Source organism: Fundulus heteroclitus, chromosome 20 (assembly GCF_011125445.2).
Source record: "Fundulus heteroclitus isolate FHET01 chromosome 20, MU-UCD_Fhet_4.1, whole genome shotgun sequence".
NCBI lineage: Eukaryota > Metazoa > Chordata > Actinopteri > Cyprinodontiformes > Fundulidae > Fundulus > Fundulus heteroclitus.
The window spans coordinates 26,389,010-26,493,528 of NC_046380.1; the positions used below are offsets into that span (position 1 = coordinate 26,389,010).

Here is a 104,519-nt window from a genome sequence, read left to right on the forward strand (position 1 = left end):
ACACTTGCCGATGAGGGTGTTTTAGGGTTTTTTGCAAGTAGTTTAAATGCTATTTTCTTTTTAAACTTTAAAAAAAAACTGGGGAAAAATACTTTCTATGCCATTACAGGCTTTCTAAATCATTCAAATTGTGACAACAGCACCCCCTGGTGTAAGGTCTGTACCTGCGGCCAGTAATATAGTGAATACTAAATATAAACTCCTAAAAAAGTACAAAACTTAATGTAACTGAAGTTTGTCTTTAATATTAATGGCTGGATATTATTTATGCCATGAAAAAACTGACTGCAGGTACAAGTCGGGCTATAAGCCATATATATATATATATATATATATATATATATATATATATATATATATATATATATATATATATATATATATATATATATATATATATATATATATATATATATATAATTTAAAAGGGATTCTGGGTAATCTTCAAAGTGACAGCTTTAATGCATTAAAACAGAAAATGATAAAAGTTAAAAGACCCATTTTGTTGAGATGGAGGACTGAAAATGTTCATTCCCCAAAGGGGGGGAACTACAGTAATGAAAACCACTGCTGTGGTGGGTTTATAGAGCTACAGATTACAGACTCCTTTTATTGACATTACAGAAAATGGTGGGAGTTCTAGGTTTTGATGTGTTTAATAAACTGGGGGGGAAAAATAGGTTTTTGGCCAATCAGCCGATCAGTGGGAAATTGGCTGATTCTTTGGCTGTTTGATCGCTGCAGCAAGAAGTGATTATTTTAAACTTTTTGTGATTTCTTGTAATACTTCTATTTTTATAAACATTCTTAAAGAACACATAGTAGGTTAATATATTTTTTAAATCCCTTTAAAAACGGAAACAATTTAAAGACATTTTATGTAGCATTATTGGAGCTGTTAGTTGATTTGAAGGTACAAATCCAGAAATGAGCCACTACCGTAGTTTAAGGATTGTCGTTCAATCTTTTGACAACTTTTACTTTTTAAATTGTTTTCAGTATTGTCCTCTATGAGAGGTATTCATGATAGAAATGCACATAGAGATTGTTGAACAAAGTTAACACAAAATGACGTAGACGAAGGTTGCGGGAGGATGGTGACATTATATCCGGTACGCTGAACTCTGTCAGCAATGCAAAACGCCGTGTCCATGGCAAACTCCCCAGCTCAAATTTTAGTTCAGATCTAAACATAGATATTTAGATGGTGATTTATCCACCGAGGAGGAGAAAGTCTGGGGAAAGGGCGCCTGAGAGCAGCAGCTGGGAAACTCAACAAACCGGCACATTAAGGAGAGTTTTAAAAGCACTTTGCCGTAGACATAGTCTGCCTGTAATTCACCACAGTGGGAGTTGCAGAAGATAGTTTGTGACTAAACTAACTTGCTAGACTTAAGATTTTGGGAAATATTCAGGTAGGTGGTGTAATCTGTGCACCAATTCTGACCAGCATTGTTACATAGCTGTGCACTAGCATGCCTCGTCATGCTTCTCTCAACGATTGTCATCAGACACGGCACACTTAATGTTAGTGAGCCATGCCGTGGTTTTCTCAGCCGTGTTCACTGTGTGAGGGTTTAATTGCACTAAAGCGATTGTGGGTCTCTTGTTTCGAGGACAACACTCAAACTGTTAAAGTCCGTCTACAGTTAACACATGTTGTTTTGCCCTAAAAATAACTTAATGGGAGTACTAAACATATAGTGGATAGATGGAAAGTTAAAATACTCACCTAAAACTGGACTGTAGCTGCTGTTAAGCTAGCTTTGTTTTTGTTGATATATGTTGTATGTTTACACCTCAGTGGTCTGGCTGTTGACTTCCTGCTCAAGCTGTCTATGCTAACTGTGGCCTAAACTCTGGTGAGTTCCCAACAGAGTTGATTGAGTGGATTTTGGTGGTTGAGAAATCAGTTCATTATGGGGGGATGAAAGGTCTTTCTTGTTTTAAAATAATTTTTTTCATTATTGTTATCTCTCTGCTTTAGAAAAGCCAATTATTTATGTTTTGTTCTTTCAGTATTTATAGGTTTTATATCGCCACTAACAAAGCTTTGCCCTCTAAATCCAAGATTTACCAAAATTATTTAACTTCACTTTGCGAGGCAATGATGTGCACTAATGGCCCTCATCTCGAGCGATATTTCAGTATGTCAACAACAATAAACTACACAAAAAGATTAGTTAATAACCAGTTTTCCTTTCAGGAGTGTAAGTCATTTTCTTTTCTAAACATAATTAGTAATCAGAAGTGATTTCAGGTCATTCATTCTCAGTGTTGATGTAACCGTATAGTAATGGGTGATGCAAGGTTCAACACCTTGATGTGTTCATCTGTGTTTATGATGCGGCACAATGGAGACGTCTGAGCACTGCTATAAGGGAGAGAAATATAGATTTAAAGAAAGGTGGCCCAAATAGAGCTGTTTCTGTACGGACAGGGAAGAACAGTGTTTAACAAAATATGCTGTTAAAAAAAAAAATGCGTGTATATTATTTCACTGTCCTGCTCCTCAACGAGGGAGCTTGTTTCTGTGAAACTGGAAATATTTATTTCTAATTAAACTGTCAGGTTTATAGATGGTTACCTGCTGATCTGTCGTCTACGACAGCATTTTAAAAACTGCATATTGTGCATTTTGAATTCCAGGGTGCTGGAAATTATGTAGACGTCTAATTTTACTCCTCCTTCATTCTGCTGAGTTGGTTGCTGCTTAGTGTGAAAACTGTCGGCGTGCAGCAAGGCACTTCTTGGATTCACTCTGGTTTTGTCATCAGGTCAGCTGCAGAAATATACCTGGCACATTTGTTTTTCACACTATTCTGAAAAAGAAATGTCAGCTAAATGTTTCCGCTTGACAATAATTCAGAGAGGAAGTCAATTATGTTATGAAATCTTACTCATTTGTTTATGCACCTAATATTAAGAAACACATGAAGAGGTCATTCATTATTTTTTGTAACATTTATTTGTGCACAAACAGCAAATACATTTTTTAAAAAGAGAAAAATAAAAGTTGGTGTTTGCTTGAGATTGCACCTGGCTCACGTTTACAGTAAAATGTAGTCTGGATTTTGATATGTATGTTTTCAAAAGCCCTCTTGTAGTTATAATTTCTTTCTGAATACGTAGAAATGCGGTAAACTGGATTTGAAACATAAACAGTCTCCTGAGATGTGTTTGGTAGTGGGAAGGAGATAAATGAAAGTAATAATATATATATTTTGACTACTAATAAGCTTTCATTTAAGGAAAACCAGTGTACAGCGTGTATATTTACATGACCAGTAACTGATGGCCAAAGGAGTTTCGCTCTCTGTTTGACTGGGTTGGCTTTTTGGCAAACCCAGTCAAACATTCAGCCCAGATGTTCTCCTGCGAGTTGCTTCTGCGACCGGAAAAGACACACTAGTAATAAATCAGAAAACATTCAGGAAGCGCTGTGATGCATCTTTGCCTGACTCATAAAGAAGTAATGTTTGGATGAGCAGAGATGTTCTGCAGATGACCAACAGAGTGGTTCTGGTGATGATACATACAGCGCAGTGGTCATGCTCTGCTCTCTAACTATAGGAGAAACAGAGAACGTAAACAGGAAATCAACTCAAAACGTTCACAATAAAATTAAACTGTGCCTTTGGTTTTTGTTTGTGGGTGAGAGCATTCTTAGAAAAAAAAGCCTGTACATCCACTTGCTGCCATTACAAGACAGGAAACACAAAGCTGACTGTGAGCAAATGTCTCACTTTATTGGTCAATTCAAACTAGTAAATGTGTTTTTCTGTGTCGCAAGTTGTAGGAAACAAGGGTAGGAGTAAATTACTAGAGGAAATGGGGTGAGAATGTTTTCTCAGACATTTTACAAGAAAGTTGGAATACTTAAATACCATAAAGCCTAATAATAAAGTTTGTAAGACTTTAAAGGTGGGCTTGAAATGGTGTTTTATAGCCGTTACTAACAGTCTGCCTATTTGACATGTACACCAGTAAAAAGTCTGATAAAAATATATTTGCTAAAGCAAGCCAGCATTGCTGCATGCCAAATTCTAAATTAAAGTAAAAATTAACCAATTTCTAATTCAAAATGCAAAGCAGACTTAGAATTAGAAAATTGGCTGGTGAAAGCGGAAGACTACACAAAAACTCAGTATTACCCTAAAGGTCATACAAAAAGTTACATTTAAGAAACTAAAGAAAATATATCAAACACTCAAATTTAAAGCAAAGAAAATGCATTTTTTAAACAATCCCAGTTTGGTTTAAAAAAATTAAACATACATGTTTGTTGTTAGCAGTCAAAATTCTAGCTAATTTATAACTTTCCTTGATACTTTTCTTGGATTTAGACTTTATTCTGCCTTAAGTAGTCGAATACAAAGGTACTAGGCAAGGCAAATGTATTTATATAGCACATTTCAGTATAGAGGCAATGCAAAGTGCTTTACATTATTAAAATATAGGAAAATAAAACAATAAAAGCAAGCAGGAATAAAATGCAGAAACAAAATAGAACATGGGAGAATAGAAATTAAAAGCAAACAAATAAAAACAGTTGGACTACAAGGTTGAACTAATGATGTTTCAGTAATACAGTTCAACTAGAACAGTCAAAGGCAATCCTGAACAAATGTGTTTTTAATCTTGATTTAAAGGAACTCAGGCTTTCCGCACTTTTACAATTTTCTGTAAGTTTGTTCCAGATCAGTGGAGCATAGGAACTAAATGCTGCTTCTCCATGTTTGGTTCTGGTTCTGCAGAGCAGGCTGGAGCCAGAAGACCTGAGTGGTCTGGAGGGTTGATACACTAATAACAAGTCTGTAATGTTATGATGCTAAGCCATTCAGGGATTTATAGACTAACAGAAGTATTTTAAAGTCTATTCTCTGAGATACAGGGAGCCAGTGTAAGGACTTTAGAACTGGGGTGATGTTCTCTACTTTCTTAGTCTTAGTGAGGACGTGGGCAGCAGCGTTCTGGATCAGCTGCAGCTGTCTGATCCACTTTTTAGACAGACCTGTGAAAACACCGTTGCAGTAATCAATTCTACTAAATATAAACGCATGGATTAGTTTTTCCAGATCCTGCTGAGACATTAGTCCTTTAATCCTGCAAATGTTCTTCAGGTAATAGAAAGCCGACTTTGTAATTGTCTTTAGATGCTTTTGGAGGTTCATGTCTGAGTCCATCACTACACCCAGGTTTCAGGCCTGATCAGTGGTTCCTAGCTGAAGTGACTGAAGCTGTGTGCTAACTTTTGATCTTTCCTCTATTGGTCCAAATATTATTACTTCAGTTTTGTTTTTATTCAATTGGAGAAAATTTTGGCACATCCATGCATTGATTTCTTCAAGGCATGCACTGGTCGAACTGGTTGAACTGGTTCATAGTCACCTGGTGACATGGTGATGTAAAGCTGTGAGTCGTCTGCATAGTTATGGTAGCTGATGTTGTTTTTTATTATCTGAGCTAGAGGGAGCATGTAGATAATGAACAGGAGGGGACCCAGGATGGACCCTTGGGGAACCCCACATGTAATTTATGTCGTGTGGGATGTAAATTTACTTACTGATACAAAAAACTACTAGAAAGTGTCTGACTAGTTGGTGACAAAACACGAAAAATGCAAAGGTGGTAAGAAGTGTGAAGAAAGTATTTTGAAAAGTGCATAAAATCTTAGCTGCCTGCCCTAAATGTCCATAAAAATACATACTTACTCTGTACACAACCAAAATGAAATACTCAGAAACCAAAATGTAAAGCAAATATATGTCTATCTAACAAAATCCGCCTTTGATACAAAGAAATACAAAGGTTGAATCGTGTTGCTACTATAGCTTTTTGTTAATTTAATGGAAGATGGGGTACTTGTCTTGGCTCTAGACCCTTTCATGCCATGAATAACTTTCACCAAAAGCTCAATTTAAAAACTAGTTGATACAATAAAGCTACAACATTTGCATGTTCGTCGTTTTTCAGTTTTGAGTGAGGATTAACTTACATTTAACAAGATTTTAGGTTCTGATCATCTACAGACTTCCTAAATGCATGTAAAACAAATTACCCAATATTTAATTCCAGCAACAAGAAGTGTTATTAAATTCAGCTGAATGTTCAAAATCTAAAATGGATCCTTTTGATTTATAGAAATTAATACAAAATATGAAAAGCAGATAAGAACAAAAAGACTCAAGTCTTCCCCTAAGCGTGTATAAACTCAGAAATACCAACTTCTCTATTAACTTTTTATAGTTCACAAATTAGATGAGAATATAAATTCTCCAAAACTTAAATTAGAACAAAAATATGTCAATCTTTTAAAAAATAACAAAATGTTTTTAAAAAGTTATAAAATCAACATGTTAGCAGCAGATGTTAGCAGTTAACATGTTTCCTAAATTTTAACTTGAAAAATGTAAATGGAAAAATAGTTAATTCTGTTTTTGGATAGTTTTATGAACAAAAAAAAAATATTTAAAAATATAAATCTACAATCTGTTACGAAGTTCTCTGATGCATCTTGTGAGTCATATGTTTGGATGAGTCGAGTTGTGCTGCAGATAAACCAGTCCAAAGGAAGGCATTTGGGGAATATGCTTTTATCAGTGTGTGTGTGTGTGTGTGTGGTCCTGTTCAAGAATCAGAATCAGGTTTAATCGCCAAGTTGCTTCATACAACAAGAGAATTCGATTTCAGTTCCACTTTGCTCTCAGTGAAGACATTTTAGGTACAAAATAAAAACAGTAATTGGGATTTTTTTTATTATAAATATGAATATTTACATTTTTAACAAAAGAGGAAGACATAATTAGATTCATGCAAATAAATATGGTATTGATATGGGCCCTCTGAGTGTTCACCAAACAGACGTCCTGGGGGAAGAAACTGGATTTTGCAAACCTGAGGGTAAAGATCTAAACAGTTTGTGGACAGGATGTGTGGCATCTGCATAGATGTTAGCTGCGTTTTTGCTGTCCTTTGACCTGTACAAGTCCTGGATGTAGAAAAGGTCAGCCGTGATGATTCTCCAAACCCCATCGTAAAGGACAAACATAGGACGGACTGGATGATGGCAGCTCCTGTGAAAGGTTCTACTTCTTGAGTTGCTGCAGGAAGAACATTCTCTGCTGGGCCTTCTTCCAGTGTCTGTGTATGAAAACTTTAGAGAAATATGGAAAAATGGAAATACGTCTTACAACTATCGGTTCTGCCATTTTAATTGCCAGGAAGTTGTTGTGACATTGAGTAACACTAAGTCAGACAAAATGTGTCATTATAGTGGTCAGTTCAAACTTGTAAATACGTTCATGTGAGGTTGGTTTTATACACTGAAAGAGGAATGCAACACCCACCACCACCACCACCACAATAAAAAATAACTGTAATTAGTTCAGTAAAATGACATGAAATGAGCTGATCAGCTGGTATTAGTTAACTATTTGGTGTATTTGAGCCTTCGGGGGTCCACTTTGTGTTCAGAAGGAGAAGCTGAACCAAATAGTGAAGATGAATCTTCAAAACATTAACAAGTTTTGTATATTTTGTATATTCCTTGTTGAATTCTTCTATCTGATGGCTTTGTGCATATTTGCTTTTCGGAAAGGGAGTAAATATCATATTCTGCATATTCTGTGATAGTCTGCCTCGTGTTTATTGGAGGTTTCCAGTGATGTAGCAGTTGAGCAGGAAATCTCACTGGAAACACATTAACTAGAACATGTGTTTTTTTTGTTTTTTTTTTATAACAGCGTGGCTCCTGATTATCTCTGAAGATTTTTGCAAGTAAAATCCGCCCATTCCAGTCTGCTGCGGTTCTCTTCACTAACCGCTTCCATGTGTTTTATTGTTGCAAAACCTTTCAGGAAACACACTCGGTGTTCGTGTGTTTTGCTGCAGCCATAAATGAAACAAGTAAACTCCTTTGAAAGATGGATTTTATTAAAACAAAACATACTGATTGGGGAAAAAAGAGAAAAAACAAACCGGGAGGTCAAAAAATAGCTCGTCAGTTGCCTTAAGCCTTATTATGTGATATTAACAAATTTGGGTTTGCATCAAAACTTGATTTTTTACGGTACATTTTATTATGATTTAATAATGATTTACAAAGAAATAGCAAAACAACGATAAAAAAACGAGAACTACACGTTACAGAGATGCCACATCTAAAGTGGATTTGATTGATTTAACAGGAAAGTCCCGCTGGTAACTTTAAAACGAATAATGCCAAAGAGGCTTAAAATCCAGAAGATTAACATTTAAAACATAAACATGTAAATCAGGCTTTGTTAAATAATCTACTTTATGACACATGCCTTATTTTATTTGCTAGCTCTTACATCTATTAACCTTGATGTGTTTTATTAGGCTCTATTGTGGTAGATCAGAATTATCCTTCGCTGACAGCACAACCTATCAAGACACGGCCAAACGGCATGGCAAGCACCCATCGGAGACGCAGCCAAGAGGCCCCTGTTAACTCTGGAAATAGACCGATTCAGGTCAGTACCGATACCGATTATTTTCACATCAGTCTAACCGATACTCAGCATATGCTGCCGATTTTTTTGGGCCGACTCTTGAAGCTGATGGAGCTTTTTCTGCCACTGTTTACACGATAAAAAGGACACAATGCCACCAAATGTAACACAAGTCTCAATTTAGACAAAAAAATAAACATTTATTGTCAACACAAACAAGACATATCAACGGATAGCAAACAATGTAGAACATCTAAATATGTAACGATAAAAACAATCTTTACACTTAAATGTCTGTGCACTTTATGTAGCAGCATGAGGCCTTTGTAGTGCAAATGACCTTCCTGAGAACATTTGTAAACAGCAAAATATGACAAAAACATTTTTTCTTTTTAAAAATGTGAAAAATCTGAACACTCTGCCTCGCCCTGAGCCCATCTTTCCCAATGGGCAAAAGTTGTGTTTGAACCAGCTAACGTTACCAGCCAGCGGAGCGACTTTTAAACGCCGGCCATCGGCTGCACTTAATAGACGTATCACAGCAAGAAGAGAGCTTCTTTCGCTCAGTGGGGAGAATGAGAAAAAACACTGACCACTACTGCAGTGTATGGACATTATTTAATGAAAAGTTAGATGCTGTATGTGTAGTGATTGTTTTTTTAGGTGCATACATAATTCTCCATGGCAATGTGCGGTGGTAGCTCGCCAGCTGGAGATCAGACGTGGGGTTTTTCACAGTGAGAAAGGAAGTCTTACGCCGACTGCAAGCGCCTCGACCATCATTTAACAAAAATAACATTGATACACTCATTTCAGTGGAAAAGAGAATGTTAAAAACTTACCGCTCTGATGACTTCTCCAGACCGTTCTTAGAGGGAAACATACACACACACAGACCGCTGTTCCTTCCTGTTCACAGTATGACAGAGACAGACTTTAGACAGTTATAAAACATTAGACATTGAAAACTTAACCTTATTGTCAGCCCTAAGACTTACAACGCTACCAGCCACTTTCTGCCATGGGGGAGCGGTTCACGTCACGTCAAGAAATTGCTGCTGAATGCCTTAATTAATTGGCAAACACAAACGCATTGGCCGATGCCAATACAAGAAAGATGTCGGCCAGCTGATGAATCAGTGGACCTGTACTCAGGAGGAGCCGCAGAGATCCACAGCTCAGGTGGGAGAGTTGTTGGCACGCCACAGATCTGACCTTTATGCCCTGAAGACAAGCATGCTGAAAAAAAGACCTTACACTGCAAAAAGGGAACTGAAAATAAGTCAGAGCTCCAAGAAATGGGCGTATTTGTCCTTGTTTTGAGCAGCTAAATAAGACTATTTGCCAATGGAATAAGATTTTTGCACTTAAAATAGGAACAATTCATCTCCATCATCTTATTTCAAGTGCAGGATGTCTAAGTATCTTATTTTAGGGGTAAAAATACTCATCCCATTGGCAAATAGTCTTATTTAGCTGCTTAAATCAAGTAAATATCCACTAATTTCAAGAAAACTTTACTTACTTTTAATTCCCTTTTTGCAATGTTGAAGTTTTAGAGGACACAGCGAACATGTGGAAAAGTGTTCTGGTCAAATGAGAATCAATTGATATTTGCAGACACTCTGCATCCAGTCTGACTGAGCTTAAGCTATTTAGCAAAGAATATGGAAAAAACTTAAGTCTCTAGATGTGCAAAGCTGACAGAGACATACTCAAAGAGACCTCCAGCTGTAATCCAAGAAAAAGGTGGCTGTACAAAGGACGGAGCTGAATTCTAATGCATAATGCATTTCTATTTTTATTAGTTTAAAATGTTGAAAGCCATGTATCATATTCAGTCCACTGCACAGTTATGTTTTGTGGTGGCTGTCTCATGATAAAATGTGAAAAGGTATGGACACAGTTGCTATTCAAGTACATAGTTCATGGAATAGACATTTTGACATGCGTGGCAGCAAAATCTTGGTACATTTTGTTCCTTTATTGGCTGCATGCAAAATCTGAGTTGATCCAACTTCAGTGATGCTTTCAGTGTAAAGTACGCATTTGTAAGCTGTCTTTGCACAAGGTGGAAGTGTGGCAGAGTAATCCTCATAAAAGAGAAGACGCTGTTCTTTGTCAACCTGAGAAGTAACACGAATGTTTGGAGCCAGATGAAAACACGAATATTTGCTGGGCTGGGTCTTACACTGTAGTTCAGACCCATCATTAAACTGAGATAAACAGGGTATCCAGGACAACGGTGAATAAAAACAAAGTGCCTGTGATTCCCATGATTACTTTGCTTGTATAGTTCTGTCCAGAAAGAGCTTCCCTCGCTTTCCTGAGGTTAAACAGAGCTTAGGTCACGCCGTCAACAGCTGGGTGGACTCTGCACACTGGTAAAGTGAGCGGAGGCTCCGGATCCTCACAGTTTAACTGCACACATGCTGGCGGAGGCCAACTGGCTGCTCTTTGTAATTCTCATTCCTCGGAGGTGGATCATCGCAGCCGCGGGGCTGACTCATGGCCGGCTGAGATAAAACTGCTGGAGCACGCAGGGACACAAAGAGTCTGCTGTGAGACTCTGCTCAACACTCCTCTGGCCACACAGCGCCGGCTGTGCAGAACTGGGACAGAACCTGTGGATGAAAAGCTGATGATGGACCGCTCAGGGCTCCTGCTGCTGCTGGCGCTCAGCCTCAGAGCTGCATTATGTGCTGTGGTGGAATGGACGGAGTTAAACGAAGCAAAGGTAAGGTTACATAAAGCCCGTTTTGCATCAGCTTTACATTTCAGATACAAAACCCAAATGCAGAAATGATTTTTATGTCAAATCTCTTTGGCTTGTACACGAACAAATACAGGCGTATTTAAAGCAGTATGGCTACTTGAACGATCCAGCTGATCCACAGGACCCTTTTTACCTGGAGGAGGTCATTGAAGCACTTAGGTAACAATTATTTCTGGCTTTACTCAAGAAAACATGGTTTAAAAGACGGTAGCTCTTACAACCCGGAGAGACATTCCCAACAATAAATGTGTTGTTTCATGTCAATCAGACATCAGCTTCCAGATGTTTAACTGTCTCACATCTGGTCAGAGTCTTCCAGAGTGTGAATGATCTGCCACCTACTGGAGAGCTGGATGAAGCCACGCTTGGTGTGATGAGGCAGCCCCGCTGCGGTTTGGAGGATCCTTTCAACAAGAAGTTTCATAAGTACAAACTTATGGGTGAGTCCGGAAATGTAGACACCCAGCTATGTGTGAGCTGGCTTCCTGATAGATTTCACAAGCAATGTGTAACCATTAACTGGACAGTTGGAGAAAATACCACAGCAAGTTATATCTGACATGAAAAAACAAAAATGCACACGTTACTAAGCAAAGCTTCAGAAAATATAGTATGTTTTAAAAGCATTCAAACCTTTTTCACATTTTGTCACCCTCCAAGCTTCAGCGTATTTCATTGACGTCTGATATGATAGACACAAGTAAAGTAGCACATATTAGTCGAGCAGAAGGAAAATTACACATAGTTTAGACTTGAGAAGGGTGCTATGCATTTTTAATCGTAATAGTAATTTAATCTCAGTATAAATGCAGCCATTCTATGAAGGCCTCAGTGGTTTGGTAGACAACAATGAGCAGCATCGTTAGGACCAGGGCACACAGTGGGCAGGTCAGAGATGAAATAATGGATGGAGAGGTGTAACGCAGACTTAGGTCATAAAACACTATACTGAGCATTCATGTAGCTCTGTTAAACCGGTCCTCTGAAAATGGAAAGAGAATTAAATGGAAGACTGATGTAGCTCAATACTGGGCAACTGTAAAAGAAAACCTTTTAGAGGCTGAAACAAATTTGAGTCTGGGTCAAAGGTTCATATTCCAGCAGGAAAACCACCTCACTGCCAGAATTACAGTGGAATGGTTTTCAAAGCATCTTCCTGTGCAAAAATGATCCAGTCAGTCCAGATCTATATTTTATTGAGAAGCCTTAGGTAAGACCTAAAACTATTCCAGACGTACTTTATCCACTCTGACGGACTGTTTTGCAGAGAGGAATGGCCGGTCATTTGAGTCTCCAGATGTGTAAATCTGGTTCAGGCATAGCGCAGATGTCTTGCAGCTATAATTTTAGCAAAAAGAGCCCCTACAAAATTTGGACAAAAAGTGTCCAGATCCCAATGCATGCCACACTTTTTAGATTCCAGAATGTAAAAAAATAAAATAAAAAAATTTAAACTGTGTCTCGTTCTCCTTCTCCTGTAAAACCTTGCACTACTTCTTGTTAGGTCATTTCATGAAACCCTAAAGAGAGGTGTAACAGTACAAAATGTAATAAGGTATCCAAACTTGGTTACACTTTATTTGAAGGGGTGTACATAAGACTGACATTACACTGTCATAAACATGACATAACATCTGTTATGAACATAAATGACTCTTTATGAATGTTTAGGACTGTTGTCATTAATTGTCATTCGGTAGATTATGACACTATTAAAGAAAAGTTGACATTGTTTAAAATGTCTTTGTTATGACAACTTGACATTAACAGAGAAAAGGTTAATTTAAGGGCTTGATTTGGGATTAGGTTAAATTAAGGGCTTGATTTGGGATTAGGTTAAATTAAGGGCTTGATTTGGGATTAGGTTAAATTAAGGGCTTGATTTGGGATTAGGTTAAATTAGGGGTTTGATTTGGGATTAGGTTAAATTAAGGGCTTGATTTGGGATTAGGTTAAATTAAGGGCTTGATTTGGGATTAGGTTAAATTAGGGGTTTGATTTGGGATTAGGTTAAATTAAGGGCTTGATTTGGGTTTTGTTAAATTAAGGGCTTGTCATAACAAAGACATTTTAAACAATGTCAACTTTGCTTTAATAGTGTCATAATTTACCGAAAGACAATTAATGACAACAGTCCTAAACATTCATAAAGAGTCATTTATGTTTATAACAGGTGTTATGTCATGTTTATGACAGTGTAATGTCAGTCTTATCTAGACCCCTTCAAATAAAGTGTTACCGAATACTTTTTAAAAGGCCCCGGAGATTTGCTAAATTAGCCTCTCATTAATTTAGTTAGATCTACAACGGCGACTTACAGCAAAAGACTCTCATCTGTCTCAGGTCACTGGAGGAAAAAGAGTCTCACCTACCGAATCTACAACTACACACCTGACATGTTGAGGTCAGAGGTCAAGGCAGCCATCCGTTCTGCCTTTAAGTACTGGAGCGACGTGGCAGACCTGACCTTCAGAGAGGTGGACTACACCAGGGCAGACATAAGGATCTCCTTTCACAAGAAAGACGGCTACTGCTCGGTCCCCTTCGATGGCCGGGGTTTGTTCCCTCTCTGGATCCATTCAGCCTTTTCCCACACTGATCGTTGAACATGACTCCATAACTCCCTGCTGTGTGTGCGTCCTCCCCGCAGGTCATGTGCTGGCTCACGCTGAGTCGCCAGAGTCTGGTGTCGTCCATTTCGACGAGGATGAGTTCTGGACAGAGGGGTCTTATTATGGCACCAATCTGCGTATCGTGGCCGCCCATGAAATCGGACACGCTCTTGGCCTGGGTCACTCCCAGTTCAGGAGTGCTCTGATGGCACCGGTGTACGCTGGGTACCGCGTCAACTTCAGGCTGCATTCAGACGACGTTAAAGGCATTCAGGCACTGTACGGTAAGTGTAGCAAGTAAGCTGGACTTTTTTACAGATCCTATAGGGTTTAATATGACGTTGGCCCACTCTTTGCAGCAATAACAGCTTTAGCTCTACTATGAAGACTTTCCACAAGGTTTAAGAGCGAGTTTATGGGTATTTTTGACCTTCTTCTACAATTAGTGAGGTCAGACACTAATGTTGGACTGGATGGCCTGACTCACACTTTCTGCTCTATTTCATCCCCAAGGTGTTCTATCTGTCTAGATTAGGGCCCTGAGCAGGCCAGTTGTGTTCTACCACGCAAAACTTGATCATCCGTGTCTGAATGCACATTGGTTTGGGCACAGATGTGCCGTCCCACTGGAACAGGAAGGGGCCAAACTGTTCCTGCAAGGTTTAAAGCATCATATTTTCCAAAAGTGTGCCGGCATGCTGCAGGACTAGATGGGATTTTCGCTGGAACCAAGGAGCCGTGCAAACTCACACCATCATTCCCGCCATTCTCCAGACTCTCCTGTTAGATTGCCAGGCAGGGTTTCCCACTCCAGAGAAGACGTCAGCACCACTCCAGAGTCCATTGCCAGCATGCCTTACACTACTGCTCTGGACGGCTGGTCAGAGCAGACTTTATCTGCTGAGGAGGCTGAGGTCTTTAAGGTGCAGGGATCACTCCTGAAGGCCTTCTTTGACTCTGTGGTGGCATCAGCCATCTTCTATGGTGTGGTCTGTTGGAGCAGCAGCTGATCTGTAGCTGAGAGGAAGCAGCTGAAGTCCATCAGGAGGGCCAGCTCCGTCCTTGGATGCCCCCTGAACCCAGTGTAGGTGGTGTGAGACAAAAGGACAGTAAGAAAAATCCCATCACTGATTGTCCATCAGAGCTGGAGAGCTCTTTCAGTGACAGACTGCTGCATCCCTGATGCTCAAAGGAGCGTTTCTACTGGTCGTTCCTCCCAGCCGCTGTTGGACTTTATAATCTCTGCTGCTCACAATAAACTCAATAACTATTTAAAAACATGCTGATGGTTGTATGGGTTCTGATACAATCATGAATGGTTTACACTGTCTCCCAGACACTAAGGTGAATTTGTACACACCTCAGCTACTTTGAGATGCTGCTTCTCTATCATGCATTTTGAATATTATATTATCTTACTTCTGTAAATAGGCTGAAGTTTTTGTCCACTGGTAAACTTGAATATTTCATCTTATTTTTAAGTATGTCATATTATCAACAGTTGTGCAACATTTACTCTGGTATCTACTTTTTTACTTTATATTCTCTGCATTTCTTTAGAACTAACTTAAAATTAGACTACCTTGTTCTTTTTTTCATCACTAATAATTGTGTGTAACTCTGTCTGTGTCTTCTTATCATACTGACCTTTACATCATAGCCACGTTCACCCAGTCATACCAACCAACGGGCACACATTCATACATCGGTACGCAGATCGATGGGCTACTTGGGGTTGAGTGCTTTTCACAAGAGCACGTCGACATGTGACGGGCCGGAGTTTGACCCACAACCCTGTGATCGCAAGACGACAACTGTAATATATCAAAAAGAGAAAATATCCACAATTATTCAAGCTTTGGATTTCTATTTTTGTTGCAGGCAAACCCGTCAGCGACTCTTTAGCCAGCACAACAACACTAGGCAGCCTTTTCCCCACAGCGAGCAGCTCTGGACCTGCAGGAATTCCTGATCCCTGCACTGCAGACCTGGACGCCATCATGTTAGGTATGTCACAGATGGACTGCTTTTAAACGGAAATCGCCATTGCCGATTAAAAGTCAAAATATGCATGAATCTGTTTCATTTACAGTAGAGGTACAAAGTACATGCATGTCAAATTTAAAAAAACAAACACTCTTACAGCTGACAATGACAGAGCAAGGTGGCCCAGATTGGAAGAAATGGTTGATTTTCTATAAAAACACTGCAAAAACAGAACTAAAAATAAGTAATATTTTCTTAAATTTAGTGTATCTGTCCTTGATTTGAGCAGGTAAATAAGATGATCTGCCAATGGAGTAAGATTTTTGCACCTAAAATAGGAACAATCCATCTCCATCATCTTATTTCAAGTGCAGGATGTCTAATTATCCTATTTATGGGTCAAAATACTTATTCCATTGGCAGATAATATTATTTACCAGCTCAAATCTAGGACAAAAACAAAAATTTTAAGAAGATTTTACTTGTTTTTAGATCCATTTTTGCAATGAACGTTTTATAGCTCCTCGAACCATATTAGCATCTGCTTTTTTCAGGCCCATGGGACAAAACCTTTGCCTTCAGCGGGGATTATGTGTGGACTATCTCTGATATGGGCCATAACACGCCGATAAAGATCAGCAGACTATGGAGGGAACTGCCTGGAAGCCTGAATGCTGCTGTCCACTCACAGAGAACCAACAAGACATACTTTTTTAAAGGTACGACCATTTTTTGTTTTAGAACGCCGAGTTCTGCGGGATTTCTTCTGCTCTGCAGCTGCTGCTCCTAAACATTAAATGTCTGGACTGCTCCTGGTCACAGGTAGTAAAGTGTGGAGGTACACAAGGTTCATGCTTGACTACGGCTACCCCAAACAGGCCAAACGGGTCCCTTCCAACATCGACGCAGCCTTGTACCTGCAGATTAACAAGAAGCTGGTCTTCATAAAGGTATAAACCGCGCTCAACTGTGCCAATGCATCTCAATAAATCATTATATCATCAGAAAATATTCTAATAATTTATAAGCTAGATGTGAAAGTGACATAGATGCTTATCAAGTGTTTATTGCAGTTGATTTTCTTAATTATTGCTTAAGGCTGCTACAAATCTGACATATTATTTCTGTAAAAAATTATATTACACAACATAGTAATAAAATTATTTTTAATTTAAAGTAATTATGCTTGGCTGCATACGTCCGGGTGTGCTGGGTCTTTAAGCACTGACTCCACATCTTGTGAATCTCCCCCAAGCTTTTGGATGGATGCTGTTTACATTTCATTCAATGTTCTGCTGCACTTTTTCCTTTCATTAAACTTTCCATTAATAAAGCTTTAACACAGTACTCTGTGAACAGACAGCTTCTTCAACAATGACCTTTTCGTGGATAACTCTCCTTATGGAGGGTGTCAGTGGATGACTGCTGGAAAACTCTCAAGTCAGCAGTCTTCCCTGTGATTGTGTCGGCTGGGTCCGTTCACGTAGCTCCAATTTAGTCCATTAAACTGAAATTAAACTGGGGAAAGTGAATTTGAGGTTTTCATGAGCTGTAAGCTATAATCATCAAAGATAAAACATCTCATTCTATGCGTTATGAATGTATATAATAAGAGGCTTTTACTTTTGGAGTTGAAGTACTGAAAAAAATTAACTATTTGGAAGTTTTTCTAATTTATTGAGATGCATATGCATTCATGTTTCACAATCAATTTTAGTTGCTGCCATTTTAATCTCAACTCTTTGTCTGCGCAGGGATCAGAGCACTGGCAGTTTGATGAGCTGAAATACAATTTTGCCTTCTACCCCAAACCCCTGAGCATGCTCATCAGCGGGGTGCCATCCTCTCCAGACGCAGCCTTCACCTGGACCAATGGCAAGATCTTCTTCTTCAAGGGAGACGAGTACTGGAGGGTGAACGAGCAGCTGAAAGTAGACAGAGGGTACCCGCTGAGCAAGAAGGAGCGCTGGATGAGATGCTAGCGACCAACCCCCAGGGGGCAGCAACAACCAGAGGAGGGCATTCTGGCTCCCATCACAGGGCATTAAAAAATAAATAAACAACCTCAACATCAGTGATTAATTGTAAAGTTGGAGAAAAATAGTGAGAGCTGATTTAACGTCACTGGATTTTATTACCGTTGAGCTGCTTCAGGCCCGTTTCTGGAAAAGCAGCAAGTCTCTGACTGATGAATTATGTAAACTTGAGTCTAATCTTGGAGAGAAATCAAGGCCATCTCTCTCTCTCTCTTCTTTTTTTTTCTTCCACATATGTGTTGGATTATGTGTTGCAACACTTTCAGTAAGATGTAAGATTATGGCAGGAGTATAAACCTGCTTTTTCTTGCCTGTTGTTCAGCACATGAATCAGAGTAAGTGTTTTTCCTTCTCAAGGGAAAAAGGTACCAATTTTGTATAAAAATAAAAAGACATCAACAACAATACAAACTGTTTGGTTGTGTCAGCTGAAGAAGCTACTCACAATCACACAAAAATCAGACAGCTATGCGACGTTCATGGTGATGAAAGAACGGTCTGTCCTGCGTTGTGCTGTCTGCGCAAAAAAAAAAAGAAAAATTTGGAGGCACCATGGCAACTCCAACCAATCGCATGGTAGGAAATCCTCCCCATGACCTCTTTATTGCTGATGAAGAGTCCAGCGCTTACTGGCGCTCGAGTTGCTAAGAGCCGGAGGAGACAAACAGTGCAGCACGTCTGAGCCAAATGAGTTAAAAACTTTTTTTTTTTTTATTAAAATCTGTGAAAACTCTATTAACAGGTATTTACACATTCAGGCAACAAAGTGTGCCGCTTTTGAAAAATTGCAGAAACAAATGAGAAATGAATGCCGACATAAAACGACTACAAAAGGCAACAAAAAAACAAACAAAAAAAAAAAAAACAATATGCTTGTTTTTTAAAAAAAAAAAAAGAAAAAACACTACCTGGTAAAATGTTATCACATAAATTATGTTGACAAAGCATTAGCCCAAATTCTTCACTGACTGTTTTCTGACCAGAGCTATGACGTAAAAATCAAAAACGATCTCAGGTTAATGCTAAAGCAGATCCTGGAGGATCCAGAAAAAGCTTTGGAGAACAGTTTATCAGCAAATTTTCTGTTCTTTAGATTGCTTAAAGAACTTATCAAGTACTTGTCATCATATCTTGACTTTTATCCACACTCCATATAAAAAATAGAGATGCTTCAATCAATTGGCTAAAGATCAGAAATCAGCAGATCAAATTCTGAATAACCAAAACCTGAATTTTCCAGATGATCATGCTTAGATTAAAGTTAGAATGAAATGTTCTTTACCTTCTCACGAGAAGATTATGACGATGCGATGTATACTTCTCAAAACTTTGTTGACCAATGTTTTCTAAATTTTCACAGTATTAAACCAAAAATAAATAAGGAAAGTGTCTGAAAATGAAACAATTCCAGCTTTAGGGGCAACAGCGTAGAAAATGTCTGAGGGAAAAGGGAAATTCGTGAAAATGTTTTTGTTGGATCGATTATCAGGACTTTTTTTCTGCAAATTGTCCAAGATCAAAATCAGCCACTTTTTCCTTGCCCAGCTATGAAAATATAATCAAATAATGAGACATCTGATTTTTTGCTGTTTACAATATGATAAATGCTGAAAACTAAGAAATAGCACCAGGAAAGGAGAACCCATTCCAATAAGATCTCTTTGCTGGATGGCACATATGTTTACTGCTTAAAGATCATCTAAATTACAAACGGGGCTCCAGTAAATTACCTGAAACTTCCAATTTTCCATGGATCAGTTCTGATCTGTGAAAGGCAGGTAGGACGGTAAAATGTTATAGTTTCTTAAGAGGACAAAAACTGAACACACTGTTGGTGCTAAATGAAACAACCTTGATGTCCTTTTTCGTTCAGACAAATGGGGGATGTTTAGTAGTTTTCTTAATTTTCTGTTAAATCCAAATCTGTAATCTCTTTTAGGGAACCTCTAACCTATTTTGTCTCTTTAATGAGTAACAGATACTAAAAAACTAATACAAACCGGTGGGTCAGACCTCAATGACATTCAGATATCAGGAAAGGAAAAAGTCTGATGGGTACATCTTTAAAGTAAAAAAAAAAAAAAAAAACACAAAATCAAACACGTTACTTCATAAAATCCTACAACCACTCAATTAGCATGTAAGACATGTAATACTAAAACTCTACACGGCAATGACTATGTTTCTGAGGCTTCCTGTTGTTGCTATCTTTCAAATACACAATAAGGTGGAGTGGGAGACATTTTTCTATTAGTATCTGTTTGATGCTGTTTCTCTGAGAAACACACAGTGGTTCCAACAGCATCAAACTAGGGTTTGATGCTTGTTACACCAGTTAGTGGCATTTTGTTTGACACACAGGACTCACCAAGTAAAAAAGGAACAGAAAAAAAAAAAAAAATACTCACTACCAGATCTACTTCACAGCAATAAAACTTTAAGACACTAGAGCAGTTCACACGCTGGGCCCTATCAGGGCAGTCAGGAATCAGGAAGTCCTTCCTCGTCTCTGTGCCGTGCTCAGACCCTGACGACCGGAGTCGTGGCTGTGAGGGGAACCGTGGAGCCGGTCTCACAGTCCATGTCGATCATGGTCTGGTTGGTGGTGCCGAGGCTGCTAAGGGAAGTGCCTGTTCCCATCTGCCGGTCTCGCAGACTTTGTAGGTAGCTCTGAAAGGGGAGAACGACACAGACGGAGATGAGTTATGCGGGGAAAAAAAATTATGAATTCCCTCAATCATGAAGGTTTCTTTTCATCGCTGGCATTTAAATAAACAAGAAAGGAAAAGAAAAGGCCACTACAGCACACGCCGTGTTGGGAGACACTGACCGGTGCCAGTAGATCCCCAGCGTAACGTTTCACTGGGGTGGGTTTACGGCGGTATGTGCCTTCCTGCCCACCTGCCTGCTGTCGCTTCTTGGCGTCCTTCTCTCGAATCCGCATCAGCTGGACCCGCTTCTGTCTCCGACTGATGACAACTGCAACGGCAATTTGAAACCAGCCTTTAGAAACTGACCAGGAAGGCCTGTCTAAATTTCATGACGAATGTTTTGGTCACATTACTTTTGGTAAAGTTTCTGAGTTCAGGCAAAGAGTCCACATATAACCGTTAAAATAAATGATTCATATTTCTGACTAGTTATTTTTGCTCTGGGCTGATATGTGCTTCGTCAAGTGATCACTTTATAGATTCTTTTAAATCTTGTTAAGACCCAGTTTTGAGAGGCTGTAAGTCATATGATGAAGCTGTCTCATTCTCCACACCTACTTAAAATTGCTTGTTTCGAAAAATCAGTTTTCCACGTTCTGGGATATTAGATGGTCGTTACCCTCAGGGCCTTTAGTACAGAGTTGCTCTTTTATCCACTACAGTCTTTCTGGGCTTAGCAAAAAAAGACCTTTTGTCACATCTATCTACGTTTGGCATCAAAATATTTCCGATAGCAGATTCAAGCTACGTCTCAGATAATGTCCACAGTTCAAGAGGGAAAATGTGATGCTCCATGAGGTTTCATTTAAAAAAAAATATGGGAAAATCTGCCAAGTAACATTGTACATACTTTTTCTTTCCCTGTTATAAAACAGGAACACACCAAAAATATATAATTACTGCAGCTTTAATTTGAGGATACTAGTTCAAGTATAGTAGCTTCTTGATGCAGAACCTTAAATGTACGATTGTACCAAAATGGAGGTCTGGAAGCATACGCTTATTTAAAAACTGTCTTTAACCCTGTGTGAGGCATTTCTCCAGCTGCAATACGTTTTCTCACACCGAGAAATCAAGGTGGTGGCCGAAATCAGCAGATTTTCAGTTTATCAGTCCCAAGTTGTGACCGGCCAATCATAAACCAGTGAACTCAGTGACTGCACCATACTAAGCATTACCAGGTGGTAGTGAGAACAACAACCTTCAGTGCGGATGCTGTCACTGTGTGAAGGAGACTCAGAGTCTTATGAGCCTATGTCCGGGATAGGTAGGGTATTTAAAGAGATATCAGAGCCCGTTTAAAAGGAAACTGTTTTCTACAACATCTACAGACACCTGTGTGGTTCGCTCAGGCTGCGAGAGAGCGAGAGAGAGCAAGACCTTTTGTAGATAACAGAAAGGCTGAAGTATAACAAAATTGCTCTGTTTTATGCTTGTAAGCTTTCAACGTTTGTCTTCATGTTAAGTTTGGAAATGTTGACAGCCTTTTAAATGACTCAGAGTCAGGATAAGGATCTACATTTCCAGAGGAATACAAATGGAGACTCCTGTTTTGTAATGCTAGCTGTGCTGCTAAGCATGCTAAATGCTGATATAAGATGCTAAACATTTGTGTAATAATTTCATCTTTGCTTTCAAAGAAAACAATATTTTGATTGTGGTTGTGATATTTTTCTATATTCTAGTTACTAAACAGAGCAAGGATCTTCCTAAAATCAGCTTCGGGAAGGTTGCAGCTTTAAAAACAACTGGAAATCAACAGTTGGCCACAATATTAAGTTCAGTGCGTCTGTAGTTTATTTTTTTCCCTTTGTCCTTATGCTTAGTGCTCGGACTGCAATGAACACTATTAAGTGAAATGCATTAAAGCTCTGCATGCTAATGACAGATTTAGCCAGATCTAATTGCCAGACATGCAACCATGCAAATCAGATCATCATGACAGAGGAACAAAAGCAATACAAGTGTTAAATATTAGCCATTAAAGCAGCATTCCACAATGTTTTTCAGACTTACACAGTTCGTAATGAACTTAATCCAAAACCTGAACACACACTGAACCTGTGTCTCCTCTTTAACCCAAAACCATTGTGTTTAGTGCTGACTCGACGGGTGGGAGACGATTAGTAAATCCCCGACATGTGTCATAATAGCCATTAATAGACCAAAGTATGTCATTACAATGTGATAAAACAAGAATCACAATGAAACGAGGCCTAGCGTAATCATAGTTTGGTTTACATTGCCTAACTTGACTAGTTCTTACTCCTAATAAAAACCTTGTTTAAATACACAGAAGACACTGTTTATGTGGTAATCTCCTGTTTAGGGCTAATGTCAGAATATTGGGTCATCATGACTCAATAAACATCACTACAAAGGCAGCTGCGTTAAATCATCATACCTCCCCGTTGCCATTTCATCCCATTTAACAAACTGCTTTGAACCCAATGCGATTAAACAATTGTGTATCTGCTACTTTCTCTTTGTAGTTAATTACCTTATGGAGATAATGGTCATAAAAATGCTCAACTCTCACACACAATCGGATTTTATCGTATATTATAATCTCCGACCTATGGTCATTTATTTTGGTCCTGATTTCTGTTCGGCGCATCTGAATTGAATGCAATCTAAAACATTTCATGACTTCAGATCAACCTAAAACTACTGGGGATCGAACAACTATCATGGTATCACATTAAAACCCTGAAATTTAAATATGATACTTGTAGGCAACTGCAAAACATTAACCTAAATGAAGAAAAGAGAAAAGGTCTTCAGCTATCTTGAAGTTAATGACGCATTTCTTCTTCAATCAGGAGGTGAAAATACTCAAAAATAAAGCTAAGCGGCTCAAATTAATCCTTATATTTAACACATAAAGGAAACATTTTCAATAGTGGGTTCAATTTCCTTAAGCCAAACTATTTAGTTCTTACCCTCAGTGTGTGAGAAGCTGCCATCCGTCAGTTTCCACTGGATCAGTACTCCTATGAGGCTGAGAGCAGGCCAGATGCCCAGAATGACCCAGCTGTACCAGCACAGCGCCGGCCCGGGCGTCAGGCGCAAGCAGTCATACACGTGGTTGGCGAGAGCCAGCATCTCCACAAAGTAATCGGCGCACACGGTCATGATGGCCGCTCCGAACACAGCCGTGGACAGCATCGTGAAGAGCTTCTGCCACTGCAGCGTCAGCACGGCGAACAGCATGCCCGTCCCCAGGAGGGTGCCCAAAGGCACCCAGACCGTGGTCGGCGTGTAGAACTGGTGAGTGACCAGCAGGGCGGCGAGAGCCAGCAGGAGTCCCAGCAGCAGGCCCGTCATGAAGAGGCCCACGCTTCGCACCAGCATGGTGACCAGGCCGCACAGGAGGCCGATGCCCAGGCCGATGCCTGCGCTGGCCTCCACGCTCAGCTGAGTGTCCAGAACGTGCTCCTTGTGGCACAGCAGGAAGATGATGACCGAGCCGAACATGAGACCCGACAGGAACATGACAGCCTTGAAACAGCGGTAGCCTGAAGTAGGACAATAAGGAAATATTAGGAGGAATGAACAGAGCAGATTATGCTTGAAGTGTGAAGAAAAGAGTCTGGTGTGAGCGTGGGAAAGGCGTCCTCACCAAAGAAACAGTAGATGATGCCAAAAAGGCAGCACATGGAGCAGATGATGGTGGGGATGATATCATATGTTCTCTCGATTTCCAAACTACAGGCGTCGACCTCGGGCACGCCTGCCCCCCCGCCTTCAGGGCTCAGCCCAGTGGGATCAGCCATTCTGGTCGAACGTTGGAGGCTTTGGAGGCCAGCTGAAGTTCAGGATGAGGGTAGACCTTCTTCAGCTCTCGTTATCTTAGGTCCATCAGTGCAGGAGTGGTGGCTGTAAGAGAAGAGAAAACGTTACTAATAAAAACCTAAACATATTTAGTGAAGCTCCTTTCAGCCAATAGTGTTCCCTGTAGAAGCAGCTCAGGTGAATTTATGCCTGCAGGGGTTTTGGAGTGTCTCCCTACCACCTTTACAAATCCAGAGAGTGATATTTGTTACCAACTCTTCTTTAGAAAACAAAAGAATGGAGATTAACTCTGAACATCAATTTCCATGTCTTGCCACAGCCTATTAATTAGAGGTGTAGACTTTGGCTGAACCATTCTGACACAAGAATGCATGTCGATCTAAACCACTTAAGTCTAGTCTTGGCTGTAGGTTGTTAAAGCGGACCTGAGGAGTATTTTTTGTCTTTGTTTGACGATTCCTGCTCAGTCTGTATTCACCATCATCCATCTTCACATCCACCCTGAGGAGGTTTACCGGTCCGTGGCAGCATAATTCTGCCTCTACCATGTTTCACTGTGAGGAAAGTCTATCACACTAAAGCCGTACGTATTATGATTTCACTTCACTATGCACTACTCCATCTACTGGCCTACACCCATGAACACACTGATGTTTATGGCTGCAAGGGACTGAAATGTGTAAAAGTTTGAACGGGTTTTAAAGTGGCAAGGCGCCGAAGAGGCAAAGGTGGATAGAAATTTCTTCCAGTCAATTATACTAAACATTTTACGCTTGAATGAGCAAAAAACAGAACATAGATCTTGATTCTCTGCCACAATATGTTAGGCCAGGCAGCTTTTTGACACAGTGACTCGTGAATTTGTTACATCTAGGCTGTGTTACTGTAACTCCCACTATTTTTGGAATAGTGAGGCATCCATCAGGTGCCTGCAGGTTGTGCAAAATGCTGCCGCACGACTTTTTACTGGAACAAAAAGGTCTGAGCACATTACCCCCATCTTAAACTCCCTTCATTGGTTGCCTACAAGTTTTAGGACCAATTTTAAAGTTTTTTTTTTTTTACTTGCTTGTAAGTGCGCCTTACAGTCCAGAAAATACGTTAAGAGCAATGTGGTTTTGTTTTTCTACCCCGCTTAAATAAACGACAACCATTTTACTTATTTATCAAAGTTTGCTTAAACTAGCTAATTCTGATTAAATGAGATAAGAAACTAACTGTAACTTTGGCTTTCCAGTGAAAAACGTGTCCACCCCATTTCCAGCTCTGTGATTTCTTTTTCCTGTCTTTAATGGATTCTTCATATTAAAATGTTCCGTTTTCGTTCTCAACTCATCCAAACTTCCTCTTATTATAATACACACATTGACAGCATTCCCTCTTACTCTTAATGTTAATCCAAACCTGTAACATTTGTCCAGAACTTTTCCTTTTCTCCTATATGTTTTCTGCTTCAGAAGCTGTCCACCCACTATTTCTCTTGCAAAATGATATGACATTTAAGCCGTCAGGTCCACAGGGATCCACAGAGGGCTGGAGCGTGGATGAAGGCATATGGGTGGACTGCTCCTTCTCTCCGAGGCTGCTGGCAGGCCGGCTGTATGAGCTCACCGCAGCCGAGATCGGATTACAACTTATTCCCGTTGTCTGCCGCGGACAAACAGTCCAGAACAGTCAGTTCTGTCTTTTGGGCGTAATAACATCAAGCTTCTTTATGTCTTTTTCTATATACTACCGTTTCTTCCTTACCCTGAAGATTTTCAACATGCCGGTAAACGGGATTTTTTTTTTTTAAAAGGCAAAAACGGGCCGCAATTGTTTTGACATGTTTGCAGACACAAGCCTGTGTAATTTGCGTGTCCTGCCCAAGAATGACTTTACCAGGAAAAAATGAGAGCAGTGGAAAGTTCTCCTCTCTTCTTCAGTCACAGTTTTTCTGCAACTCTTCTCTTCAGGACTTGATCTATCACTGCAACTCTGCTTCAAAGTCAAAAGAGGAACAGATCGTATGAATGAAACCTTTTCTCTAAAGTTTAAAAAAAAAAGTCAGAAAGAAAGGAGCCATTTAAAACAATATGCTTTCTCGCAAATTGATCTAATATGAGAAAAAACTAAGTGATGCAAATAAAACGACTTCATCTGTGAGCAAATACAACAAATAGCGTTCTGGCAGGATGGTTTGGACCGTTGCCATAAAGCGCTGAGAGGGGCTTTGTGATAACTGCAGGGTGTGTTGTCATGTACATTTCAGGAAATTCAAAATAAACTCTAAATTTCTTACAGATGTGAACGGGGCTGTTCATGTGAAAGAGAGGTCTATGCGACCCAGAATCCGATTACAGTTAAGAAAAAACAAAAACAAAAAAAATCCACTTGTTTCCTTCTGGTTAGGGTGGTGCTGAGATCTAACATTTCATCTTTAGGAGACTGTTTCCTGCAAGTTTAGACTTGAAAATGATTCCCGTAAAACTGACGTGACAAATAATAAAAAGTTGTCTTATGTGAAATAAATTCCATTGCCTAGTAGATGTTAGTATGATTTGTGCTTTCTGACCTAGCTGGCTTTTATCCAATCCAATATGACACACGGTATGGAAAACCTGACTGGCTGCATATAAACAGACCTCACCTTTCTGTCACGTTATCTCTCCCACTCTTAGATTTGTTTTTGGTATCCAGCATAACTAAGCCTACAAACATCAACGTACATAACAATTAGATCTCAAAGAGAGATTTATGTGTCTTCCCCACAGCGGGTATTTTCATGGCTTAAATATTGCTGCAGTTATGAATGGACAGCTGAGTTGCAGAGCGAAAGGTGCTTGATCGATAAAAACATTAGAGACCCTGCTTCAACTAAAGACCATGGAGATTGCTTTGCCCTCTGGATGTGTCCGCTGGAAGTAAATATACCAGGAAAAAAAGACTTTGCTGTGAATAACTTCTGAATAACATCTGAAAATAAACACCTGAGCACTGGGAAATTAACCTGTTTTAACGTTTAATGAACCCCACGCTTACTTGACTAGAAGTCCCATAGCCATTTACCACGAAATGGTTTCAGAGATTCAAACAAACTCAAATGTCTACTGCCAGAGCTAATTAGAGATGCTTGATCTTCAGCTAGACACGCCCTGACCGGTTAGAAACTAAATAATCAAATCTCCTTTAGTGAATGTGCCATACTAAAAGTTACCAGTTCATGCAGACAGCGACAGTCTTTGGAGTGGAAGCTGCTAAACTAGTGGGACACTTAACTCCTTAAGCCTGCGAGCCCCCTATCAAGAGGGCTTGAGCTCTTTTGCAACAATAACGCGCTTGTAGCTTATTAACGGAGACTGACTCACACACATATGTCCAGATCTTCATCCCAGACACTTCTACAAAAGTATATACCAAATACATAATAGCATCCCACATTTCAAAAATAAATTCCAAATTTTAAAAATTGTGCCAAACTGTGCCAAAAGTGGCCCAACAACAATAGGCGTCCACCTGGATTTTTTTTCTCAATCCATAAGCGTATACCTTCTCAATTGCTTGTTGTGTAGACACCAAATTTACTACAGATGTAGCCAAGATGTCGTGGTTACAATTTATTGTGTTTATTTCCTTCTTTACACCATAAGTAAAAAAGTTTTATATGCAAGCATCTGTTTTTTTAGACAAATCTTAGTTTTTGGGCATTTGAATCTCATTTACTCAGGCCTAGAATAATTTACTCTCAAATTTTCAGATCCACATCATCCTCCAGGATCTCCAGGTTAGTTGATGACAAGATTAGCAGCTTAGGCTCTGTACAAGTTGAGAAATGCCTTATAAAGTATGCGTATGCATTTTTTATTTTTATTTTTTGGAAAATAGACTCTCAGGCTTAGGTTTGACCTTTAAGCACTTGATGCTGGCATGAAGAATGTCCCTTTGAAGATTACCTTTGCTGAAGGTGCACCACACTAAACAGTAGATGATACTGCAGATAAATATCGGCCTGTAATAAATAACTTGTCACAGAAGAAGAGTCACCAGAAGGAAACGCTCTCCTGAAGTTGCAGCCATTCTGTGTCCTGTCTTGCCAAGTGTGCTGGCATTTCAAAATAGTGTTACGTGGTCTAAATGTGAGGTAAATAAGGAGAATTTGTGAACCATCAAGTCCTGTAATGTCTTTGAAGAACGTGTCTCACGTTTCACACACACCTACAAATAGTGCATGTCTACAGAAAGTAATGTTGTGGGAAAACAGTGTTCTGCCGTGTCATGACCTGGTACATTATCTTTCCGTGAGGGCACATTCCCATTTAAATGTTTGTTTGTTTTTTCGTAGTAAAGGATGAAAAATTTAATTTTGGTGCTCTAGTAGTGCCCCAAGCAGACTGATAATTATTGGCCAAATTAATCAGATAGTAGGTAACGGTGTATGTTTCAAGCATCCAGCATCCTGAGGTGAGTAATGCATCTGCAAAGCTTAGCATGATATTTTAGTAATGCTTTTATTAGGTCGTTTCTTTCACTTTGAACAACAGTTGCATTGATTCAGTAGCGGTCTCCAAAAATCAAAAGCAATGCCTTGCAGGCTAATTTTTGTATTGATCTAATTGTGTATGCTACAGTGTTATATGTGTAGGAAGCATTGTTCTCCTATGGCATCATGTCTTCCAACGTCATTGGAGGGTTCCAACAAAATAGTGTAACTGGGGTATGACGTAACAGTCTACCTACCCACGTTGACCTTAAAGTTTTCATTTTTGGGTAATTTTGAAGTTTATATAACATTTCAAAATAATTATTTCTAAGTGTTTACATTTAACTATGACGATGCTTGGGAAAAATAAAAAACACCCAACGTGCTTTTCTACCTCCCTGCTTTTTCTGCATGCAGTTGCATTGCTGACAGTAGTTAGCGCCACCAAATAAAAATAAAATCACAGTTTTTCCCAGCTCAATTTCTGAGGCAAAGCGAATGCAGCATTAATTTGTCATCTGATTGACAAAGATATGAACAGATGTGAAGACTACTACTTTGCACTGAATACTATCTTGTAACTCAAGTTCAAATTTATCATCGGGCGGTTTTGTGGGCCCTCAGAAGAGTTCAGTTAGATAATCCTGCTTCATCTTAGGACCCCCTTCCTCTGCTGTCATTCAACCAGCTCACTGCATTTGTATAGCAGGCATCCATATTAAAGCAGACAACTTGGGCTGTAGCTGCCTCCCTGCTTCTCCCAGGCATCTTTATGTGGTCTCCCTTTTTTCTGTCTGCATGGTTTCCTCTGAGTGCCACTAGAGGTCACAGCATGGGCCTCAGAGTCTTTTGTTTTGCCCCATAATGGCTCTATTCTCCCACAGCAGCATTGACTTCCCAGCCTGCCTTGATATAAGACACCACTGTGATGAAGGGAGGTACCTTGAGACAGAGACGTTGGAGTGTACCAATTCACACTGCTAATGCTGACTAAAACAGTATTTTAAAGTAAAACGAACTGCCAGAGGTGCAGATAAACAGTTTGCTTAAGCAAATCTCAAAGATTTAATCTGGAGCCACGTTGGACTTTGAACTCGGAGCTGCTTGGACTTTTGCCTTCCCAATTCAGGATTCAGGACGTTGGGCATTTAATATTACTTTCTTAGACTTGGTACTAAATACGTCTACGCACAAATTGCACAAAACATTGAGCTCAGCCCGTATTCTATGCAGCCAGAGGGGTTGGTCTTAGAGACACAAATGTCCTATAATATTAAGTTATTCTACGTTTTGGAGAGCAAAAAGGGAAATAAAAACCTAAAGGTCTATGGAGCTATAATTTAGCCTATAAATGAGCTAAGTTTATGGGCTCATAAATGAGGCCATGTGTTTTTTTTATTAGTCTTTTTTTTTTCAGTTAAGGCTGATTTATGCACATGTTGTAAAGAAGTTGAAGATTAAACTAGCGATTGGAAACCATTCATGATGATGGCTGTGGCACAATTTAAACCTATTTTCAAGGAAATAGAGCTGCAGCACCGACTCTAGCACTGAAAAATATGGATCTGTCTAAGCACTGCTTGAGCTTCTCGTTAATTTTTTTTTTAATTAAACAAAAAACAAAAAAAACACCTACACATAATAAAAAGTTGAAAACTGCATGGCTAATACTGTGAAGAAAATATAAAATTATCTTATCTTTCTGCTGTTTGCCCCCCCAGAGATGAAATAAGGTTGGTAAACCAGATAGCGCTGCACTTAGAATTTCTGCTTAATCTGTCTAAGGCTATATCTTCTGGTGCTATTATGAAATTAGACGTGCAAATCAGAGAACACAAATGCAGGTCTGGGTTGCAAGAAGCCAACCAAATACTGAGCACTGTTTGCAAGCAACAGTTTGCAGGTATGATAAGACATCTATAGTGTTTGGTAGCAGAACAATAACCTGCGTAGCCAAACTGGGTCAAAAACTAAACTGGAGTTTAGTTTTGTTTATATGGAATCAGTTCGGGAGACTGTAACAGTTTCATTGCAATCAGAAATAAAAAGAGAAAATTGCATGCCACTATTCCTGGTCTTTAAAGAGAAATCGGACAGGAGCAAAATAAGATTCTGCACTTAGAAAATCTGAAAATTAGCTCAAGCAATCTCTACTTTATATCCTAAAATGCACTTTTTTTTTTTTTTTTTTTTTTTACATTTTCTAGTTTTAATTTCTAATGACTTGCTTGAGCCATTTATATGTGCAATGTCTGTAAATACTAAATGTCTATTAATAATCCACTGCTTTTACTTGCATGGCAAAACATTTACTTACAGGTGACAACAAAGCAAGCTGCAGAGGAGCTGTAAGCATTTTATGCCGGCCTCGGTGGCCCTTTGGCAACGGTGTGGGGGCGCCGAGTTGAGCAGGTTAGAGTGCTCAGCTGCTGGGGAAGGTGCAAAGCTGACTCCAAGTTCTCCACATAGCTAATTTGGGTGCGTTTAATCAGGGGGTGGTCTCGTGTGGTCACAGCCGGGGATTCTGCAACTGCTCTACTCACATGACAGCCAAGACCAGCTGAGGGGCCGAAAAACCTGCTGTGTTGGTGACTTTTCTGTCTGCCAAGCTTTCATTAAAGATCCACCCCAGGACGTCACAGGAGTAACTACTACGGGGTACAAAGTCAACGGTCTCCGCGGGGATCTAAAAAAACGACGCAACAATGCGTTCGGCATGCACGCCCGCATCGCAGCAATGGCATCAGCACACGCTCCAACCCATTTTGAGCCAGACATCAAATACCGAGCTTCCTGTCCCTCCGCGGCAGGAAGCACAGGACCAAATGAGGAAGTGGAACATCGTGTTTCAGCAGGAACTCGGGCCTGTGTTTGTGTCAAGGAGCAGAAACAGAACCGAAGGGGTCGCTTAGCAAAGCTGGGGATAAAAAAAAAACCCACAAAGGAGAACCATCGACAGGTGACTGAGGAAAAATAAAAACAACATCTAAAAAATATAGCTGTTTAGATAAACACTTGGTTCTGAGACACCTGACTAAAAGCGGGGAGAAAACCAAGCAGCGCAACGACACAATAAAAATAAGCCTTTAATCTGTCTTATAGGCAGATCTACAAGTAAAACCATTGTTTCCCGAGTTTCCGATGTTTACGGCTGTGACTGAGAGGGGATTTTGCACGCAGCACCTACAATGATTTATGACTGTTGTAACAAAAAAAATGTTTTCACTCACTGCAAAAAGGTAACTAAAAGGAAGTAAAAATTTCTTGAAATGAGTGTATTTGCCCTTGATTTGAGCAGGTAAACAAGATGATCTGTCAATGGAATGAGTATTTTTACCCCTAAAATAGGAACAACTGATTCTTATTTCAAGTTAATGTATCTAATTATCTTATTTTAGCTCTTATTTACCTGCTCAAATCATACTTCCTAACTGCTGCTAAACTAAACATGCTCCCAAAAAAAAAAAGGCTTTTGCTTCTAAACCTCTTTATTTAAACATACTAAAAACTGCTAAACTGATTCTGGGAAATATTGCGTACCCAGTCTGTAACCCAGTGACGTGTCCGACTCCAGGCCTGAGGAATGCCCCCACTGCTTCTCCCCTCCACCAAAACTAAAGGTTTAAACAAACATGGGCTTCACATATCCCAGGAGTTAAATCAGTAAAAAAAAAAAACACAGTTTATAAACAGTGTTTTAAAGGAAATAAATCATTGGTTCAGTGCTTGAAGGCGACCAGACACATTTCTGAAACCAATTCAAAATGGTTAAGTATCTTTGACAAAGGTGTGAAGCCTTTGCTACGCTATTAATAATTTATTACATGTTTGTTAATTATTTTAAACCTTTTTGGAGGAAATTTCTATCCAAGTGATCAATCAAAAACAGTATGTAAGTTGTGCTAGATGGTGATACCAACATTATTTTTTTATTTATATCCTATAGAAAAGCACATAAAGTGCAAACTAAATATTACAATGAAATCAGGGTGTTGATTATTGCTACGGCAACAGTATTCTTTGCGATTAACCCGCGTTTTTCCTCACTTGAGTCCCCACCCCAAAGGTAAAGCAAATGGAGAACATAGAGTTTTACTTACACTTTCCCCATCTGTCACCTAATTTGTTGAGCTCGTGTTTGAAGTTGAAAGGAAACAGAGTCAAAACAAAGAGAAGCAGGCGTGGAAAACCCCATGGTGTCTGCTGCTGTGGTTTCCAGCACAGAAACAATATGGTTGGCATGCACGAAGTAGGCTGCTATATGAAAATCACTGTATATCCAGTCAACAAAAACACATATGGATCTTCATCAAATATTTGGAAGAAGACGGAAGGTGCGCACATATAAAAAAAAAAAATCATCAGATTCAAAATGACAGACTTGCATGTAGCCGCATGAGGCGTGTTTAAGTGTCATGAACTGCACGCGCTCGCTGACACACAGGGCTCTCCACCCCCAGACTGAGGCTGCACCCAGTCAGAGCTGTAATCCAAAGGTTACGGGTGGGGTGCACAGCGTGTGGGGTAAGGAGGGGCCGATCCGTAACCCTCTATTAGGGTCTGCGGCGTAGAGGAGCGCCCGGTAGGCGACGTCCGTGTTAGTGGGAACCTGACGGCGAGGCTGACATGATCGCGTGAGCCGATGACAAATCTTAAATATGAACCGCAAATTATGCAGGAATGCCCCGGGGGCGAGACGCTGGAAAACACATCTACCCCCCGGTGTAGTGACGTTAGAGGAATTTCCTCATTCAGATATTATTCTGTACTTTGAAAAAAAAAGTCTTGAGTCACCTGTTTGTGCTCCTGTCAACTTGTGAGATGACTTTCAGATAATCTTCCTACGAAGAATGGGACAAAAAAGAAGGCACCAACGTGACCAGAATGGTCTTGGCTGTCATGTGAGCTCTCTCCCCCTCCATTACTTGCTGCTGCGCCCTGCCGGTCAGCTGGCTGAAATAAAGCTATTATATTCTTATAGCAATAAGTACTTGAAAACTACCACTAAATTTTAGTGGCTGTAAAACTCAATATAATAAATACACGGAATAGATAATGTTATTAAATGCTACTGAATATTTGGTAGGTTAGAATAGATCCTGAGCCACGCGTTCGAACCCGGCTCGTCAACAACATTTTTTTTACAGTCGGACGGACTTTCAATGTCAAAGACTGAAGGTGACGTTAGCGACAGAGATGCTAAAGCTCAGTTGATGACTGGGAAACAAAAGCAGTTAAATATGGGTAAATCGCAGTAAATATCATCACAATATTCAAAAAAAAGATCCTAATTACTTGTTTTACAAGTGGCAGAAAAAAAGGGTTGTTTCGCTTAAATAAAAGCAATTAGATCATGTTATTTAGTTTTGTTTTTTTCCATTGCTGTGTAAAGACACGGCTGCCAATCTATAGAGAAATTAAAGGTGGTACCGACGTTTGGATTTCAAATTTGAGGTGCTGTTGTCAAAATTTAAGAGAAACTTTTTTTACACTTACGTTTTTTCAGGGTTTTTTTTTTTAACTTTCTTCCAAATAAAGGAGGTCGTTGCACAAAAACTTAACGGCTCAGCGTTTCAACTGGCCATTTGTGCAGAAAGATACATAGGCTTTAAAATAACGAGTGGTTCAGACCTCCAGTGTAGCGCCCGTATATGTCAGCGGCAGGTCTATCATTTAGTGCAGCCGTTCCATCCTGCGGTCGCTGCATCTCCTACAGGAATCTCACAAACCTAGAATATCATCTGTGCCCTCCATTTTTCCCCCCAGTCAGCTCAGCACCCTGTCATCTGAGCCATGTTTAAAGTACTGTAAGGAGTCCATAGTAGGATGTCTTAGAGCTGCTGCCACCGCTCCTTTTTTTTTTTTTTTTTTTTTTTTAGTGGCCCTTTGGACAATGAGGGTTTTCTTGCAGCATGGAGTCACCAGACTCCTCCATTTCCAGTACAAACTTGTGTTGTTCCGCATTTCAGCTCTCCCTGATGGACTACCTCTGTTACAGCCACTTGTCGACCCATTACACTTTACTTTCTGTCTCATCAAAACAATAAGGGCAGGATGAAAAAAAAAAAACACCAGAGGCCTAACTTTGATCAACCTCTGGCCCCCTGTGCCTCTTTTCCTGCCTCCTCTTATCCACCCCCCCTCAGAGCGAGGAAGGGTTTCCTCTTTGCCTTTTCACAGGCACTGAACCATCTGGTGCAGGCCGCTGGAGCAGCTCTGCTCCACACAGAGTGGCTGTAAGTACAGACTGTAAGCAGCACCCCAGTAAAAAGTCAAGAACTGAAGGCTGTCATCAAAGCCCCAAACCAAAAGGCAATCCCAAGCTGGATCACACAGTAAAACCAAAAGGGGGCGGGGCTTTTTGAGACTCACAGGGGCCATAAGTGCACATTAGGAATGCTTCACAGAGGAGGGTAGAAGATATATCACCTACGTTCACTAGGCGTGGGCCGCTATGAGATTCTCACAGCTTGATCCCGCTGAGCAAAGACCCCACGGTTTTATGGTATTTACATAAAGCTAGCTCTCCACCTGTGCTTTGAAAAGAACGTAACCTTTAATAGGAGTGATGGGTGGTCCTCTTTTAGTGCACACACCATGGCTATTCATGTTTGTCACAACCAGAAATATTTCTTATTTTCCTCCCAGAACATTGGATTTTGTCTTTCTTGTAAGCAAGGGAAAACCGTATAGTCGCCTATTAGCAGTGCACAGCAACAAGTGGGGGAGAGGAAGTGGCGAGTTACTCTCCGGCTCGCTCCAGCTTTTTCACCGGCGTCTCGTTAAAAAGGGATTTGCAAAGTGGGGACAGTACGGTGGAGGTTTTTGTAGCCGTCTTGATACTGGAAAGCGATCCAGGACCAACGCAGATGCACGTTGACGTCATCGGCAAACAGGTTAAAAAGAAATAGATTAGATTCTGTTTAAATGTGATCTGCTAAAACAAACTCAAATGATTCTTTATTAGGGGCTGGGTATCCCCTTTTTCTGGTCACCTTGTGGCTTGTTGTCTTTGCATGTGAGGGCTGGGCAATATAGTGAGATTTTAAAAATATCAAGATTAAAAAAAAAAAAAAAAGAGATATACGATGAGACTATATTGTTTATATCCAGATGGTCTATGTTGAGTTCTAATTCTACTTTTATGTATTTCATAGGTTACTTTTCAGCCATTTCTCATATTTATCTACAGCTATTTGTTAAAAAAAATTGCCAGAGACCTTTGGGACAACGTTTGATTCAGGGACGCCTTTTTATAGTTACTTTATGAAGACAAAAACATATTGAGATAAATATTGCGTATCGGCAATCAGCCAGAAAATAACAACATATTATTTTTGCTGATTAGTAACACTTTTGTTCCCTCCTCACCAAACAAGCAGTACATGTAATACTGTCTTTCACTGTTTAACCACATCAAATTGAGCGAACATTGTTAGCACCACAACAATTAGCAAGTCCTGCTGGTTTTTCAACTTGTAACCAGACCCGGCTCAACGCGGGCGATGTCATTTTCAGACCCGAGCTCCGATTTCAGAGAAACCCTGAATGCAGCGTTTGGTCAGGACATTTAGTAGAAAAAGAAGCCTTCTTTTAGCCAGCTGACTGGCAGTGTGCAGCCGTAGGTCTAGGGTCAGCTGGAGAAGACCCCTGCACGTTCTGTGGCTTCTAGGTAAAAGGTCTTTAGTAAGGTACCCACAACTTTGACGGTTTTGAAACTACATATATAAAAAAACTATAAACAACTGTAGAAGACTCAAGTCACTCTGATCTTATTAAAGTAACCTTAAACCGTACTATAGTGCTTCTTGATGGCGTAAACTGTGGGATAAACAGCTGGTTCGGTGCTCAGTATCACGGTGCATGAGCAAGCTTTTGTCTTTAAGAATAATAAGAATAAGAACTCCTCTATTGTCCTGCGATGGGGAAATTCGGGCGTGACAGTGGCTAACACACGGACAGTTAAACACAGTTATTAGCAATGAGAGAAAAAAAGAGCACTCCAGCCTAATCTAAAGTTAGGGTTAGCTCTAAAGGAACACCAAGAGTAGAAGATAAGCGTAAACACCAGAGTAAATGAATACTGAACAAGGGAAAAACTATGACAGTCAAAAAAAAAAAAACTCCAGCCTATTTACATAACACGCATTAATAGAACATGCAATATTTACATAACGTACGGACGTATGTGCCAACTCGATAAGAGTGACCGCCGGTAGGCCTTACGGTTTCCACGACTCTGCCTGTTTTATGTGTTTTTTTAACAACTGGAAATATTTGTTTTTGTTTGTTTACGTTTAAAAAACACCTGAGGTTTAGCCAGCTGACTGGCAGTGCACAGCAACACGTGGGGGAGGGGCCGTGTTTGTTACTCCGCTGTTACAAACAGCCAATGCAAACTAAACATCTCCTGGATTATACCAGAAACTGGCTCATGCCTTCTGGTTATTTATGTCAATTAGAGTATTTGAAAATTAATAATAATAATAATTTGGTTCTATTTAAGTTTAGTATACTTAAAAAATAGCCTTGAATGAGAGATGGCGGACAACCTTCTTGTAATTTTGGACCCTTCCAAGTCCTGCTCTACCCAGCCAGGACTAATTAAGACGCGTTTTCTGTGGGACTCTGGTATGGACGCCTGGTTCAGTGCGGATGAATTACCGCCTTCATCGGTCTGGCTCGCCGTGTCTTTTGTCCTCACCAGGCTGGAGGAGACGCTGGATTGTGCGCTTCAAAGAGAAACGCTTCATTTTTCAGCCACGGAGGCGGCTACGTGCTCCCGCAGACAGAAGTTAGGCACCCAGATAAGCTGGGAGAGCAAAGCCGGACCCTGGAGCCGATAAAGTCACACAACAGGTGGAGGTGGAGACATTTTTTTTTTGTTTTGTTTTTTTTTTTTTAAACACAAACACCAGTTTAAAAAGTGTGCAGAAGAGGCTGCTGTGTAAATACTCACCGACCAGCCTGCGTTGGGTTGTTGGGCAGAAACTTCGGCTCTGTGTGTGTCTACACCGGGCAGGACAAACAGTCCACCATTCAACCCGCGGGCTGCCAGGGAGAACCGGTTTCCTCTCGCTTTACCCCGGGGCTGTGTTCAAACTACAGGCTTCCCTCCATCGCTGTGTCCCTCTGCTGTTCTCTATGCAAATCTGTTGCAGTTTCTTCTTCTTCTTCTCTCTGCTGACGGCAGATGTGAGGAAATTATGGCTGCCTTCAGCTCCTAACCGTCCGACTCTCCGTCTGGGACTCCGCAGAAATCCAACCCGGTTCTCTAAAAGATAGGGGGAAAAAAAAAACTCAACACGGCTATTTTTTTTCCTTTCTCTCCTCCCTTTCATGAAATAAATAGCACAACAAAAGAGAGAAAAGTTTTGTCCTCCTCCTCCTCCTCCCCGCGCCTCGGGGCGATCCTCCCCTTCCTATCAGCATCCAGGCTGGGCCGTTGGGCCGTTGGAAGGCCGGGGGAGGGGGCTGAGGCTCCAGGCTGTCCTAACAAGCTGTTAAATTCAGTTTACACCTCCTGTTGTATGTGAAGGCAACAATGGCGGACTGATAGGGTTATCAGCTGATAATTTAATTAAAAGCACTTTTTTCCCCCTGATTGAACTTTCTTTGTCAATAATAAACAAGTTATATCAGGGGCGGCCCCAGATTTTACGGAGCCTTAAACAGAATTTAATAAGGGGGGCCTTACAGCTCAATCCATGTTTGCTTTACAGCATTTTCTGCATCCCATGTTCAATGTGGAGAGAATTTTGTTTGTTTGTTAGTTTGTTATTGCAAGTGAAGAACTTTTTTCAAAAATGGAACTTTGAAAAATATCTCTCAAAAAAAGGCTTTGAGAGTAATTTACAATCTCTATGAAAAAGCTGAACCTACATTTTTGCAGTTTAGTACTTTTTCAGATTTATTCATTTGTTTTTATTTATTGTTTGTTTTTACATTTTTGCAGTTTGATATTTTTTTTAGATTTTATTTTCTGATTTTATTTATTGTTTGTTCTTACATTTTAGCAATTTGCAATTTTTTTTAGTTTTTATTTATTTATTTTTACAGTGTAGTTTTTTTCAGATTTTTTTATTTTTACATTTTTATTTTTACATAAAATCTGAAAACAATACCAAACTGCTAAAAGCAGTTTGGTATTGTTTTCAGATTTTATTTTTATTTTATTGTAGCACTGAGCACGTGTTCATGGACGTTGTCCTGTTGGAAGATTTTATTTTTTTGTTTTTATTTATGGTTGGTTCTTACATCTGCAGTTTGATATTTTTTTAGATTTTCTTTTTTTTTTTTTTTTTTTACAGTTTAGTTTTTTCAGATTTTATTTTTTCATTTATAAATTTTTTAGCAGTTTGGTATTTTTTTCCAGATTTTATTTTTATTTTATTGTAGCACTGAGCACGTGTTTAGGGACGTTGTCTTGCTGGAAGATGTTCCTCCGCCCCAGTTTTAATCACCATGGGAAACATGTGTGTTCAGGGTAATAAACATTGTTAGTTTTTCTTCGCACATTGCTTTCTCCTTGAAGGGAGAAAGTTTCCGGTTTGGCCTTATTTGATCAGCAAACCTTCAACCTTTTTTTTTTTGTGGCAAATCATAAATGGGATTTTTTTTTAAGGATTTCTTTTAGCATCTACCAGAGGTGTCAAATGTATTCACATCTAGTACTCAAGTAGAAGTATAGATACTAGAGTTTTAAAAATATTTCTGTAGAAGTAGAAGCATCAACTCAAACCTTTTTCTCAAGTAAAAGTATAAAGTACTGGTTTCAAAACTACTTATAGTATTAAAGTAAAAGTAATTTATTTATTAATTTTTTTTTTTAATTACACAAAGGACAAAAGCTTTGACCTGCACCACAGGGTCCTATAATGCACCACAACCACTGATCATAAAATTATCAGATTATGGGCCAAACGCTGTCTAGAAGCAAGTATTTCACTGTAATGTTGAATCACTGCCCTTTACTGGAGGTTTGAGCCACTGAGCTATATAATACACTGGAGTGCTAACCGCCGGCTGTTAGAACGAGTCGCTTTGAAGCCACCAGCCGCCATATTGGTACTCCCTATTTCCCCCCAGTAACAAGGGCATCGAATAACGAGGATTTTCTCATGTTAAGGGGGGGCTTAAAACTTTTAAAATGTCAAATGCCATATACGTTTATGTTATGTTCTAAAACTATCAAGTACTGAGAAAGTCATGTGCTGAAATATTTTGCATTTTATTTATTTATATATATTTATATATATATATATATATATATATATATATATATATATATATATATATATATATATATATATATATATATATATATATATTTCCCAGTAGTTGATAGTGTTAGTACATCCACTGACTGCAGAATTACCTGTGAAACGTTTTCACTCAGCCAGAAAACTGCTTGTTGTTGCAACCAAATCCTATGGGATTCTGTGAGAGTAGGGAGTAGAAAAACATTTGCAAAAATGTTTTTTGTTCCTCTCTTTAGATATATTTCCTTGTTAATACAGACTAGGCAGAGGGTGAAAGCTATCAAACAGAAGGCTCCTTTTGTATAAGTTATACTGATGTGTTACTCAAACATTTGCAAACCTGACTTGTGTGAAAACTGGTGGTGAGATCTCACTGCTACTGCTTTGTCTGCTCACGCCTTAGGCTGACACTAAGGATGTTTACTCAGACTAGATAAGTTTAAATGCAGACTTAACAATTATACTATTCGCTTTTATGAAAGGTGATAATCTGACAACAAACACTCTAAAAGGGTTCTAAACGCAATTTGGGTAATCAGGCACTTATCTTTGTCCTTGAAACTAATCAGTTTATTTAATTTAGTTTATTACTTGTAAGGTCGTCTGACTCACTGTAAAAGCTTTTCAAGGCATCTGAGCAAACATTCATTTCATCCGTTGGATGGCAGGATGTGATTTTAATAATCGGAGTGCAAGTTTAAAAACATAAAAACTCTTATTAGCCTCCGTAGAATGGTTCAAACGCCTACATTTTAGGGCTATTTTTATTATTATTTTTTGTAAAGTGCATTGCGACTGAACTAAACTGAACTAAGTTTCATTTTGGTGCAAAGCCACGTGTTTCATTTGTTCATTATGTAACAGGGAACTGGCATTCAGCACTTTTTAATAAGGGCCTCGTTAACACAAAGCACTTCAGTCAGTCTCGATAAGCTCCGTGATGTTAGGACAATAATCCAGGTTTTAAAATTGAAAGCTGGGAGCTTTAACTGATGCTAATTTATTTGCTTTCATGTTTTCCATTTAAAAAGTGAATTCTGATGGGTGTGGGGAATAAAAAAAGCTGCAGACAGGACCCAGTAGATGTTGCTGGATCGTTCAGGAATGAAGTGCAGCTGTCAGGATTGGCTGTAGAAGCAGTTTTCCTTTAACAGTGTCTGCCAGACTCACAGGAGGTGGCTGTTTGAGTTCACAAACAACCTTATAAAAGTGCCTGATGATTAAGCACACGCATGGAGTTAATATTGCGTCATTCAATCTATTAAATGTTAAAGATGTGGTTACATAATATCATTACTCAATGATTTTTGCACAATAATTCATGTTTGATCACATCCTTTTCAAAGACAATTACTTATGTTGTTACTTATGGCCTAAATACCTCATTAATAAGTTACACACCGTTAAAAGGGAATGTGAAAAGCATTTTCAGATGTTTAACGTAGAATCACTATTTTACAAGGTAAAGTTTAAGCATTTTAGTCTTTGAACCATTTGAACAATGCACTTTAACTGCCAATGTATAGTCAATAAAGTAGTTATTACCATGTTTTTAACTATTTAACAGTCATCTATGTATATGCAGATGCACTTATGTGGAGCTATAGTTTACTCTAGATTTTTACGGTAAATAAAAAAAAAAGCAAATTTTAAACCTTGCCTAAAAGTCTATTACTACGGTATACAAAAAAAAAAAAATGCTATAATCTCTGTTTGTTTTCTAATTTTCCTTTTCAAAGTGAAGGTACAAGTACTCATACTAACCAGCCACAGTATTAGACCGATATACCTGTCAGAAAGCAGACAGTTAAAAAACATGAACGTGTTGCAACCTGAAATGCTAACCGAATCCAAGAAGCCTTGTGGGAAATAACCTTTTTCTGAGGAAAGCAGTTTAATCAGTAATAAATATTCTGCCTCATAACTGAAAAGCCTAGCACGCTTCCCTGTAAATTAACCCAAGGCAACCTGTAGAATGGTTGGAGGTGTGTTAATATATACTCTCTGCTTCGACTTGAAAGAACATGAGTGCCTTCCCTGGTATTTTACGCAACTTGTGCTGTGCCCAAAAACATGAAACTTACAGAAATTACAAATAATCTAATGACGATGCAATGTCCTATTTATATCCCTGGAATTATTTCAATGGGTTAAGTTGCAACAATTGTTTTCCAAATAAACATCTGACAAGTTTGGCATGCATGTTTTTTTTAATCCACCAATGGGCTTTTACTCCCAAATGAAATCAACTGCTATAATTCGCCCTCAGAACACCTTCTTATTAATAAATAGAGTCCAGCTGTGTATGAATCCAGCTGTTCTGTGAATGCCTCAGGGCTGTTAGGGAAAATTGGTGAACAAGCAGCATCTTGAAGACTGAAGATGAAACCAAAATTCTACCTTTTTGACCAACATGCAAAACGCCATGTGTGGTGGAAACCCAACAGTTTGAATGCACTATCCCTATGTTGAGACCGAATGGCGGCGGTATTACGTGGGGTTGTCTTTTCTTGTGCAGGGAAACTGATACTGGTCAGAATGCTGGGGAGATGAACAGAGCTAAACACAGGTCAATAAAATCTCTCCAAGGCTGCAAAATGCTTGCAATGGGAGAAGAGGCTCATCTTCTAGGAGGAAAATAACCCTGAACATACAGACAGAGCTACAATGGAAAAGATCAAAGCATATTCATGCTTTAGAATGGCCTAGTCAAAGTCCAGACTGAGATTCTGTAGCAAGCAATCCATCCAATCTGATTTAGCTTGAACTAATGTCAAAACGGGCAAAAATGTCCGCCTCTTGCAGAGACATACCCCCGAACGACCTGAAGCTGTAATTGGTTGTGAAAAGGAGGTGGTTCACAACGGGACGCCACAAAGGTTTTATCATAAAAGGATTAAAAACCATGTATGATTTTTCTACTTTCTGACACTTGTAGATTGTCATTAAAAAAATTTGGAAAGAAAAAAAGGCAAAACTAAGACTAATTTTATATTACCAAATTATATTTATCCTGTCACCCCAAGAATTTTAGTATCCAATTTGAACTGTGATATTAGTTGAAAATGTGTCAACTTAAAATTTTGAGTTGTCAACCACTAGTTTTACAAGCCATTTGTTTCTCACTTCAGCAATCCAGCTTGCAGCCTCTGTTCACAAAGAGCCAGTCATAGTGTTTACCAATTAGCTAATCTAAAAGCTTAAACTTTGAAAGCTTCCCAGTTCAGAACGAGTGATTTACCATCGAGCATGCACACTTATGAGCCAGACCCACGCATTACTTTGCTCATCTAATGACAGCATTTGCGAGGTCTCCTTTGAATCTGTGGGGGCAGAGCAGATGCTGTGACAGGAAGCTGCTAATGCAGTCCAGATGTGAGGAGAACACACCGCCTCCGACCCAGAAGGAAAACTGACAGCGCTGTACATGGTGACTGCAGAAATGTGATACAAGCTGCACATGTGGAAGAAAATCAAGCAGAGGTTGCCAAAAAATATAAAATAAACGTAGAAGTTTTTGCTTTGCTTTTTAACTTGTTGTTTTTGTGTGTGCAAAATACCAAAACTGTTAATTAAACAAATTAAATCTACACTTCATGTATTTATACAGCATATAGTTAGACCATAACCATATGCTTAAGTGACGAAGGGGATAACATGTCTGCCCCCTTGTGTTAGAATAGTGTGCTGCATGTAATGCAACGCAAGAAGCAGCTTTTTTTATTTAGACATCTGTTTTATTTAAGCTTTACTGACACATATAATTGTACATGTGAGAACAAGCACTTTTACCCATGAAAAAAGCTACAGAGCAACGTTTTGTATACAAACATGCAAAGAACACTTAACTCTAAGAACTTAGAATGCAAGAGAGTGGGAAATTATATCTATAAAAAAAGCCAAATATAGAAAGAAATGATCTACTAAAGGTTTAACATTAATTATTGCTTCATAGAATTTATATATATTTACATTAGGAATACGTTTTTGGGTATTTCAGTAATCCTGTCTGCTGTTTGGACCTCCAGAGGACTGAATCCGCCTCTAAGTAACCTGAGAGACCTTCCTGTTTGTTGTCCATTAAAAGACTTTTACTAATCCTCCTCCTCGTCCTCATCAATTAGGGCCATTTTCCTCCTGCGCTTCACCGGAGCCGAGAAATCCTCCCTGTCGGAATCTGCATCCTTATTTGGATCAACATCCATGGCATTGGTGGAATCGTTCTCTGTTTTAAAAAAAGAGAAATATCCAGGTTACTCAAATGTTACCAATTTTACAAAATTAAAAACAATAATAGGATTTCTGTTTATTGCTCTGATCAGTTCAAATCAAAACAAAGACTAGTCCAGTAAATCCAGGGAACTATGAAATAAGTCGGAATTAGTAGTCATTTTTAAATATTGCTAACATGTTGAATAAAAAGCCAATACCTTTCTCCTCTTCATCATCATCATCATCATCCAACACCCTCCTTTTGCTTCTTTTAGTTGACGTCTTCTCCAGGGACCTGTTGGATCGGAGCAGATATGTGAAAAATGAAGAACCCTCAGAAGAGTCACAGCTGAGGGTTTTTCTAATCATTCACTGAAAAATACCATCATGCGGTGACAACCTACCTCTCTATTACACTGCTTGGATCATCACCATTTACATCTGACGTCGGATCTAAAACACAAAAGAAACGAGATTAGAATAAAATTGTCACCTCATTTAGGATGTAAAAGTTTTCATCAATAGACTCTAATACTTATTTAAATGTGAGCTTTCCTATGGAGTTCAGTCACCTAGACACGCAGAGCTACTTTACCAAAAAAAGTCAAATAAATGGCTAACCAGAAATGATCTGGGTCTATAAAAAAGAGAAAGTGTAGTTTCCTACTTCCTCAATCCTACTTCTTTTCTAAAGTAGCATTGTTTTTCTGATTTCTATAAAAAATTCCTCCAAAAGGATGCTTTTATCTGGAAGACGCTTGAGGGACTTTACAGTTTTTTTTTAATAGAGTCATTAGAAATCATTTAATCAGCATCACTGTTCCTCCAGAGCAAAGATTTACCTTTATTTTAATCTGCAACTTCCAGAGGAACAGAGCTAACGTGTATACTATTTAAGCCTGTGGGTTTGAACTGCTGCCTCTGAAGTTGCTTTTCCTTAGGGATATTAGAGCCACAATATATATGGTTAGACAAGACAAAGAAAGCAGCTATGGAGGTTTTCTGTGCTCAATGACCAACGTCAGGAAAGCTGTGAATAAATTGAGCTGAAGAAGAAACTTCCATCGGTACCTGCATCCACAGCAGGGTGGCTCTTCCTACTGCGAGCCAGCAGCAGAGCTCTCAGAGACTGAGCTCTCTGTTCAGTGGAGACCTCTTCCTCCTCCTCCTCTTCCTCCTCCTCCTCCTTCTTCTTCTCTGCCTGCGTTGGCGTTTCTTCTGTTGAGTCTCTGGACCCTTGTTGCTCCTCCAGGTTTTCAGCTCCATCCTGTCCAGAGGTTAATGCTGCCGCTGCACTCAGAAGCTGAGATGGACTCATGTTTCCCGGAATCCTCCAGAAGGTTTCCTAATTACATGGGAAAAAACATTATAAGAAATTAAATACTTAAATAGCAGTACTTTTAAAATGTAATAATTATTTATCAAACAATAAAATATCCCCAATAAATAAGTTCACATATTTAATAATTTTGAATATTTGTTTGTTTGTTTTTGAATGACATTCAAATAATTTATTTAGTAATTAATTAAACAATATATATTTATTCATTTATTAAATAAACAAAGCATATGAACACTAACATTAAATTAATCTTCACTGAATGACTAAATAAATGATACATTAATTAAATTGCTAGTAAACTGGCTTAAGCCAGTTCAGTAGTAAGGATGGGGGAGAGGCTGATAAATTATTAGTTAAAATGTAATCTATTCAATCTATTTACTGTACGACTAAATTAATGGGAGTGGTGGCCGAGTGGTTTGCATCTTGGAGAGACCGCAAAGGTGGCCGGTTCGAAACTCAGTCTGTCACCCTGGGTCCCTGAGCAATGGGCTAAACGCAGAGACACGTTTAGCCTCTGTGGGACTGTAAAGGGAAATATTTATTTATCTAATAAATATCCTTCATTAAATATTGAATAAAAAGCACATTTATAAAAATGTGACCATCCTATCTCAGCTTATCTTACTGACAAAACTAAAGTTTCTAACATTGCGGTGACGTATAGCTTACATTTAAACACAAAGACCCACCTGTTCATTTTCAGGTGGTCTCATTCCCAGCTTGCACAGCAGCTTCTGGAAGTTGTGGTTCTCCATGGCGTCTTCATTTGCCTCTGTCAAAGGCACAAGCGGAACAGGCTGCGACACACCTGGGGGAGAAAAATGGGGCAGAACGTCACCAGCAGCATTAATCAAATTAACTTTTTTTTCATGAATGCGACTTTATTTAAAAACAGCCCCTCAGAATAAACAGTCTTACTCACCATCTTCGTCTCGACCGTTTGCTGTTCGGTTTAAAGAGTTCTGGAGCCACAACAACGGTCCAGCCAAGCCTGGCATAAAACAAAATATGACAACTGATTGCTACGAGTGTAAACACAAGATCACGTTAATAGCCCTAAAAATAAGAAAAACCTTACATTTATGTACTTTACAACTTTATTTCATTGGTCTTGCTTTGGTTTTTATTCTTACCGTCTCGCTGCAGAGCATTTACCATGGTGCTGATGTCTGCTCTGCGCTCTGCTGTCAGGTTAAAGTTTTGACTCCTCCTCCTAACAGGTTGCGGTGTTTCTCTCTCATTTCCATCTTCCTCGCTATCCTCCGACTCAACGTCCTCTTCATCTTCATCGTCCTGATCCATAGAATCATCTGGAAAGCCTTGAGTGACTCCAGTCAAGAACTCTTCCTCGGTCTGGAAGAGAAATTACACCATATTGCTTTACCTTATTCTACTTGAAGCTTACAGAAATAGGATTTTTCCTAAACTTGGCAAAGTTGTAGCTTGAGAGGAGATTAGGCCGGTTGGAAACGTAAACATCTGATTGGATTATTATCCATCCGTGAAGACACCATGCTAACTGCGACCAGGTCGTGCTGGCAATGTCAGTCATCGTCATGGAGGATCAGAAACACTAACGAGTTTAAAAATAAAGTCGCAGGAAGCACAGAAATGTTTTAAAAGGCTCAGAGAACAGATTATTAGCAGATAACAGGAAGGCCAATCTCAGAACTAAAGGGTCTACATTCCTCAGGCAACACACACACATATCGCTATTATTGTGCCAATCGGTAATAAAGATCTTAAGCCAATTTAAATAGTTTTGTTTTAAAAATAACAGTAAAACCTGGTTATGTAGCAGCTGGTCTCACACACATGTTACCACCTTTGCTTCTGAGGGAAATAATTAATGACCGCTCCATCAGCAAGACAACTAAACTGTCTCAATACTGTCCTTACATGTTATTATATTGTATTTCATAGAGAGAAATCGGAATTGAATTAAACTGGTGTCAGCAGAGCTTCACACAAATTCGAGACTCAAAGAAGGTCCAAAAGTTCAGATCAGCCACTAATCTCTAATTATAGGCGTTTAAAATGTTTGTATGAGACACATTCATAAGAATTAAAGACTTTTGATCTGATGAGACAGCGATTGGAGTCTTTGGCCTGAATACCAGGGGTCATGTTTGGAGGAAACCAGGCACCGCTCATCATGAGCTAATAGCATCCCTACAGTGCAGCATGGCGGTGGAAGCATCATGCTGTGGGGAGGTTTGTCAGCATCCTGAATGAAAACCTACTCCAGAGTGTGCTTGACCACAGATCCTCTTTCAGCAGGACAACAGCTACAAGCATGAAGGCCAGAACATCTCACAGTGTACTGTTGTTCTCCATCCAACACTGATGGAGCGTTCAGAGGTTCTGCAAAGAGGAACGGACCAAACTGGCTAACGATTAAAGTGCCAAGCTCCTGACTGGCTACATGTTCAGAAGACCTGAGGCTGTTAGTGTTGACAGAGGTGCATCAACAACGTAACACGTATTGAGCGAAGACTAAATACTAATATTCTGTTCACATCATCCTCACAGAGTGTTGTGTTTAAAGGTTTGAGGGGAAAATGAACTGTAATCTATTTTGCTATGAGGCTGCAAAATTAAAAGTGGAAAAGTGAAGTGCTGTGCAAATTTTCCAGACGCTCTGTAGCTCTTTTCAATTAAACCATTTTTATTTATTTTTTCAAACATACAACTCAACGGAAACGTTTGCCAACACGCCTGCTGTCAGCATTGTTAAATACTTACTCAGCAGAGAAAGTAATAGGCAGATTTCCAAATGGCTGTCAGGTTTTATTTATATCCAGCTGGTAATGAAAATCCATTTTGTGCTTCCCATTGATTTCGCTTTGTAAATAATTGACATAAAACACAAAATTTATGTTAAAAACAGCTAACAGTGTCCTTCCCTGAGTAATGACTTTGACACAGAAGAGTGTTGTTACTAGCATGAACTCCCTTCTTAGCCATGGTGCATTCAGGGACTGCAAAAAAAATATTGGATTGGTGCGTTTCTGGTCAGACTGTTCTGGTGCATACCAATAGAAAAAAAATAAATAAATAAAAAAAAAGTACCTCTAAATAAACTCACCATGCCCTTTCCGGAGCTCTTCCCATGAGCGCCGCGGCTTCTTTTTTTATACAGCTGCCGCCTCTCGGACACCAGGCCCATACTCAGCAGCTTGTCCACGACGCGCGCTCGAGACCGCTTGGCTGTGAGCTTCTTCATGATGTTCCCCAGCACATCTGTGTCAACACGAGCTCTTTAAATAAAAATCCACTCAAACATCACCTTTTTAAAGCAGCATCCCTCATAGGAGCCGCTACAGGAAACACAGGCAGCGTCCAAACAAATCATTTGAGCGATGACGAGAATAAATAAATACCATCAGAGTCTCTGTACTCCTCGAAGAGCGTCTCCAGCTCTAGCTCCTGCTCCTCAGTCCACAAAACGATCTGAGTACCTTTCCTTTAAATAAAAAAATAACTTAGTTTTTTTTCTACAGTACACACACTTGTGCACATAATGCTCCACTGACATAAACCACATTGCCTACTTCGGTTTCTTCAGTTCTTTGGCATTGTCCACCAGACCCATGTGCACCAGCTGTGTCACCACCTGCCGCCGCGTGCGGCTGCTGTTGCTCAGTAACTGGATGACGGTCTCCACGATGTCTGGCACTGCGCACGGCAGCAGAATAAAACGGTCAGTGGCAGAGTTCAGAGTTAAAGGCATCTACAAACGCGCAAAATGTCAACCTTCAGAGTCGAGGTGCTCCATGTAGAGCCTCCGCAGCTCCTCCTCCTCCTCTTCAGTCCACGACGGCTTCTTTCCCTCTCTGAAACATTGAATCGCAGCGACGTGTGACACTTTAAGGTCGTGGATTTCTCCTTGCGTCCCTAACTTTGAACCAGCAATGGACAAAACAAAACAGAGCGCCACCAACGCACCCGTCCTTGGCGTAGCCTTCGGTCATCTCGCGCACGGCGCCCACGTTTTTCCAGAAGAGCAGCTCAACGTACGCCTTGTCGTTCTGAGCGGCCACGGCGAAGAAGCGGTTCAGCACGTACTTGGAAAAGGTCACGAGTTCCTGTGAAGGGAAAGGAAGAGAAGATTGAGCACCTGTATATGATCCACGGTCGGCTTTCCATTCCTGCACGTCTGCTCCAGACCCAACTATCCAGAGCTCTCAGTCCTTTACATTCATTTCAATGCTATCAAATACTAAAGGTCGTTATTCATTTATGGCTGGTATTTCTGCTGTGGGGAGGCTTCAAATATTCAACCTGGATGGAAGGAACAAAGAGGGAAATAAAGAACAAGGATGGAAAGAAATGAATGACACAACGAGGGAAACATAAGGTGATGAAGACAAGGAAAGGAAGGAAGGAGAGAAGGAAGAAACAAATGAACAGCACGACAAAGAAAAGATACAAAGGAGGAAGTAGAGATGAGAACGAAAGGAAGGAAAGTATAAAGGACATGAGGGATTGAGGAAATAAGGAAAAAAGGTGACATGGAAGAAAGAAAGGGAAGGAAATGAAACAAAGGAAAGAAGAATGCAAGGGAAGGAAGAAAGGACACCAACAAGTAAGAACAGAACTAGACGATACAATGGGATAAGATCCAGACCATTACTACCGCACCTTGTAAGCAGCTGCGGCGGGATCATTCAGGATTTTGTTGAAAAGATGGAAGACGGACAGCTGGTAAAGCAAAGCGTCCATCTTGAGGTCAACAGCCAGGCGGTGCAGCATCCGCACGATGCAATGGTTGGTGTGAGGCGTGTTTTTTGAATAGGACTTCAAGAGGAGAAGATACGGACGCACGATGCTGGGGTTGGCGAACCTGCAACAGCAAACAGAAAAGGAAACATCTCAATTAAGACGACCTCAAAATGATACGTATGGATTGAATATACGTACTTATATCCTTATACTGATGGCCTCCTTTAATCCATCTTACAGCTATCCTTTAGGACAAATGAGTTTGAACTGTCACGCTAGATCTAGGATACCTTCATTAAGTGAGGCACTACTGCCTTTTTGCTACTCACAAACGTTTTTTCCTGTTGTTTGTCCTTTTCTACAGCTTTCTCCTATAATACATTGTCCCACGGGTATCAATTCTGCACTAGAACGTGTCTTCTGCAGAATTTCCCCATAAACATGCAACATCTTTGCCCCTCCACCGCGAGTTTCAGTGCCGCCTGAGAAATAAATGTAACATTACGACTGCAGCGTGGAAAACTCACACCCCAACCAGTCTATGCAATTTGGATGCGTTTGCGCTTCTCTGCCCAGCAGGGGGCCCTAATCCTTGGGCTACCCAGTTCTCTGTGTGTGTGCCAGGGGCTTAGATCATGACATGGTGTTAATTGTGTGGAGATAGTGTTTAATGAGATTCTATAATTTATAATTATTTTACATGAATAATGTTTTTTATGTAATTGGCATTGTAATCTTATCTTGTGATTTTATACTTGTGATTATTTTTAAGGTTGCCTTTTTTACACCTGGCTGGGGGACTACCGATGAAAATTAGCACTCTTTAGCTAACTCGGGTACATTTACATTGCTTTAATGTTGATTATTGTACACTGTTCCCTTTTAAATAGAAAATAAATAAATAAATAAAATAAATTCTCTTCGATGCAGCCAGAGAGTCCTTCACGCACCCCAGAAGACGTCCCAGAGATCACCCATGCCCTGGCTGCTCCTAAATGCAGTGAGAGGATCTTAATCCAGAGCGAACGTAGCCTTAAAGTTAATGTAAAAGAGTTCCAAAAAAAAGTTAAAAAACAAAACAACTGGACTTTCTTCCGAAGTTTGAAGACGTTTCGCTTCCCATCCAGAAAGCTTTCTCAATTCAAATGTCTGGAGTTTTGGGAGCAAAGGGGTGGACCAGTTTTGGGTTAATTTGCACGTTATCTAAGCCATAACAAGAAGTTTTTGGGCAATAATATAAAGCTTGGAACTCCACACTATTCCAGACATTTGAATTGAGAAAGCTTTCTGGATGGGAAGTGAAATGTCATCAAACTTTTGGAAAAAAAAAAAAAGTCCAGTTGTTTTGTTTTTTAACTTTTTTTTTTTTGGAATGATCATGACCTGGATGACTGAGAATCTTCACCAGCATATTGTAAAGGAGAAACTAGGATCATTTTCTCTAGGGCTGAACAATTAATCGCATTTTCAATATAATCGCGATTTTAAAAAAACGCAATTTCCAAATCGCAGAGGTCTGCAATTTTTGGCTATGTAACAATTAGTGAATTAGACACGTCCATTAGGTGTCAATAAAATGTTTGAAGTGGGTTTGCTTCACATGGAAGGGAAGAGGGTTGCTGCAGTGAGATAATCTAATTTTATTACTTGTTTTAGAGTTTATATAATCATACATAGCATTAAGTTCTGGTCAAACAGTTTAATACATAGACTGGTTAAATTTTATGTCCAACAAGGATTGATGTCCAAATCAATTAAAAGCTGTTCTCTTGAATAATATTCTGATTAATAAAAACATTAAAAGTTCTTGTTTTAAATAGTCCTTCTTTACAAACATCTTTATTTAGACGCCATTTTTGTTGCTTGTGGTTAATGCAGAGATAAGTAAAAATTGCAATTTTGGTTGAATTATATCGTAGGCAGAACGCAATCATTTCTGCTCCGAGTTTAGATGCTGTGGGTCTTTTGCAACTGATCAACACGGCGAGGAAACAAATTGATTTGTTGTTTGTATATGTTTAAAAAGACATGATGAATTAAACTGGGGGGAAAAAAATCGCAATATTAAGAAAAATAAAAAAAATCGCAATTACATTATTTTGTAAAATCGTTCAGCCCCAATTTCCTCACCTCTTGATAAAGTCCAGAAAGTTGAACTCTTTTTCAGAAAGCTGGACAGACTCTAACTCTTCCTCTTCTAACTCCGCTCCATCATCCTCCTCCTCCTCGGCCACAGTCTCAGGAGATCGCCCTGATATGAGGGAGAAAAAAAAAAGTTATTAAAAATAAATAAATAAGAGCAGCAGTGAAACACGGCTTTAAACATCATATTAAAAGCTTACTTGGCAGGTTGGCGTGGAAGATCTGCTTGAGAAGATCCAGCTCTTCTTCAGGTTCGACGTCAGACGAACCGAACACGTCACCGTCTGGCCAGACTTCCCTGAATGTAACGGAAAAACACCTCAAATTACGGCTGTTCAACTCCTTAAAAGGAAAACTGAACTGATGTTTCAACAAAAGGACATTGAAATCATTTGGCTCTTAAATCTCACAACTTGCTGCCTGTCCGTATATCACTTTAAAATGAGAAACAATTTAGTCAGTTTCAAAGAATAAAGTTTATTATCATGCGGAGAACGACAAAAACGGGCGTGGTCGTCGTCCTGACCTGGCTGCCCGCAGCAGTGCCAGAGCTTCAGGTCCCAGTCGAGCGAGCAGAGCATCCTGCACTCGTATCATGGCCTCAGTTCGCTGTTCCTCAAGAGGCGTTTCTGACGCGGCATCAAAAGGCACGATGCTTTCAGCCAACGACGCAGAGAGCTGCAGACAGAGAACAAAAAGGACGGTGGTTAGTTAACGCTCTGAGTCTAGATCAATCGAGTTCAGCATCGCATCATTTTATCAGACTGGCTTGCCCAAAGCCTCGTCAACAGCGTTCATAAATGTTTGCCTGCTGCTCCCCCTGGAGGCCACTTCTGACACTGACCTGAAACCCACTTGCCCTCAGCTCTTCCTCAACAATCTTCCAAGTCTCCTGCAGCACTTCTGGACTCGGTTCTTGAGGCGACTGCTTCTTTTTACCTTGAGACTTCCTCCGCCTCACCCTTTTCTTCTGAAGACACAAAAGAGGAAAATATCAACACCTCCAAGATGCTTTAAAACGATGCTGTCCGGATACCCACCGGGGGACGCAATACAACTCACCTGCACGATTAAGTTTTTCCGGCCTTTGCAGAAGCGCTCCAGCATGCGTAAGAAGAGATGCGTTGATTCCACCAGGTCTTTGAGGTAGGAGTGCGGCTGCTTGGTTTCGTCGTATTTTCTCAGCAAGGTCAGGAAAATCTCCCGGTACTCCATCAGGTAGAAGATGTTACCTTTATGACGACATAAAGAGATGAGGCTTCAGATATCAGCAAACATTAAAAACACATATCACTCAGAATGTTGCAAAAGCCTAAAAGTAAACTGAAGACAAAAATGTCCTAATCTAGAGGTGCGTGGTTTAGCCTAGCGGTTAGTGTGTCAGCCTTTCATGCAAAAAAGGTACTAATCTAGCTTTTTTCTGTGGTTTTTACCTCTTTTAGACCACTGCTGCATTGAGACCTGAAGCAGTTTCAGGCACATTTGCAGCCAAAGTGCTCTACATATCCCACGAACGCTGGTCAATGCATATTTCACACACCATAAATCTAATCCTCAGGCCATCTAGTGGTCAGAGTTAAGACAAATTACGCCTAATTTAGCTACAGGACCGTCTCAGAAAATTAGAATATTGTGAAAAAGTATACTAGTAGGCTATTCAACTAATCACTTGAATCGTCTAATTAACTCGAAACACCGCAGGGTTTCCTGAGCCGTGAAAAACACTCAGCTTGGTTCAGTAAACTAAATCACAAGTATGGTAGTGGTTAAGAGACGACATAAGATTCTCACAGTAACTGGTGTACTGACCATGGCATTACTGTCCTTGATTGGCCTGCCAATTCCCCTGACCTGAACCCCATAGAGAATTTGTGGGGTATTGTGAAGAAGAAGCTGAAAGACACCAGAGCCAACAATGCAAATGAGCTAAAGGCCGCTATTGAAGCATCCTGGGCATCCATAACACCTCAGCAATGCCACAGGCTGATTGCCTCCATGCCACGCTGCATTGATGCAGTAATCTGTGCAAAAGGATTCCCAACAAAGTACTGAGTGCATTAATGGACATTTTCAAATGTTTGATTTTGTTTTGCTGTTATAATTATTTTTTTAACTTGGTCTGAGGAAATATTCTAATATTTTGAGATAGGATTTTTGAGTTTTCTTCAGCTGTACGCCGTAATCAGCGATATTAAAACAATAAAAGGCTTGCGATATTTCAGTTGATTTGTAATGAATCCAGAATGTATGACATTTCATGTTTTTTAATTGCATTACAGAAAATAAAGAACTTTATAACAATATTCTAATTTTCTGAGACAGTCGTGTATGTTGCGTCTAACGTGGCAGATTAAATGTCTTTGGCTTTTTAGCCTCTTGCTTGTTGTTTTATTTTTTTGGCAGACTAGGGGTCTGTTTTTAATTTTTGTAAGGCACTCTTTGCTGCGCTACAGCACCCAATTATAACTTGTGTTGGGATTTTAAAAAAAGCGCGTTTGTAAACCAGTCCTCCTAACTAACCTACATGAGCTGCATCTTACTTTTAATGACATTAGAGCTCTGACGGATGCTCTCATCAGGGGAGCGGTCCATCTCATTCACAGTTAGCAGCAGTTCCTGGTATGCCTTTAGAGCCAAATGCATCCTGAGAAATAACAAAAGGCAGAACACATGAGAAAAGAAGCTTGTCGATAAATCAGTCATTTGTCCTCATTCCAGCTGATTATACCTGCGGGACCAGGAGGTGGCCTCTTTGCGGTCTGTTAGCAACATTTCATAGTAATTCGTCACGTTGCGTTCAATGAAGTGAAACGTACGAATAGACATGGTCTCTGAGACCAAGTCGGCACGGAAACCGTTGCCACGGTTAAAGGCCATGAAGAAGCTGAGCGCCCAGAGGTAATAGGTCTCGTCGTGTTGTTGCGTCTGCTCACGGATCAGACTTTCCTAGAAAAGAAGAAGAAGAAATTATATATATATATATATATATATATATATATATATATATATATATATATATATATATATAATCTAATTCTCAAAAGAATCTGTAAAAATAGGTTAAAATGAGCATAATATTAAAAAAATGCCATCTTAAGATGTTTTGATTTGTAATTTAGCACAAAAAAAATCGTTGCTCTCATTTAAACAGCATTTTACTGATAGTTAACAATAACTACATCTACAAAGCAAAATAATCTACAGATGCAGCTTTCCTCTACAATTCCATTTTCATAATTCCACAATTTACAGGTTCAGACTTTCTGATTTTCATCCCATTTTAATGTACAAATACTACAGTTCCAAAATATATAAACAAGTAAAACAAATACATTTACAGCAGATATTTCTATAATGATAGGATATAAATATTTAAACTACAAATATCACGACAAAACAAAAGACTATGAGTAAAGAAATAAGACAGAAGAGAGCAACACTTCTCAGGTGCTTTCCTGCTAAGTTTAAAGTACAAAAGTTTTGTTGTTTGCCTCAGTTGTGAACCATCATGCATCCACATGTTGCTGTAAGATAGCTAGGCTCAGGATGTGAAACTAAAAAGGTAGATAAGGAAGCAGACATGACAGTAAAATGTTATGGTAAAGTAATTTAGGGGAATTCAGATATTTTATTAAAAGAGAATTTGGGATTTGATGAAGTTAAATGTGTGACATTCTAGGATTTTTTTTTTTTTTTTTGGCTCCAGCACCACGTTTTACTTCTAAACTATTAAAACCCTACAATTTTTACTAATGACAGGTTTTAGCTGCCAAACCTGTTGAAATATAAATCTTCTAATGACAAAGAGCTGCTAACGTAAATAATGACAATAATAATGTAACGAGAAAGTTTGGGGTAGAACGTCTTAAAGTAAGGAGCACAGTTCTCCCACAGCTTCATTTAATCCTTTTCAGCAGGGCCTTTTGTTCCCTTGTGTCATTTTGAATAAGTGCAGCTAATGTATTTCTCATAAAAAAGAAATAACAAAAGCATGATGGCAATAGGAATGAATGAACAAATGTACAAAAGTAACATGGAAATTTAGGACCCCGTATGGTAAACTGGACATATTTAACAGCTCTAAAATGATTATTACATTTTTTAGGACTTTGTCAGACCTTGCAGAGATTCTGGGACTAAAGCCCGGAATATTTTTTTATACTCCTTTCTATTTCCACACTTACCCAGACCTGGAAAATACTGAAATCAAAACCTTTACAGACTTTGGAAGGCTGGGCAGAAACCGTAGACGACATCGATGTCCACCTCATTTGGGGTTAATTAACAGAATTTAACATTTTCTGTTTGGACAGTGCTTCGTCTAAGCGCACGCTACAAACAAAGACCGTCTGCGTTCCCCTCACCGACCTTAACGAGGTACATGAGTCGATTGTAGCAGTTCTCCAGGAAGTCGATGCAGAACTCTCGCAGGAAGAGACGAACGTTTAAGGCCGAGCGCCGTTGGTCCCTGCAGTCCTGGGCCTGTCGATTTCTCTTAGGAACACGTCTCACTGCTTTCCCCAGGTCGTGAGTGTAGTTTTTGAACTACAAAATCAAAAGCAAGCAGGTTTGGGCCGCTGTTGAGCGTTCGTCTCATCAGAGGAGGGAGGGGGGGCTGTGTAGGTTGGGGACTCACGTCGTTAAGGGTTCGGTGATAGATCACGTCCTTCTCTCCGATCGCTTTCAGGCCTTGAACCACGTAGGATCCCCCAAAGCGAGAGTGTCTGAAAAAGAAAAAACAGCAAGACAAAACTTACAGCTTATTAAGAACACATGTACAGCAGTTTATTCAAAGAAACACGTAGAAGACGCCTAAAACGTTACAAGAAGAGAAAGCTTTAAGAATGTGGGAACAAACTTGTTCAGCCCACGCTCCATTAGTCGATCTAGTACAGATCATCTCTCCCACAGACAGGTGAAAGTAGCCCTCCGCAGATAATAACACATTTTAAAATTTAAGGCATCCTCCCTAGAGATCATTTTGATCTGCAGGAGGTTAAAGTTGCATCCGGGATGCACCATATTCAACCATGACGGCTTATAGTGAATCCATTTTCAGTGCTTTTGGGCTGTAATAAGTTGTGCGAACATAACTCCACTCATATCAGCCATTTCCTGCAGCTTCCTGCTCCCCTCGACCGCGTATTTCCTCCACATGAATGTGAAGGAAAGAAGCACAGAAGCCATATACCCAGCTTCCCTTTAGACCACAGGTGTCAAACTCAAGGCATACGGGCCGAATCCGGCCTCCTGTAAGTGTAACTCACCCCAATATCAACTTTGTTTTTGCAGATAAATTGTATAAACTGTACCTAAGGTTGCTACTTACATGTCACTGTGTATTTTTTATACTTCTATGTGAACTGGAATGAAATTATGAAATGAAAAGTATCGTCTATACACGTGCAACCGGCCCTTTTAATGACTTCATGACGCCAAAGTGGCCCCATACAGAAATGAGTTTGACATCCCTGCTTTAGAGGAAGGGTTTACTCACACCGCCTTGCTTCATAGAGGTTTCTGTGACTGTAATTAATCAAATCAATGTGTCAATTATGGCTCTAACAAACATAGACTCGATGGAACTGGTGAGAAAAATAATTTCTGAAAAAATTTTCAGTTTTACTCCATTTAACAAGGACACACTTATTTTCTTAAAGCGGCTTAAAAGCTACGTGCTTCCAAACGCAAAAAAGAGTATTTGTTAAATAACTGTGTTCAAAAAGGATTCTAAGTGATTTTCTGTGTTCCACATAATTTCCACCAAACTCGTAGATTAATAATAAAAAAATAAATAAAAAACAGCGCACACATTTACACTCCTCAACCTTTGAGGGAGTTCATCTGATGACATCCTGTTGATAATTTCTGCCCAATCAGTGGTTTCTGTTTTCACGTCACAACAACAAGACCAGATTTGGGCTGAACCGATTAAATAGAGATATAATATATATTTCAGCTGTTTATTTTCTGATCATTTTGATGATTATGGCTTAGAGGCTAATGAAAACCCAGCTGAATTGAATTATTATGTCAAGTTTAACAACTGAGGGCCGCCTCAGGTGTTACTGAAAGAAAGACGTGACAATCAGAGCATTACTGACCGCTACTCACATCCACGTTTTCAGCCGCTCACATTTTCTCGGATTGTCTGATCCTGACTAGAAAACATCCAAACTATAAATAAATTGAAAAAACAAACTTAGTTTGTTCATTCAATTTATTTCCATCGTTAAATGTCTTGTAACAAACGATGTACGTAAGGATCTTTGGAAGAGGTAGAGGTTTTTGATTTAGTTCAAAATGAACCCTTATTTGACTTTTACTGAACTTAAACCAAAAGTTTATCAAAAAAAAAAAAAATAAGCTGTTGGTTCATACATTAACAAAATAGAAAAAGGAGAATTTCTTTCGATTTAAGTGCATTTAATGAAGAGAAAAAAAAACTTGTGGACATCCAGTGACCTGGCGCATTAGTGCAGAACCCTTTTTAAAGTGGAGTCTAAGGAAGAGCGACGTTTCTTTACCTCATTCCTCTCTGCAGCGTGCGCGAGCGTTTCTCTGCATGCTCCTTCCGCCTCAGCGCCTCCAGCTCCTGAGAGTCCCTCTGCTTCTCCTCCGCCGAACGGGCGTGACCGGCGCTCACCAACGCCTCGGGGGTCTGCAAAGTGAAAAGCGGGCAGCGCTGAGCACCAGACCACCTGCAGATCTATGAACGTGAGGCAAACGGCTCTCAGCACCCGACCTGGTCTCTGAACATGAGGGAGATTATTTCCAGGACATGCATGCTCCACTGCTGCTCGCTCTGAGCCGACGCCAGGAACTTGACCAGGTCGTCAAAGCCGCTCATGTGAACGGCCCACAGCACCCTGTCGTGTATGCTGGCGTCGTCGTCCACCTTCTGTCGGCAGAAAAAAAAAAAGCGCCACAGGTTAGAAGAGGAGGCGGGAGCCCGCAGAAGAAGGGTCAGGTGTCTGTCTCTTGGCGCAAAAATCCAACCTTCTCTTCACAGGGATCTGCAGGTACGTGAAGCACGTTTCTGACCAGCAGTAAAATCCTCTCGATCAGCAGGTTGTCCTCCTCCTGTCTCTGCTCCCAGTCCTGAATGAATGAATGAATGAATGAATGAATGAATGAATGAAGGTGTGGCAGGAAAAGGAGAGAAACACATCACAAAAAGACAACTGTCCTGGCCTTCAAAAGACAAAAATGTCAGGGTTTTAAAATCTTGCAAAAGTTTTTATACCCTTGCCAGCCAGCAAACACAAGCTTCAGGGTATTTTACTGACATTTTATGCGGCGGACCAACACAAAAGAGTGGACAATAGTGAAGTGGAAAGAAGATAATACGTTGTTTTCCAATTTTTATACAGATAAATATGTGAGAATTGTGTTGTGTAATAATAATAATGATAATTGAACTTTATGATCTCACAATGGAGAAATTCACTTCTGCATCTTAACCCATCCCCTTTGGGGAGCAGTGGGCTGCCACTGTGCGGCACCTGGGGAGCAATTGGGGGTTAAGGGTCTTGCTCAGGGACCAAGAGTGGCAGCTTGTGGGAGTTGAACTCAGAACCCAAGGTCAATGCTCTAACCGCTATATATATATATATATATATATATATATATATATATATATATATATATATATATATATATATATATATATATAATATATATATATATATATCAATATTATATATATATATATATATATATATATATATATATATATATATATCAATATTATATATATCTATCTCTATAGATATATATATATATATATATATATATATATATATAGATCTATATAGCTATATATAGATATCTATAGATATAGATAGATAGATATATATATATATAGATATATATATATATAGATATATATATATACATAAAATAGGCTACAATGCAATATATAATGTAAGTTAATATTACAGTCATTACTTAACCCCAACCAATCACAAACGCAGACCCAGGCCGACTCCAAGTTCCACCCCCTTCAAAGAGTTCACAGAGCGCGACTTCTTTTTATTTTAAAAACTTGCAGTTTTGGTAAAAAAGTTGGTTGAATAAAGGGTTGAGTTTGATTCATTGTTTGATTGTTCTTCATCTAAAAATAAGTCGTTAAGCAACAGCATAAAATGACCAGGGCTGCACAAAAAATGTTTTGAATTTGTTAATAATTATCGATAAATATGATTTCTATTTTATCGATAAGCTTTTTTTCCTATATCGTCCAGCCCTATTAATACAATACTTTTCTTAATGCCCATTTTCCCTAAAGACCAGATCTGTGATGTAAACAATACACAGTTTTTCTGTCAACAGGTTCTCCCACTTCAGCTGTGGATCCCTGCAGCTCCTCCAGAGTAACCAGGGGCCTCTAGGCTGCTTCTTTGATTAATGCTCTGCTTGTACAGCCTGTCGGTTAATGTGGACAGCAATGTCTCGGTAGCATTAAGGCGCCATACTGCTTTCACTGCCAAATGATGGACTGAACAGAGCTATGCGAGATGTTCAAAGCTGGGGATGCTGCTTTAAATTCTCCTGCAGCGTGCCTTGGTCTATGTGATGCTGCAGGATCACTAATGCTCTTTGACAACATCTGGGGCTTTAACAGGAGAGCAAACAAATGAACAAGAAAGTTGACCTTATCTACTAGTTACTTCTTAATGTTGAATAGCTTTCAGATTTTTCTTTCACATAAAATCTCCCAAAAACGCATTTGTCTGTGGTTGTGACACGACACAAATGGAGAAGTTCAACTTGTATGAAAGGTTTGGCAAAATAAATCATAATAATAATTCTACTTACAAGTTGAAGAAGATCATACAACGTCTCACTTAAAATCCCAAACACCTTCTCACTGGCGAAAGCCTAAAATGCAAAAAAAAAACAAAAAAAAAAAAAAAAACAAAAAAAAAAAAAAAAAAACGGGGTTGTTGTATTACAGTAAAGACTAAAACCCAAACAATAAAATCAAAGAGTTCACACCACAATGTTAGAAAATCTACCTCTTTATAGGCCTGTAAATGAGAAGTCACTTGCATAAAGTGATGCCTGAACACTGGGTCATCTGGGATTTTACCAAAACACAGCATCGCAGGCTGGGTCAGGTTAACCATGAGCCTGAAAAAAAAAAAAAAAAAAAAAAAAAAAAACAGGATAAAAATTATTCTTAGCATGACATTTCTGTGTGAACTACTGCACTGTCAGCAAACATATACATCACCATAACAACCTGTCAAGCTGGATAGATGGTTGTACCTGATGCAGGCATCAAACAAGGCTTTGTCCTGTCTGTACTGCACGATAATTGGTAGGAGGTCATTTTGGACAATCTGGCTGTCGCCGAGCTGCTGCCGAACATCACGGGTGTCATCTTCATGACGCAGATACCGGATCAGGTCCTTTACGCCCTCTGTGCCACAAGTGGGGGGGAAATGTTTCAGTAGAGCTCAGCTAAATAAAATAAACATACCCATTTTACTAAATATTTCAATCTTAATACAGTAATTTAAAAAGGCACTCACCTAAACAGTCAGGCTCCTTGTGATAATTATCTCCCTCTAGGTAACCCAGAGCGCTGCATGTTGCCAAAAGCTCACAGTTCATCCTGACTGGGTTTATAGACCATCAGCCAACCTTCAGGATCAGAGGCTCAGCCTTATCGGATGAAATCAGAAGCTGGTTTAACACCAAGGACACCCTGCTGTGTGTTTTATTCAAATGGTTCAGCTCAGAGAAATAAGCAATTATTGATGCACCAATCAGCTTATTTCCCTTTAAATAGCTATGACCAGTGGACTGTGATCCATAAACGCATCAGCCAACTACATGCAGTTTGATGCATGTTTTTGAGCTGAATAAAAATCAAATAGAGGTAATGGACGTGTGCTTGGAAGCACAAGCCGGGAAACTCTTATTTCATTTTCTGATTTAAAATTTCTACTTCTGTTCAAAAAGTATAAAAAAGATTGTTCCCCCTCTCCAGAGGTTTTATAGTACTTAAATTAATAATTAAAAGACGAACGATCAAACAACAACTGAACTAAATCAGAAGGTTTATAGTTCTATTCAACATAAACATTTATACTCGGGATATGTTTGTATATGAGTTTGATTTTGGACTTTTTGGTTATTTCTAAGTGTGCTGCGTTAACATGGTTTAAACCAAATTAAAGAAAAACCACAGAGCTAGTTAACAAAGACATCACCGCTACACTACTTCCCAGTTAGGGCTGCTATAAAATCATAAAACAGTAACATTTCTCCACGCATTCTGCCAGTGTTGTGTGTGGAGAAGTTAGCTTACGACACAACACACGACAGCGAAATAAATTATTTTATTAAAAATTTATTAAACATTAAACAACAAAAACAACATACCGAGAATCTCGTTCGGCTGTTTTTAGGCTCCGGGCGCTGAATGCAACTCTAACCTGAGAATAAACTTAAAGTTTTCCCCGGCTCTCTGTGGCTGTTTCCCACCTGCTGTTTCACAAACTCCGCGCCAAACACCGAGCCAAAACGCAGGAAGCGGAAGTGGAACTACGTCACTTCCTTGGATGCCTTCTGTGCCCTGGGTTTGGTCTTTCAGGCATCACCGTGGCATAAACACGTCGTAGACACACCAGATTTGATTAGATTAAGTAATATTATTGGCATATTCAGATAAAAGGCAACATTCAAGTTAATTAGAGAAAAGACAGCAGCCGATTTATGGAACAGTGTGAGAAAACTATGCAACATGCATCGTTGTACAAGCAAACACCTCAGAGAAGCTAAAATGTGTGTAAAATGTGAAATAGATGTTTTATTTTTATTTCGAATTATAATTATTATATGGAAACCAGTGTCCAGTAACACAAATTATTACTGGTACCTCAGTGACATGTTTCAACGTGGTACAATTGTAATTTTGCGCCTGTTTATGCCCCCCTAATTTAAAAATGACATTTTTTGTGGTATGTCGTGGTTATCTATTTTGTTGAGTTGGTGACTGATAGTCAAATTGTTATTGTCAATCATTCACACCTTGCCCCATATCCATTTGTTTGCTAAAACATTCATTTTTTTATTTTCTATTGTACTGTGTGTATGAGCAGTGTTGTATATTGTGTTTGTCTCATGTTTCCTTTAAAACAAGTCAATTCGACAAGGTTGTCAGACATTTGCTCCAGGGCAAGAAGGCAATACATTTTTATATGATATTTGTACTTGGGTGTTGCATATAAAAAAAATGACAATATGAACAACGAGAGTTTACCTATGTTAATTAAAGTAATCCTGCAATAAATGTTTTTAAAGTCTGTATTAATAAAAATCCATCAAGTGCAGACAATGGATACCTTGCTTTCATAGAACAAAAACGCAAGTCAAAACAAAAGTATTACCACAAAAGTATTCATGAAGCCAAACAACAAACATTTGTTCCAGTTAAGTTTATTTGCACATTCACATTCTTTCATTAATCGCAGCAGATTCACACATAGTTGAAAAGCACATTCTGCAGAAGTCTAGTTGAACATATTTTTAGTACCAGCATTTTCTTTCTTTGTTGAATATTTATGAACTAAACCACGTTATCGAACAACGAGGGGACAGCAAAGCTTCTAAAACAAAAGCCAAGGGTTTTAATGGATCTCATTCTGTGTTTTAAGGAGTGTTTGCCAAAGGGCAGTGTCAGCAGGTTTGTCACTATAAGTCATACTATTAAAGTTCCCTGTCTAAACCACATGTTTCAGTCTGTACTTTAACTCACTGCTGTAAATGCACAGTTGTCCAGTTTTCAACAGGATCACACTGCAAATCAAGGCCTCGAGTGGTACAGTAGAAAAGTGGATTTGAACAACTCAACAATCGCTTTCATAGCACCAAAGTGACTCTGTCCAAAGGTGTTCATCCATTGCTGGACCTATGCTGAGAGATACATTGCTGGACACTGACACACAGCCTAGATAATGTAAAGGAAAACTAACTTAGCCAGAATTATTATTTTCTTCTTTTTCGTTTCATTTATTTTTTTTCCTATGATGGCACAGCATCTATCACCACAATTTCCATCTACTCGTCCTTGTCAGATTTACCCGAGTCACTCTCCTTCTCCCTCCTGGATTCCTTCACCACCTGAGGAAGAAGGCACACATTTAGAAATACTGATTTTCAGATTTTAATCTTCATATTATATCACAAGTCATTGTACCTCTCCATCCCTAGTCTCCACAGTCTTTATCACCACAGTCTTTTTTCCATGAGTGTCCGGAGTTCTTTCATAGTCTGTAAAGACAGTGAGACCCAAATGCAAAATAAAGCTGCTGTTCATAGTAATTCTTGTATCCCTGTTTAGGGATCTCATGAATAGATCCTTAAGAGGATCTATTCATCGAGTGCATCTATTGCATCGAGTTCTACAAGTTTACACTCAGCATGCCAAGTTGAGTGAATCTTCTTGAGTGCAGACAGAACGTCTTTTATCAGATACTGTAGATAATAAGGAAGCTTCAAAATCTACGTATGTTGCTGTGACTCATTGAAAATTAATTATCAGTGCCTAATACTTAATTGTAGCAAGCAAACACAGACAAAAACTGTCCACCCAAGTAAACATAGGGGAACTCCAAGTTGCCTACCAATCAATGAATGGATGTTTGCACATTTCTCAGTGAAATTGGGTGAATGTGATTCTGTTAAAGGGGAGTTTTCCTCTCCACTGTCGCTTCATGCATGCTCAGTATGAGGGATTGCTGCAAAGCCATTGACAATGCAGACGACTGTCCACTGAGACTCTACACTCTTTCAGGAGGAGTGAAAACTGCTTGTCAAGAGTTGATGTAATCTGCTGTTACATTTAACTTTGTAAAAGGCCTTGAGATGACATGTGTTGTGAATTGGCGCTATATTGAATTAAATTGAATTGAATTGAATCGAATTGATTGAAATTGAGTACAGTTCTTTGAGTAGTCTGTATGAAAGCCAAGGCTGCTTTGGAAACAATATAATCGTATCTGTGGTTTGCTTAAAACGAGTTTAGGAAAACTGCAAAATTCATAACCTAATGTTAATATTAGAAGCTTGAAAACATTGCCATTGTTTTGTGATTTCAGCTTCAAAAAAAGGTGAAAAATATATTTCAATAATATAGATTTTTCTGATCAGCAACCACGTTACATCTAGTCCTGAAAATTTTCAAACTATTGTGTAGTGGTTCAGGACAAAGGCCTGCATTTTAAACAGTTGTGCCCTCAAATAACAGTTTTGGTTGAGACGGGCTCATTAAACTTTAACTATTGATCAAAATTAGTTTGGAGAATGAAAGTAGATCTTACCTCGATCCATAAGGTGATTGCTCATACCAATATTGAGGATTGGAACAGAGATCCTGTCAGGTGAAAATGTTTTTATTATGTTGTATACAGTGCAAATATCTAACATTATGCCCATGTAGCAAATAATAATGATATAAAAAGGTTTTCAGTGTCCTCTTTCACCTGCTCTCCTCTCCTTCCAGCAGTTTACGGTAAGTGGCGATCTCAATGTCCAGAGCCATTTTCACATTAAGCAGGTCCTGGTACTCCCGGAGGTGGCGGGCCATCTCCTCCTTCAGGTGGCGGATCTCATCCTCCAGTCGGCCAACGTTGTCCTGGTAGTTGCCAATCTCGTTTCCAAACTGGTCCTCCATTTCACGCATCTGCCTCAGCAGAGCCTCGTTCTGGAAGCAGAGAAGTGGAACGGCGGCTTAAAAATTCTTTGAAATGCTAAATGCATTTATGAGGTGAAAGCACAAGTGGGGTTTGCTCTTACTGTGTTTTTCATAGCATCAATTTCACAGTTTAGAGCCTGAATCTGCCTCCTGGAATCACCGGCCTCCTGCTTGGCCTGCCTCAGGGCATCAGTGTTGCGCTTTGCAGTCTCAGTCAAGTCTGCAAACTGCCGGGAGAACGAAATTAAGCAAACTTAAACAAATGTGTGCTTCTGTGAACCTGTGTGCTGCTGTGTGTATGTGTGCCCCACCTTGGACTTGTACCACTCCTCAGATTCTTGCATGTTCTTCATAGCAATAGTTTCATACTGTGCCCTGATGTCCCTCAGAGCACCAGTAAGGTCCGGCCTGGCGCTGCTGTCCACCTCCATTTTCAGCTGCTGGGTTTGGACGCTCACTTGCACGTCCTGGATCTCCTGCAAGGGAAGAATTTAAAACGAGCAGATTCAGATACAAATCAGGGATGGTTGTTGCATTAAAGGCCCCCAGGGTGACCTCCTCCTCCTGCAGTCTCATACATGCCATTTCCATCATTGAAGCCCATCGGCAAAAACCCATTTTTATTCAGTAACTTATGAGAAACACAATAGTGATCTTATAATACATTTTCTGAATATATGTATAACAAGATTTATTAGAATGCTAAGCATCCCTTATTTTTCCTCATAGAGACTGCACAAGCTATCCTTGTTTAAAGCATTCATAACTCAGTGGCATCAATTGGTCCTGGCATGACCCGTCTAGATGTTTGACATGTCTCACTCTTGTCTCAATCTAAGATGATCATAATGTCTTGAAAGCCTTTCAAATTGTATTTGTGGGTGTTTTTAAAAACAAAGTCTTTTAAAATCTTAAATCACTTTTTAAAACTTAAATTGTCTGTTGTCTGTCTTTTCAGTACAGAATTAGTGAGTTGGGTTCTTAACATGTTGCTTAATCAGCGATGTTCCTCTGCAGCCCATCCTCCTAAAGAACAAGCAAGCAAACAAACAAACAAACAAAAGAAGAAAAAGCCCAGTTTAAAATAACCAATAATCATGAGAAGTGATAAGAACCATCCACCTGAGTGCCACCCTGTTAAATGTGTGCACCACACCACAAGGCGGCGCCAGTTCCCACTGAGTGAAAATGGGAAGGAAAATCAGAGCTCTCCTTTAGGGGCAGCTGAAAGAGGTAATGAGCTGATGTTCTCACCAGAAATCATTATTAATAGACAAAATACAGCGTGCTATATGATTTTGGTTCAAAAACACAACATTCATACCCATGCAGTTTATCTTTCTTGTGGTGAAAAACGAATAAGTAGAAATGTATTTTTTTCTTTGATGGCTGCGCAGTGGGTAGCACTGCTGCCTTGCAGCAAGAAGGTCCTGGGTTCAAGTCCAGGTCTTTCTGCATGGAGTTTGCATGTTCTCCCTGTGCATGCGTGGGTTCTCTCCGGGTACTCCGGCTTCCTCCAAAAACATGACTGTTAGGTTAATTGGCCTCTTTATTTGTCCTTAGGTGTGAGTGTGTGCGTGAATGGTTGTTTGTCCTGTTTGTCTCTGTGTTTCCCTGCGATGGACAGGCAACCTGTCCAGGGTGTACCCCGCCTCTCGCCTATTGAAAGCTGGAGATAGGCACCAGTACCCCTCGCGACCCCAGCAGGGATAAGCATGTTGGAATATGGATAGATGGTTTGTTTGACATGTTTAAAACAATAAAAACATATGGTTTCTTGTAGGGAGAAAGAAAACATGATTCATATGTAAAGCTCGTTCCTATTTCTGCTTGTAGGAGGCGTTGTCTTTTATTTATGCCTCAGAGGTGTTTTCCCAAATAGGATTTTTTTTTTTTTTACAGTGAAGTAAAACAGAAGAAGCAGCACTTACTTCATCATGGAGCTTCTTCAAGAATTCAATCTCATCCATAAGAGATTCAATCTTCCTCTCCAGCTCCAGACGAGACAAGGTAGCATCATCCACATCCTAGATGTTTTAGTTGAGAAAAACAAGTCAGAAACTCTGGAGGTCATGGCGACAAGGACAGCAGTTTTCAGTCTCCTCTAATAAAGAGAAGCAGTGGTTCTTCATGTGCTTGCACACATACAAGCACTCTCATCTTCACATGCGCACACATACAGACGGCATGGGAATAACTGAGTAATTTGTATCATATAGTATACAATATTCTATCATGTGCTTCTTAATTTTAAAGTAAAGTGCCACGTTGAGCCTTCAGATCTCTGTGAAAGGATGAAGAAAATAAACTTGTGTTCATGTCCTGAATTAAATCAGTCAATCAAGCGTCATTCTCCCAGAATATGGTCTCCTATGAGACATCTTTCAAACTCTGAACTCAGTTTTGTACATAATGTTTGCTTCAGCATACCGTCGTATCTACTTCGTTCATCTGAAGAACGAAGGGTTGAATTCAGATATGTTGGAGGGTTTTTGGTGTTCACATCTGTTGAGCTTGATGTCGTCACCAGGTTTGCAAATAACCCCAGACTCTCATGCATTTGTGAATTTCATATTTTATGTAAAGAAAAATGTGGCCATGATATTTTACATAAACATGGCTCACTGTTTTATTTATTTATTTGTTTGTTTTTGGATGTGATAAAAGTCTTAAGTGACATGTTTGGTCATTTGTGCTGTACTATTCTCAGCTGCAAGCATGCTGGTTAACACTGATGTTCTTCCAATATGCAATGTGTTTGTGAGGCGGTAGATTCGAAAACATTTCACGTCATGGCTGAGGTCAGCTTTCTCCATTTCTTTATATTACTCAGTCTATCTATTCACTCTGTTCCCCCTCCACTTGTCCTACTGATTTTTTCTGTTTTCTCTTTTCACATTTTGTGCACTTTCTTCTTCTGATGATCTCTTTGCAGTATGCTATTCCATTAAGTACAGTAGAGACACTATAGTGTATTACATGCAAGAGTAATTTGATAAATAAAAACATTAGTCAGTGTGTACTAGCAGTGGTTACACCTGCATGCAGCAACACGGTTCATGTAAATGTATGCTATTGTAACACTAACAATTACAGACGCACTGATCAGATTCTGGATGGCCGGTACTGATTTTTCTTTTATATCTATTCTGCTGATTCCAATTTAGACCAATTTTTATTTTCCAATTTTTTGAAGATTAAAATAAACTAAATAAAGAAATAAATCTGCCACAGGTTTCTTGATAGAGGAATTCAATGTTGGGTAAAAAAGGCCTCTTTGACATCAACATAGTTTAGGCCATGTGAATTTGATCCCATGATATAACTGTAACCTTAGCTTTGCTACATAGCTTTCAAGGCGACAGTGAAAGGCTTTCTAACAAATCAGCAGAAGTTTCTGTGTGCCTGAATTCACCCTATATGTTTATAGGTAAAGTTGCTTTAATTAATAAGGCCATATTGCTGGTATATACCAATACTTTTATTAAAATATTTAAATCCCACTAGCATATTTGTAAAATGCAGTGCTTTAAGCAGCATTGTGTAAGGTTTGACCCAAGCATTAGCTTAATTTGAGATGTATTAAATGATTTTTCAGGTCAATGTACAGCACTTGGCCCGTATCGATGCTCTGTCCAGGCTGCCCTTCTCAAAATCTCACTTATGTAATTTGAGAGGGTCTGATCTGTCGCTGAATGGGTCATGTGACCTAGGGTGCTGCTCTAGGTCACATGACCCATTCTAGGCATAACAACAAAACAAAATAGATATGACACTTACCTGAGCAGACATATTTTTGCTCCTCTGATGTAGGATTTAATCTAGAGGGGTGAATATGGCCTTTTCTCTTATAGTAACTCAGTGACTTCTCAATCTGCTCGTCCAAAGTGGTCTGCTATCAGATTCCAAAACACGGAGGGACTGTTTAATTTTTGCAGCAGTGCAGTGTTGCCAGTGGCCTTTAGGGGAGCTAAACCTGGAAGTTACAAGTCTAGCGCCCCTAGTGGCTACAAGTTACACAGCTCTGCTTTAAGTGTAAAGGCAACATTTGTTGACTTTTTAAATCTCACTCAGTGCTTCTAGGTTGGGAAGCTGATCAGTATGTGACTGTCTGGAGTTTTACAAATTATTTGATCTTGTATTTGAATTATCCAATCCCATTAGATTTCCACACTGTAATACCACAGTGGCATTAATATGAAAGTGTTAGAGATGGAACATGGCGCAGCACCTAAACATTCAGCCTGTTATCTGAGACTGTAAACATTGGAAAGAATATGATAATCATCACCGGCTTACCTTGCGGAAGGCAACCAGGTTATGTTCAGCGTCCGCCCTCTTCTGGGCTTCTTCCTCCAACCTGAGAGCAAAAAAAAATCATTAAAATAATAGGTAGGTTCCTGCAGGGCAATACGATCCAATTTCTTTTTTTTTCTAAGAAGGAAGAGAGATAAAAAAGCTTTTTGATGGTGAGGAAGCCTCCCTGTCAAAGGTGGCGCCAGGGCATCAGATGGTGAAAAGCTTCCTGGATCAATCTGGTAATTTACTGCCCAGTTAAAAGCATTTGGTGAGTGCCCACTGGGACCACCGGCTGCTTTGTTGAACTAATGCGGCTTCTCTGCAGGTCACTGAGGTCATGTCCACAAACCAAATTAGGTTGCATACACACAGCCTGATTTCTAGAATCCAAAAAGATTATTTTAATATAACATTTCCATAGTATTAAAAAATAATTTATGAGTATATTGAGTTATGTTCTGCTCCTACGATCAGGGACGGCGGATGTGAAATTTAACAGGCTCTTGGCCAGCTATCATACAATAATAGTAATGTCTATTATTGTGCGCAGTCCATGTTAAATTAATGACTAAAACTAGAAACCTCCTCTGTGTTGGAAATGAAGATTAAATGAAAGAGGAACAGTTTCATTCAATTTCCATCTGGTCTATTTATAGCAATGATCCTGCACAGTCAGGTACAGTTCACTCCTGCCATTAGTCTTAGGAGGGTTTTATGATTTTCTGACATATTAGCAGTGTTTGAGCAGAGGTGGGCATAAAGTATTAGCTGGCCCTCTGCTCTCATCTTTAATTCATGCTGTGTTACACGGGGCCAATTTTGTCCTAATGGGCTATCTGGCACCATCCCAGCAGAGGGACACTGGAACACACCTAATGGAGTTATTGAGTCACATTGATTTTTCCTGACGCTATTCTTACTGAACTACTTTTTTTTTTTTTTTTTGCTTTCGTCCCGTCTACCTCTCCCCTTTTCTTCTTTCCCCTTCCTGCCTCCCAGCCAGCCCCACCCTGTTACCAATCCCTCCACCCTCCATTACTTTGCAACATATTCTGCACCAAGTTTTATATCTTCTAAGATTTAGAACTGCACAAAACATCTTCAACGTGACATGTGCAAATCCTCAACCCTGAAGTTGTGCTCGGATGCGATATTTGTTTGTTTGATATTTGGTTACTATATTTCAAGCGTAATGCATTCCCATTCTGGAGGTGATTAATATATTTGTCTTGACTTTCCCTGCCATTCCTGCCCACCCCTTGTATTGATTTTCTGGACTGAGATGGGAAGGCGCTCATAAAGACCTCAGAAACTCATGATAATGGAACAGAAAGCTAAAACTGAGCAAAATGTGGTGTAATTATAGCTGATTACTTCATCACAATATCATACAGTTCATGCTATTCAAGCAGGAATGTTACCCAAGTACACTGTATTATGTGTCAACGTTTTCTGTGGATCCGATGCAAGGACAAATATCTCTGCTTTATGATGTCGTCAGTAAAAATGGTTTTCCATCATGCACGACGGCAGGCTACACTCTTAATGCAGTGCAGCATCCTTTATCAGGTTGCTGCTGGTGTGCCACGCCCTAAGCTATGAAGAGCTCAGAGGACGATGACTCAGTCCTCGATCTATCTGTGCTGTCTAGGACATGTTACCCGCCTGAAATATCCTCTAGAGCTTCAGGGAAACAGATTTTTTTTGTTGTAGTGGCAGTATAATGCTGTGGGACTGCTGTCTGCACTGCAAAAAGGGAACTAAAAGTAAGTTGAATTTATTTATTTTTTTTTTCTTTTTTGGGGCTTTTTTGCGGCTCTAATGGCTCGCTTTTTATGAAAGTAGGCTGACAGGAAGGGGGGTGAGACATGCGGCAAAGGATCGCAGGTTGGATTTGAACCTGGGTCGACCGCGTCAAGGACTAAGGCTTTCGTATATGGGTCGCGCGACCCGCTGCGCCACGAGCGCGCCCCAGTAAGTCGAATTTTCTTGAAATAAGTTTATTTGTGCTTGATTTGAGGAGGTAGGATTAGACGATCTGCCAATGGAATAATATTTTTTTGCACTTAAAATAGGAACAACTCTTCATCATCTCATTTCAAGTGCAAAATATCTAATTATCTTATTTTAGGCATCAAAATATTAATTCCATTGGCAGATCATCTTGCTTTCCTGCTCAAATCAAGGACAAATACATGCATTTCAAGACAATTTGACTTACTTTAAGTTCCCTTTTTGCAGTCTGCCAGTCTGTCTGTCATCCATACCCACCTCTGCTTCAGAAGGGCCAGGTCCTCGGCGAGGTTGTCCCTCTCCAGCTGGTACTGGTCCCTCTCCTTGCCGACGGCGTCCAGCTGGCGCCTCAGCTCCTTCACCTCCTCCTGGAAGAGCTCAGAGGCCCGGTTGGGCTGGCCGTGCTGGTACTGACCCTTGAACTGGTTCAGCTCCTGCTGCAGAGCGCCGTTCTGCTGCTCCAGGTAGCGCACCTTCTCGATGAAGCTGGCGAAGCGGTCGTTGAGCTCCTGCAGCTCGGCCTTCTCGTTGCTGCGCGTGGCCAGGAACTCCTGGTTGATGGCCTCAGCCAGGGTGAAGTCCACCTTGTCGTAGGAGAGGCGAGGGGGCTGGGGGGCGGGACGGGAGCGCTGTTGGTGGTAAGAGGTGGAGCGCATAGCCACCGCGGGTGAGGCTGAGCGACCGTAGCGACCTCCAGACATGGGAAGGCGAGAGGACACGGGGGAGAAGGAGGACAAGGAGATGGGGTGAGGGCTTCCAAAAGTGCGCCTGTAGGAGGTGGAGGTTACGGAAGAGTGGCTCATGGTTGCTCTGGTTCTGTTCTCTGCCGCAGTGAGAGGATAAAGACGTGGAGGCTCTGAAATGCTCCCGAAGCAACAGGACATCAGACTGAAGACAGCTGAGGGTTTTTATGCTCTCTGCCCCCCCTCCCTCAGCTGTCCTCACCCAACCCGCTCAAAGCCTTCCTCTCTCCATCCCTCATCACCATGCACGCATTGGCCACTCCCTGCCCCTCGGAGACGGGCCCTGCCTCCCTCCTTGCTTCCTCAAACTTGATCTCTATCAACGCATCTCCATCCTTTTGATCAGATAACGTTGCTCTAAGCCAGATTTAGCTTCTGTTACTGATCTGTCTCCTCCTCGCATCACACATTGATGCCTTGATTGTCCCTTTTCCAGCTGATTAACCAGACAGTTATATACATACACACACACACACACAAACACATATATATATATTTATATAGAGAGAGATTTTTTGTCACATACGTTTTCACTCCTACTTTTATTCCTGTCAGTGGTTTTGTTTCAATAAGGGGATTTGAAATCCTAACCTAAACTGATTCTCCTGGATGAATTGATTTGATTATTTTTTTTCCCCTCTGTCCATTTGTCTCCCTGCCTCTCGCCTCTGTGTCGGACTCTCCTTTTACAGTAATGGAATACTTTATTGATATTCTGGCCCGTCTGGGTTGGAGCCGTGACTCTGCAGTTATTGTATGCCTTTGGAAAAAAAAAGCGCCATGTCCAGTAATCCCAGTCAGGTTGGAGTTTTCAGACCATTAGGTCCATTTAGTGCGAGGGGTCGGCTGAAGGTTTTTAGTCCAACGGGTTCATGTCGGGGCAGGACGCTCGGTTGACACAGGAAACACACAGCAACTGCTTTCATTCTGACTTTAGACAAGCCAGCTTTTAGTTATATATGAGGACTAACCTCATTTATAATGTATTCTACCTCTTGAACTTCCTCTCAAGCGGTCACGTTACAATCATAAACTTCATGTGTTTTATGTGATGCAACAGCAAAAATGTAACCGTCTAACATTTCTATCTCTGCAGACTTCTCTTTGTTATGTTCTATTTCTTTTGTAAAAATGAACTTAGTTTGGTTAAAACAGGGTTCTGAATCAGACCATGAGGTCTTTTAGCCTCTCCTTGGGGCTCTTTATAAGAAAATTAAACAGAATCCACAACCATTTTGATTTTAGAGGTACTACTGATATGTACATTAGATAGATAGATAGATAGATAGATAGATAGATAGATAGATAGATAGATAGATAGATAGATAGATAGATAGATAGATAGATAGATAGATAGATAGATAGATATCTTTATTGTCATTTTGTATGCACAAAGTGCGTACAGAACGAAATTTCGTTTGCATACAGCTTGAAAAAAATCCCTCCAGAAATGATTATAAAAATCACAGTAGATTGCACAAATTTTCAGGATAAAGATGCAGCAGCGATTTATGTAAACAATTGAAATGACAAACAATGTAACAATGTAAACAATGCATGGGAAACAGACAGTGTGCTATTCACGGTATCCAGATGCAGCAGCAATTTATGTAAACAATAGAAATGTAAATTATGTAAAACAATGTAACAATGTAGACAATGCAGGGGAAGTAGACAGTGTGCATTATCCCATCTCATTAACCCTAATGTACATTAGGGTTCATATCAATATACGGTATCAATATTGCTGTTATGGCCCATAACCTTTTATTTATCTGTATCATATTTCCCTACCCTTTGGGCAGCATGAAACAATGACCACACAGTTTACCTTCTCTATTTTTATCACCCAAATATTTCTTCAAACTTGTCCTTAGATTATCAGAAATCTTCCCCCTTGACACTTTAGAACTAATCCAACACTTGATCAGATTTAGGGTTTTAAATCCTTACAGAAAAAATATCTGCTGTTTTATAAAAAACTTTGAGCTCAGAAGTAGTGTGCAGTTTACAAGTAATTACTCATTGTTTTTGTGGCTTGCCTTTTGTAAATTATTTGGTTAGGCTTGCTTTGTTTCCCATTTACCCATTATTTAGGCACAGATTCTATAGTATTAGAAAGGATTTATTTCTCTATGTGTGATTCTCCATGCTTATTGTTTTAATAAATATCTGAAAAGTAAAATAAACTTCTTCTCCTTTACGAGTACACATCTTAAAAAATCCAGTAAGGTGTAAATTATGCGAAAGATAATATTTAAATTATCATTGTGCCATTAGACTTATTTGATTATGGTTATGATGTTAAAGTCTTTGAAAGCATCTAAAATGTGCTACACAAAGTAAAAAAAAAAATTGTTGTAAATTGTTGTGATTTTTTTGTAACAAAAGGAATTTATAATTCCTTCCTTTTACTCTGATACCCCCAATAAAATCCAGAGCATCCAGCTGCCTTCAGAAATCACCTAATTGGTAAAGTCCATCTGTGTGTAATCTAATGCAACAGCTTCAGAGGTTTTGTTAGAGAACATTCATGAACAATCAACATCATAAAGACCATAGCAGACAGGGATAAAGTTTAGGAGACGTCCCAAGCTAAGGACATCTTTTGGAGCACTGTTTACTTTATCATCATACACTGGAAAAGCTACCTAGACTTGACCCTCTACCCAAAAAAATAACAGGCCAGTTGAGTGAAGCTTCAATCAAAGAAGCAGCCAAGACGCCTATGGTAACCCTGGAGGAGCTGCAGAAATCCACAGCTCAGGTGGACAAATCTGTTGCATTTGCTGCGCACTCTGCAAACCTTTACAATTAAGCCACGTTTACATTCTGAGCTGATTAGACAAAACGACAAAGGTTGGTTTTAGCCAATCACGGTATCAAATAAAAATGTAAGCAGCAGGTGCCATGAGAAACCACAAGAAGTAATGCTGGTCAAGGTACTTCTTGCTGTTCTACTTTTAAAGAAGAAATCATGGATTCTGACAAAACAGATGTGATAGCAGCAGCTACACGTGTCCTCCTGCGCTGCCATGGTTATGTTGGTTCGGCTGTGGGCTCAGCAGCCCTTACTTTCATCAAAACTGTATGTCCCGCCTTAAACCATAATACTGCAACATGATTGGCTGACTCGTGCTGGGTAGTTACTCAAATGTTTGGGGCTGGAGCGGGACAAAATGGGTTGTTGCGTGTTTATGAACGCAAAAATACCGCAAGCATTCATCTTGCTCTCAAGGTTACATGTTTACAGTTTGCCTAAAAGCCATTTAGGGGACACAGCAAATATTTTGAAGAGGGTTCTCTGATCAGATAAGACCTAAACTGAATGTTTTTGTCTTCGTGTAAAACAGGGGTCACCAATCTTTTTGAAACTGAGAGCTACTTCATTGGTGTTGTGTCATACGAAGGGCTACCAGTACTGACCATTGAACTAGACGAATCAAAATTCACCTTAACCTTATGTAAAATAAACACATTTTTCATGCTTTGTTGTAGATAAATTTGATATAGACCACCACATGTGGTCCTCCAGGCTAGTTTTACACCAGGGGTCACCCTGTTTTCAGTGAATATAGAGAAATGGGGTGGAGATTCACCCTCCAGCAGACAATAATCCCAAACACTCAGCCATAGTTACAGTGGATCGAAGCATACTTATAAGTTTGAATGGCCCAGTCAAAGTCCAGACCTAAATCCAATGGAAAATCCCAGCAAATGCCTAAAAATGGATGTTGACAGATGCTTTCCATTCAGCCTTGCTGAGCTTGAGCTATTTTGGAAATAAGATTAATGTTACTGAAGAAGGTCAAGTTTCATCAGACCATTAAACTTTTCTGTAGAAGGCATTTGGTCAGCACCGACTTAGTAGTGTTGACTTTCTAAGTCTAAGATGTTAACAGACTCTACTGTAGAGGATGGCGCTGGTGTTCATCAAATGTGTGAGCCTTGGTTGTTTCTAGGTTGTTCCTAAACATCTTCACCAATTTCCCTTGGTTGAAAACGACACTTTGTGTCAATTGATTGAAACTTGGACACAACTGGACGTTCCAATATAACCATGACCCAAACATGTATCTGAACTAGTTTTGCAATGAACATAGGAGGCTAAAATCAAAGTTCTGGTATGGCCCCCAACCTCAGTCCAATTAAACATCCATAAAATTACCAAAGGCATGTTTGTGCCAGGCAACTAATTGATGTAAGTAAGTGGTAAGAGGTTAAATGTTCTGCAGAATTATTTCAGACGCTTGTACAAAACCTGTGGATTATCTGCTACTTGCTAAAGGGCATTTGAAATATTAATAGGAGTTTATGTATATATCTGAGTCTGCAGATGTAATTTTGACCAACACGTGTGCACTCAATATATGTTTTCATTGAAGCATATGTTATGATCATCCATCCCTGGAAAAGGAGTAGTTCAAATACATCTTAAAAGCTTCAAATTAGGACGACACACAGGTCTGCAATGGTTGTATGTAAACTTCTGGGACAGAACCAGCAAACCGGGAAAATGGAAGAAGAATGGTATGGAAAACAGAATACAAGAAAAAAATATATAATACAGGAAACACATAAAGACACATAGTTCAGATCAAAGCCCTCTAAAGATTTTTTTTCCTGAACGTCACATTTGAGGGTTTTAATATTGAAAAAATGATTAGGAAATGCCATGAAGCTACAGTTGCAAACCAGTTTATGTATGCAGCATCGCCTGTGTTTAAATCAAATCAGATTTTACTACAGAGATGACTCCCAACCCATTGTTATAGAGGATGATCAAGAGTGACCATTGCCCCGAAATGAAATCTAACTTTTCTCTTACTTTGCCTCGTGATTGATATTCCTAAATAGCTGTTTCTATATGAAACCTAACACACACACCGGGTTCAGTGTATTGAAGAGGGAACAGATATCTCACCCGACAGTGTCAAATTACCCGAACTGGATTCGTGGCTCCTGTGGGATTTGCCAGAGAAGCAAAGGGATCATTTGCTAATGGTAGCATCTGGCTGGGGGGTTAATGTTACTCACACAAACCACAGTGATTCTCTTTTCTTTTCTCTGCATGTAAGTTTATGTGCCTGACATGCCCACTGTTAAACAAGAGCACAGACATGCAGATAGTCTTAACAATGATGAAAAAAACCTACAGCAGCTGCTGCACAGGCAGGATTGGAGGAAGCGAGGTCCTGGTCTGTGCAGACAGAGGAGTGGGGGCTGGTGAGGGGGGAGAGTTCCTAACCATAAAGCCGGTTGATTAGATTACAGAGCAATGTCTAACAGGCCATTTCTCAGACGCAGAACCAGACCTCGGCTAATGCAGCCATGCAGGAGAGACGTGTACATGTATGTGTTGATGCTAGACAGAGAGACACAATAAAAGACAAGTTTATCTCTCACACAAGGAGCAGAGATGGGATTTTCTGAAGGAAGAGGAAACCGAATGCTGAAATCCTTTGCAAAACTCCAATTTCACAATGCAAGTAGTCAGTGTGCAAATGTAATTGTTAAACAGCTTTGTGATCGGTGTGTTTAGATCATTTTCTGTGTGGGTCACATGATCTGCTCTTAAAGATAATTTGAAAGGAAGGAAAGACGTGAGTTTTGATAGTTCACAAATTGATGAACGATAATCTCTCATCTCCTTTAGTGTTTTCCTCTTTTTCCGTCTGAATCTCTAAACCTTTTGGTCTTTTTTCCTGTTTTTCATGTCTTTATATATATATATATATATATATATATATATATATATATATATATATATATATATAGTTAGGGTGTGCATGTGTGTCAGATGTTAGGTTTATGATATGTTACACTTAGAAATACAATTGAGCATCAATGTGCACCAGTTGGGGCACAAAGGGAGGAGAGCACCACACCCAGTCGACACAGAGCATGCTCTGTATGACATCAACTTTATGCAGGACTGTCTGCAGAACCACATCACACACTCAGAACAGTGTGTGAAGGTCCAGTCATCTCATGCTTTACTGTTTATGAACTCCTGATGTGGATGTAAATGACAAGTATTCAACATAATTGTAAATTATATATTTTAAACTAATCTTGATCTGATTAAATCAAACGGGGACCATCGTTTTGTTAATCCTTGCCATGAACATAAAAAAACGAAACTCAAGCGGTAACATTTATATTCCAATTACTTTTTACTTACATTTCTCCTGTCAGTTTTTTTGTGAATTAATTCCTTTTACATGATCCACATAAAAAACTGTGATTTTGCTGTGACCCAATTTCAATACATGAATTAGTCAATAATCTCTTATGATATGAAATAGATGGAGGCAGAAAGAAAAATGAAAGATTTAATGATGTAAATGTTCAAATGTTTGAATTTAAGACAGAGTACGAGGATGCAAAACTACTTAAGAAATCCCAAAGTTGTTTTTACTTTGACAGAAAAGGAATATATTTTGAAACTTGAATTGCCATGAACATGTTTTTCTTTGAGAACAGAAGCTAATCTTTAAAACAGCTTTAGGAATATAAACTATGACCACAACATCATAGTATAATAAATGCTGCCAAAGCATTTACACTAAACATCAAACCGAACACATCGTTTTATGGTTATTTGAGGTTGGTCTGTTCTTGTCTTTATTTAGCAAAAAAAAAAATTTTTTTAAATATTACTTTAATCTTTGCTACAGTTACAGCTACAAGACTCTACCAGTCACTGCCTTTACATATCTATAAATGGAAAATGTTGTTTAAAGGGGGCATATCATGCTTTTTAATACCTTCCTTTTCACATTGAAGTCATTAAAGTGGAACTGCAATATTTTGGTCTCAATTAATCGTTATTTTTGCCCCACAGTCCCCCTTTTTACTCCATTTCTGAGGTTCGTCTGAGAGCGACAGGAGTAATAGTAGGCTATGTAACCTGTTACATAGCCTACTTGCTACGGCTACAGTTAGCTGATTGGAGAAAACACATCACTGGGAAAAGCTACACCTAAGATTTGTTATTTGAGTTCAACCCTCCGTTACCTTTCTGCTCTGAGCTGTGAACAAAACACCCAGCTATCAGCTGAAAACCGACTCCACTCACAAAACCAACTAAGCGCAGAGCAATTCCAGCAGGGGCGGATCAGCGCGTTAACGATTCAGCTCGGTCCGACACCAGACAGTGAGTTAATGATTCAGCTCGGCAGCAGCATCCTTGCACTCTCTGCAGGTGGAAGAACCCGTCCGTTTCTTGAAGGCCCGCTGCCCTGCTCCGTGCAGTCTGACAGCGTAGAAATGAATTATTCAGGTAATCATTGTGCAGATACATTTTTAGCTTGTTCTATTGATCATTGTGGGGGTGAATTACAACGTGAGGGTATGAATTACTCCGGTCTGCATGCTTCAGTGCTAAATCTGCAACAAAGTCTCAGATGTGGAAAATTATGTGATTTATCTTTTTAACCTCTAGTGGACGGTGTTATATAGTTACTCATAAAGAGTGGAGTCAGTAAAAATAATCAAATTTGCCGTCACTACGCAGAAGGAGGCTTCTCACACCCAGCCCCCCCTCCAGGTTGCAGATTGTTCCACTCCACCTTGTTCGGCCATTTTTGCAGTATGCTGGGGGCGGAGTAATGAATTGTGTGGGTTAATGAAAATAGTGGATTTGTGAAATTGTTGAGCCAGAAGTTCATAACCTTGTCTAGTTGCATACACTGTGAGATTGTTTTTCAAAAAAACGTGACAGAAAACAGAGAAAACCGAACGCCTTGAAAAACATGATTCAAAAGGAATACAAAGATATCTACGCACCTGCTGGACAGACTGCATTCAGCTCTTCTACGCTCCTAGAGACTTCAAGTACACAGAAAAATGTATTTAAGGGCTAAGAAAGTGGATTTTTGCACTGTATGTCCCCTTTAAATTAAGGAATCCTTTGAGGCGTAAAGGTGAGGTATCATAGCTAAAAATACTGAGCCGATTGCCAAGCATGGTGGTGGTAACATCATACTGAGGGTCTTATTTGCTGTCGTTAGTACTGATGCTTTTGCTCAAAGTGGGTGGAATAATAGAGACAGAGGGCTCTCTAGATGGTTACACAAGTAGCTTTGCCAACAGGACAATGGCCCAAACATCAGTGTTGTAGTCAAGTCACTATGCCTCGAGTCCAAGTCCAGGTTCGAGTCTCCAGTGTTCAAGTCCGAGTCAAGTCCAAGTCATTAAAAAAAAATCTGAGTCGAGTCCGAGTCAAGTCCACTACTCATCCGAGTCAAGTCTGAGTCGAGTCACTATTGATCCAAGTCGAGTCCTTATTGATCAAGTCGAGTCCAAGTTCCGCACTAAAGTAAGCATAGCCTACATGTTTTTAAACTAAAAAAAAAAAATCCACACTCCACCACATTGCACTAATAATTTAGATATTAAAATCATACACCAAATAATATTCAAATGACATATTAAAATTATAGCCTAATGATATAAAAAAAAGTCGAGTCTTTTTCTCAGTTTCCGAGTCAGAATGATCTGAATGTAGGAGTCCGAGTCCAAGTTCGAGTCATCAGTGCTCAAGCCCAAGTCAAGTCACGAGTCTCTAAATTTAGCTAATGACTCGGACTCGAGTTCGAGTCTCGGACTCGAGTACTACAACACTGCCAAACATTCACATCAGCTGGTTTTAAATGGATAAAACAGACTAACATCAAACTTCTGGAATAAGTCTAATTTCAGCCCGTCTGAAGATTTCTGGATGATATTTTAAAAGCTTGGATTTGTATCAGAAAAACAATTTCTGAAGCTTTCTAAAGAAGAGATGTCAAATACTCAGCCAGCATTTTGCCAGAGCTTCTTTTTTTTCTTTTTAAACGTGTAGTTTCTGTTCACCTTTCCAAGAAACTCTTTCCTAAATGTTGGCAAGCAAGTTTCCACAGTTTTATTTTTTTATGTACAGTTTAAACTGTATATTAGATTAGAGGAAATCCACAATAAATACGAGCTTGTGCACTCAGTTCTTCTTTTTAAATTTCATTTAATATTATAGAATCCTTCCACCCCAAAATTTAAAATGCACCATTAAAGGTCCACAATGTACATTTATATCCATGCAGAGTAAATATAAGCTGCTAACCTGCGCTAACTTATCAGTCCGTCTGCATTTGAATCCTTCACTACTCACAACATTATGACAATCCCATTTAGATGCATAGAAAGGTGAAAGGTACTGCTAGTTCATTATAATAAATGGGTTTCAAACCAAGCTGAATACTCTCTATGTATTTACATCCCATGGTGAAGGGTTTAAACACCTTAGCGAGGCACTGTATGGTCATAGCAGGAAGCAGTGCTGCTCTTCTGCTCAATTGCTGTAAACGTTTCTGCACAGCGGAGGACAGATGAAGGTAATTACATCCCTTTCAGATCGGTTGCTAGGGAGTGGCGAGCAGCAAAATTCGTTCAAATAAATCATAGCTTCGTGGCTTCCGGGGAGATGTCCTCTAAATGACTCATCTCAAATTTGGCCGCTACAGTAATACAGCAGTCAAAAAAAGCCAATCGGTCAACAGAAGGACACATTTTAAGTCCAGACAGCCCTAATAATAATTAATAATAACAGTGTCGGTTTGGTGTGGCAGTAAGATAGCAATCATCTACTATCTGCAAAAAGTGAAAAGATCTCCCTGTCTCCCTGAAGGGCTGTTGGCCTGTAGAGTAAGAGGTGCACAGAGACGGCTAAACAGCATTTGCTACATGCACAGCCGAGAGACATGCTAGCAGCTCATTGTGATGAATCGTCTTGTCAGGCAATTACTGTAATGGAGTGCTGCAGGGTTACACAAGCATGTTGAGTTAAGATTCATGTGAACTGTAAGTAAAAAGAGAGATTAAGGAACACTGTGAGACTGACAACGTTAATAACCCATGACAATAAAAGTGCGTCTGTATGTTTAGGTTAAAAGGCTCAAGGATATGGATGATTTCTCAGTCATCCCTTCCTATTGTTGAAACACAAACCCCTCTAACTCCAGGACCCTAACCCTAATTTTAAGAATAAGGTGTAATTATTTATAAAAGCATGATAATAAACGATATAGCAACATGGAGTTAAAGTAAATCATTGTTTTGTTTTAATTTAATACATGCTGCTTTTACTTCCTCATTGCTCTGCTTCTTTGTTTCCATCAGTGTGGTGAGGCCACAGCTGTTTCCATTAAATATTTTACTGCAGTGACGTCAGCTTTTATTCCTGCACTGCAGTGTGTCATCGAAGATTGTGCATCGGTCTTCTATAAGTTATTGCATGATCATAATCATAAATCTGTTTATGGTCAAGAGCAGAGCGCAGAGAAAAGTATTTGTATTGTAAACCTTGCTCAGAACAAGAGTACCAGCCTGGTATCAAATGTAAATGGTAAATGGAAAAGACTCATTCTTCTCTTACTTTTACTGTCAGGTAATGTGCAACCGAATCCAGGTCCAACTTTCAATAACTTTGACACACCTGAAGAATTCAAAACCAGATCAGGTCTTGGTATTTTACATATTAACTCTCGTAGTCTCTTGCCCAAGATAGACCTAATTAAAATCTGGATTGAATCTACCAATACAGATATTTTAGTCTTGACGGAAACATGGTTAAACAAATCCATTACAAATAAAAATATTTCCTTAGAAGGTTACAATGTTTTTCGCTGTGATCGCCTTAAGAAAGGTGGTGGTGTTGCCATCTTTGTAAGGAGCAATTTTCATGTCACACTGTTATCCTCTGTATCTATTCCTAAACAATTTGATTTTCTAGCCCTAAAAATTGAATTCACTAAGGCTCAAAATATTACAGTTATAGGGTGTTATCGACCACCTTCTGCTGTCTGTGATGCACTTCCAAATTTGTACAAATATCTAGCTGACCTAAATAATAATGAATTTGTTTTATTAGGAGATTTAAATCTAGACTGGTTGACAGCATCTTCAGATAGTTTAAAAACTATCTGTGATTCTTTAAATATCACCCAGTTAATAAACTACCCCACTCGACCCAATAACAAATGCCCATCAAAATCATCACTCCTTGACTTAATTATGACAAATGCTCCGCATAAATATACAGGGACAGGAGTTTTTGCAAATGATCTTAGTGATCATTGTGCTGTAGGTATAGTTAGAAATCTCAAGTTACCAAAATCTAAGCCTCGTATTTTGAGCAAAAGAGATTTAAAACACTTAAATGAGCAAGCTTTTATTCATGATTTGATACTTTTTAACTGGAATAGGGTTTCTCTTTTTGATAATGTAGACCTTGCCTGGCAGTATTTTTATGAAGAACTTTTAAGACTAATAAATAAACATGCTCCTGTACGTAAAATTAGGGTGAAGGGAAGAAATAATCCATGGTTTTCCCCAGCTATTGGGGCTCTGCTTAAACAAAGAGATACAGCTTGGGCTAGAGCAAGAAAATTCAATACTGAGGAGAGCTGGCTTTGTTTTAGGAAATTGAGGAATAATTGTACATCATCAATTAAGAAAGCAAAGTCAGACTATTTCCTTGCGGAAATGACAAAAAATTTAAATGATCCAAAGAAATTTTGGAAAACAGTTAAATCAGCTACTGAACAGGCGCCACTGAGTGACTTTCCTAATTTTGTTTGGAAAAAAAGTAAAATGGTGTCTGATAAATTAGAAATTTTAAATTATTTTAATGAGCATTTTATTTCTGTAGGTTCTCTATTTGATGACTTAAATTCATTCGGCCAAAATGCAAATAACGATGAACTGTTTTCGAATAATAATGGTAACTCCACCTCTTTTAACTTTTCCCCTATTTGTACAACTGAGGTTCTTAGAGAACTGAGGAACATAGACACCAGAAAAGCGGCAGGGCCAGATAACTTGGATCCATTTTTTCTAAAGTTGGCTGCAGAGTTTATAGCAGAGCCATTGTCTCATATTTTTAATCTAAGTCTAATCACTAATAAAATCCCTAGTGTCTGGAAATCAGCATTTGTTTTGCCTCTATTCAAGGGTGGGGAGTCATCGCAGGTAAACAATTACAGACCAATTTCTAAATTATGTATCCTAGCAAAAATTTTTGAAAAGTTAGTTGCAGATCAACTAAAGAATTTTTTAGATTCCAATTGTATTTTACAAAATGTACAGTCCGGTTTTAGAAAAAAACATAGTACTGTTACTGCAACTTTAAAGGTTTTCAATGATCTGATCCAGGCTCATGATAACAAAAAACATTGTGTTGCTTTGTTTATCGATCTATCAAAGGCATTTGACACAGTAAATCACACGCTTTTAATTGAAATTCTACACAAAATTGGGCTTTCACATCAAGCTACCATGTGGATAGCTGATTACTTGTCAAACAGAACCCAGAGAGTCCAATTAGCTGGCTACACGTCTTCTAATTTAACTATTTTAAATGGCGTACCTCAAGGCTCAATTCTGGGTCCACTTTTATTCTCCATTTATATAAATAATTTGTGCGTCAACTTGTCAAATGCTTTTTATCATTTTTATGCTGATGACTTAATAATGTACTGCAACTCTTCATCATTATCACAGGCACTACAGTATTTACAGTCTGCTTTTAATGTAGTTCAAACACGGTTACAAACTTTGAAGTTGGTTTTGAATGTGGATAAGACTAAGGCAATGGTTTTCTCCCACTCTGCTAAACTACCAGAAATCCCTCTATTCCTTACCACTGCAGTAGGTGCACAAATTGAGTTTGTTAGTAATTATAAATATCTTGGTTTTATTCTAGATAATGAACTTTCTTTTAAAAATCATATTGCAAATCTATTACGAACATTGAAAATGAAGATTGGGTTTTATTATCGAAATGGACCGTGTTTCTCACTCAAAGCTAGAAGTAAATTGGTTGCAGCAACATTCCTGCCACTTCTGGATTATGGAGATGTTTTATATATGAATGCTTCAACCAAATGTCTGAAATCTTTGAATACTGTTTATCATTGTGCTTTAAGGTTTATAACTGGGAGTAGACGTTTGACACATCATTGTGATTTGTATGCAAAAGCTGATTGGCCTCCTTTAAGTGTTCGGAGAAACAATCATTTGATGATCCTGATCTATAAATCTCTACTTGGACTAACACCAACTTACTTAAGCTCTCTTTTGCATAGATCTAGTAGTTCACATGCTTTACGCTCAAATGACTTTATCCTTCTACATGTTCCTCGTGTTCGAACTGATAAAGGAAAGAAAGCATTCAGTGTGTTGGCTCCTATAGCGTGGAATCAGCTCCAGTCTGAGCTCAAGATGTCAGAAACTATTTCATTGGACTTATTTCGAGCGGTTCTTAAAGATAGACAACAAGCTTGTATGAAACAGTGTCACTGCTTTTAAATTGTTTTTATTGTTTTATATTTGTGCATATGTATTAATTGGTTTTATTTTTGTAACCAGGTTGTAGTGTTTTTGCAGATTTCTGCCCAGGTCCCCCTTGAAAATGAGATCCAGATCTCAACGGGGTTTACCTGGTTAAATAAAGGAAATAAAAAAAAAAAAAAAAAAAAAAAAAAAAAAAAAAAAAATTCAACTCTAACAAACGTTCGAGTACACCGATTTACCATTAAACTTCTCTCTACTTAATGTGTTACTGCTACTTAGGCATTTAGTTGCCTACAACGTTGTTACAAATACAATATTGTTTATGTTCTAAAACCCTGTTTTACATTTTCTATTAATTTACTTAATAATAAAAAATTTAATCAGCTGAAAAGGTTAAATTATTTAAACAGCATGGATTTACTGCGATCAAACATATTAGGCCTAAAGTGTGTATAAAACATGATATGACATTGAAACATCCCTATACACAGTTTAATAAAGCTTTACATATTTTTATACAGAATGGAAATAAAAGTAAATATATTTCTCCTTCAGTGCTGGTAAATATTTACATAGCGTGACCTCAAATTCATGCAGGTCCTCTACCACAGATCCCACGAAGCAATTAGTACTCAACATAGCTAAATAGCGTAGTTTTTCAAAAATATTTATTTTTAAATACTAAATTGTTTAAAGGAGGGACATATTCATAAATCTTAAAATCATGAAGTGATCCATCTGGTTTTTAACATACGTAAATGAAAATACCCCTCTCTCTAGTGGTGGCTGGTTGGTATTGCAGTCTGACTCAACCAAGACCTTAGACTGAGTAAAAGGCCAGCAGCAAAGGACTTAATCTTTTCTCTCTGAGAGGGTTAAAATAATGTCAGCATTGGCCCTGCAGAGATTAGAAATAGAATTGAATGAAACAAATACCAAAGCTTCACCTCTTATTCCTGTTGAAATGCTCGTCTTACTACTACAGCACAGCTATCTGATGAAGGAAGTTAGAAATGTTGCCATTTAAAACTACAATGAGCCTTTACTTAAAAAAATAAGAAAAATACTCGATTGACAGAGAGAGAAATAGACAGACAGACATACTAAGGAAATCTAAGAAACTGGAATAAAAAGATCAGCGGGCCTTTGGGGCTTCAGTACTTTTGCGAGGGTTGAAGTCAATTTCTAATTGAAGTAAGCTGATTCTGTTACTATTGATTTTCATCCTGCTCCTCATTAGTCAATTTAAAAACTAAATATAATTCGAGGAATCTTCAGTGAAAGATTGTTCATCATTTCACATTTTTTTATTTTTTAGCTTGCAGTTCTCACTTCTAAATAAATACTACTCTTACAAAGAATGTTTGTGCAAGGTAAAAAATTATACCAGACATTTATCAGAGGCAAATCTTTTAAAGGCTTTGAACTTTTTACCTTAAGATCAGCAGTTCTAAGTGATCAGACCACGCCTTTGACTGCTGATTTATTTGAGCCATCATTTTACGTCGGAACTTGTGAATAAATACATAGAAGAAACAAATACTGGTGATAAAGTTTCATTTTTATTAGTTTTAGGGCTGCACAGATAATACTTTTTGTAATAAACCATGTTTTTATTACACTGTTATCAGGTTGGAATAAGTAGGCCACAGATTATACTTCTTGTAGAAACTATTTATAAAGATGTTCCAGGACAAAATAAATAACTTTCCATGTTACAGAAAAGACTCCTGATTTTAATATGTATTTTATGAGGATGGTTCCATAAAATCGGAAGTGTTTCTGTTTTGTTTTTTTTAAAGATGACCATCATCTACAGACTGATATCACATGTAAAAGGCCTTTATGTTAGAAGAGTATGTACATGTTTGGTACATAAACTGGTGATCGTCTTTAGACAATCCTTCCCTGAAGCAATGGGCGACTTTCTCCCGTTGACTGTCGACTCAGCAGGTTCCACAGCAGCAGCGGCACCGACGTCACAAAGCTGCCTCCATTACCGGCATCATGGTCCTCTCTCAGAGGCTGGTACTGCTTGAACCGCCTGTTTAGGAACATAACACAGAAAAGGCAGGCAAAGAAGGTTAATTTGTGCAATAAATAAGTAAATGAATTACTTAATTAATTTACTTAATTAATTAGCAGGAACATTTCTTCCTGTATGGCGTGCCCACCTCTGAGGGAGGTGGGGGACATTGAGTCTGAATGTACCAGCTGATATGTACCAGCAGTCGAAGCAGCAGGCGATTCGGCTGGTCACTGAGGCAAAAACTCGGGCGTGGGAAGAGTTCGGAGAGGCCATGGAAAAAGACCTCCGTACGGCTTTGAAGCGATTCTGGTCCACTATCCGGCGTCTCAGGAGGGGGAAGCAGTGCAGCACCAACACTGTTTACAGTGGGGGTGGTGTGCTGCTGACCTCGACTCGGGACGTCGTGTTTCGGTGGGCGGAATACTTCGAAGACCTCCTTAATCCCACCAACACGTCTTCCATTGAGGAAGCAGAGCCTGAGGACTCTGGGTCGGGTTCTCCCATCTCTGGTGCTGAAGTTGCCGAGGTTGTTAAAAAGCTCCTCGGTGGCAAGGCCCCGGGGGTGGATGAAATTCACCCTGAGTACCTTAAGGCTCTGGATGTTGTGGGGCTGTGTTGGTTAACGCGGCTCTGCAGCATTGCGTGGACATCGGGGGCAGTTCCTCTGGATTGGCAGACTGGGGTGGTGGTCCCCCTATTTAAAAAGGGGGACCGGAGGGTGTGTTCCAACTACAGAGGAATCACACTCTTAAGCCTCCCTGGTAAGGTCTATTCAGGGGTTCTGGAAAGGAGGGTCCGTCAGATAGTCGAATCTCGGATTCAGGAAGAGCAGTGTGGTTTTCGTCCTGGCCGTGGAACACTGGACCAGCTCTATACCCTCAGCAGGATTCTTGAGGGGGCATGGGAGTTTGCCCAACCAGTCTACATGTGCTTTGTGGATCTGGAGAAGGCATTCGACCGTGTCCCCCGAGGGATCCTGTGGGGGGTACTCCGGGAGTATGGAGTACCGGACCCTTTAATAAGGGCTGTCAGGTCTCTGTACGACCGGTGTCAGAGTCTGGTCCGCATTGCCGGCAGTAAGTCGGACTGGTTTCCAGTGAGAGTTGGACTCCGCCATGGTTGCCCTTTGTCACCGATTCTGTTCATAACTTTTATGGACAGAATTTCTAGGCGCAGCCAAGGTGTTGAGGGTATCCGTTTTGGTGGCCTTAGGATTGCGTCTCTGCTATTCGCGGATGACGTGGTCCTATTGGCTTCATCAGGGTGTGATCTACAGCTCCTACTGGAGCGGTTCGCAGCCGAGTGCGAAGCGGCCGGGATCAAAATCAGTGCCTCCAAATCCGAGACCATGGTCTTGAACCGGAAAAGGGTAGAAGCAAACTAAATATCTGTTGCTATCAAGAAAAAGGATTGCTGCCGGATCTCAAACATCAGTGGTATATGATTTAAATGGGCCATAATCAGCAAGTTAATATTTGATATGTAATACTGACTAAAAGTGTTGTTTTTTCTACTGCACTTTAATGCTGATGAGTTTTCAAAGTCATTCATATTAGGCTGGGAATCTCTATCAACTCTTAAATGACTCAGTTTGGCATCCAGAACAAACAAGAAAACATGATCAGAACATGTCCTAAAATAATTAAAAAGGAAATCAACATCTCTGCGGAACATGAAATCTCTGCGTCCAATAAGTTTAGGATCTTAGGCGCTCACCTGTACATCAAACCAATACAACAAACAACGCAGGCGAGAACCATAACTCCCAGCACAGTCGCAGCAGTTCCAGCCGGGGAACCGCCGGAGGCTGAAACAAATTAAATCACATTTTACAAATAAAGTAGAATAACCATCAGAAGTGTTTTTTTATGGCTGCTGATTATTTCTCCCCTGGACTTACCCACTGCTACATTGACTCTGGCACTGGCCATAGCCAGGCTGACATCATTAGTCAGGGAGACGTTGAGGCAGAACACGCCTGTGTCATTGAAGAACTGGCGAAGGATCATCTGACAGTCTGGAGAGGGCAAGGCTGCGCTGCAGATGGTCTGAACCGGCGTTACGCAGTCAGCGTCAGAAATGACAGTGCACACTTCGCTTGGCAGGCTACAAAACAAGGGTGTGAAGGAAAAAGGTGTTGGTGCAAGAAGAAAAACTATTACAGTATTGTTATTCATGCTAATAGGGGCAGAAGTATTCATACCCCTGGAATATTTCCACATTTTGTCACATTACAAGAAACTTGATGTATTTTAATGGGATTTTATGTGATCAACAAATAGGAGTTAATAGTTGTGAAATACAAGAAAAATTATGCATGACTTTAAGAATCTGAAAACTGTTTCACTCATGCAACAGACTGGTCTCCATCTTCTGTTTGGCATCTTCATTTGACCCACGTTACATAAAAAAAAAAAGCTCTTCTATGAGGCTGCTGGAGATGGACACACACGCACTTGCAACTACTTTAGAGAAACACACTGTTGTTCTCCATTAAACTGAGCAGGTATCCAAAATACACTGAATAATAATTATTTTAATAATATGATTAATAATATTTTAGTGTTTTATCCATCAGTTAAGAACATAATATGCAAAATACAGTTCCCAGGATGCAACACATGCTTTAGGACTTAGCCCTGCTGGGCTACTACTTTGTGGAACCACCTCTGGTTGATCTTTTATTTTGAAACAGAGAGGTATATGATTACCCGCGTTATTGATAAAACATTGTAAACTACTTAAAAGCTGTTTGCACCAACCTTCCCTGACAGGAAATGGTCACATCCACGGCATTCTGATCCAACGCAGTCGCCAGTGACACAACATTGGCCATCTGAACAATCTCTACACTCTCAATTCCCTCTGCGGGGTCAAAAAAAAGTAAATATTGACGTTTATTATCGATAGTACAACAGCGACATGTGAAATCTGGTGTAGACTGCACAAAACAGCTCAATAACACTTACGAACGACGTCTACTGATGTGGCGAGGGAACCGTAGCGGCTGATCATGCAGTCGGCGGTCAGCTCCGGGGCTTGTCTTTTTGCCACCACGAGTGCAACCTGTGCTGGATCCGCCTCGACTTCTTCTTGAACTTCACCCTCTTCGGGAACGGCTTCTGCTTCACCAGTGAAAGATAAAGGGAATCATTCTAGCATATCTACGCTTTTTTAAATAGGTGTTGTAGTCGTGTGAGTTATTGGGAAATCCTCACCTGCAGCAGCCGGAGTTGCCGCAATTGCGTTTTCAGTTTCCAGCACTTCGTCCTCGGTCTCAGCTGCAGCTTCTTCATCTAGTGCTGCCTCTTCTGCTTCTGCTGTGGCCTCAGTGGCAGCAGCAGCGACAACATTATCAGCAGCATCAGCAGCAGGGACTTCAGCTACGTCTTGAACAGCCACAGGGGCCACAGAAGCAGCTTCAGTAGCCTCGTTGGCTTCCTCCTGTACAGATGGATCCACCACAGGTGCGACGGTGGCAGCATCAGCAACCTCATCTGCAGCTTCTTCTCCCTCGGCAGCAGCCGGGGCCGCTGAAGCAGCAGCAGCAGCAGCCGGGGCCGCTGAAGCAGCAGCAGCAGCAGCCGGGGCCGCTGAAGCAGCAGCATCAACAACAGCAGGAACAGTCTCCACAGCGGCGTCCGCCTCAGTGCCATCTTCTGCAGCCGTCTCCACTTCTACCGGTTCCTCGGCTGCAGGGGGAACAGTGGCCACCTCTCCCGCTGCAGCCTCCGTCTCCACTACAGCAGCGTCTCCTTCTTCTGCAGGCTCCTGCTCTGCTGGAACAACAGCTGCATCTACGGCCGCCGGGGCCACCGAGGCGGCCTCTGCGGCCACGGCGTCTGTGTCGGCGGCTGGTTCTTCGTTGTCTGAGGTAGCGACGGGGGTGGTGTCTGATGCCAGAACATCCAGAGCTGTTGCATCCTCTCCATCGCCTGGAGTGGAGGCCACTACAACCACAGCTGGAGCAACAGAGGCATCGCTTGGAGCGGCTGGAAAGATTAGTACAAACCCAGCATTTTTTTTTTAGAGCATGCAGACAACCTTAAAAGAAGAAATAGTTGGTTTCAGGTCTTACCAGCTGTAGGGTTTCCACAGGAGCTGGGAATGCTGGCCATCAGGACGACCTGAGGTCTGAAGACTCCCACTGAGAGGTATGTGTGAGTGACGGTGCGCTCCCTGGAGATGAGAGTCCCACTGTTGTCTCCAAAGTCCCAGCTAAAGCTGATGTCAGCATTGTTCAGGTACTGGCTGGGGTCGTGGAGTGAAACGGAGAAGGCGATGGCTTGGTTCTGGATGAAGTTCTGGTCGTTTTGGTTGACGTCGTTGACTTGAGAAAGGGATAGGCTGAACGGAACCTGGTCTAAGGACAGAGTAAAGCATGTAGAGCCATTGTTACAAGGCTTTGCTGCTAGTATTAGTTATTTTTAAGATAATGTTCCACACTTTAAATCTTAGAAACGGTTCTGAAGGACACCTGTGATGGTGAAGACTGAAGAGGCGTAGCCGAGGGGGATGAACCTGTCTCTCCCACGGCAGTGATAGATGACCAGCTCCATTTTGTAGGAACCCAGTGGGACGTTGTCCGTCCCAATGGAGAGGGAGGAGGACGGTCCGTCTGCCACCTGCCAGTAACGCCCTAAAATACAAAAAACATATGATCAAGATCAGCTTTGAGTATTGACTAATAAGGTCACTTTAAAAAGGCAACAGGAACATACAGGAACATATGGCTCCTTAGAAGCAAAACAGAACGAAATAAGAGTCGATTCAAAACTTTTTAACAGTCCTCACAGCATCCAAATGTTCTTTAAAAGGTTTTTTAAACAAATTTTTTTTTTTTTTATACAATCAAACCTCGTACTGCTGTGGTCTGTAGGATGTAGATCAGGGGACTGAAAGAGCTAATGAGGAAGGCAGTTTTTGTGTCTGGAGATTTCTTTCTCAATTAAGCCATATATTTTAGATCATTATGCATCTGAGGGACAGTACGGCGTCCCGTTTTCTGACAGTGCACCATGTTTTTATTTCAGAATTGGGATTTTTCAAAGATTTTATGATAAGATGTAATCTAATAATTTAAACAGGCACACAGAACCACAGAACCTCCGCTTTACTTAACAATGGGCAAGGAATGTTTCCCCAAATGTACTCTTTACTTTATTCCCAGCCCTCATGAAAAAATGATTGCCTAAAAACTCAACCGTACTTTAATCTGACCAGAGTATACAGTGCTGTTTAAGGTCTCAGTAATTCTTAGAAAACTATGTTGGTCAGATAGAAAAGGTTTTTCTTTTCTCCTGGTATGACTTTCAAACACACAGCATGTAGATATTGTCTAATGGTTGTTAAGAATACTTGGTGGTGGCCATACGCAACTCTCAGCTCTGAGTTCTCTAACGCTAAATATTGGAAATCTTAACTCCCTTAATGCCCTTCTCACTCTGCGTGATAACAAGATAAACATGGATTCTCATCCAGACTTGTGGCTAAAAGAAATTGACCTCTATGTCATTTTTATATCCTGAGGAAAACAGAGAGTCATTGATTATTTATTTCAGGTTTTCGAATTAAAATAAGGAAAGTATAAATGTGTTTTTTTTACCATCGGCTTTTAATCTATCTTCACCATATAATATGGATTATTAATACTGAATATTTTTAGGATGACTCGTAACTCATGAGCAGAATCTTGAGACAAGAAATATCGCAGTAAATCTTTTCTTATTGTTTCAGTGGAGATTAAAGGTTTTAAAGCTGAACCAAGGGAGGAAAACAATTTAGGTTTTACATAATTAAAGTAGCAATGTAGAAGACTCATCACAGTGCAAAGGTTGCAAAAGAGACGTCCGACGCATTTCTGCATCAGATCACATGGTTAAAAACCGGCCCGTGTTTCCAGGACTCGTGGTAACTTGCCCCATGTCTTCCACACAAACACGTAGCGGGGTTTCCTGTTCTGACTCCTGTTGAAAGACGTGCCGTCGGGGAAAACTCCGGTCCATTCGCCGCCTCTGTCCGGATACACAGCCTGCCCCTCCTGATACTCGCGCCCTGAGTCACAACAGCAGCCATTTTTAATCACAACACCACAATGCCAGACGTAACAAACCCCCACACGCTGAAGGGAAATGAAAGAGACTCGATTCTGATCCGGTTAACAATATCCCGACTACATTGATGCAGGTTACTTCTTACCGTTGACGGTGCAGTTTTGTGCCCACACTACCTGTCCATCAGGCAGTACCGTCTGGTTTGGTGGGAATTTAAGGTTGATAGTGAAGGTTGCCTTTGCCCCCGTCAGGGTGGGTGCATCGTTCGTAAGCTCAAAGGACACATTACCACCTGTAAAATATAAGTATGTCACAGAGAATTTAACAAAAATTGTTTAAGGGTTTCCCAACATTTGTCTCTATAGCAGGGGTGTCAAACTCATTCTGGTTTAGGGGTCGCATACAGCTTAATCTGACCTCAAGAGGGCCACATGAGTTAACTCATTGCAAGATTAAATAGAACTAATAAATGTGGACTTGTTGTTGATTTTAATATTAAGTTAATTTCACTTTTACACAATATATTATGAATAACCTCAGCGTTTTAAGAAAAGTATGTGCAATTTCAACAATACTTTTATTCAGTTAAACATTTACTTAAGTGCATTATGCATAAGAACTGATCACAGTGATTGTATAATGTTGAAAAACATTTATTCACATTTTTTTGGAACTTAAAAACACTGTTCTGCATGACAAAATACATCAAACAGATAAAAATTAAGAAGTGATTTGAATTTTTCCACATGTGAAGCTTTATCTGCTAATTAAAACACAGCGCCCCTCGTGGACAATATAGGAACTGCACATTTTCAATTAAACGAAGTACATGTTTTTTTTCAATAATTGTTTTATCATTCTCTTCCTTTTATCTTGTCCACTTGTGAAAGTCAAATCTGATGAGCTCTTTGTGGCATCTTATTGCCACATTGCCAGACAGGACACTGGGGGCCGTATGTTTGACACCCCTGCTCTATAGCTACAGGATGGATGGATGGATGGAAAGAAGAAACATCTAGGCCTCACCAGACCAGCAGTTTCTGAATCTCGGGTCTCCATCTCGCCACACCGGATACATCTGAGAATTCCACGATCGGTAACGTGTGAACTGACTCCTTTGCCCTGCGGAAAATACCACGAATTCATAAAAGCATCAATAACCAGGACCTAAGGAAGCTACATCTGCAGGGAGAACACATAATAATACGTTTTTTTTGCATTGCATACACAATTCATGAATGAAAGAAAAAGTTGTGCAGCACAGAAATAAAAGGAATTAGAAGTTTAGATGCTGATAAAGATGCAGGGTGTAAAGGTTCTTGGCAGTGGGAGTCACACGACCCACAATCCCCCCCAATCCCTTTCATGTGACTTTCAGCTGAGCCGGAGCAGCATCAGTAATCCCAGCGTGAGGTATGAGGGCTCCCAGACACCCTTTTATCTGCTTCTTAACTAATGTTTTTCATTTGAAACAACCTCTCTCTCTAAAATTACCAATCCATCGCAGTTTGATGGATTATATGACACAGTTTGGAAATTATTTATAAATCCAGATTAAAAGAAATATTTTCATGGCATAAAGTTGGCATGGAAATGCTTATATATCTTTCCACTCTTTAACAAAGTGCAAACTGTGTTAGCGTGACACAAGCGTGAAATAAGAGGTCAGACTGTTTGCTTTTCGATGAGCGGTTTGAACCGTGAAAAACTAAAAGTGGATTAAAACAGAATTATGTGTTGATAGAAATTAAGCGGCAATTTCAAAATAAAACTTAAAAAAAAAATTAAATAAAGATTTACACAGAAATCTTTTCCTGTGTTTTGTTGTCTTTTGTTTGGAGATACTTACTTGCCATGGCTGAGGTAAAAGCCAAAAGGAGTAGCACCAGAGTCCTCATCCTTACTTGGGTGGTTTTTGGTTTTCCCTCTGAGCCCAGATTCTCACCCCGTCGTCCTGAAATCCAAAACAGCTCCCAAACAGGACCCACGAACGCCTCCCTCTCGCTATTTAAGACGGATCCCGGACCTGAATTACCATAAAATCTGTTCTCACCTCTGACATCACTGAGAGTCAGTAGTCTGGGTCCAGCCCCTTTGAGTGAGGTTTGGTCAACGTTTGATTACTTTTTTCTCAGAACTTAGTATAATTTTCTTTTATATGCTCGTGTAGTATATTTTTGTGAGGTCTGTGCATTTCTTTTAATCTAAAATGATATCCTTGTTATTTTGGTGGGCTCATTGGTGTCATATTTGCCAAATGTTGAAACAGAAATCTCAGCACAGGAATGTAAATAAATGCATTGCAGTAATTAAAGATGAAAACTTCTAATGTCTACTCGGCATCCTTGGAAAAGCATTCTGCGCTTTCTGCTACTGTCAATAAAAAAAACTTGTGCTTGAGCAACGCCCGACTCATTCCTGAGTTAAGATATGACCTTCTTACCATGTGTGCATGGAAATCACAAGATCAGTGTGTGGATGCCCATTCAATAGCATCCTTTTATTTCTTCAGCCTTTCCTCCGTATCCTACTGTTAACCTCCGGCTGCTGAAGCTCAGGCAATCTGGGCTCGCTGTAAAAAAAAGATATCTGTCTACTCAGATCCCTCAATAGTATTCAAACTTTCATTAGGAATAAAAGATGGATAACAGTAAAATAATGTAATCAGGTATGTTAAATTCTAGCTTTCCTGTTCACTACTAAAATTGCTTTTATTGCAATTTTTTAAATCCTTAAATTTCAATGACTTATGACTGAAGTAAGGTCTTGCTTTAATTTCATCTTTTACATTTTATGCAGCTATACCAGGGGCCTGCAACCTTTACAGTCTAAAGAGCCATTTTGCCTAACGTCCACTTGAATTAAACTCGTTCAGAGCCGCAAATGTACCTGGCCTTCTGTAAAAAGACAAGTTTTAATTTTTTATAAAGATCTACTGTAGGAAATATGTAGAAAATATATAAAATAAAATATTACTGGCACTTTTAGAATCATTCTGTTGTGAAAATTAAAAGCAATTATTCCAAGAAAAATCTGCTAAAACGTACATTTATTATTATTACATTTAAATACCATAATAAAATATAATGTGTAGCCAAAGTTATTAAGAGCCACTGTGGAAGGTCCAAAGAGCTACTTGCGGCTCCAGAGCCACTGGTTGCAGACCCCTGAGCTACACAGTACATGGCCCTACAAAGATGCAGAGAAGTTGAGGGTGAAAAAGTGTTAGATGTATTGTTACTAAGACCAGTGAATAACGGTGATTATTGTTACATCATGGCAGCGGTTAGTAAACAATCTGTCCTCATAGTTAAAGGGGTAGAAACAGGAAAAAATGGTGTAAGACCAAATCAAGCAAGACAGGGGGCAATTTGTAAAAGCTAGATGTTCTCGTTGGGTGTTCTCTGGGCTGCAATGGTCGGTACCTAAAGTGTGTCAAGGAATGAATTGTAGTGAACCAGTGACAACGTCCTGGGTGGCCAAGGCTCATTGATACACGGTGGCAGAGAAAGCTAGCCTACGTGGTCTGAAAGCCACATAATAAAGGAACTAAAGTAGCTTGGACTGCTGAAAAAGATGATGGGCCCTCCATGCCTGTCATTGGTATCTCTCAGCAGGATAATTCTCCCCGTCACTGAGTAAGACCTTTTCAGAAATGGTTTAAAGAACACAAAAAGGAGAAGTATATTAACTTGCCCTGGGCCCCCTCAGATCTTAATCCAGTCGAGCTTCTTTGGCAGGTGTGCTGGATAAACAGGTCAGTTCCAAGGCGGCTCCACCTGAAACCAGGAACCCGACACCTAGACAAACCTTCAGGGGTCTACTACACTCCGGGCTCCCATGCACCAGGGCAGAGTTTGACACAAAACAGGGACAAACATTGTTAATCAAGTGGTGACGAAATGTTGTACCTGACTAGTGTGTAATGCATAAAAAAAATCTTCCAATATTCCTGTTCAGTGAAATAAGCCTAGCAGTACTGTTTTCAATTCGGAGTAGCTTTTTTCATGTCTGCTAGTTTGCTAATGTAATGCTCGCAAACACATAAGCTCTAACCTTTAACCAACAAGAACTGTTCTCCTCCGGAGTCCTTCAAAATGTCCTAGACCTATTTGTTTTGTCAAGTTTGAGGGTGTGTACATTTAAATGTTTTTTATTGAAACGTTGGAGACTGGCAGACCAGGCAGGCAGGAATGGGAAGGAGACCAGAGGATGCAGACAGAACCAGGAGGTGCAGCCAGTGATGAACTTGAGCCGGAGATAAAAGCAGGAGTTGACTTGGGCAGAAATGCAGGCCAAAGGCTCACCAGATCAGCCAGAGCAAGCAGCAGGACCTCATAGGAAACAAAGCAGACTAGCAGCACACAGACACTGGAAACCTTCTTCAGTGAGGGCTGAACACAAGCAGAGTTTCGCAACCCAGCAGGTAAAGCACGCAGGAACTGGGCTCATCAAGGCAGCAGCACACAAGAGAGGTGATGAGACAATCTGGCAGAGTGGGAAAGTGAGGCAGGTATATGAAGGCAGGGGAACAGGTGAGCAGAGTTGGGACTGATTAGTGGTAACAGCAGGTGGAACTAATTAGATGATTGTTGGCTGGGAGGAGTGGAGCATGTGGAAGTGGAGTAAAAGTCCAAAACTCATGACAAGATTAGCTTCAACAAACTTGCTTCTCTAAATTTAGGGGGGGTCCAAACTTTTCGGCTTGTGGGCTAAAAAGTTCTGAAAAAGCACCCGAGAGCCAATAAATACATAAAACTAAATGAGATAACCAACAAAAAATATATATATTTTTAACCTGCTGTGCAAAATGTGATAATTTTCAACCATTTGTATTTAGCCCGTTTTAATAAATAAATTCTAATCAGGTTTTAATGCACCAAGGTCTGCATTTGAGTAAAAGTCATTGGATAGCTGGGGTCTTATTTACTAGGAAATTAAAGAGAATGTAAAGAGTGTGGTTATTAACAAACAATTGTTTTGTGTTGTACCTAACGTTTGATTTTGATTTGAAGATTTCTGCAATAATGTTGCCCTGATTAGAAATAAAGTGTTTCCATCTGCATAAGCCACTAGAGCTGGTCGGCCAAATCTTTCTTGAAATGCAATTTGGGGGCCCACACAAGAACAGTACAGGGCCGCAAATGGCCCCCGGGCCATATTTTGGACACACCTGCTCTAAATCAACAAAATACCTAAATAATTTCATGACTCTAAAGTGCTTTGCTCACAACAAATCTTATTTTAATGTTTGTCAATTTATGTCAAAGCATTACCTTAATACACTCATCCAAAACCTTAAAGTAATTTGTGATTAGTTAACTGTAGATATGTGTGTTAAAATGTAAATCTGTCTTTCAAATCAAGAGAATATTTATACATTTGCAACCTTGAATATAAAGCAGCTTCTGACTGGAGATGGCCGTTATCTAAAAGGATAGTTTGTTTGCATTCCTGGGTTTTCTCTGAGGTTAATATATAAATAACCCGTCTCATGATTTATTAGATAATCTATTGAACACTGGATGAATCATTCTTTTCTCCCACTGAATGGTTCCATAACACATTTAAAGATGCCAGAAGATTCTGGATATTTATCAGAATTAAAGTCATTTATTTATATATATAAAAAAATAACTACAAGCAACTTTTATTTATAAAAAAATATAATTCTACCAATCAGAACTTCAAGGGTAACCCTCCGCCGTACTGCTCCTAAAAGGAAAAAACTTTTGTTCTGAATATGAAATAAATGTCCAAAATATTATCCAAGCTAATTAAATGTTTAAGTGTTATTATACGTTTGACTGATCTCTCCCTTAATTTTGGCGGTGGGGGGGACTCACTCAAAACGAAGCACAACATCAGGGGTAGAACATAAAAGGATTATTGACTTTCTCTAAACCACTTGGTTTCTCCTCTGTGGTTCTACCAACTTAGCCTTTTGTCTTGGCTCCAGCAGTGGTTCTGTCTGACCGAGCTGGAGGTCACTCTGGAAAACCTTAGCAGTGCTGGGCTCTTCAAGAGCTGGCTGTAAGGTTGTTAAAGAGGCTCCTCCCTTTGGAGTCGACGCTACGTTACAGACTTGAAAAAAGTCACTAGAGGATTGCGGGACACATTCCAAGTGTCAATGAAACATAAAAACAAAATAACAATTTTGGAATAGCTTCACACAAAAACTACGAAGGAAGAGAGAATGGGTAAGGGAAGACCAAAAACAGAGATAATATAAATTGTAAAACAATTTACTGCAAAAATTATCCAGCAAAACAATTACTGGGTGGCAATAAAAACCCAAAACAAATAAGAGATCACAGTACGGCTTTTACACGGTTGCTGATGGGAGTATTAAAAAACTACTTTTCTAGCCTCCTGCTGCAGCTAGCTCTGCTGCAGTGTTAGCGTTAGCTTGCACCAAAACAAGAGCAATAAGGTTTGCTTTCAGTTGTGTGACTTTTCTTTCTATTTCTGTCTTCCTCTATAACTATTATACAATGTGAGAAAATCATATTCACAATCTCAGATTATAAAACCTTAATATGTTCTTTGCTGCTGCTTGAGTAAAGTTACCGGCAAAGGAAAAAAAAGAAAATGCCGTTGAAGTATTTTCCACGGTAGTCGGCCTATGTCGCCAGTAAGGGTCAAAATATCAGGTGAAAAACAGCTTTGATGCATGATGTCCACTGCAATGGACAGTTGATAAATGACAATTTTCCCCACACACAAAGTCAATACTTCAGCATTTTAACAATTATATAAGTTTTTAAGTGGCAGTATAGACTGACTCCAGCATTGCTGTGCCCTGTTTGCTGTACTTATCGTTATGCAACCTGTTAATAGCTTTCTGTGTAATAGCTGTGTTAGAATAGCTACTAAACTGATGGGATGGAGGACAGAGGTCTTATACAAACAACAAATGAAAACACATTCTGACAGAATTACAAAATCTGTCTTTTTCTGATTGGTAAAATGTACATCGGTCAGTTAAAACACATTTATTGTTATTCTCAGCATGCGTTCTTACTTGTTGATAAGAATTGTATACACTTTTATCCAAAACATAATTCTAATAGAATTACACCTTTTTTTAAAAATAAAAGCTGATTTAAAACCAAATAAAGTTTTATTGGTGTATATATTTACTTGATCTGTTTTCATTTCCTCTTTAATTTACTTTCACATTTTTCATCAACTAAAAAAAAATATATTAAAATATATCCATGGTCCTGGTTCAGAGGAGTCATTAAGCTTTTTTATTCCAGCTCCTGGTGGTTTTCCCAGTGATGTTGTCTCATGTCTCTGAGACTATTCAGGCCGCACTGCATGTGACCCCTCATGTGCTCACTAAAGTGTTCGGGAGGAAATAAATCCCCCCAAGAGCACCTGACTAAACATACCACAAGCAGTCAACCTTTAGCTTCTTTTCTCTTTATTCTCCAATGTAATGCTATGTAACATCTAAGTAATGATGTTTAGCAGATTTTGCGCAAATAAAAACCCAAACTAAATAAAAACAGAACTCCTTAACATTATTTAGCTATCTATACAAACTACCTGTTGGTTATTCAGTATAATGAAAGCCTTGGTGGAGATGAAAAATAAACTGGAGCACAGGGCAGGCTTTTGGCTGCCTGAACTGACTCTGAATTCAAATGAAAGGCAATTGTCTAAAACCTGATCAATAAAGCTGTCTGGACACAACCAATTGTTCATTCATGGCCGCTGCAGAATTCATTCACCATGTTTTCTGTGTTTTAGCATCCCAATGGGATGACATTTTTCACATAATTTGTGGGTTTCTTAACATTTTATAGAACCAAGAAGGTCAGGAGAAAATGTCCTCCTCCTATTGATATGGAAAAGGAGTGAATGGGAAATGCAAACCTTTGTTAGTACATCGCATCCCTCAAATAGGTTCAATATGCAGTGCATTACAAAAGCATCCATACTCCATGAACATGTTTATACTTTGTCATTTTAGAACCACAAACTTCAACAAATTGTATCTGGATTTTATGAGATGAACCAATGCAAAATAGAACATGATTCTTAAGTGGAAGGAAAACAATACATACAGTTCAAATATTTTCCAAATACAATTTGGAAACGTGAGAAATGTGTTTGCTTTCAGAACCTTGACTAAATTATTTGTAGCAGCATTTACAGCTGCAGATCATTTACAGTAATGAACTAACTGCTTTGCAAAACTAAACGTTGAAATTCGGCTGTATTCTTCTTTTTAAAGACAGTTCGAGCTCAGCCAGGTTGGAGTGTCTGTAAACGTAAAATGTAAAGCCTTGCCAGATTCTCCATTAGATTTAAATCTGTACTGACCCATCCCACCTTCTGAAAATACTTTGATTTAAATCATTAAATCAAAGATTCAAAACATTAAAACTAACCCCATCCCTGCAGCTCTGCCTGCAGGTTTAAGGTTGTTTTCCTGCTAGAAGGTGAACCTCCGCCCCCAGTCCGCCGAGTCCGGTGAGAACAGTTTTTATTCCCTGTTTTTAGCTCCATACATCTTCCCATGTGCGACAGACTGGCGACCTGTCCAGGGTGTATCCCGCCTCTCGTCCACTGACAGCTGGAGATAAGCACCAGCACCCCTCGCAACCCAATGAGGGATAAGCGTGTGGGAAAATGGATGGATGGATGGACATCTTCCCATCTGTTTTGGGTAGCATCCCTGTCCGCGCTGGTTAAATGAATAAAATAATGAAAACATATTACTCTTTATAGTCCCACAGAGGGGAAATTTGTCTCTATGTGCTGCCGACACTGAGTGGCCTACAGGGAGCAATCTGTTGTCAACGGCCTAACTCAGGGACCCAGAGAGACAGGCTTCAAACCGGCAACCTTCGCAAACGCCCAGCTCTCTAACCACTAGACCACCACTCTAACAAAAACTACAAAATGAAACCCTAAAGCATGAAAAAAAGGAAATTTAGACCAACATTCAACTTTAAATGTTATTTACTAATTCAGGGACTTCAGTAGGCTGTTGGTTGCATTGCATTTTGTTTTTGGGTATCAGAGTGAAGGTGGCTTAAAACATACACACCAAACTTTTTAATATCTTATTTGTGAAAAATAATGTTGAAATTAATATATTTTCCTTTTTATCTCACTAAAATGCACCGCCTTCTGTTGGTCTATCAACAAAATGCATTGAAGTTTGTGGTTGTAACGAGATTTAATGGGGAAAAAGTTCGAGGGGTGGGAATACTTTTTCAAGGCATTGTAATTCAGTTTTCCGAGAAATCAACAATCGTACTATTGAGCTGAGTGAAATCAGAAGGAAAACCTCTGGCTAAAACGAAATGTAGTTTATGGACAGTGCTCCGAAACGGCATCTCCTCAGCTGTTAGGTTTGTTTGTGCGAAGCGGTGTTCAGCCTCTGGGCTCTGATCATGTGCCGTATTGTCATGAATACTTTCTATGTGCGGACAGACGGAAGCAAATTCTTTGTGTTTTAAAAGGACATCTTAAATTACATCAATGTCTTTCAAAGGAGACATAATGGGTGTTGTTTGACATTTAACGTATGATTGCTTTGACTTTGAGTCTCCAAGGCTGAGATAATCTCTGCGCATTGTTGACTTTAAATAAAGCTGCTAAAGCTGTCACTAAGCTTCAAGATAGAAAACAAAGCTTTTAGTGTCTTCAGATTAGAATTTTTCACAATCAGGGCATGAAATAAAAAAGTCTAAGACAGAACCTAGTAGTTATGTCAAACTTTGTCGCTGATTTGCTCTCTGTTACGTTGCTTTGTTAAATTTTAAATTGATGCCTCCTCAGAGAA

At 39.6% G+C, this 104,519-nt stretch overlaps 5 protein-coding genes across 8 annotated transcripts; 1 reads left to right on the top strand and 4 right to left on the bottom strand.

Annotated features, from left to right (window-relative positions):
* The first annotated feature begins 10,689 nt into the window (after positions 1-10,689).
* On the top strand, positions 10,690-18,294 carry mmp19 (matrix metallopeptidase 19). Its single transcript, XM_012881142.3, has 9 exons — positions 10,690-11,214; positions 11,327-11,412; positions 11,563-11,693; positions 13,597-13,809; positions 13,904-14,149; positions 15,747-15,872; positions 16,406-16,570; positions 16,674-16,801; positions 17,606-18,294. Exons 1-9 carry the CDS (start codon positions 11,119-11,121, stop codon positions 17,831-17,833), a joined length of 1,419 nt encoding a protein of 472 aa, XP_012736596.1. The 5' UTR covers positions 10,690-11,118; the 3' UTR covers positions 17,834-18,294.
* Positions 18,295-18,575: 281 nt separating this feature from the next.
* Positions 18,576-38,252, bottom strand: LOC105939103 (transmembrane protein 198). Of its 2 annotated transcripts, none has more exons than XM_012881145.3 (5): positions 37,812-38,252; positions 24,221-24,477; positions 23,541-24,116; positions 20,789-20,866; positions 18,576-20,557 (listed from the first exon to the last, which is right to left on the bottom strand). In XM_012881145.3, exons 2-5 carry the CDS (start codon positions 24,372-24,374, stop codon positions 20,505-20,507), a joined length of 861 nt encoding a protein of 286 aa, XP_012736599.2. In that variant the 5' UTR covers positions 24,375-24,477; positions 37,812-38,252; the 3' UTR covers positions 18,576-20,504. The 2 variants fall into 2 exon arrangements, with proteins under 2 accessions (XP_012736599.2, XP_012736597.2); XM_012881143.3 differs by having other exon boundaries at positions 20,718-20,866; positions 37,812-38,249.
* Positions 38,253-43,836: 5,584 nt separating this feature from the next.
* timeless (timeless circadian clock) lies at positions 43,837-63,119 on the bottom strand. Its single transcript, XM_012881074.3, has 30 exons — positions 62,933-63,119; positions 62,077-62,209; positions 61,811-61,964; positions 61,558-61,672; positions 61,358-61,420; positions 59,537-59,638; positions 59,283-59,438; positions 59,065-59,198; positions 57,174-57,261; positions 56,906-57,082; positions 55,266-55,483; positions 55,078-55,181; positions 53,600-53,769; positions 53,382-53,507; positions 53,064-53,215; positions 52,738-52,835; positions 52,526-52,646; positions 50,315-50,516; positions 49,619-49,758; positions 49,427-49,506; positions 49,225-49,348; positions 49,054-49,136; positions 48,759-48,913; positions 46,804-47,023; positions 46,593-46,661; positions 46,360-46,478; positions 45,397-45,670; positions 44,730-44,778; positions 44,544-44,620; positions 43,837-44,338 (listed from the first exon to the last, which is right to left on the bottom strand). The coding sequence occupies exons 2-30, from the start codon at positions 62,156-62,158 to the stop codon at positions 44,208-44,210; spliced, it is 3,783 nt and encodes a 1,260-aa protein (XP_012736528.2). The 5' UTR covers positions 62,159-62,209; positions 62,933-63,119; the 3' UTR covers positions 43,837-44,207.
* An 853-nt stretch (positions 63,120-63,972) lies between these two features.
* Positions 63,973-73,465, bottom strand: prph (peripherin). The gene is made up of 9 exons (XM_012881146.3): positions 72,816-73,465; positions 70,545-70,605; positions 68,177-68,272; positions 66,557-66,721; positions 66,347-66,472; positions 66,034-66,254; positions 65,872-65,924; positions 64,749-64,822; positions 63,973-64,672 (listed from the first exon to the last, which is right to left on the bottom strand). The coding sequence occupies exons 1-9, from the start codon at positions 73,439-73,441 to the stop codon at positions 64,610-64,612; spliced, it is 1,485 nt and encodes a 494-aa protein (XP_012736600.2). The 5' UTR covers positions 73,442-73,465; the 3' UTR covers positions 63,973-64,609.
* A 14,709-nt stretch (positions 73,466-88,174) lies between these two features.
* Positions 88,175-96,713, bottom strand: pmela (premelanosome protein a). Of its 3 annotated transcripts, XM_036151574.1 has the most exons (13): positions 96,564-96,713; positions 95,741-95,836; positions 94,860-95,006; positions 94,581-94,715; positions 93,139-93,300; positions 92,740-93,024; positions 92,247-92,653; positions 91,880-92,213; positions 91,631-91,786; positions 91,424-91,526; positions 90,562-90,767; positions 90,378-90,468; positions 88,175-88,676 (listed from the first exon to the last, which is right to left on the bottom strand). In XM_036151574.1, exons 1-13 carry the CDS (start codon positions 96,610-96,612, stop codon positions 88,526-88,528), a joined length of 2,322 nt encoding a protein of 773 aa, XP_036007467.1. In that variant the 5' UTR covers positions 96,613-96,713; the 3' UTR covers positions 88,175-88,525. The 3 variants fall into 3 exon arrangements, with proteins under 3 accessions (XP_036007467.1, XP_021163511.2, XP_021163510.2); XM_021307836.2 differs by having other exon boundaries at positions 91,631-91,783; positions 91,880-92,653; XM_021307835.2 differs by having other exon boundaries at positions 91,880-92,653.
* Between the last annotated feature and the right edge of the window lie 7,806 nt (positions 96,714-104,519).

Coding starts and splice junctions, on each gene's coding strand:
- pmela (XM_021307835.2), bottom strand. CDS start 96,612: ATGAGGACTCTGGTGCTACTCCTTTTGGCTTTTACCTCAGCCATGGCA. Junction 95,837..96,563: donor TTTTACCTCAGCCATGGCAA/GTAAGTATCTCC, acceptor TATTTTCCGCAG/GGCAAAGGAGTCAGTTCACA. Junction 92,654..92,739: donor CTGTGGAAACCCTACAGCTG/GTAAGACCTGAA, acceptor TAATCTTTCCAG/CCGCTCCAAGCGATGCCTCT.
- mmp19 (XM_012881142.3), top strand. CDS start 11,119: ATGATGGACCGCTCAGGGCTCCTGCTGCTGCTGGCGCTCAGCCTCAGA. Junction 14,150..15,746: donor AGGCATTCAGGCACTGTACG/GTAAGTGTAGCA, acceptor TTTTTGTTGCAG/GCAAACCCGTCAGCGACTCT. Junction 15,873..16,405: donor CCTGGACGCCATCATGTTAG/GTATGTCACAGA, acceptor TGCTTTTTTCAG/GCCCATGGGACAAAACCTTT.
- LOC105939103 (XM_012881143.3), bottom strand. CDS start 24,374: ATGGCTGATCCCACTGGGCTGAGCCCTGAAGGCGGGGGGGCAGGCGTG. Junction 20,867..23,540: donor CAGCTTCTCACACACTGAGG/GTAAGAACTAAA, acceptor TTGCCGTTGCAG/TTGTCATCAGTCGGAGACAG. Junction 20,558..20,717: donor CTGGGGATCTACTGGCACCG/GTCAGTGTCTCC, acceptor CTCCCCTTTCAG/AGCTACCTACAAAGTCTGCG.
- timeless (XM_012881074.3), bottom strand. CDS start 62,158: ATGAACTGTGAGCTTTTGGCAACATGCAGCGCTCTGGGTTACCTAGAG. Junction 57,083..57,173: donor ATCACCGAACCCTTAACGAC/GTGAGTCCCCAA, acceptor TTGATTTTGTAG/TTCAAAAACTACACTCACGA. Junction 49,137..49,224: donor AAAGAACTGAAGAAACCGAA/GTAGGCAATGTG, acceptor TTTTATTTAAAG/GAAAGGTACTCAGATCGTTT.
- prph (XM_012881146.3), bottom strand. CDS start 73,441: ATGTCCTGTTGCTTCGGGAGCATTTCAGAGCCTCCACGTCTTTATCCT. Junction 66,722..68,176: donor TGAAGAAGCTCCATGATGAA/GTAAGTGCTGCT, acceptor CTTCCCTTGCAG/GAGATCCAGGACGTGCAAGT. Junction 64,673..64,748: donor TGGAGACTAGGGATGGAGAG/GTACAATGACTT, acceptor CTTCTTCCTCAG/GTGGTGAAGGAATCCAGGAG.